Source organism: Pezoporus occidentalis, unplaced genomic scaffold, assembly GCF_034315485.1.
Source record: "Pezoporus occidentalis ecotype Australia unplaced genomic scaffold, CSIRO_AGI_Poc_V1 ctg120, whole genome shotgun sequence".
NCBI lineage: Eukaryota > Metazoa > Chordata > Aves > Psittaciformes > Psittacidae > Pezoporus > Pezoporus occidentalis.
Window position 1 is genome coordinate 1334579 of NW_026912995.1, and position 116996 is coordinate 1451574.

The window sequence follows — 116996 nt, forward strand, 5'->3', positions numbered from 1 at the left end:
AGGTCCAGGAAAACAGAGGAGAATGACAAAGACTGTCCCTGTGTGGGTGCCCTCTGCAGGGGCACCTCTGGCTCAAGGATTACTGGATATAAACATTGAAAGATCAGTGCCACGACCTTGTGGTGAGTCACAAACGCGTGAAGCTGCTGTCCCACTGCAGAGAGACTCAGCATCCCCAGGCTTACAGCTGGCCTAACACCCCTTTTCTTCAGTTCCCAAGGGTCCCCAAAAGAAGCTACAGGCATCCATTACCCGACCCAACCGGGGGCTCCCGGGAGCAGGCAGCGCCTGGCAGCGTGGGGTGGGAAGCCAGGGTTTTAGGAGGAGCCCCTCTCGGCTGCCCCCCGACCTCCCAGTCGCTATGAAAAGTCCAGCCCCGGGATGTCCTTTCCTTTCCCCGGGGTCCCCCGCCGCTCCAGCGGCCTCAGTTTTGCCATGGAGTCCCCGGGATTCCCAAGGAGTCATGTCATGACAGCGGTCTGTCGAGGCAGAAGCCGTGCTCCTGGGGATCACCTCGAGGTCCTCCCTCGGGAGGAAGAGCGACAATACAAACTCCCGTCCATTACCGGGATGTGCGGTATTGACAGTCATTGTATTTTCGGCCACTGAAGGTACCGAGCAATGCGACAGACGACCCCCTCGATCGGCGGCACCGAGCCAAATAGTGCCCCAGGGGAAGTCGGTGGGAACGCCGGTCCCCATTGTCCGTTCACGAGTGGATCCGGCAGCGCCGCGGGAGCATACGGAGAGGGGGGGACCACGTGCGTGCTGCGGGCTGCGGGTCGCTCCGGCCAAATGTTTTTTCTCCGTTGGGTAGGCAGGGAGGGAGAGAGCGACAGGCAGAGGTGCGGGGAGATGAGTAAAATGTCTCGCAAATACAATACGCCGCTGCGCCCTTCCCGCAGGCGAGCTCCCCGTCAGGGGACTCGGGAAAATAAAAGAGAGGTGGGGAAAGAATCCCTAATACTTGAACCTTCGGAAAATTGAAGGGGGATTTTCCCGGTTCCGCTGCCAAGCCCAGGATTTTTGTTTTCTCTCCCAGCATGCGTTGATGACATCACGAAGTGCCCCTTCTTTGTGTGTCAGTGATGTCACCAAGTGCAGTGTGGGGGACAATGGAATCCTGAACTCCGGGCGAGTGGGAAGCGGCTGCTCCTGCTGCGGGTTCGGCGCCGAGCCGAGGGAGGGAAGGGAGGACACAGCTGCTGCTTTGGGGCTGAAACAGGTGAGAGACGGGGAAAGATGACGGGGATTCCTTTCGACTTGCCGAGGGGGGCGACTTCTTTGGGCTGGGCTCTTTTTTTTCACCACGGCCCCCTCGCCCCCCCCCCCCCCGAATTCCCCCTTATTGCTGAGACAGGTGAGAAGTTGCTGCTGTTCTTGAAGGAACAAAGCAGGTGAGGCAGGGAATAAGCTTTGGGCTTGAAACAGTTGTAAGAATAAGAGGAAAGCGAGCACACACACAAACACAGACACACACACCCACACACACCCCCCGAAGCCTGGTAGCCCCACTCAGCATTAAAGAAGCATCCCGGGAGCTTGCCCCCGCTCCCAGCCACCTGCCTCGACCGCGTCCCTGAGGGGCTCTTGCACGGAAGCAGAAGAGCCGGGGAGGACGTTTATCCCCCCGCCGCCCCGACACCCCTGCAGGTTACTTTCCAGAGGGTCTCCATTAAAAACTCCAGCCCCCTCCAGGCGCCCCTTTCCCACTGGAGCAGGATGGGGACACGCGGTGCCAGCGGGGACGCCCCCCCCCCTCCCGGCCCCGGCCCCTGCCCCTGCCCCGCATGAGGCAGCGGGTGCGTCGCGGCCCCGCCGCCCCTCAGCCCCGCTCGGCGGTGGGGGAGCAGCCAGGGAAGCCATTGCCTGTTTAATAGTTGCTGTTGCAGCACTTCCGCTTCTCTCCCAGCGAGAGAGACACGAGTGGCCAGGCCCAGCCGCACCGAGGAGGAGCAGCCAGACACAAAGGGAGAGGTAGGGGGACGGGGCAACCCCCCGCTGCCCTCCCTGCCGGCCAGCGGGGGTAGGGGCGAGGGGCAGGGCCGGCCGCGGCCCGGCGATGGGGCGGGAGGCGACAGAGCCGGTGGGGCAGGGGGATCGCGCCCGAGGCTGTCAGGTATCGCTGTCCCCCTTGGCCCTGCGGGCCCGCGGCCGGGGAAGCTCGGCCGGGCCCCCCTGCTCCCGGAGGAGGGGCGGCAGCGCTGGCGGTCCGGTGGGGGCATGGGGGGCTCGCCGGGGGCCCTGGGAGAGAAGCGGCCGTGTTCCGGCCCCCCAGGGAGCTGCTGCCCCGCCGCCGGTCGCCCCGGGCCCGCGGCTGCCCCCCTCGCTGCCGCCCTAACTCTCCCGGGGTGCCCTGCCTGCCCCCCCCCCCCCCCTCCATCTCGACGCCTTTTCGCCTCTCTTGGGTGCGGACCTGCCCTTGGTACCCCACCGTGTTTGTCCTGCACTGTGCCCCCTAGGTGCTCGCATGAGACTGGGCTGTCTCCCCCCGACACCCCCCGGCACTCTCCCTGCCACCGGCCTCCCCAGGCCCTCTGCTCTCATCCCTTGTAGGCCCTGGCCCTTCTCCTCCCCCCTGGCACCCTCCTCAGCACAGACCCGGTGTTCCCTTCCCCCTTTGCTGGTATGTCCCTCGGTGCAGAGGGCCTCAGAGGGTCCCTTCCATGCACTCGACTCCCTGCTTAGCCATGCCCATTTATTCCCCCTCTTCCTTCCTCCCCCCCCCGCTCCCAACACCCAATCCAGCAGGCACGGGTTTCCCCACCGCAGGTCACAGGTCCTGGTTCGGGGTCTCCCCCCCTGTTGCCAGTGATGCCCCACTTCCATTTTAGTGCTTTCAACGGTCAACTCCCCTCCAGCCCCATCCCTTCCCACCTCCCCCACGTGCCTCCCGGGAACCCCAGGGACCGGAGCTGTTCCATTTTTATCTCCTACACCCCTAGGCTGGATAGTGGTGGGTGGTGATGGCTCCTCTTGTGTGTGCAGTTTGGGGGAGATTAGAAGGAATTGCGTTGAGCTTCCCTGATCCTCACAGTTGTCCTCCTTCCAGTCTCTTCTCCCATTTTGCACATGCTTTCTGAGAGGAAGCTTTAAGTCTCTTTTCCCCTCCTGATCTTTGGTGTTACTAGTGCAGGGGAGGCTACTGCTCCTGCTGCTTTGACCATGGGGGCCTGAGGAGGAGAGGGAGACACAAGGACCCTTTAAAAGGAGCATGGCCCAAACACAGAGCGAGATTGTCAGCAGCCTGTCTCTGTGTGTTTGTGTTCACTGTTTGTTCCCCACGCCCCATGGTGTCTCCTCTCCAGGTTGGGGTGTGTGGTGGGGGGGTCACTATGTCGGATGACGATTCGAGGGCCAGCACCAGCTCCTCCTCATCTTCATCCTCCAACCAACAGACAGAGAAAGAGACAAGCACGCCTAAGAAGAAGGAAGGCAAAGTCAGCATGAGTAAAAACTCTAAGCTGCTATCTACCAGTGCCAAGAGGTGAGGCTGCAGTTGGTTTTCTCACCGATTTGCTGCATCTTCTTTCCCTTTTCCTTGTATTTTGATCTGTTCCCACTGTTCCCTTGCTGCTGCCATTCCTCATCTCTAGCCCTCGAGATCAGCCTTTCCACACGAAGCTGGCATTGTCTCACTTTTTTCAGACTCTTGGTGCAGCAAGTGTCTGCCCAACTTCACTGCTCTCTGCTCTCTCTTCCTGCTTCTTCCTCTTCCATCCCAAATATTTTACTGCCTTCTCTTCCTCCAGGCTGTTATTCTGTCCCTCAGTTATTTCCCCTGTTTCTTCCTTTTTCCTTATTGGCATCACTTATAGGGATGGTGTAGGATTGGCACGTAGGACCTTAATTCCTTCTCTGCTGCCGGAAGCTATGTGGTTCTGAGCAAGGCATTGCATTTTGATGTCAGTTTCCCCCTCTGTAGGTTGGGATTGATCTAGAGTGGCTTTTTGCTTCTTTGGGGATCAGTTAATGTTTGTGAAGAGTTTTGAGTTTGCTTGCTCTGGGGGAGTGCACTTGAATGCAAGTGGTGTAAGATAGCCCTAAATCTTTTCCACCAAATATTACTGTTTTGCTGTCTGATCATCACTTATATTGAACGTTATGTGTATGGTTGGATGTCGACTGGGATAAATAATCCACAGCAGGTCTGCTTGTGGACATTCTGCTCTGAAGTAGTCCGGAATAATGTGTGCACGGGGAAGGGATGCCTGCATAGAACAGTAGTTTCAGAACAGCTACGTCAGTCAGATTTCTTCACCTGGACAGACTCTTGGAACCACTTAGGTTTTAAAAGTTACCCTTTCCCATTTTCTGTGTTTCTCCTGGTTCAACACCATCTTGCTCCAGGGAGCTAAACTGACAAATGGAAGTTTCCAAGCAAACTTGCAGTACTTCAGCAAGAACAATAAACTGCCTCACTGAACAGTTTTGCCGGCAGCACAGAAAGGGTGTATCTGTAGGTGTTAAAAGTGACAGAGGTTAAATGCAAATGCAACTAAGTTCTCTGTGGCTTTGTGGAATTTAGGCGGTTTGGTTATTCCAGATCTCCACTTCGCAAGTTCCCATGGCAAACGTGACATAGGTAGTGGCAAGTGGTGTTTATATGTTGTGCCCTTAACTGTTTTAACCTTCTGGTTGTAAGCTGCCTAATCTGACAGAGGCTGTGGCTCTCATGTATGAGGCAAAAGAAGCTGGCTGAGCTTAAAGGAGAAGGGAGACAGGCTGAGTGCTGGGTGGGGAAATCTGGAGGGGAAGCCTGAGTGACAGTAATGGGACTCCAGGGAAGGGGATGATAGCTGGTTGGGCGTTTTGTGGCAAAAGCAGCATGAGCCCAGAATAGTCTGGGCAGAGAGGACAGGGTGTTGTCTGAACATGGTGAAGAAAGGGAGCGTCTGGAGTCCTGAGGGAGGGGACCCAGGGATGTTGTGTGGTTTTTGAGGGTGAAGAGAGGGGAGAATTTAAGGAGGCAGGAATGTGCAGGAGCCTTGGAAACAGATCTTCACCTTCCTTTAAGTGTCCTTGGGAATGGTGCAGTTATTCACTCCCTTGGGGCTGGTGTTTTTTTCTCAGGATGATGATGGGAAGCTGGGGGGGGAAAGGGGGGAGGCAGTTTGGCAATGACTGTTTCTCTCGCTCCAGCAAGACAAAATTCCTTTTCAAAGTGCCGTTTCCTCCTAGCACTTGGTGCATCACATTTGCAGAGGTTTTCCCTCATTTACAGGCTGGTTGGCAGAGTGAAGCAGACAGTTTTTTCCACTGCCCCTGTGTGGCTGGCATCCTTACGGGAGCACACAACTGCGCACCTGTCTGAGTTCAGTGCACTGTGCCTGTCTGCTTTTCTGCCAGTCTCCATTACAGGGTGCCTGTCTTGCTTAGTGTGTTTGACTGGTGGTAGGCTGCAGCTGAGAGCGCCTCTCTCTAACGCAGTGTTGCAAACACAGGGTGACAATATGTATGTAAGGTGTATGTGTTAACTGCTGTCCCACAAAGTGACTTACCATTGTTCCTTCTCGCTTTTATTGCCACAGGATTCAGAAGGAATTGGCTGACATCACCTTAGATCCACCCCCCAACTGCAGGTTGGTGTCGATTCCTTACCTGAGGAGGGTGAGGGAAGGCAAGGGGCTGAATTGTGGCTGCGTGTGTTGGTCAGAGGCTCTGGATAAAGCAGAGGAATGGCTGTTTAGGTGGCTACAGTACTCTTGTGAATGTTTGGTTGACATTAGTTTCCAGCTGTGGGGGTCTTCCAGAGATTATGTGTTTTGATGCAAGTTTTCTGTTTGTTTTGGGGATTGTTTTGGTTTGTGGTTTGTTTGTTTTGTTGCTTTTTTAAACAATTTCATTTTAATCTGTTATATTGGATTGTGTGTCTATTTCCGGAACTCACCTATGAAGAAGAGTGTGAAAACTTTCTCCTCGTTTGTTTTTTTCTGGTTTATACATCTAATGCCTGACTGCATTAATCTTATATAAATAAGAGTCCTGCCGAGAAACAAGAGAATAGTAAAATGCTACAAGCTTTTTAGCACAGAGTGTTCTGTTGTGAACAGTAACTTACAGTGGAAGAGAAGTGTGAATTCGTCACTCAGTGGGTGCCCTACAGGAGCACACATGTTAGCTGATGAAATAAAAAACAGGGTTATTCTGCTGCTGTTTATGGGGCATCTTGTTTTTAAGTATGGTTAAGAAGCTTGTACTGTTCGTTTCAAACATACAGCAGGTTGATTTAGTTCATTGCATGGTGACCTGCCTGAGCCTCGTTGCGTTTGGAAAGGAGATGGTACTAGTGTAATATCGTTGGTTGTGCTTGCTCATTCAAGAGTAAAGTGGCTTTTGGTCTGGTCTGTGTTTGCTGCAGTTGCCAAAGCACCACTCTGTTCCTGTCTTCTTGCTGTGGTTGAGATTTTGAGGCCTTTTGATGTTTGTAATAGCAGAAATCAGAGAAAAAGCTGTTTATAAATAGCTGTTTAAGTTGGTCTTTTTAGTATTGAGTTTCCACCAGAAATGTACAATAAGCTTTTTATTGAAGATTTTGCTGCTGTTAGCCTGCAGGGACAATTAGCACAAGAATTAGCTTGACAGGTCCAGAGACATTCTTTTGGTACGAGTCCCAAGGATCGTAATTAATGAAAGGAGGGATGGGAGGAGGCATGTGAGTGGAGGTCTAGGCTGATATGGGGATTTTTGTGCTGTTTAGAAGATAACCGATGAGCTCTGAAATCTTTAGTCGTGACAGTATTGGTTTAGTGACGGTAATGACTACCTGAATATTACAGGAATTTCCAGCTTGTGGGCTGGAGGTGTCTGTCCTGTTTGCATCCTGGCTTTGTGTCAGGATGAAGTCCACATGCGTTCCCCTTCTCCTCACACTATAACCTGATTTTCGTGGGAAAGAAACCCAGAAGCGCAGCTCAGTAGCACAATGCGACTTGCTCTCTAGAAAGGTGACTCTGAATGATCAAGGTGCTGGGGCCCCAGTCTAAACTTTGCAATATATATATTTATATAATACATATTTATAAATATTCCTAATGGTAAAAAATAGTTCATAGTATAAGTAATGATAAATCTTCGCCCATAATGCAGTTACAAGTATTCTGCATTCCTTACGACCTTCAAATGAGTGACAGTGAAGGCTGGCAACTCTTGCAGATAATATATGAAACTGGTGTAATTGTTTCTGTCTCTTTAATATGTTGATAGGTAGGAAAACGTGAGTGGAGGGATTTGTGTGTGTGTGTGATCAGACGAGTTTTGGCATTGTTCATCTTGGGGTGAAGTCATCCTACTTCAGTAAAGACAGTGCTGAGAGTGAAGAAGGACATCTCTGCTTATGGCTAACGAGGCTCGAATTGCACAGTGAAGCACTGGGAGTTTGCTTCTATAGCAGCTGGTTTGTAAAAGGCTAGGCAGGTGCCGATTGCCGCAACAGTGAGTTTCAGCTATTGCACTTCCACCTTTGTGGAAAAAGAAATAGAAGTAGTCAGTTTGTGAGCGTGAGGAGATTTGTGAGCAAGCGACTCTGTGATGTTTGAAGGTTGCCAAAATTTGCTCAGGGGAAGCCTGCGAACAGTGTCAGTGCTTTTATTTATTTATTTTCTCCCTTCACATGCACATTATTAGCATGCTCAGAGGGAAATATTAAATACAGATACAATAATAAATACAATATTAAATAGTTACAGAACTTGTTTCCTGCCCTCATGACATCACTTATCCTTGTCTTTCCTTTGACACCCCACCCCCCTGCCTCTCTGCTGCCTTTGTGCCCCTACAGATCTTTTTCAGGTGTCACTGGAGGGCAGCCCTCTCCTTTTGGGTATCTCACTCTCTTCTGCAAGACTAATCTCAAAACTTATCTGTTCAGGGAACTATATATGATACGAGGTGCTGCCTATTCTCCTCTCAGCATTAGGGGTGCCAAAGTCTCAGAAGTCAGATTTGAAAATGTATGTCTGAAACTGTATCCTCTGTTACCTTGGAAATGTTTTCCTACTGGGCATTTGTTCTTGCACCCCTCACCACCATCTTTGTATTTTCCCTTGTTCTGTGCCCAGTGTTTGATAGCAGTTCATTGTTGGCTGTGCTTTGTTTTTTTTCCTCATTGTAGAGTGCAGTGGTTCTTCCAATCTTATAGCAGTAATAGGAGTTCAAGGTATTGAACACATCTCAGAGTAGCTCTGCATATATTTTCGTCAAGAAAAAGCTTTAGGTTGTAAATGATTTTTAATAAAAATGGTTTTATTTTTCTTCTTATAAAACAGCACATTTAAGATGCAATTAGAAATAATGACAACCATTTGGTATTTCAAATAAACCAGCTTAAAACCAATTTAGTTTCATTTTAATTTTTGTAGGTTGCAGTGACCGTATTTTCATGTCTGTAACCCACAGATCATCTGTCTTAAAAAAAAGCCAACCCCAAAACCCAAATCGCAAGCACACTCAACACCCTGTGACTGAGCAGCTGTGTGGGTTTTACATGTATGTGGGTAATATGAGGGGAAGTTTATCCCAGAACTTCCTCTCCACCTCAGTAGTTTCCCTGCTTCTGGTTTTCCATAGCTTATTTCTGTCCCTCATGTGCTTACCTGTGCTCATTCCTCATTGACTGCTTCATCATTTCTTGTAGTCCTTTTGCCCTTCATGTCTCCGTCCCCCGGCTGTGATTTACTTTTATGCAGGCTCATACAGTTACTTGTACAGAGGTGCAGAATATGTGCATGAAAACACAGTCTATGTTTGGCCTGCATTCAAAGAATAGATTTTTGAACTTGAAGACATTTTCTGAAAAGATATGTTTAATACATGTCAGAGATTTATGGGTTCCTGATGGAGGTAATGCCATCCTCATAAATGTCCTAGTGTAGTGTATGTGTGCATTTGTCTGCTTCTGGATTTTATTCCTCTTTATCAGTTTCAGTAGGCTGGCATTCTAGAGCTCTTTAATTTCTTGTCCAGAGATGATTTGAGTTCTGATGTTAATACTGGCTTCTGAAGTTAAATGTGGCTTTTGAGTTCAGAAGTCGGTTAGTGGCTAATATGAATTAGAGAATAATTGTTTGGACCTAAAGTGTTTTAAATTTTTTGAGTACCTGGTGATTTCTTCTCGTAGTGTGTATTGTATCAGAAAGTTATAACTCTTATTTTGTAACTCAAGGTACCTAGAGACTGGGCTTCTGGGCTTCTGTATATGTTGGTGATGGAAGTGTATGTTATGTCTTTGCTTTGGGTCATGGGTGTCTGCATCCATGTCTGCCTGCAGATGTCAAAATGCAGTTCCATCTTGCTATGTAAGCAGACCTGATCTTTGTAGATAACACTTGTAAGTATTGTGCCAAAACTGTATTTGTGTCACTGTGACAAAGTTACCAAAGCTTTAACAGAAGTTAACTAAAGCCTTACATACTGTTTATTCTCTTTGTCATTAATTTGACCTCTGTATCTAAGCATCTCCTGATAATAAATCTGCCTATTGCTGTGAGGTTATGAAATAAATGTTTTCCTCTTTTAGGGATGGGGAGTTGGAGCAGACAAAAACTAAGTGATTTGTCCAAGGTCATGCAGGAAGTCTGTAGCAAAGTGGAGAAATGAATGTAAATCTCCTTTGTTTCAGGCTAACTTGCAGCTGAGCTCTTGTGCTGGAACTGTGCTCATTGGTTGTGTTATGAAGCAGGGCTTTGAGTTTGTGCTTTATTGGGTGTCTGGTATTGACTGTATGTAAGCGTGGTAATTTAATGTTATTTTTGACGTTTGTGTAGAGGGACCAAACTAGATATTAACTACAATTAATGGTTTTTAATCTTTCTTAATCCAAACTGAAACAAGTTTGTCTCCACATGGCTCATTTAAGTCCAGATAGGCAAGGCCAGCTGTTATTTAAGCAAAAGTCATTTTCAAACCTTTACTGAAGGAGGCATTGCCTGCAAGGCTTGCCATCGCTTCAGAGTAAAATGCTATCACACATTCATTATTTAAATAGTAATAAAATCCAGTTGAGTTTCCTGGCTCCTTCAGCCCACTTTGTGTAAATTCACAGAATAAAGACCAGATCTGCCCGAGAGTCTTGTGAAAGTTAACTGTCAGCACTTAATAGATACATGTCTTTGTGTAGATGGTGGGGAGAAATGCTGTCCATTATAATGTGTGGAATATTAACAGATTTCAAAACTTGGCAATGTGGAATCAAGATTTCTTGGCTAAAGAGAAGTCTATGGAAAATGCGTGGCTCAAAGGCAGTTTTGAACTCAATAGTTTCATATGATAATTAATACATTTCATCTACGTACCATGAAAGTCTGGCATTTGTTTTGCTTACATTTGTTTTCATAGTGCTGGCAATTTTTTGCAAATGTATTTTCTCGATGTCTTCAACTCCAGTAAGGCTTTAAGTGCTTTTGCTTTTAAATCTGGTGTATTATCTAAGAATGGATTGTCACTGTTAAGCTGTAGTATAAGTGTCACTTTTATTATTTTCAGGCTTGGAATAGTCCTTCCTGGACACAGTCATATTTTAGCATAAACTTTCTGGTCTTACATTTTGTAATTAAAAAGCTTAATTTTGGTATGACTTTATTAATGTGCACACTCAAATTATTAGATAAAGAATGACACAAATGCTGGTGTTTACTTCATTGTAGAAATAACAAATGGAGATCATGCTTAATGAAAACTAGCACCTTACAAAGGTGGGTTTAGCACTTTTTACCCCCAACACTCCCTTGCTGTTCTGAAACAGGAGTGTTTTCTGTGACAAGTTTCCAGCTGTAGGATAGGAGAGACCTTCATAATTAGTGCTGTGTGTAGTTGAAAAGTATCTTTTGTCACATAAACTAGCAGCGGCTTAGCATTCCCTCCCCGCTTTGTTTGGCACATGATCCCTGGAGAAATAACTCTTCCTTTTGAAATGGCTTATTAACTAATTTAGAGATCCTCCACAGCTGTGGATGGTCTGGCTTGCAAACCATAAAAGTAATACCATTTCCACGCCAGGTGAATTTGAAGTATGTGTAGGTAGCAGCTCCTGCAGGTGAAGTCCTCTGCCTGGCGTACTTGGACAATAGCTGCAAAGGAGCAGCTTCTTTATTGTGAATTTATTAGTTAATATTACAGGAATTCACTTTTGTGAAGATATTCCTGGTTTTATTTATTGGCTCCCTTTAAAAATCAGAACTGTTGTGATGGCCAGGCTGCTTGGATGCTGTGGCAGGAGCTGGCTGATGCCATGGTAGATTTTGTTTGGCATATCCTGGCTCAGTAATTCCCAAATGAGCTGCATTCTGTGCTCTTGCATGCCAGACATCAGAAAGATGAATCTTGAGAGTGGCTGTGAAATCATATCATAGCTAAGAACAAAGAGCATTGAAATCCCTTCTGTGCACACTCTCTTGTATACCACTTAATTTTATTATTTGACTTTCAGGTTTGCTGCCCTTGGAGGGCACTGTGCAACTGTGTTTAGGATGCTGCATATGTGTTTTATCTGATAAATTCTAATATTTCCTCTTGGTTAGGCAGTCTTTGGTTTGGTTTTGTTTCCGTTGTACTCCTGCTCTGCTTGTCTAGATCTTTATATTGGATATATCTATAGCAGTGGGTTATGTGCCTGGTTTTGTTTTAAGAAATATTCGTGAGGTGTGTGTGCTACTTTATAGACATAAATGGGAAACAATGTGTGTGGACTATTTATACTGTAAGGGCTTAAATCTATCTTGTCTTTTTATATGAAGACAAAATTATCCACTGAGAACTGGCTAGTCTAAGGGATTGAGAAATTGATAGGGGATGGTTTTGTGTCTGAGCACTGCAGCAAGGGAGGGTTGCTAGTGACTGAGAGCTTTGTGGTTTCTGAAGAATGGGTTGGTATTGAGAGCCAATAAGATGCAGCCTGACAAGATGTTAACTTTGGCCCCGCTGTCAAAGGGGGCTGTTCTGGGAATGAAGACAGAGCTCACCTGTACAGTACAAGTTTTGTAGGTGGATTAAGGTTATTGATGAGTTTGTGCATAGCAAAACTTCTGCAGCTTCTGCCTGCAGCCTTCTGTAGTTGTACATGAAAGACCAGCCTATCATACAGCACCTCTCTGAAAGTATTTAATGTACTAAACAAAAAGAAGATATCATTTCATGTGAATGGGTTAAGAGATTATTGCATCTGTGCAGACTTGCACACCACATACAAAGTTAAGGGCTATGCCTTCTCCACCAAAGAGTGCTTTAAACTAAGTTAAATTAATGATGTAATTTAGTCATTATAGTAGGATCTTGCCAATCTGTACATTTGGTTGAAATAAGTTTACACTTATTTTTCCCTCTGAGGCTTAACAGTGGAAGTTTAAATACTTCATTGTTTTACAAGATGAACTAGAGAACATGTCTTGTTAAGTACTATAAATAAACTACAACTGTCAAAATAAACACTGTACACTCTGGAATTCAGAGGGGTTTTCTTATTTCTCTTGCCAGTTTGCAAATTTCAGCCACATGCAGTTGGTCTTCCAATGCATTTGTGGAAAGTGTAATGGTTACTACAGTGCATTTAATGTGTATTTTCTGTGTGTGAGGGGCTAATTGACATTGCCAAGAGAACTGAATGCCAGGGATGGAGCATTCACAACTTTGAGCAACCCATTCCAGTGCCTCACCACCCTCACAGTAAAAAACTTCTTCCTCATATCTAACCTGAACTCCCCCTGTTTAAATTCAAACTCATCACCCCTTGTCCGGTCGCTGCAGTCCCTGATGAAGACTCCCTCTCTGCATCCTTCAGTGCAGAATTCAGGCCTTGATTCCTCCAGGGGCTTCTTCAACTTTCAGAATCAAAAGTAAGTGTAAACCAAATCAGATCAGTGTGTTAGCAGATGTGTTTTGTACTTAAGTCACATTGGCGTAAATGATTGTTTAAGAGATTTCTTGTCTTTTTCTCTGGAGCTGCTGGACTTGCTAGAATTACAGAGAATCTTGAAGTGGTACTGAGGATCCTAAAGGCAATAGTAAATGCTGTGGGCTAGATGGGACATGCTTCCTTGGGCAGAAGGGCTGCTAATATTTAATGGTCTTTCCACTGTGGGTATCTGAGCAATAGATTTTTGCCAGTGAGCTAATTCCAGTACCTGTTATGGGGAAATTAGGAGAGGGGCCTTGGGGTCTGTCTCACTTTTTTGCCTAGGATGCCTAGGGTCCTATGGAGAGTTGCACACAGGAGTAAAAAGACCCCCAAACGTTATAAGTTAATTCTGAATAGAAAGTATCTTTTCACAATAGGCAAATTGATGGAAAGAAATAAAATACTTTTGGTATGGACCAAGAACTTTGTCAGAGATTTTGGAGACAACAACAAAGCTTCAGGGCAGTAGTGGCTGTTATTATACAAGGAAGCCCATCAGGGTAACTGTCTCGAAGGTTATACATGCGGTTTGACTATCTTCACTGAAATTTTAAGGTGCTAATTTAGGTGATAACTCTTATGGGTCTGCTTGAAATTTTCAAGTGGACAACTTCTAGAATGTTTCAGGGTGTTGTTTCATATTCTGAACAAGTGTAGACTGCTCTGAGAAGTGGCCTACAAATAGGGGTGAAAGTGCAGTATAATTAAAGCAGTGACTGTTGCAGATGGCTTTGAAAGATTGCTAAAATGCGCACAGTTGTAATATAATTTTAAAGCAGTTATGTCAGTATGGCAGTATACCACAAAAGGTCATTTCATCAGAAGTTTCTGACCAATAAAACTAATTGCTGTAATACTATATTTGCATGTTATTTCCTGTATGCCTTGGTAACCTTTTTAGAGAAGATAAATCAGGAGATGCATGGAAGCATTTATAGTTGGCGTGGTCCTTGACTTCTTTGTAAGTTGCTTATTGATAAGAATTGTCTAGTTTTGGTTTTGAGTAGTTTGTTTTTGAGTAATTTGATTAAATTGAGTAGTTTGGTTTTAAGTAATTTGGAAATCTCATGTTTTGTAGTGGTCTGACTTCTGATAAAAGTATTTATGCCCACTAGTGCTTGGAGGACTGTGGGAGAAAGGGAGAAGAGACTGAAGGCTTTAAATAGCTGTGCTGAATAAAATCTCAAAAGATCATGAATCTGACTGGAGTTCTCCATTGCATTAAATCTGTGGTGATATTTTCCTTCCTACTTCAGATTGAACTGTAAAAGCACCTTAGTCATCTATGAAATCAGGCAAGAAGATATATAGTAGTTACAGTAGTGACTTAGGAGGTCTAGGTTTTGAACGCTACTAGTGTCAGGCTTTCAGCTGCCCTGCTGCTTGTCTTTTAGTTGCATCTCTGGATTGAAATCTCTAGTGAAAATTTAATACTTTCTTTAGATTAGCATTTTTCTGATTTTTCCATCCCCTCCCCTTATGAGGTTAATCAGATTGCAGGTATTGGTAAGACTGAGAGAATGAATAAACAGCAGGTGAGGAACAAAAAAAGACATAAAACCGCTTGAGGCAGAAGGGTGTTAGGTTCCTATGGAGAGCAAGATTATGCAAGGTGTTGGTGGTGACTGTAAGGGACAGCAGAGAGAGATGGCCCATCAGGGTGGCTGAAGCAGTTTTGCAGTGGTGGCTGAAACAGTTGCAGTGAAAATGGAAGCAGAAACAGACTGATTCTTTTTCTGCTCCAGCAAGTTAGCTCTACTTTCTTACTGTTTTCTGTAAGAATCAGAAGAAATGGGGCATCCTCCTCTTGAATGAATGGGGAGGACAGTCGATGGGCCAACCTCTGCTTGTGCATGGGTTAATTTTTAAAACAGGCAAGCATGCAAGCTGCAGCAAGTTTTTGTTGTGGTATTTGTATTCACCCCCATTTTGGAAGCAAAATATTCATATAGCAATAAAGTCAATGAGCTTACATAGTGTTATACTGTTTAAAATGCTCTGTAAATCAAGAAGGCACAACCTACTATACCTTGAAGAATACACGGAACAGGTGCCCAACTGTATCTTTGCAGGCCTTCTTGAGCCACTGCATGAGCCACATGGCTCTTGAGCCATGGATTGTCCTCCTAAAAGCACATGAGCGAGATGCTAGGAGTGGGAGAAGAAAACTGGGGAAGTGCTAACAAGGAAGGTTCAGAGAGAAGGAAGGGCAGATGTAGAGGGAGAGGGAAGAAGGGGGAAAGAGAAACAAGCAGGCAAAAAAGAGTAGGAAGGCTCCCAAATAACTTGGAACTCAGTCAATCCTGATCAAATAAACTAGTACTAAAGAAAGGAAGTTGCCAATTTAATTTGTTGAAGGTTCTGTGAACCTGCATCTCCCCAAGGAGCACATCTTGCTTTTGTAGGTATTGGAAGAGAAGCATGGCAAGAGTTGTTACTCAGTAAATTCCATAATGCTAGAAATGGAGATGATCTCTTAACAGTTTCAGTGATTAATTTAGAACAGATTAAGTCCTTCTAGCCAGTAGGCAGTGAAGTTCTGGAAGTTGTTCATGCAGGAGGTTGTGGAGACAGAGTATCAGCAAAGCTATCAGAGATGGACGCAACAAATTCGTGGACAACAGGTCCATAAACAGAGAGGAAAGTCAGGAATGTACCCTTTAGCACCTCTAATCTAGTGGCTGTGGATACTGTGGGAGTAACAAGGGGAATGGATTGCAGACAGTAGCCACAGTCATCTATTCTGAGAAGTACCTGCTTTTGCCACTGCCAAGAATAGGGCACTGAATTAGATGACTCCAAATGGTCTTTGCAAATTCTATGAGGAGTACCCACAAAATGACCTCCCTCCCCTACCCTGTCGTCCATCTTTCCAGCCCACTAACTTCAGTCTCTCTTCTGTTTCCTCGTTCCACTTGACATTGCTTTTAGCCACATAAAATGTTCAACTTCTGCCCTTTAAGGAACTGTTCTTTCCTTTTTATGCTTTGCCATTTAAAGCAAGCCCTTGTTTCCTGTTGCTCAGCCACTTCTGGCTTTTGTGAAGGGTTAACCTTAATATGTTTGTGTTGCTGAATTTGGACTATAAAATTTTCAGGGCAAAGCACCTCTTTCATTTTGTCTGTGTTTGCAAAGTGGTATGTAAATTTCCAGCTATGTTTAAATGTTCTTTAATAATAAAGTAGGTTTAGTCCTTGGGCTCGTAGATGTCTCCCTATCCCCCTTCCCCAAAAAATGAAGTTCTGCTTATGTTGCCACGTTGCATTTCTTTTTCCTTATCTGAGGTAAATAAGTGAGTTGTTTTATTCAGTAGCTATTCTGTTATCTTGAATATGTGATTTGGTTATTTTCTGGTTTTATGCACATCAAGGTTATCACAGCTGTTACTTTGTGGTACTACTGCATTGTAATAGGATATGTGTTTTGAGATATATTAGTATTGGGTTTTTTTTTCTTCCTGGGTAGTAGCAGAGAAATAATAAAGGTGTCCAATAGCTAATCTCTCTCTTTGCTGTCTTTGTGCTCTTACTTCACCTTCCACCTCAATAACTAGCAGGACTGTAGCCATTTGTTAGGGAAATATTAGTTAAATTGCAGAGCTATTACATGTGCTGAGACATTCAAATTTAAAGTACTTAGTATTCAGCGTGTGTACTCCTAATGACTAGAAATATTATGTTACATTGGAGGTTTTGTAATGTATCAGGTATGTCTTGTACATTGTTTTTTCCACAGAAGATACAAATTTTCTAATTTATAGATTGTAAGCTGTACTTTCTATGTTTCTTTACAAGGATTTTTGCTTTGCTTTTCATAGTAGAGTCTTACTTAAGAGGAGATGTAAAGTTCACACAAATAATTTAGCATTGCAATTGTTCGGGTGCATGTTTCACTGCAGTGCTAAGTAGCACAGAACTAGCCATTTAGGACATATTTAATAACTGGGAAAGACTGAAAAAGAGGGATTGGATAGTGGAGCCTTTTGTATGGTAACACTTTGCAGCGGGGGTGCAGTGAACTGGCAGGGTTGAGCTGTAGCAGCAGAGTAAAGGGCTGAGGGTGAGTGAGGATGTGCAGTGACCTCTCTCATGGCTGAACGTGGCTGAACAGCTGGATGGGATTTATTAGTGATTGACTTAAAGAGACATAAGGAAGGAGTGCTGATCAGGGTCTGGATCTGAGAAGGAGACTTGTCTGTTATATAGTGAAGTCTGCTCTATTTGCAGCAGTCTTCATCCGTTCGTAGTGAATGGGGTAAAAAGAGATGGAGCTAGAATTGATGCCTGATGACACATTAGGAAAGAGTGAAAATACAGAGTGGGTTAGAAACAGAGAACAACAAGGGAAAATCATTTTGCCAGATCCCTTTCCAGTAATAAACCTGCCAGTCTCTTGCACAGATTCTCAGCGCTCTCTCTGTACTTCTTTCCTAGGCATGCTCTTGATTACAATCCAGTGTGTCCCAAGTCACAGTGTGGTGTAAGTTCTGCAAGAGAGCTAGTGTGCCTGTTCCAGCCTATGGGAGCTGGGTCTCTTTCTGCAAACCATCACAGGGTTGTAAGGAGTAGAGTTGGTGTCTTCTGTTTCATTATCCTGCTGAGTTGAGCAAGTTCTGGTCCCTTCTCTTTCCTGATAGCTTCACTGATCCTTCAGCAGTAAGCCATTATATCTGTCAAAGTCTGCAGCCCATGCCTATAGGGAACTGAGGAGGCAAGGTTGTCCTGTTGCCAGAAAGAAAATGTTTTTGAGGAATCAAAAAATAAACAGGCAAAACCATTCTTGTTCTATTAATTTACTTGCAAATAAAGTAGCAGTGGTCAGCTCAGCTACTGAATGTGTATATAGATTTATTTGGTTTTTTTAATTGCTTAAGTATATGGATCACGCATCAGAGGAGCTTGATGAAAGGGAAAGAGGAAAGTGTTTTTAAATTACTTAAATGGGCAATTGGGATAATCCTGAGAGCAGGGTAACATAAGAATTGACATTTGTCATCCTACTTTGGTCATTAGAAAAGTTTATTATCTTCAAAGGTTTCTAGTCAAGAGTATGCATTTAAACTTCGCTTTGGGGAAACGAAGGCATTTGGCATGTGCAGTAGGTGAACCTGTGTGAGCATTTGCACAGCAGACAGCTGTATGACAGGCAAATGAAAGATTCTTTGGTCAGTATTTTTACTAGTCCTTTCATGTACACATTGAGTGGCACATCTGGAAAGTTATCTAGCTGCTGTTTTAGTAAATGGCTTCTTTTTGGAGGGAGAATCTTGTTTTCTGGGTATTAAAATAGTAATGGAATTGTGGTGTTTGCTTAGATTGTCTTTCCTGGAACATAACATGTCATATCCTAATGACGCACTAGGTCAAGTGCTGAATTTCAGTCCTTGCTGGAGATAGTGAATGAACTGTGTCTGGAAATAAGTGGTTTTGTATGTCCCTGTTCATATTACTGGAGTTCAAGGTCACTAGAAGAATTGTGGGTTTTAATGTACAATATTTATGATTTACCCATTTTTTCTAAGAAAGTGCTGGCACTGAACTGTGTGAGCACCTTGCTGTTTTATGTATAGCCAGTGATTTTCTCAGGTGGTTATACACAAAGAGGGTAAGCATTTCTTTCTTTTCTTCCTTTTTTCTTTGTCAATCACACTGAGGCAGTTGGATGGAAGAGGTTTTGGCTTCTGAAGGAAACATCTCTCTTTTTGTTTAGTGTTCTGGGGTTTATATAGGGTTATTCTCTAGTAGGGATTATATAATACGATTATGAAGTTACGGTCTCTTCCCAAGGACCACATATGTGATCTCTGGTCAGTAGGGAGAAACTCACACTTTTGACCTTTCTGTCTCTTTGGACCCTTTGATTGTTGGGCATAATGGTGCTTCTGAAATGGCTTAATTGTTCCGTTTGTGCTTACTCTGTTATTGCCATTTGATGCTGTCTCTCTACACACTGCCAAAAGTCCATGGTATATTACATTTTTATTGTTATGTAAAGCAGCTGTAAAACAAAGTGTGGTTGTGTAAGTGTATTTGAAATCTTTGCTATTGGCTACTTCATTTTTCCCCTTTATGTCTCCAGCTTTTACATTTATAGTTTTGCCACCACAGGGAGCTAATGAAAAGCAAACATATAGACTGTTTGTTTAATAATAATAATAATAATAATGCCATGCAGACACTCATTGCTTCCTTATTCATATTTATTATCTTGTTTCACAGTATAAGAAAAGCTAAGAGCTGTTGTGCTGGGGTGTTTTTTGGTGGGAGGATTGAAGGGGTTGTCTTCATGCATTGGTTTGATTGATGCATTCCTCTGATTTTAGGGAACTTCAACAACTGTAGAGCAAGTTAGCAAATAGCAGACAAAGGCAGGTGAGAGATAAATGCATTTGCAGTAAGACATTGATCCAGATGAGGGGAAGTCTGAGCTGTTTTGTTATTTTTAATACTTGCGTGCCCTTAGGGAATCAGTCCTGTGTGCATCCCTAGCACATTCACAGGATTGTGAAAGGTGATGTATTTTATGTGTTCAAGTTTCTCTTTACAAGTAGTACTGAAGAAAAGGGCTTAAATTATCCTATTTTTTGGTTGTTCCTGTACCTTTTTGGTATGTAGCAGAACTGCATGTTTCAGTAGTAAAATTATGAAATACACGTATTTATTAAGGGTCTGTTTTTCAACAGTAGCTGTTTACAGTAAGAGTACTTGTTGAGATGATGAGTCTCTTGATCATTCTTTGCCCTGGTGGGAAAAGTGTGAAAAATAGTACAAGAGCCACTGGGGCAGCCTCTCTCACAACTTTTCATTCATGTTGGTCACAGCTGCTAAGGCATTTTTAATAAATAGATCTTCCCTTAGTTTAAGCTATTTTTCTTCTCTACCTGGGGCTTGCATAGCTTAGATCCTGCTTTCCACTCTATTTGGAAAGGTACATGAACTCAGTCACCACTGAACCAGAGCTGCCTTCTTTCTGTAGCCTGTGCTTGGGGAGGCATACCTACTTGCTGAGGTATTTGGATTAAAGGAACAGAAACAACATATAAAGATTAAAAGATACTCAGGAGGGTAATGTGTACTTGAATTTTGCCAGCAGCTAAAGGTAAATCCCTTATAGTAAGGAAGGCTCTAAATAGTGCCTTTCAATATTTGTTTTGCGGTAGGTGAATTGTTCAAGAAAAAAGAAAATATAATACAGCTGCCAGACTTTAGAATAAATGAAGTAGATTTTATCTTGGTTTTTTTTTCTGCCCACCGTTTCATTTTGCAAATTATGAAGTAATTCATAATAATCTACAAATTTTGGAAGAGCTGTACAACAGCTCTAAGAGAACGGTGTTGCATCAGGTCTGCTTCTTGTTAGTGGTGTGTTTAGAGCATGCATGTATGTGAAAATAACCCTTTTACATTCACTTACCAGAATGTGGTTGTATTTCTGAGAAAGAAAAGGGTTATTTTTTCTTTACTTTTTTCCTGCCCCAAATGTGCAAAAATAGATGTATGGAAAAGAATTGTTGTAAGAAGAGCTTTCCTTTTCTTCAGCATTTAACTTGCAGAAGTTCACAGAATACACATTTTCCTAAACTTTGAACATTGCATCACAGAGGAGAAGCACACACAGGCAAGTCTTAAGTATGGGCAAAACAGACACCAAGGAGAATGCTGACTTGCCACATTAATCCCAGTGATATAAAGGTTAAGGCCAAACTTCTTGTGACTGCAAGTAAAAGTTAGCTGGGACCAGTGCTGCAATGTTGTGTATTCTTGTAATCATTTTGTAGAGAAAATAATATAATTCTAGATCTGCCATTTTGGAAGAGTATACTAGAGTGTGTGTTCTGAACAAATATCTAAGCAAAGGGGTTGAAGTGAGTTAATTCTCTTCAACCTTGGCTCGTCTTTCCGCACATCTGCGGAAAGTAACAGTAGCTGTTCATTTTAACTGCCACTGAGCTGTTGGTATAGCTATGTTAGTGGTTAGTATAGCTATGAAGGCATACAAATTTTGTGTATGTACATGCATATTAGAATGTTTATAACACATGCATATATACTCAGATTTTATGTACGAAATAGTGCCTATGATCAGAATGAGATATAATTGTACCTTTATCACCCAAATTTAAGATGTATAACATTTTCAGAAACCTCAATCTGAATGTCATCACACTCAGTTAAGAGACCTCATTTTGTATTTCACTCACCTGGGTTTCTTTTTTCCATTCAGTCCGTCAGCAAGTCAGAACTAATTGTGCTCTTGTGCCCTTGGCTAATCACAGCAGACTGGGGGTTTCACCCAGTCTTTGCTGAGTTTTGACTTGGAAAAATGAACTTCTTAAACGTGTAAGAACACTTTGTTTCATAAATGTTTCATTGGTGAAAATATACCTTTAAAAGAATAAAATAAAATCTGACCCGAATGACATGTATTGTTAACAAGAGTTTCTCTGCTCCAGAAATTCATTTTCAGGTTTGCAAAGCTGGTCACATATAGCCTTTTCACATGTAATTAATGTATATTAGTGATGCCAGTGTAAAGATCAAGGATCCCATGATACTGCAAAATGAAGCATTGCGATGTAAGCGTATCTTCCCTCAAGTACAGTGTCATTTCCATTAAACATAAGAACCACAGGTTTATTCCACATGAAGAGGTTGTAGTCCTTATTGAAGTAGCATAACATAAAAGGACTATCATCTTGGATTTCTCAGATCCATTGGTTTTGTATTTATTCTTGTGATTTTCAGTACCAAGACTGGGAGAGAGGTTGAGCCAAAGTCATGCAAATATCTTTCATGCATGCTCTATGAATACTTGACACATGGCTAAGATTTCATACAGAAACTGCCAGAATTCTGAAGTAATTTTTTTCTGCATTCTGTGTTTTTATTTGGATGATTTGATGCTAGTTTCCGTGCAGCTAACTGCAGCAGTGTCTCTGTCACTAGAAGGTGAGGAAAGTTGGAATTGGGCTCATTAAGACACAGTGCAGGCTGGTATTGGATCTAAGGGTCGGTAACACTTGTATTTAGGCATCAGTTGTATAGCTGAGGCAATACAAAAACTCTGTAGTTTCTGTGGATTGTCCTTTTCTGTCATGTGTTTACTAAATGGAGCAAGGTTTCTAGTGGAATTTTAACATCAGTGTCATCAGTCTGTAATCTGGTGAAGTCTCTCTGAGATCTACTTGCACTGCTTTATGAATTTAATGCCTCTATGTAGAGATCCCTGTGTTATGAAATATCCCTATTTTAGGAAAAGTTTTGGTTGAAGTCATGCTTGTGTTTGGTGTAGCTTTCACCTAATCAATGGTAGTTAAATACAAATAATACAGGTACACTCTTCCTGCAAGGGCCCAGAAATATTATTGCAAAACTGTGGCATCAAATCTTTTTAAACCATTCATCCTGACGATGGCACCTGAGAATTCGCTTATGCTCACAGAGTAACTTGGAACTGTTGACTGTAACTCCTTCTATAATGAGGTTTAAAGTAGCATGTTGAATATGTGTGATATCAGAGGTTAGAATCATAGAATCATAGAATCGTTAGGGTTGGAAAGGACCTTAAGATCATCTAGTTCCAACCCCCCTGCCATGAACAGGGACACCTTACGCTAAATCATATCACCCAAGGCCTCGTCCAACCTGGCCTTGAGCACTGCCAGGGATGGAGCATTCACAACCTTCCTGGGCAACCCATTCCAGTGCCTCACCACCCGCACAGGAAAGAATTTCCTCCTTATATCCAATCTAAACTTCCCCCATTTAAGTTTTAACCTGTTACCCGTGGTCCTGTCACTACAGTCCCTAATGAAGAGTCCCTCCCCAGCATTCCTGTAGGCCCCCTTCAGATACTGGAAGGCTGCTATGAGGTCTCCACGCAGCCTTCTCTTCCCCATGCTGAACAGCCCCAACTTTCTCAGTCTGTCTTCATACAGGAGGTGCTCCAGTCCCCTTCTCTGGACTTGTTCCAACAGTTCCATGTCCTTTTTATGTTGAGGACACCAGAACTGCACACAATACTCCAGGTGAGGTCTCACAAGAGCAGAGTACAGGGGCAGGATCACCTCCTTCAACCTGCTGGTCACGCTCCTTTTGATGCAGCCCAGGATATGGTTGGCTTTCTGGGCTGCAAGCACACACTGAAGCCTGCTCATGTTCATTTTCTCATCAACCAACACCCCCAAGTCCTTCTCCACAGGGCTGCTCTGAATCTCTTCTTTACCCAACCTGTAGCTGTGCCTGGGATTGCTCCGACCCAGGTGTAGGACCTTGCACTTGGCATGGTTAAACTTCATGAGGTTGGCATCAGCCCACCTCACAAGCATGTCAAGGTCCCTCTGGATGGCATTCCTTCCCTCCAGGGTATCAACCGAACCACACAGCTTGGTGTCATCGGCAAACTTGCTGAGGGCGCACTCAATCCCACTGTCCATGTCAGCAACAAAGATGTTAAACAAGACCGGTCCCAACACCGATCCCTGAGGGACACCACTCGTTACTGGTCTCCAGTTGGACATTGAGCCATTGACCACAACTCTTTGTGTGCGGCCATCCAGCCAGTTCTTTATCCAGTGAGTGGTCCATCCATCAAATTGATGTCTCTCCAATTTAGAGATAAGGATGTCATTTGGGAAAGGTCAAACACTTCGCACAAGTCCAGGTAGATGACATCAACTGCTCTACCCCTGTCCATCAGTTCTGTAGCTCCATCATAGAAGGCTGCCAAATTGGTCAGGCAGAATTTCCCCTTAGTGAAGCCATGCTGGCTGTCACCAAGCACCTTGTTGTTTTTCATGTGCCTTAGCATGCCTTCCAGGAGAATCTGCTCCAGGATTTTTCCAGGCACAGAGGTGAGACTGACTGGTCTGTAATTCCCTGGGTCATCCATTTTCCCCTTCTTGAAAATGGGGGTTATATTTCCCCTTCTCCCGTCATCGGGCACTTCACCTGACTGCCATGATTTCTCAAATATGATGGCCAGAATACAGGTTCAGGTGACACGACATGTGAGGTTCTCTTACTTTGCTTTTTTTATTGTCCATCTCCTTCACTATCATCTTCAGCCATACATGCTGCTTTTCATTTGGTTAGAGGTTGGTTGGTTAGTTGGGGCTTTTTTTTCTTCCTCAAATATAGGCATGCCAGCGTTGAATAGGGGACCATTTTTTAACACTTGTAGTATTTGTTTTCTCATAAGCTTTTATGAGAGGCTTTTTTACTTCCTTCTTCATCTTTCTCAGATTCTCCTCATAGGCAGGCAGGTATACTCTGGAAGAATACAGAATGAAATACTTCAGTCATTTACTTCATTCTGCACAGAATGCTAGTGTAAAAGAGAATAAATTGGAAACATCTGTTTTCTTTTTCTCATACTAGAAGAACAAAGAGATGCTCGATTGAAATCAAAGGTGTCAAGTATAATAATAAAGGAAGGTATTTTATGTGTCTTTCACACATATAAACAGTCTATGGATCTTACTGTCACAGGAAATCATTGAGACCATGAACATGACAGAATTTGAAATAGAATTGGGTAGGCATGTGGCTATCATGAATGTTTCAAAAATCAGTCTTGTTAATTATGGTGATTTTGGAGCAATATTAAACCCATGCTCCTAGGCTTAAGTAAGTTTATCTGGAGATGTGATATCCGAAAAGCACACTTTTTTGTGTTCCTTTGAGTTGAACTTTCCTATAGACTAAAATTTACTTGAATTCTGAACATTTATTGGAATTATTTTTGTTCAATCCCAGTTTGTACATATACAAGCATTTTTTCCCTCTCTTTTCCACATACACATGTACACACCCATCTTATATCTACTGAGGACTGGATATCCTCCTCACATATATTCTCTGTCCCTTTCTGTGCCACTATTCCATGTATCTGTCCATATCAGCTCACCCCAGGAAGGACCATTATGGATCATGTCTGATTAGGTTGCATGGGAATACCTATGGAAATGACCTACAAAGTGAGCAATAGAATCCAAAGACTTATGAATGATTAATGCCTACACAGAGCAAGAACCATAACGTTGATTAAACTTGAGTATGCTGTGACGAGTGAAATCACTATTTCTGCAAAGGAGGTGATAATGGTAGCAGGTTCTTTACCATGTCTTGGTTATTTTAGTAAGTGGCACTTCAAGTTATGGAATTAATTCCACAGAGTGGAAAAATATCAGGAGTGAAGTAATAGAAATGTTAAAAGGTTTGACAATTTAGTTGACATTTATGCCTGCAAATCTCGGCAGGGCTTTAAAGCACGCAGGTCCTATGTGTTGGGGCCAGGGAGGAGAAATATCTTCTAAATATGATAAAGTTCTTGCTTTAAAAACAAAACAGAAAAAAAAAAAAACAAAACAACAAAAAACCCACAAAAACACAAGAAAAAACAACCAAAAAGCCCCCCCCCAAAAAAAAAACCCCACCAAACCTGCATCTGTGGAATCAGAAAGAAAATTAAAAAATAATTGAGCAAAAGCCTAACAGAGACAATAATTAGAAATCCTTGTGCATTAGCCAGAATATACCTGGTCTTCAGATTCTCTTACTGGGAGTTTAGGAAAGGGGACTTGAATAAATAATGTGACTTCAAAGGAAAGAACCTTAAAATGTCTTCTGTAGAGAAATTCGGCTCTCTGCAGAGCTATGTGCTTTCCTCTATAAGGTTGTGCTCTTCTGTAATTATCTAAGATATACAGTCAGGTTAATGACAATAGCAAAGCTTATTGCTTGTTTCTAAGATGCTCAGCAGCAGTACTGATTGATTACAGACTCTGGGAGTTTATTCTTCCAAAAAGAATACAATGTTCCGGCTTTTTCATAGGATGCACAAGCAACAAGGATGCTTTCAGAAGTGTCTTTGCTGACAGTAAGTGTGCAAATGGGGAATGCCATAATTACTGACTGGGCTAAGTGTAATGAAGCAAACCCGCAGTCAAAGTGTTTTGCAGCGATCTGGCTTTTGCAGTCACTGCTGGTTTTTTTTTTCAGGTTCCCAGAAGAGATTTCTCTCCTGCCTTGCATATGAATTTGTTCTGCTAAATTTGATGGACATTTTGTCATTGTCTTCAGCTCGTCCAGACTGATGTAGAAGAATTGGCTTCTAGACAGATAACTTGACAAATGTATTTGCTTACAGGGCAGATCTTTAGCACTGCATGGTCTGCTGCAAACTTCTTACTTTGACAGTAGGGAAGAAACTTGCTCTTTACTGGCTTAGTGCTCATTATGGGCATACTTGTGGTGGTAAGTCTTCCCATTGTGAAAAAGGAAGGGCAGTATGTTTTTCTGGCATTTGAATGAGAAAAAGGCTTAATATGAATGCATATAAAATACTGTCTTTTCCATCAACTTTTGTGTAATGGTGTCCACTGTCTCAAAAAGAATATTGGAGAAGTATGTGAAGTTTGGAGAAATCAAAATTATTAAAAAAGCAACTGGAATTCTTATGTGAAGACAGGAATTGTTTCCTTCAGAAAATAGACTGAATATTTATTTTCCTTATTTTTATTCTCTAGAGAAAATAGGTGGGAAGCTTATCTTCCTCTGTTCTCTAATACAAGAACAAAGGCAAATGGAATGAGATTAAAAGATAGAGAAATTGAATTTATTTCATTTTTTACAGAATGAAATTAGACACGGGGATTCCATGCTCTATTACATTGCTGAAGCCAGGAATTCAGCAAGCTTCTAAAAGACTCAAATTTCTGTGGAGGGCAAAACCAAACAGAATTACTGCATCTTACTTCCCTTATTTCAGAAGGGAAACATATTTGCCTGTTTTGCAGGCTCAGTCAGTTACCTCTGAGGATGTTCCTACGGTAGGGGAAAGCAGAAGACCTGGCACGAGTCTTCTAATGCATATCTCTGCCCCATTTGACACTGGAAACCAGTGAGACACAAGGTGTTGGAATATGTGGGCTTTGAATCGGATCCAGCATGGTAATTTTCTGTATTTCTTTTGATAAGCTGGTAGAATTCTGTGACAAAGAACTCTACTACAACTCTACTAGAGTATTAGAACAAAGTTCTGTGACAAAGTTTGGATTTGACCTCTGATCAAAGTCTCTGTTGTAATACTACTTCTATTATACTAATGGGTGGGCTGAGCTTTATTTTAACATTGTTTTATAGGAGAAAAATCTGTAGAAAAAAGTCCTTGTGAGTTATGTTATAGAAAGGTTTGTGCATTATGAAGCACACGTGTATATGTATAAATGTGTGACAAAAGCAGCTTTTAGAGTAATTTACAAAAGCATTTCCTGTAATGGTTTTGTCCAATTAGTATCCCAAAGAATTGTTTTAAAGCTGAAAATGAGTGTGCACATACTTTGGTGTCTTACTGTAGTGTTTAATTTTGACGTTGCCTGATCAAATTTCAAGTTTGTAGTAATATTAACTCATGGCTTTTAAGTTATGTGTGTGACATGTGGGTTTACATACTTTTATACAGAGTGAATTAAGAAGTCATTTCAGTATTGGATAGTTTGCTACTCTGTTATCATCCTACCATTGGGATGATTTTTTTGTGTATGATCTGTTTTACTCTGCTATGACAGGCATATGCTCAGCAGAAAAGAGCTATTTTCAGTTAGTTTGCCTTAACTGGGAAAACCAAGAGTTGTTGGTTGTCTTCTCATAACTTTTAATTGCGTTGTATTAAAACCCGGGTATAAGGCAAAAAAATTATTAGGAGTCTGTGTAAATGATGGGAGTGCCAGCTGCCTTTGGAATTTGCCCATTCTTACAGATTTATTAAGAAGGCTATTTTGTGTGTATTCTAAGGGCTTTATTTACTGGCCTTTCTGAGTTGAGATCTGGACATACAAACTTGCATAGAGATATTTATGTATTTTATTTTACCTTAACAGTTCCGGTGGGATTGCCTAGGCTGCCTGAGGGATTTTCCAGCATAGTGTAAATAGTATAAATATTTTGAACATCTTTATTTCACGAAAAGGAATATTTGAAATGCCTTTTAGTGAGAAAATCAAAGTGAATGAAGCTGTAGTGACTGAAAGCAAATCATTTTTCTTTGTTCTTACAGTGCTTTTCCCTACCTTCATACCCAAATTCCATGATTTATAGCTAATGATAGATTTATTCCTCTTCTTACGTTGTTATGTATGTAAAATTACATCAAGCATGGGTATTAAGGCTGTCAGTTCTTCCAGGTGGTTTGTCATGCTACTGTATGCTATTATGCCGGTTTCCTATTTCTGCCTAATTAGAAGTAACATGTTTAGTTTTTCTTCAAAAAGATAATGCTGTAAAACGAGGTGCAAGCTGTACATCTATCTCTGTGTCAGTGTTACAGTTCCGTAGGCATGCTTCTTTATTTCTGTTGCCACCTGCATGGAAATGGTTACAGCATAACAGAAGTGATGACAGCTCTCAAAACATACCCAGGAACTCCCTCCTGATCTTGTCACTTTTTCCTTAAGGTGTTACTTGTAACAATGCTCAGGTTAAAAGGTTAGACAGTGTAAACAGCTGTCTTTAAAACACTTGCATGGGTCTGTGAGGTGTGCTTCATGCCTCTGGGAAATGTAACAGATGATCTCATGCTAGCACTGCTACCAATTAAAATATTAACACCATCCAATAAAGAAATGCGATCTACTAAATGTCACTAAAAAAAATTCTCTGAACTTCATGAGTTGCACAATGGGTTTATGAAGAAAATATGTTCTTTGATGGCTAGAAAAGCCTCCAGACCATGGGAACATTCCTGAAGTATTATTTAACATCAGTGTTGTCAGCTGATTTCAGTGTAAACTTAGCATGCTTATTTTTCTTTTCATGACAGTGAAAGGTTGAATCTTAGTTTGAACATGATCAGCCGAAGGAGCAAAGTTCCCAAACTGTGTGGAACCAAGGGTGATGTTGAGGATGCCTGGACTCACCATGCTCCCTGGCAGTTCCCTTTTACATCCATGCTGTGGGCCTCTGTCAGCACACTTAACTGCCACTAGTGGTGGTGTCTTTCCAGTTACTACATTGCTAAGACCCCTCTCTTTGGTAGACATGAGGGAGGAGCAGGTACCGCTATTATGTGTGTGAATGTGGTGTGCTTCTTATAACACGTGTAAGTGATGTAATGCCCTATGCTGAAACTCTTACTGCCTGGCACTTCATTGCCTTTAATGTTTCCTTATGTTCAAGAGATAATTCCAGACAGAAATGTGATGAAGTGAAGGAAGTTTGAAAGTCAGTGATGTGGTTTTTTTTTGCTTTGGGAGGAAGTTACTCAATGTCAATTGCCAAATAGGGTTCTGGAGGAAAAAAGACAATCTGTGAAGGACAACAAAACTGCAGGAAGCTACCACAAATGCATGTTCAGGCTGTCTTTACATGTGTGAATACACTATCAAAGAATCCAAAGCTTATTTTGGAGTTTAAATCCCTTGAAAGATTTGTTTTGTTTTTCAAGCTTTTGCCCTCATGTCAACTTCAGAATAATATTTACATATGTATCTGCTACAGGAAATGCTGATTAGTTATTGTGACTGGCTTGTGTTTGCAACTGTTATTAATGAGAACAACTTGCTGTGGTATATAAACAGTTTTTAGTGAGTGCTGTGTAGCTGGCTGGCAGCTGTGCTGTATTAGAGTGTAGATAATCTTGTTTTACTTAAAAAATAGTAAGCTCTTACCTCGGATCTCAGATAAAATTTCTAGTCTGTGAATGTCAGTTTCAAAACTCAAAGGTGGGGTTTTCAAATTCCTTTCCTGCTAGGCAGCTTGATAGTAGTTCAGAACTCTGAAAACGGGGAAGGAGATGCTCTGGATAGTGCAGCATAACTGAGAATAATTTATTTATATTTTGAGATGAGTATCCACATTCTGGTTTGGTATTGGGTGCTTTGTGTAACTTTGCTGTTACCTCCTACAGTGAGGTAGGTGATTCCAAATGCAGTGATCTTGATTTATTTACTGAATGGTAAAGAAAGGAAATTAACGTAAAGAGTTTCATGTAGTCAAAGAAGAAAGGAAAGATCCAGATCAGGGTTTTTTTCTCTCTAGGTTTCATGCCTTGTTAAGATACATCCTTCAAAACATAGTATGTTTTGATTTGCAACATATTACTGGTATCGGCCTTGGTATGCTGCAATATAATGATGGGAAACAATATAATGATGTGAAGCCAAGATAAAGGGGTGACCTGGTTCTCTAGTTAAGTGATGTTGACTCCAATGGGAAAGAGACTCTAAGACTCTACTGGTTGATTGGCTGATGGATTTGTTTTAATTTGTAGCATGTGTTTAGGGGAAGTTGGTAGTAGGTAGGTGGTGGGACAGGTGGATCAGTTTTGGAATATGTGATATATGAGCAGGGTTTTTTTCCTTAGGTTATGTTCTCTTGAAAGCTTGAAGTTGCGTATAAACCAGCAGTCTTAAAACACTGCATCATCTGTTCTGATTAGACTTTAAACAGAATTCCTGTAATTCAGTACAAGAGAAATGGTAGCGTGTCTCTAGTCTGGGAATGCATTGCCTGCTGACTTTAAAATAGCCCTTTTCTTCCCCATGGAAGCAAGAAAGCTAGCTCAAAGACACAGCTGGGTGAAGCCACAAGAACCACGTCCTTATTAGTTTGAGGAGTTTGAGTCTTGTATGCTTTCAATTTTCTGCATAGCAGGGGTGTCTTGCCAAATGTTGCACATAATCTTTAACATTCTGGGGCCAGTTTTTCCAAAGTGGTTTGTAGTTGCTGTTGCCCTTTTGATGTACGTTATTCAGCATATGCAGTTCTTGATCTACAGAATTGCGAGTTACATAATTAAATCAATAGGGCAAACTGATGATAGAGTCCAAGATAACCAGTCCCTTCTGTTACCTCAGTGCTGGATAGGTAGGCTTAGCAAATCAGTGGGATCTTTTCCCACCTCCCCCAAACAGGGCAAGTGACTTTTGAAGAGATGGAAGCGTCCAGATTATGTAGTTCCAAACTTAGCAGTTTTACAATTGATGTACTACAGGGTGCCTAAATATTTATGATGTGCTGGGCTTGTTTTTACCCATTTATTGAGACCAGCTTTCATATTCGTACACCAACAGGGACAGAATAGGAGATGGGCATGGAGGACAAACACAGATATAGCTCCCAGCTTGATTCTGGAATGGCAGGTTAATTGGGTTGGCTTTCTGTAATCCTTAGTGGATAAAGCATGGTATTTAGGGGAGAGCCCCATATCACTTAATATAGCATAGTTAGGGCTGCTTCTGGGAGGAGTGGGTTTCATTGAACTGTTTTGTTGTCAGAGAGGGCAGTTTCTTTTCTGCACCTGAAGAACCTACTGTGTTCCAATAACTGCCAGGAGGAAGCAGAGCTTTTGTTTTCTTTTGAAGGGTATGCCAGGTCTGAGGTAATGAGCTTCCATGTTCGTTAATAGTATTGATTTTCTTTTATTGTCTTTAAGTAAAAGACTCAATGTGATGGTGGGCAACCACTTGAAGAGTATGTTTGCTTTATGAAAGCATTAGTTACAGAAAGGAATAGGTTTACTAGTTCTAGTTCTATACCAACTTCCAAAAACCTAGAATGTGAAGAGGCCCTAAGCAAAAGGTGTAGTTGCAAAAACAGTGCATTTGTGAAATTGCCTGGTTTTGTTTACCGATTGTAAATTACACATCTGTGCCATAAATACTAAACTTGAAAATGAGGTCTGATGATATGAAGGAATTTCTGTCCTCATGTTGGCAGCTAATAGTCTAGTTGACAAATGGCAGGAAGGAAGCATGTAAAAATAACACAAGGTTAAGTTGGCAGAGCACAGTTTCTACCATCACATCATCTTGTCATTTTAAGTAAGTCGTTGCTAATTGTTAGGCAAGTCAGATTCTCTTCTACTCTTTCCTAATTTGTTTTATTCTTTCTTATGCAGGGTATTGCTTAATGGGAGATGCAAGGTCAAATATAAGCCAGTGCATTTTAATTTATTTAATTTTTGGTCATGGTGTCAAGCTGTAACTATGAGGAGGAAAGGAAAATGGATTTGCACACAATGCAAATCATTTAATTGACTACTTAGTTTGGCATTTTCTGTATTTGCATACTGTACATACTGAAGTGATAGACTTGCAGAAACAGTCTCTCTGCAGTCATGTTAAAGACTGAAAATGTTCCTACACATAGTGGGACAAACTTCCAGTGCTTTGGGGTGGAGAAGGCTAGGAAGAAGCCTCTGCAAAGGAAAACAGAAGCCTTTGAAAGCTGAGCAGGCTGTATTTCTTTTCAGTTTTGGAACCAATTCTAAATGGATTAATTTCTCTTGAATTTTTTTTGAGGACTTGCTCCTAAATTGAAGTGATTATTGTTTTAAACTAAATAGAATTGCAGCACACTCTTGAGAATATCATAAGTCTCCTTCTGACCTCCCTGTTAACTGAGATTTCATTTTAAATCTTTGAAGCCTGGTTTAAAAATCAAACTCTACAGAGAAGTTATTCAAGAGGGTTGGCCTTTTCACCAAGTGCTTTAGGAGTAACTTCACAGTAATATTTTGCAGAGACTGAAATATTTCAGGTGGTGGTCCTGAATTTGCAAGTACTCCTGGGCATTTCTCTTCCCATTGTAATTGTAAAGAGTGAGATCTTGGCAATGATAAGGCTCTTGGTAGTTGTGATGTTATTGCCAAGTATTTTTTATGTGAACTGGAAAACCTAGTGAGTTGGGTTGTTTTTTATTTTCCATAAAGAAATCCCCCTGAAACAGATTTCCTTGAAGTCTCATAAATCCCTGCATAACACCTTATCAGCTCCATTATCAGAGTTATTTAGTGATTTAGTTCCTTGTAAGCATGTAATTTGCTGCACCATTTATCCACCAGTTTAAGCTTTGTGCAATATATGTGCAATTTTTCAAACCTCCCCTCCCCAATTTTACATTAGTCTGATACTTAGGGGAAAAACTTTCCCAGATGCTAGAACAGAAATTTTGTGCGTGCTCTTCTCTGTTAGAAATATGGTGGGATTTGTAAGGTACTTCCCCTTGTGCAATAATATTGTGACTGCTGTTATTTAAGGCAGAAAATATAGAGCCTTCAATGAGTTACAAGAAAAATGGTAATATTTATTGCTTTGTACCTGAAAACCTTGCCCATGAACATGCATTAGAAGGAGAATTAAGTTCTGTTTTCTCAACTTTATAGTTTGGATTTCTCTAGCAATAGAATGTTCCGTCTTTGCTCACTTACATCTCCTCTCTCTCATTTGATCCTTCTTATGTTTTGATTAAAGCCAGCTGCAGCTTTTTCTCTTGCTGTCTTTTCCATGTGTATATGATTGAAATCATAGGCATTTCACTTATGGTCAATCTATCAGTTTTAGCTAATGTTAACACAGAGGAGCAGCTTGGTTGTGCATAATGACACAGGGTAAAAAATATCATTCCAATTCACATAGTCATGTGGTAATTCAGTGTATTACCTTTAACTTTGCATGGTTGCCCAGGAGGAGTTCTGTTGTGTTGTGATTTTTTTCTTTCTTTTACTTTCATTTCCAAGCTTTGACTAAAACAGGGAGGCAAAAGAATGATATCCCACTTTTAAATTATTTGTCTGAAAAATGGCAATTAAATGGATCACCCAGGATATCCTTTTAACTACTTCTGTCTTGTCTGGTTGAATTTCTTCCTAACAACTGTGTAACATTTTAATGCTTATTTTATAATTGAAAAACCTGTGTAAGTTCTGTACACAAGTCTTTGGATTGCATTGTAGCATGCTAAGCATAGTGAGGTCCTGTCTGAATGGAGTGTCTCAGTGCTATAGTAATAACAATAATAACATATTTTGGTAGCTAAAGCATATGTGGAAGGTGACAGTTTGCTTCTAAAATTAGAGCTATGCATTAATATGAAGGTTTTGAAGTGACATTGCAGTCAAAGGATTAGCTGCTTGTTTGGTTGGTTGTTTTTAACTCTGTTCTTTGACATTCTCATTTTTAACACTGTTTGCTTAAAGATCTGGAGAGCAAAATTTCCTTGACAAAGGGATTTTGTAAGTATGTGGTTTTTCAGTGGCTAAGCTAGATGAGCTGTTCTGACCCTACACCTGCCTCCCCCAGTGAGCCAGGATTTCTGGGTTTGCTTTGCAATCTCTGTGCCAGATTCAGCCTAAAAATGCAGGTAAGCAAACTCAGCGTGGACCCACTTATGGACTACCGGAAAAGAAAGCATATTTACCCTGAGGTCAGGAGTGGGGTGGATTAGGAGGGAAAATTGGTGTGCACCAGAACAATATGCTGCCTTCCTGCCAGTCAAAAATTCTAAAGCATTTTGGGCTTGCATGGTTAAAAATAAAAGAAGGAAAAAAGAGACCTTCTAACATTCAACTCAGTATTTTCTAAAGCTGCCTAGTCGGGCGATGTGTACATCACCAAGGTGCTATTCCGTGTTTGGTCTTTCACTGTTCTTTGCTACAAAATAAAACAACAAAAATTTGGTGTTGCTGTCAGCTTTTAATGGCACAGCTTTACACTGGAGATCATTAGATTCTCTGCCACCTTGGAATTCCCATGTGCTGTTAGTATGTTGTTTGCTTTCTGGTTTGAGCTGTGTCCCTTGGAAAAGGTCATGTCTGCAGTGTTTTTGGAAATTGTATTTATTTTCCACAAGTGTGCAACTTCAAAATAGCTTAGCTACTTGCATCAGACTTTTCCTGTTCAGGGCAAAATAGCCTCAAAAATAGCTTCTAGGGGATATGGAGTAGTTGGAGTGTGAGTTTGTGGTTTCGTTACTTGCAGTTTGAACTGAAACATATTTTAGTTTTTCATTAACTGTTATTTACTTCAGCATACCATGCAATTGCCCTTCTTCCCATCACCCTGACGGATAGACATCTCTGGCATTTTTAAACTACTCTGCAAAATTAGCTGTTAAAAGGAATATGTGCTGCTGTGGGTATGTCACAATATTAACCTGTAGCATCAACTGATTCTGATTCATATATCACTACAGTGATCTGCTGTTGTGTGTTTTCTGTATCTCAGAGAAGAGGAACTAAAGTATTCACCAGGCTGTATCATCACTAGAGGAAAAGCTTATGTTATATTATCATTTGGTCAACTCCTAGAAAGTACTAGGTAGTTTCCAAACGTACTAGCAAGTTGACAGACAGTGGACTCTTTCTGAGTCATTCTCCTGAAAAGTACCAGCAGTGTGTTCCAAGGGATTTTTGTACATTAAATATATGTGGTGAATACCAAAAGTCCTGCCTTCCCTCTGTGGCATATGCATAATTTGAGTGATTTGCCCAGGGATGCCTGGGCAGAGGGAGGGAGCTGAGTTTGCGTGTGCAAAGTATCGGGGTGGTATCATGTAATTCAGGCCTGTGGTGTAGGTTGTTTCTCCCTGGCTTAATACAGGAAAACTACAGGCTGGCTGTTCTTGCAGACTGTCTGTCATTTGGCCTTTTCAATACATGAAAAAGTGTGTCTCTGTGTGTCTTTTCCTGAACACTTAATCTCTGAGACAGAGTTCTATGTTTACAGTTGCTCAGTACTGCATGGCATCTGAGCATGCAGCAGATTTACATGGGCATCATTCTGCTCCCCAGCCTTTGCTGCAGGCATTCCTAACTTACCTGTTTGGTTTTTAAGTTTAAAAGAACATACTGCCTGTCAGCAAAGGGAGGCAGAGGAAGATAAGGGTTTTCCAAAGTGACAAAAGGCTGGTTAGGACTTGGCCCAGGAAGAACTTTGAGCTTCATCTGACCTGTGCCAAGGCTTTCTCTCAATCTTGCATTTACCAGGAGGATTCAGACTGCTGCTTGTAGACTTGGGAAGTTAAATAGTCCTTGAACAAAAACTACGTGCGCACTGGGTAGTTTCCTAAGGGCGTTATCCTCATAACATCTGTCCAGAGAAGCCCATCAGCAACTTGGGAATGATCAGGAATAGTTGCTACAGGGGGTACAGCACATCTTCACTAAGCATATCACTGTTTTTCAAGGGAAGAGAGTTCTCAGTTGCACTGTTGTGTAACACATGCTGCCCAGTATGATAATGATGGGTTGGGATTTTTCCAGGTTTTTCAATGTCATCTTTTGCTCTGCATTACTGGTTTTTGTCTCATTACTTTCTGTGGAAGTGAAGAAGTTGTTGGCTGTTGAGCTCGGTACAGAAAGCTGCTGTTCTTGTACTCTTGTCTTGCAGTGGAAACAATTTCTATTTAGTTGGTTGAAATTGTCTTCCCAGTGGTCATATATTGGACAGGTTCAAAATGCTGCATTAGATCTAGACACTTAATTTGAGCAGTGGTGACACACAAGCAAAACAGCAGCTGTGCCTGTGAACCCTGTATCTACGCATCAGTGAATTTCTTTTTGAAGCAGAAATTGCAGGGATTTTTAAACAAAGAATTTAATCTTTAACCTTTGACAGTTTTTGTATTTCCACGAAAAGTTAATGCTGCTGTGGTCCAGAATTGTCACTTTTCTATTAAGCACTAGGTCTTCTTGAGCTGCTTGATATTACCTAATCCTAAACTAAATCCAAGCAATATTGCACTCCGAAGCTGACTTGCATCTTCCTCTTTGCCTTCCCTTTACATATTAACATTGATTTCTTATAAAAATTGAACATCTATAGCTGTTTCACCCTGTTAATTCAAGTATGTAAAGCTTAAAAGGTAAGCTTAGTACATCACTGTTAAAGCCTACTGATGTCTTACAAAGATGTTGCACTCTCTTTATACGGAGGTCTAGCAGTATATTACTTTCATGCAGTGATAGCTCTAATTGGAAACCTAATAGGATACAAGAGATTTCAAAGACTATCACAAATAATAATAGATTATTTTTTAACTGTGAGATATTTTTATTGTCAGTCCTTTGGGTTGAAGCTGGAAATAAAATGCAAAATGTTGCAATATCTCTCATTGGTTCAGGGGGCTGTACTCAATGCTAATAGCGCATCACATGTCTTGAGTGCTGAAGTGCTCCCGGTTGGCAGTTCTCATGATATAAATTCCAACAGTAAATGATGCTAACAAAGCTCAAGTACCTGTTCTATTCAGTAGCTCCACCTTTAGGGGAGGGAGGGGAGGATGATCATGGTGGAACTTGCAGTAATGGCACTGTGTCAGTAGGTTGCTGATGCGTACATAAAGAGGTAATTCCTTGGAGTGGTAGCTAAGGGTGCCCCAGAGAGTCCTTTTCAGTAAGTTACATAGTTAAGCTGATGTCTTTGAAGAGGTAGAGCTTCCTGTCAAATTACAGCTCCCTTCCAGTCTAATGCACAAGTGGTAGCTGGAGAGTACTGAGTGCCCAAATATATAGACCTGCATAGGACACGGACAAGTCATTAAGGTGGAGTGGGATGCCGGGAGTGTTCAGGGGGACTGGCTTTTACTTTAATTTAGTACCACTGTGTGGGGTTTTGTGTTCTGAGGAGAGAAATCTCTCCCTGGTGGCTAGTGTGTCACTTTGCAGAGAACCTGTCTCCTCTTATTGCTTTCTTACATGCTTTCCTTGCCTGGAAGGATGCTTTTAGTCATAGTCTCACTGTTGTGTTGAACTATTTAGCACCAACATATTGAGAACTTCTATTTTTAGTTTAATCTGAAAATAAATTCTTAAGTTTGATAACAGAATTAGCTCCCTTTCTCCCCCGATTTTCCCCTGCTCCGAGAACATGCTTTCCAGCACTGCAAAGAGCAGGAGGGGGGAGCATTACTCTGATCACTGTTGCTACATTGTGAATTTATGGTTCTTTAATTGTATTTCTATTTGTAACACTGTTACTAACACCTAGCTATTACTCTGGTTCCCTTTACAGTAATCAAATGCATATTGTTGTTGCATATATTGAATATATTGGATTGTCTTCCTTCTCAAGTAATACTGCTCCATGATTGTTGTAATATGAAAAGAGCCTTTTCTTTTTAATCCTTCTGTCTTACGTTAACCTTGTTAGAAGAATAGAGAAAGAAGAGCAAGGCTGGTTTTCATTGTATTAGGGATGTTAAAATCCAGCCCCTTACAGAGCAAGGAGAGATTTCTGAAGTCATAGCACATCCATGATGGAAAAAGCTGTGTCAGCACCTCCCTCTGTGCAAAGGGAGTTTTTTTTCAGCTCTGGCATCTTAGAGATAAAATACTACCATAGCAGCAGAGAAAGGAAGAGGTAGCAATGGAGTCCTAAACCATTAATGGCTTTGTAGGTTGAGCTGTACTTAGAAATGCTCTGTGACATATGGTGCACTACAGAATGTAACTGTCTGAGGATCTCAGTAAAACTAATTTCCAACAAGCAGGCATTTTTTTTTCTGCAACACCTTTAATTTGTACTGCTTTTGGTGAGCTGCTGGCAGGTTAGGGAGAAGCTGGAGTTACACAAAGCTGATTTGAGAAAGCACTGTTTTAATTCGACATTGTGATCTTAATTCCCCTTACAAAAACAGTTCCACAATGCAAACAGTATCAGTGGGATGAGTTCATGTGACCTCATTTTAGAAATCAGTGTAGCAAAATGATGAAAGTGTAGAGAATTTTGACATCTAAGAGTATCATCCTGTATTTGTCTTCCTTCAATTATACCATGAGTCTTGGTTTAGCCATTTTAAAGAACACACAATATTAAAAAAAATCAACATAAGTCCTTAATTTATTTAGTATGGTCTCTGGGGTACAGTTTTATAAAAGCTGAGCTGGAAAAGTAATTTCTGAAATACAGTAGGAAATAGTTCTTTAAAACTTTCCTGTTGAGATTGTGTAGCATGTTTAAGAGTACTTCTGGGCAAGGCTGCTCTTATGAATGTCAGGAGAGAGAGGCTGCAAACCATACCCCACCTCTAGTTTCTCAGCTTTGCTAAGCAGTCTGGAGCACTAATAAGCCTAGGTAAGATTTCTGAGATTTTTGGAAGCATTTAATCTACTTCTAATCCCTGTCTTTACTTCAGGTGCTGTATGAAATTAAACATCAGAAACTTTCTTCCATATCATATTTGAAGAATGTAAGAGGTTGCATGTATTTGAACTGTGGTACTATCCCTAAACTGTTTGGTTTTTTTCCTCTTAGTGCTGGCCCCAAAGGTGATAACATCTACGAATGGAGATCAACCATTCTAGGACCTCCAGGTTCAGTCTATGAGGGAGGTGTTTTCTTCCTTGACATCACATTTACACCAGAATATCCGTTCAAGCCTCCAAAGGTAAGAGACCTATAGCTGACTTTATAAGCCATGAACATTCAACAGACCACTGACTAGCAAATGGTGTTAATGGAATGCAGCCCATTTGAAAGCCACTCTAAGAATAAGCTTAAGCTTACTTCAGATGTACATTGTTTTCTGTTAGCTAATGTTAACTACTTTTACATCCTCTTGATCACTGTTTTAGAGCTTGCTTTCTTTTTCCCTGCTTCTGTTTATAAGCCCCCTACACAATTAGTGCAAGCATCGATACAGGACTGAGAAACTGAAAAGCAAATAAACTTGGGGAGAGGAGAAAGGATATCAATACTTGTTTCTCAAACCACTCAGTTACCATAAGCATAACCGTTATATATGTTTTGGCCACTGAAGTAGTATTTAATTTTTCAGTTTTGTTGGGTACTTGTGCTGTTCACCTACTTGTACAGTACCGACTTTTTCTGTAGGTGTGTTGTATTTGTGAAGCTCTTACATTCCAGTGTTATATTCCAGTGCTGCAAGGCAAATACCAGTGCAAGTGAATGTTATCCTGTGGTTCACGTTCTTTGCCAGAGGAAGAGTGTTGGGTTACAAGAAGAGATGGTTGTGTATACATTTCATGTTTGCCTTGTATTGAAAGCATTTATGTGTATGTTTAACTTTCTACTTAAAAGTTGTTGCATTGACGAGCTAAACACCAGTGACCACCCCTTCTTCGGACTGGTCTAGTCTGCTGTAGAACGACTTGCCATAGTTGAGGCCATCTCAGCAGACAGTGCTAATTGATCATACCAGAAAAATTAATACAAGCTAAATTCCTAAATTAAGGAAACTGACTGTTCTTGCTAGCATAACTTCAGGGTTTCTGGTAGTATCAACAGGACCTTAAATTCTATCCCTAAGCTGGGGCACCAGTTCCCAAGCAGCATGGTCTACCCTGGGACGTCTTTAGTGATTTCCTGCTGATGCCTGTCCATTCCTCTTCAAAAGTTTTCTGGCAGCATAGATGGTTCTCTTGTGCCTTGTGTTAAGAGTTTAACTCAGTTCAGAGTAGTTTTTCATTATTTTGTTTGAATTAGTTTGCATGGATAATTTATTGTCCAACCAATGCTATGCAATGACTTATGTCGTGAGCCCAGTAAGCATTTAAAGAGGGAGCTTTTACCTTGCCATGTGTGCTTTGCTACAGCTTTGCTTTCTATGCTACAGGTTAGAAGTATTTATTGTTTTGGCCTTATCCAGCCCGATGCCTTACAAGACCATGTTATAACTACCACTGGTTTTGAGACAGCCCTATATGCCAAGTTCCCTGATGCAGAACCAAAGATACAGATTTGTCGTTGCAGCTCAGCCCTGCTTTCTGCTGTGCACTTCTGACAAGAATCTCTTTGCCTTTATCTTTGAATCTAAGCCCTCACCCAGACGAAAAAAGGGTGGGATTAAAAAAGAATCAGTCATCACTTATTGAGGCCTTAAAAGACTAGTTTAGTGGAGGTTCACTAATAGAATGGCACTTTAGGTTTAAGTGAAGAACCTGTTTATTTTTCACACTCTTACAGCAGCACCTGTGTTAATGCTTGCACAAGTGTTAATCAATGATAATGTGAAAAATATAATTATCATATTGCTTCTGCTTTATTGCCACTAATTTGTTGATTTCACATTGACCAACTGCTTGCAGTGACCAATAAATATTGCTTGTGGGAAGTGCTAGGACTAATGTAATTACCATAGCCTTCCTAGAGCTGTCTTTTGTGGCTAGAAGGAAAGAAATAGCTGCTTGAAACAAAGCCAGTGTATTGTTTTGGTGATAAGCACTGGTAGAGCAGGTACCTCATTGAAGCTCATTTCAAAAGCCTTCACCTCTGAAAAGATGAAGCTCTCTAGAGACTAGTTTCCTAAGCAATCTTCCTTGCAAAGTCTTGCAAGACCAGTGGAAGAAAACGTGTGCTGCCTCTTTGAGTCCTCAGTAATTCTTAGGACAAGTGCCATGTGGTCAATGAGGATCCTAGAGATGTGTGATGAAGGATATACAGGTGCGGCCTTTGAGGACTGGGTGTAGCTTCAGCTGAAGGTTTGATTTTAGTATGTTGGAGCAAACTTTTGAGGGGAGTTGGTTGCCATAGGAGAGCCAGAGGATTGTGCTAGAAGTGATATTAACAGATTCCTGGAAGGATATAAAGAGGAGCTGCACTGCTGTACTTGAGGCTGGAGGATTTAAAGGTCTTAAAATTAGACTTGGAAATGCTCTGCATGGTACAAGAACTTCAGTGGGAGAAATCTGATACAGGACAGATAGTCTCTCTCCTGTCCTAAATGTGTATAATGGAGTTATTTTGCATTTATTGAGCCTTCCATCCATCTTTGAAGATGTTAGTGTTCTCTGTTCTCTGCTTTTATGTTTTCTCATTTTGTGTGGTATTCTGGTTTTGCCTTTGTTTCAGATAGCAATTGAATCGGGCACATGCTGGGTGGGCATGGATTCAGGAGAATCCAATAAACAAGTATAATTGGAATTTCAGAGTTAGTCCTCAAGATGATTACTATTCTTTTGTACTGTTATAATGGACCTTTTCCCAAGAGTTACATTATACTTGGGTTAGATTTCATTTATTGAGGTGAGAACAGTAGCTTTTGTTGACCTGGTGTGTGCTTTGATCATTTGTATTAATAACCTCTAACCACTTCTTTCCCCCCACTCCCATTCTGCTGCTTGTGTAAATTAACCTCTACTATCACTTCAGGGTAATGTTAAGATTAGAATCTTTTGTGCCTTTTCAAAAGCTGTGCTTAACTCTATGTAGTTACTGCATTAAATGTAAGCTCAGGTGTGACATTTCCAAAGGACTGTTCAGTTATAGTCTATTTTTCTGCTATTCCACTTGCTGTTCTCTTTACCCCAAATACATTGTACTGCTTTCTAAGGAGCTCAGTTTCTCTTGGGTTTGGTCTGAATCTACTAGGCTTATGTGATACTTCCCCTGGCTTTTGTACCATCAGCAAAAACTGTAAATGGCAAACAGCTGGACTACATGCATCTAACACCATCCCAGTTGTGACTTGCTGAAAACAAATGTAGATGTTGTCTGACAGTGCTTTGGTTAGGTAGTGCTCCTCTAACTGGAGAAAACTGGTTTTGGTGCCGTGGATATAACCCTTATATCTTAAGGCTTATTAAGGAACCAGCCTTATTCTTAAAGGAAAGCAGCACTCATGCTTTGTTATCAGTTATTAGCCAACTGGACTGGGAGACTGCCAACAGAGTATTTAGCTTTTGTGCTCAGAATCAGGATTAACAACTTTCTATCTTCACAAATTAGAACTCTTGACCTCTCTGTTAATTTGGTCCTTATTGTATCAAATTGGAAATGCTCCATGCTTCCCCCTCTGGAAGTGCTTAATCTGTTAGAATCACTACCTCACCTACATTTAGAAGCCTTCTTGGAAAGAGACCAAAGCTGCCGGTCAAATACAGAAATACTGAGCAAGCAGTGGGGCTGGGCTGAAGGCTGCTCAGCACCTGGGACACAAACACTGCCAGCAATTGCTAATGCCACTAACTTCAGTTTTGCCCTAAACAGTTTGGGTTGGGACAGGTACGGCAGGGTTGGATCTGCCCTCCGCTCAGTCTGATGTATGTGGAGTTCCACGTACTGTAGGAGTGATTGCTGCTTTTCCTCTGAGGGTTAGATGATCTGTGAACCAAAGGTCACTTTGGCTTCTTGCCTGCTTTACCACCAAGTTTCCCTAGGTAGGAGGCATCAGGGGTTGTTTCAGAGTTGCAGCTTGTTGCAGAAGGAAGGGGACACATCTCCATTCTCGCAGTCATTTTGCTATTCCCACCCATAATGTGCAGGACTGTAGGGATTTGGTTTTATTTTTGTTCATTTGCTCCCTGTTTTAATCTTAAAATCCAACCATTTTACAAGGAACAAAGCAGAAAGTGTCCACAAGCGTGCAGCGTGGGTGTCTCCTGTGTGACAAGCTTCTGCGAGTCTGAAAATAGACTGTGTGCTTTGTGCATTGGGAGTGTTCTTGGAAACACGGCGTGGATGCAGTGCACAGGGGCAGGGACACACCGGGCACTGGTGTTTTGTAGCTGTGCCACCTCTCTGTGCCTGTGAGCAGAGAAGGTCACGGGCAACCTTTTTGCATCAGGGTGCTAAAAACGAGGGTTGGCCGGGAAGTTTCACGTGGGGGCTGGTCTCTTCTTGAGAGAGAGCGCTAGTGTGTTCTTTTCTTACCAGTGTGTTTCACAAATACCCCTTTGGCCTATAAACGTACGATAAAACCTGTGGGTGTGGGTAGCTGACAAATTCTGAGGATTTAGGGCATGAACCCACCAGCCTTTATTGACACAGATGATCCTAATCCATACAAGTTCCGCCAGATTCATCCAGTGAGTCGGTAAGGCTTTCTTGCAGGTCCCATTTTCTCCCAGAAGCAGCTCGTGGTGCTTTTGTTTCCCATTCAGATAAGTTCTGTGGCAAGCTGCCTGGCTCACTCACATCTCCCAGATTTGAAAATAGTAGCATCCAAGCAACTCCCCCTATTGCTGAGCTCTTAGAAGAGATGGGAGCTGTGATTCCAAGTGTCCCAGCCTGTCTGGGTGACTGTATGTGTCCTTGGGAGCCCAGTGGGAGAAAAATGCTGCTGTTAAAGCCCCAGGCCCCTTGGCTGCTGCGAGCAGAGAGACAAAAGGTGATTAAAATAATAGTAAAACCCCCAAATAAATAAAACCCACACAACCTGGGTTTCACAGTGATCATAAGCACCCACAGTTGGGAAGTTGGTGGTTCAGCAGGAAGATGGTGAATGCATTGTCAGTCGTGAGCCTGTGCTGAGGCTGCAGTGATTCACATCAGGGCCCATGATCTATATCTTGGTTCCCCTTCCTTCAGATGAGAAACCTGGGCCATCCATCACCTGTCCCAGTGTGTCTAGCACTGCTCAGGTGTACCTGGAGGGGCTGGAGCAGTGCTGCCAGCCACGCGCTCCTGTGACTTGTGGTTGTTTATTTACTTTAAAGCATAAAATCAACAAGGTTGGAAAAGACCAACGTTTAACCCAGCACTGCCACGTCCACCACTAAACCATGTCACTAAGGGCTTCGTCTCCATGGATTGTCAACACCTCCAGGGATGGTGACTCCAACACTGCTCTGGGTAGCCTGTTCCAATGCCTGCAGTCAGGCTCTTCGCGATTAGCCTCTGGTTTCCAAGATGTACTCGGGCTGTATGTTCTGTTTAACGCTGAAGCAACAGGTGGGAAATGCCTTTCCAGTGCAGCGCGGCTGCGGTCGCCCGAGGCCGGGGTATCAGGGAGTGGGGCGGCTCGGCCGGTCCCGGTCCCGGCCCGGCGGGGGCGGTGTGCTCCCGCCAGCGGCCGCCAGATGGCGGCAGCGGCCCGGTCCGGCCGTGCCCCAGTGCCGTCCTGCAGCCTGGCCGCGGTCAGTGCCCCTAGAGCTCGGCAGCTCGCGTGGCCTCCGTCCCTTCGGTGTTAGCCTGTCAGCTGAGCTCGTTGTGCGGTACCGGACACACCATCTAATGCCTGTTTCTCGCAGGTAACGTTTCGGACAAGAATCTACCACTGTAACATTAACAGCCAAGGCGTCATCTGCCTGGACATTTTAAAAGACAACTGGAGTCCAGCGTTAACCATTTCTAAAGTCCTCCTCTCCATCTGCTCCCTCCTCACAGACTGCAACCCAGGTAAGTCTCCTGCACAGCCATGCAGGACTCCTGATGCCTTGCACCCTGCCAGGCCCCTGGATAACATGGCCTTTACTCATCTCACCCTGTGGATCTGGCCTCCAGTGCAGCACCTTTCCTTCTGCTGGGCAGCCAGAGAGGGCTGGAGGTGGAGGAAGTGATACACCCTACGTGCCTGCTGGTTTTGGGTGAGGGTTGGGCACTCTTCATTGGTCTGCAGGACTGTAATAATTCAGTGATGGAGCTAGAAGAGCTACAAACTCAGCTCTGAAAACAAGGGGATTAGTCTTTTATTTTCCATTATCCATTTAAAACCAGTGGTCAACTATGCCACAGGTAGTCCTTGCTGCTTCTCTAACCCAGCCCTTATCCACACCAGTGACGAGGAACATGCCTTGGTTTCCAAAGTCAACAGAGCCTTGGGCAACATGTTCTAGTGTGAGGTGTCCCTGCCTATGGCAGGGGGGTTGGAACTAGATGATCCTGAGGTCCTTTCCAACCCAAACCATTCTATGATCATATGTGTCTTCTAAAGATGAGAGGAACACCAGATTTCACACTATATTGTGTATGATGAAAATAAACTTGCAGGAAAAATAAAACCTCTTCTTGAGATCTGATCTTTTCTAGAAGGCAGATTTATATTGATACAAGTACGGTCACCAATGAGTATGTTCCAGGAACTTTCAGAAGGGGTAAAATAAACCTGAAACACATGAATCAGTGAAAGCCCTCAGTAATGCAGAATATGGTTATTGAAACTTTAATTGGCATTTTGCTCTTTATTAAGTAATAGATTAGTACATCACCATAAATACACAGAAACCAGTGAAGATGCAGATCATCAATTAAGTATATATAAGTGCTGCAATGCATCTATGTGATTCCCCTGTATTAAATCCATGTTTCAGCTTTATTTTCGTGTTTTTATTTGGTAGCTTGTCTGAAATAAGTGGTTTGTTTTCTTTTTCAGCTGACCCCCTGGTTGGAAGTATTGCCACTCAGTATATGACTAACAGAGCAGAGCATGACAGAATGGCCAGGCAATGGACCAAAAGATATGCTACATAAATAAGATTTTTGTGAAACTCTTACATTATTTGTCTGTGATGGAAAGAGCTGCTTATGATTTTGAAGGGGCGGGGGGAGGGAGGGTGCTGGTAAAGAGTAGGGTATTTCTATAACAGATTTTATTCAGTCTTTTATTTCCTAAGATTTTGTTGTTGTAACTTAAGGTATCTTGCTACAGTAGACAGCTAGGATTGGGAATAGCATATTTTAAGACTGTAATTAGTTCAGCAATATTAGCTCACATATAGTACCGAGGAGAATGTAAACTTCTTAGACTTCTTTGGTTTTCAGTTTGCTTGCAATATGTAAAAGATTAAAACAGCTTAATTTTGTACAGGTACATATGTTGACATTTATGTAAAAGTTCTTTCAAGACTCTACACACTGTTTTTGCCTTTTGTTTTGTTTAGGTTTGGGGGGGTTATTATGTTCTGGGTTGGGGTTGGGTTTTTTTTCCCTTCTTTTTTTTCTTTGTAAAAAGATGTTGGGATTGTTTTCCCCTATGGAGGGCACATTGGTATTTAACAATCCTTATTAAAGACTGTCATCTCATGATCTGTGATTATGGAGAGGTGGATGTATGGCCTCATATATGAAATGAGAAGTAGTTAGTGTATTATTTTATAAGCCAATCTATCTTTGTGAAAAGAATAAAGGTCTTAATCAGGATTTACGGTAACCTGTAGTGAAATACCTTAAGCTGTTTAATTGTAAGGCGTGGAATAGGAGTCACTCAGTGGATTGGTTGTATGTTGTGGGCTACTTAAGTCTGCATTTGTTACTGTGCTAATAAAAAGATGTTTAAAAAAAAAGAAGAGGACAAGATTTCTGCTTAGTGCCTTGCTTTGTCATTTTTCCAGAACAGCATCTCCCGGTATGCTTGAGGATTACAATATGAAATTATAGCCTGTTAAATGTGTTAACGGAGCAATTCAGGTGCAGTGCTGTGCTCCCCTCAGCATGCCTTTTGCAGCCCCAGTGTCCCTGGAGCTGCCATGACCTTCAGATTAGGATTAGGCATGCCAAAATGCCATTCAGATTAGGTTTAGGGTTCAGAGAACCACAAAGACTACAACTCCAAAGTACTGGGGACCTCACCCTCAATTCCAAGATGATGTTCAGATTAGGGCTAGGGTGCAGAAGAAGAGAATATCTTCATGTTTTTACCTAGCCTAGTGGAAGGTGTCTCTGCCTGTGGCACAGAGGTTGGAACTAGATGATCTTTAAGGTCCCTTCCAACCCAAACCATTCCGTGTTTTTCTGATGGAGTGGTCTGTTCCCACTTGGAAGAGAAGGAATCACGTATTTTAAGCTGGCAGAAGACACCTTAAAGGAGAGTAAAGGAGACTTAATCTGTAGATCCTTTAACTGCTTAACAAAGATTATCGCCTGGAGACATGGTGTTTACGCTATGGTGTGTAGCAACAGTGCAGTTCTGGATATAGCATTTTTGACCAGTCATTTAAAGTAAAGGCTGGAAGTACGGATGCCTTTTCACATGGCTAGTACTTCACATTGTGACGTTCTTCTGAGTGCTATGTGGTCACCTGCAATTTCATATTTGTTTTGGTATTTTACAGTAAATTCTGTATATATTTTATATATTTTCCTTCCTATCTATATACATTCAAATCTAACTCTGTCCAAAGTAATCTGTTAATTAGAGGTGATACCCTTTCTTTGCTGGGTGGTTGTGGGCAGTAGTATGTAAACCTCTGTTCAACTGTGGTCCTTTGACACAAGGTGTGTTTTGGTGTATGAGATCCCTCAGCTGCTTGGCTCAGCCTAGCAAAATTATTGGTACATTATTACATCACACCGGGAGCATCTCTGGCAACAGTTTCCTCCTCTCCTTCACTGAATGAAGAGGTAAATGGCTTCATCTCAGTAGGTTTTTGTCAACTCCTTGCTTCGTGCTACCAGGACATGCTAAATCAGCTGTTGTAGCTGGCCATGGGGAGGGAGCTGATCTGGGGTGACTGATCAGCACAGTTTATTCAGCAGGACAGAAGTTTAAAAGCAACAGAGAAAAATGATTCACTGATTTTTTCTTTTTTATAGTAATTTTTCTCCATTATCCTGTGAAGGGACTGTCTAGCTTTGTAGTAGGGAAGTGATCCCAGTGACCTTGGACAGGTTTTGAGTCAGTGGCATAGTAAAAACAAGATACATATTCTGCCCTATAGCTACTACATTATATTCTGTACTTTACTTGTTAACCCTATGTAAAACTGTACTACAGTGAGTTTAATTTTTACTTGGTACCAGCCACTGTGTGTGGATTGCAGAGGAGATGCTACATTTTCCACCACTTGTCAATAAAATACTATGGTATTTAGAAAGGAAATTGATTTGAGTACTTAAAAAGCAGCAGAATAAGCCTATGAAAGAAAACAGTGGGTGGTGGTTGTTTATGTGAATGCCCAAAATGATTTAAACTTGTTTCTAATGAATTTAAACAAATCAAAGATAACATATTTACCTCTTTGTAACCTCTTTGGAAAAATGGCCTTTGCCATTCAGACAATCCCTTTCCCTCTTGCCTTTCCTAAGACATTGTCAAGTCCTGAGTGTCCAGGGGAGGGAGTGACCCAGCTGATCTTGTACAATACAGCTCTGGCAGCCTACAGGTGACATCAGCCTTGGCAGTTGAATGGGCACCAAGTCTGCAGGATGCAGAACTGGGCAGGAACCAGTCACCTCTGTTATTTCTATCTCCACACATTTTAAGTCAGTTCTTGTCAACCTGCACTCCACTGGCTCAAGAGTCAGCTTCAGTGGCAATGTGCAGGTAGCAGAGGTCTTCGCTTATTTTGGTTGATCAAAGCTGAATTGAGTCCCTTCTAGAAGAGGGGTTCTACAGAGCTGAGAGGAAGAGCATAACCAATTCCTTGGTGAGAGGTTGCAGCAAGGAGATGAACCACTGCTGCTCTGAAGTCACCCCACTTACCTAGCACGCAGGCAGATGCAGTCTTCTGCGTAGGGAGAAGCCTCAAGAAGACGTGTGCTTGGTAGGAAATGAGTGAGGAGGGAGTGTTGTTCTGCAGCATCACTGAGGACAATGACTACTACTAGCCAAGTTGAGGGAGGTCGTGTTATAGTGCTTACTCAGCTGCAGTGTTGCAATGGAAACAATTGTATGTTTCTAGCAGGGCATTACAGGAGCTTGCTCATTCATAATTGCTTTCTTATCTCATTCCTTGGCCGCAGCAATCCAAACTGTATTGAGCAAAGCACATAAACAGTTTTGTTTACCTTCATTATAAAGCTAGGCATCCTGCTTAATTTTTAGTGAATCGTAATGCTGCTCTGACATCATTAATGCTGATGGACTTCATGTGTCAGTATTCAGAAAGAGCAATGCTAGAAGCACACAGTTTAATTGTGATTATTAAGCACACCTCTATTTAGCAGTTATGGTATCACAGTGCAAATATTACTCATGGTTTTGCTGGCTTACAGTGAAATTCTCAGTATTTATTCAAAACAATATTAATTTAGTGGAAAATGGATTTCCATTACAGTCTCCACCCCTGATCCCTTTGGGCCAGGTTATAGGATATAACATTGCAATGAACTCCTTGCTCCTAGCCTGGCTATCAACAAGGGGTTTCTGCTACAGTAGTTCCCATAACATGCAACTCAAGTCCCAACTTATGTTATGCAACTCATAACAACTTAAAAGTATTTTCATTACAATGAGGGAAATGAGTACTTCAGTTCACTCCCTCTCTCCAGTATAAGAGGTTGTTAGAGGCTGAAAGCTGTCTGGTCTGTGAACAGTTGCTCATTCTGTCCCTCTATCCAATTCTGTTTAGTTCACTGACAGGCTGACCTAGAACAGCAGGTTCCTACAGCACAGGTTTACCAGCATGGAGACTCAAACACAGCACGTGCAGTTGTGATCCTGCTGCTGGACCAAGGCCATGTGTATGGGTATTTCTGGGCATTTGCCATGGGGATGTACCCAAAAGGCAACATCCTACACTCTCACAAAGTATTACCACTTGTTATCCAGCCTGTAGCTTCATACCAAGCGTGGGTTACTGCAGCTGGGTTGAATGGCTAGGTAGGAGTATTATGCAATGCACTAAGCAGAGCCCAGGCAGCACCTCCTGCATACAACATTGCTCCATTTAGTTTCTCATCAAAATTATCACTAATGTGAATGTGACTGATTTGTACTGGACATGCTGGAACAAAACCATGTACAGCTATGTCGTCCTTCAGGTCGCAGTTAAGCTAATGAGTGCTCTGAGAGCTTCTCTGGTTTGTACAAATAAATTCCTGAGCTGAAAGCACTACTTGCCAGACTTTGCTGACAAGTTTCGTGTCAGGGTAGATCTGTTCTAGTCTCTCCCACAAGATTTGGGGGTTTTTTTCTTTGTTTTTATCTTTCAGACAGTAGCAGAACTTCAGCAGCTCAATCTGCTGGTAGTTGTTCCTCCTGCCCCAAAACTTTCTGCAGCAACACACTGAACTCAGCCTCCTGCAGCATCAAAAAGCCCTGTGGCCCTGTTTAAAGTCAAAGGTAAAAGGACTGTTGCCATTAAAAACATATCCTCTTTTTAAAGCTGAATGCTTTATTGCAGCCAGTACTATTTGTAACTAGAGGCTATAGCTCTGCTATAGCTCTGCAGGGGGATTGCTTAATAAGCTTGTTGATTTGTCCCTCAACATAGCTGTATCCAGGCACAGTCAAAGCTCCAACTAGAGAGGTTTCCACCCATCCTCCCCTCCTCCATAACCCTTGTTACAAGATAACTCTTCTCATGAAATGCTTTTTAGGGCTTTTATCACCAGTGACTTTACCAAGCCAAGGCCATGAGAAGAAAAGATACCTCTTAGCGATAAACTTGCAGATTTTATTCCTGAATGAGATTATTGCTTTAAGTGAAACTGTGAGAAGCATGGCACAGAAAGGACTTAGACAGTGACCTGGCAGCTTAGGTAGCTTAGTTATCACAGTTATTCCCTTTGCTCTTCCTTCCAGGCAAGGGAAATGTTGATTTGTTCTGGGACTGAGAGAGTTTGCTAGCTAAGAAGGTGAAGGGCTCAAGCAGTGTTTTCCGATCTGTTACAGTCACTTCCCACAGTCTCACTTTCTCAGCCCTTGCCCATTGCTGTGCTGCTTCTGTTTCCACTTGCCTTTGGTCCACGAGGTCAGTTTTGTTTCCCAGGACAATAACTGTTACCTACAAACAAAACAAAAGCGTAAGCTTTGTACAAAACGCATGCACCACTCACAGCTCTTTTCAACAACAGGCAAGTAGCAACACAGTTCAGACCTGTTCTTTAACTCAGCACTAGCACAAGATAAACTGTGTGTAGTTTGGAAGATCAGGGTTTGGGATTCTAATTAGCCTCATCTACATGTGGGCTGGGAGCTGGTTTTAATCATAGGATATGCAGGACTTCTACCCCCCCAGTTGCTTGAAGGGAAGCAATGCCCACGAGAGCCAAAGTTAAACAGCCCTATTCTCCATTTACTTGGCAACTGACCTGCCCGATACAAATGATAAGAACATGACATCTGAGTAGGTCAGAGCAGCAGATGCTTGAGAGGCGGTGGCAGCAGAGAGAGCCTGGACCCCACAGCTGTGGATTTTGCCCAGCTTGTTTTAACCAAGCCCACAATACAAATAAAGCCAACTGTGCCAGAAGGCAGCCTGTGCCAGCAGCCCGGGCAGGCTGAGCTGTTGTTCAGCCCAGCCAGCTGCCCACTCCTGCACGCATGGAAAGCCACCAGAGGGACCTATCGGGACAGTCTTCTGTTGCTGCAAGGGTCAGATAAGCACCATCCTCTCAGAAGCAGTTTCAAGAGCAGCTGGTTAGCTAACTAGAGCAGCACAGCTGTTTCAAAACACAGCCTTAGTTGTAATGATCCATCCAGTGACTTCTGTATCACCAAGGAAGTACAGTGTGGCTGAGCTCAGTGGCCTGCCTGGTACTTCAGTTCTAGGAAGTGCTGAAGGTGGTGCTGGCCACTTACAGTTACTGCTCCTGCTATTTTAAGTTAACCATTTTCTAAAAACGTGTTACCAGCATCAGCTCCCAAGAGAAACCATGCCTACATTTAGAGTTCAAGGTCCTTAGTCAAACTCTGGTCTCAACTCTACACCAGTGGTTTGACAAAGTGATAAATTCTTCTTTGGGTTTTTTGCTGTGGCCACACCTGCATGCTCTTTCCTGTTCATCAAGCTAATTCCAGGATGTCTTTTTCTTAGCCGCTAGAGGTGTTTGTCCTGTTCCTGTGAGGTCTGAGGCTTTCTTTCCTTTCCATAGCAGCCTAGGGTGTTCAGGAAAATGTGTTTTCCCTCTGAGAAAGCTTTGAAAGAAGCTAAAATCTTCATATGCATTTACCACATGCTTCAACTGAATTTTACCTATGGTTAAACTCTGTCATTATGAGAGAACACAAACTCTATTTAGCATAAAATTTGGCCAGGCTTTAAGGTGGGTGCTGGAGAGCAGAGGCAAGGAACCAGCCATCAGTGCTTTCTGTCATCTGCCATGCAACAGGCGACTGTGTCACTCATCAAGGTGAAGTTCTGCCAGCTCAGAAGCACCATGTGAGATAGATCCCTCATTCAGTTGAGGATGCTTTCTAGCACAGCCCAAGCTTTGAGCCTGCTGTTGCTTTTTTAAGCTAGGACTCCTGAGCTCACCTTCTGTCTATGTTTCAAAGCCTATTATATATGGACTATAAATCACAGAAATAAAACTAAGTTATCCAGCTTATTGTGGGCACCACTTTCTCAACTATGCCATCCTTAGTCAAGATCAAAACTTTTAAGCTCTGCCAAAGGATAAACAAATTGGCTGTTTTCTAAAATACCTGCATGCAACAAGAGAGGAGTTCTGGCAGGTAACATAGAAGAGAGAGAGACATGGATCCTGTTTGGGCTGTGATTCGCTCTCTGCATTACAACATGCTGTAAAGTAACTCATGGGGCCCTCAAAAAAACACAGCACCTGAGCAAAACTTCCTGCTTGTCCACCTTTCCTTGCCCTGCAGGGGAGTTGTGATTGACTCCCAGACTCCTGCTATATGTGACGGCCTGCAGCTCACACCAGCCCTACAAGCTAACATAACTCTCCCCTGACGGCACATTCGGCTGCTGTCAGCCTTGGAGCCTGCCTTCCTCCACCACCCTATGTGCTGTCAGTACTAAACGAGATACATTTTTGGAAAGTCTCTCCCCCTACCATTATCCAATTAATTCTTCATGAGCTTCTATTATTTTTTTTAACAGCATAAACCAGACATTTGGAAAGCTGTAGGCTAAAGACATTTACCAGGAAAAACTACTAGAGAACATAAAGATACTGTAGGAAAAGCCATAATGCTAATGCCACATGCAAGTTATATTTGTTTAGCTAAGCTGGAACACTGTCAGCTGAAAACACTAGCTGCTTTCTAAGGGAAAATAGAGCAGTCATTTCACACAATTGAATTGATTCAATATGGTTGTTAAAATACATTAAAGCTGCTTTGCCAATTGACTAATGTCTGGGAGACCCACTGTCAATTACACTAGTTTGTAAGCCATCAAGTACATGAATACAAAACAAACAAAGATAATGCCCTTCGTAACATTATTCTATGCACTTGACTTCCCATGTACAATATCTAAAAAAAAATGTATGAACTGCACTGCTGTAGACCATATGTTTTATTAGTCATAAGTATCCTGGCTGGTGCATTCAGTTAACTGAATTTTAGCTCAGTAGATGAAGTAAGGAGGAAAAAAAATCCCACATTCTTTTGCATGACCTGCATGGCATGTGAATTAGGCTTCCCCAGCATGAGAAAGCTTCCTTTTGCTGGATTGCCCACGGCTATGGGTACATTCATTTTCCTTTGTATGCAAGCTTTAAAGAAACAAACTCTCTGCTTTGCAACCTTAATTTTCTATCACTGATATAGCTATAAGCCAAGCAGTTAAGCACTATGAGTTTACCTCCTTTTTGTCTCTAAAGACATCAATCTCCTTTTTGAGCAGTTCCACTCTTTGGAAAGCTTCGAGGCTGGTCACAGCATACACGAGAACGAAGGCATCAGCGACAGAGAAATAGTGCTTTGGCACTTCTACGCCCTCCTGCAGACCCCTGGTGTCATAAAGCCGTAACTGTTCCTTCACACCTCGGTCTGTTTCCACCGATGCCAAATACACATCTTCCATTGTGGCACCCTCTTCTAAACCTGTTTTAAAACAAGCAGGAAAGTTCAACTGGTGTAAGTACAGCACCACTATAAGAATTATTTGAAGTACAGCAGGCTTTTACCTAGCAATAGCTTCCAGTGCATGTTTTCCAGAGTGACTTGACCTGGACTCAGCCTTGCCTGACATCCCCATGAAGGACTGTATTTATAGATCACTGCACCAGCTATTTACAATAGCGACACTGCATAAATACAACCATCTAATATGTGAACACATGATTATGCCTGTGAAATTAACCTATGCAACATGCACATTCAGTATAGGATAAGATACATAGCTCTCCTCCTAGGTTTCCCAAACTCCAACCACCCAGGGTACCGGTTCTGTGCCAAACATGCTGCAAATGGGCCTGCCCAAACATACCCTTTTGGAAGAACAGCCAAGGAACACCACATAGTCAAGTACTAACATCTTGAGCCTACTTCTTTGCTTCATACTGAGCCGGATCATACAGCAGAAGCAGAAGCCAAAAGAATAATTCTGGAAATGAACGTGTATTGGTGGTACAATTAACCAACAAGTAAAATCAAGCCAGAAAAGGAAGGGGAAGTTTGCATGCAAGCAAATTTGCATGTTATATTTACTCAAATACACAGTGAGCTTTTTCCACCCCTTAGGGATTTAAAATGATTCAGATTTGCTAATAGAAGCAAGCTCATCTACTGCAAGGTAAGAGCACACACAAGGTAACAAGCTTTCATATATATATATATCTATATATATATATCACCTGCTCCATGGTAACTATCTGCAGACTGGCTCTCCTTGCTTCCTCTCCTCATGGTAAACGTGAGGTAATTCAAGACCTCTTACTTTGAACTAATTAAAATTACTTTTTCCAAGCCAAACCTGAAAACACATAGATCACCTTAGCTTTGTGTTCCCCCTGGATGTGGGTGCATAAGGTTACAGGTCCCAGCAAACTATGTACAGTGTCACTGGGCCACTTTCAGAGTTGGTTTTAAGTATCCATATAAACCCTCTGGAATCCACCTTTTTGCCTCCATTGCACTCCTGTATGCATGAACTGTTTGCCTTTGCAGGGCTACAGCAACTAGTTCTGTTTTATTGTCTTTGTGTGCCAAAAAGGGGCCATATTAGTGCATTGTTTAAGAAAACACCAGGGATTATTTGCCCTGTGAAAATAAGGATTTTTCTGCATTCAATGACACTATTCAGAGTACTTCACATTGACAAACAAGCTGAAGCATTCCACCCACACTGACCATTTCCCATGATGTGTGCAGCATTCCTGTGCAGGAAAGTGGCACAAGCTGTTCTTTTTGCCCCTCTCTGTGCAGTCATCATAGATCAAACTCTTATTAGGTTTGCAACGAATTAATTTCCCTCACCTCCAAATATAACCATGCTAATGTGCAAAAGCAAAACTGCGAGCAGAAGGACAAAACAAAGGTTAATAAGAAGAGGAGGCACAAACACATTCCATGTAGCTGGAGAATGTGTTACAAGGGCATTTCTTAAGACCAAAGCAGTAACAAAGCCCTTTCTGGATATAGCACTCTTCTATAGATAAAGCACTATATTCTTGCTTTGCGTCCTTGTGTTGTACAGACAGGTCAAGGAAATACCTAGCATCAGTAAATACTACTTTGGCAAGAAGGAATGAACCATAACTACCAAAGTTTTCTACTTAGAAAGCAATAATGTTGTACAGGTTTTTACCATCTAAATGATGCACTGTAATTCAGCAGTCTTTAATATATCCACCTTCTCCTCTGATGGTCTCTTTTTAATGGCATTAAAAGTGGCAGTGAAAACTATGTCTTTTAACAACCTACTTGAAAATTAAGTGAAAAATTAAGACCCAGCACTTAAGTCAGCAGAATAGAGCAATAAATTTTGATGTGAAATGGGGAGGGCACTTTGGAGGCAGCTGGAATTTATGCATCAGTAGCAGATTCCAGAGGTAAAGCTTCACCTATGTACGTTGCAGGAGGGAGTATATGCAAGTAGATTCCTAAGCAAACACAGATAATTTTTAGACGTACCTGTGTCACCATATTCTAGGCCCTGCTTCTAAAGCCCAGACCACATGCTAGCCAATATTTACAATTCTTGTCAGTACCATCCCAGTCAAACACTTTTGTGGTCTCCATTCAAACATGGATGGGGCTTGAGCAACCTGGTCTAGTGGAAGGTGTCCTTGCCCATGGCAGGAGGATTGGAACTTGATCTCTAAGGTACCTTCCAACCCAAACCATGCTATAATTTTATGTGCCAGGCAAGCTGTTATACTAGCAGCAAAACTAGTTAGGAAAGCCCATTATCCTAGGAGGGTGCCTTTTAACACCCCATCCTCCTGTCACAAGGATCCCAGATCTCCTTTCCTTCTCTGGCATCCCTGGTGTCGTAGTTTAAACCCAGACAGGTAATTCGTTCGCTCACTTCCCCCCCTTTCTTGCCCTCTCCCTGCTCTCGGAGGGACGGAGAGGAGAATCGAAAAGAATGCAACTCCCACGGGTTGAGATAAGCACAGTTTAGTAACTAAGGTATAACACAAATCACTACTGCTACCACCAATGATAATAATGATAAAGGAAATAACAAGGGAAGAGAATACATCATCTCACCACCAGCCGACCGATAACTCGCCCCCCCCAGCCCGACCAAGCTCTGACCGATACCTCCTCCAACCCTGCAGACTCCCAGCCCTTCCGGCTAACTCCCAGTTACATCCTGGGCATGACGTGCTGTGGTATGGAATACCTCTTTGGTCAGTTTGGGTCAGGTGTCCTGTCTCTGCTTCCTCCCGGCTTCCCCTCCTCCCTGGCAGAGCATGAGGCTCACAAAGTCCTTGGCCAAACCAAAACATCACTTGTTATCAGCTCTGTTCCCGAGCTGAAAGTCAAAACACTGCACTGCACCAGCTACCAAGAAGGGGAAAAATGACTGCTACTGCTGAACCCAGGACATTATCCACCCCTTATTCCATACCATTCGCGTCATGCTCAGATCCCACATTTTCAATATACCATCACTCTTATCTCAGTGCACTCTTATCTTAGTGCATGGACCAGTCCCTATAAAGCTGCTGAGTCCATCTGGTCCATGATGTCAGGCTCCATCTCTTGTAACAGTCTTCCAGAGCAGGAGAGACTGTGTGCAGTGTTCACACTCGTGAATAACCTGGGCAATAGTGTCCATTGCTAAGTCCACCCCTCGATCATGAGTCCATATCTATGTTGCATCTTTGCTCTGATGGCCTGAAGTGCCATGGGCCCACCAGGCTTAAAATAATTCACTGTCCCCTTCAGCAGTTTCTGCAGCTTGTTGCTGGGGACTCCATACAGCTGCCTTCCATCTCCGGTGCTTCCAAAGCACTGGAGGGGCCCAGTGGACTAGATACTTGCCCATACTGTCACACACACCCTGCCACTCCTGGCTGTGCAGCCTTGGGGAAAACCTCTTGGTCCCCCTGTATTGTCGTCTAACCCCAGACAAGACCCAAACCCGACTCTGCTTAACTTTTGAGATCAGACAAAATGGTTGTGGGTAGAACACAGCCTGTGTGTGTGCCAACATGCTGATCCCCACCACAATCAGCAGGCAGGTCCCAAGGACACCCAAAGGCCATTCAAAACCTTCAGAACTCTCAGTTGATGCTGCTGTGCTTGTCACTGGGGCTGGTGTAGCTGCTGTGCTTGCCGGCTCTCCCACCACCAGCTTCTCTTTTCCTGAGTCCAGCTCTTCCCCCTCTGCCTTGCTGGGAAATGCTGCGCGGTCCCCTGCATCCTCCTGGGGCTCAGCGGGCGGCTTCCGGGAAATGCTCTCGGCCGTCGCGGGGCTCGGCTCCTCCGCGGGGCTCGGCTCCTCCGCGGGGCTCGGCTCCTCCGCGGGGCTCGGCTCGGCCGCGGGGCTCGGCTCCTCCGCCGCCTTCTCCCGCTGCTCGGCAGCCGCCTCCTTCCGCTCCTCGACCGCCCCGACCTCCTCCACCCGCAGCCGTCCCCTCGCGGCCTCCGGCCCCGCTCCCGCCGCCGCTTGGTCCCCGGGGCCGCTCTCCCGGGCCGGTTCGGCTGCCGCCGGCTCCCGGGGCCGCTCCCCCTCGGCTCCCCGCAGCCTCACGAAGATGGAGAGTAGGGTGAGGGCCAGGACGGTGAAGAGCAGCCGGACGGCCAGGTACAAGTCCACGGCCACGTCCGTCCCGCCCTGCTGCTGGAGCCCGCCCGTATTACAAGCCATTGCCATAAAGCACAGTGAGACAAGAACCTTAGCCCAGGCCCCATACTTGATAAACACTATCACAGCAAATACCGGCTCTACGTAAGTTACAACATTCTGAAGCTGTGAGATCAAGCGAAACAACTCTGAGAGCCAATAAATCAGCATTGTGACGAGTGACTATTAATCCAGTCAAATCTGTCGTTATCTCAACCCTTCGTGCCCCACGTTGGGCGCCAAAAAGAACTGTCGTAGTTTAAACCCAGACAGGTAATTCGTTCGCTCACTTCCCCCCCTTTCTTGCCCTCTCCCTGCTCTCGGAGGGACGGAGAGGAGAATCGAAAAGAATGCAACTCCCACGGGTTGAGATAAGCACAGTTTAGTAACTAAGGTATAACACAAATCACTACTGCTACCACCAATGATAATAATGATAAAGGAAATAACAAGGGAAGAGAATACATCATCTCACCACCAGCCGACCGATAACTCGCCCCCCCCAGCCCGACCAAGCTCTGACCGATACCTCCTCCAACCCTGCAGACTCCCAGCCCTTCCGGCTAACCCCAGTTACATCCTGGGCATGACGTGCTGTGGTATGGAATACCTCTTTGGTCAGTTTGGGTCAGGTGTCCTGTCTCTGCTTCCTCCCGGCTTCCCCTCCTCCCTGGCAGAGCATGAGGCTCACAAAGTCCTTGGCCAAACCAAAACATCACTTGTTATCAGCTCTGTTCCCGAGCTGAAAGTCAAAACACTGCACTGCACCAGCTACCAAGAAGGGGAAAAATGACTGCTACTGCTGAACCCAGGACACCTGGGCATCCTCCCACCTGCACTAGCTGGGTGGGCAAAGGCAGCTTGTGCTGTGGAGTGACTGCCCTGCAGACTGCTACCGGCTCAAGCAGCTTTCCCTTGCAGGAGAGTATTGTTATTTGCCCTTCCTCTCCTTCCTGCTATCAGTTCTTTTAAATTTACAGAAGCATATTGTGAGACATCCACTGCTGTGACACAGATGAATGGGCAGATGGAACTAGCTTTCATGTTCCGAAGCTATGGGGGGAAAGGGGAACTAACAACGGTTGCAGTGAACAATCCTGCGGTTTCTTTGGAAACTAAAGATGAAAAAAAAATTAGGGAGGGAAAAGAAGGATAGACAGGAGATTGATGCCATTCTCTAGTGCCTACTATAGCTGGTGCAGGTCTTGGGAGACACAGAAAGGTCTTCATCTATGTTACCAACTGCTGCCACAGAGGAACTGCAAGGGGAAGCTTCAGTCATAAATTGAGTGGTGTTTCAACCCCTGGTGGCTTCCCAATCAGGAAAGGCTCAATATACTAATAAATACAGCACACAGCCTGAGCAAGGCAGAGATATTGCAAATACTAAAATATAGCAAAATTTCAAGATGGATGGAATTTCAGAAGTTCCTCAGGGACTCTTGAACATAAAGTCAGAGCATGTTTTGTGTCTTCTTAGGGTACTTTTTTAAGTCTTGTATGTATTTTCACCTTCCCTTTTTAAAGCAGGAACTTAGCAAAGACCTCCTAAAACATGCTATCCCTTGTGTTTGTAAACTGCAGGATAACATGCTTTGCTTTCTTACATCTCAAATGACAACATATCAGAGTATCCCTGACTTGGAGAAGAGCTGGACAGGCCTCAGCAAGAGCTGGTCTATTTAGATGTAGCTGCTAGTTAAGTACTGGTCCAACCAAGTAGTGGGCACCATTCTGACCCTTAGTTGCATACATTCAGCTCCGTTTTCATCCATTTCTAAAATGTTAAGCTGGCTGCAGCTCTATCATGAGGTAGTTTTGATATAAGAAACAAAGATACAAGAACACGCAATTTGGTTAATTAGCTTCCATAGCTTTGGAGCTGTGAAAGCCAAAACCTAAAATCCCTTCAGATGAGACCAAATAAGGCAAATTCTTCCATTATGGGTTTTACCACAGCAATATATGTTTTCATTCCTAGCTGGTAAGATGATTTGAAGTAGCTACTTATGAATAACCTGACCACACCAGCTATTTACACAGCCAGGAGGCAGAGATAAGGAAAATCCACAGGAAGCCTTCTCATCTCCTCCTGTTGAGCTGATAAGGGGCCAGAGATAGTTTAAAGGCAGAAGGAAGACTCCTTTCTGCACCACAACTGAACAGGGACACTGCTTAAGGAAAAACACCTATCCTCTTTATGGACATGTCCTGTGCCAAAGTCAAACCAGGAACTCTGTTAGCCCCCCCAAGAGAGCTTAGGCCAAGCAGAGCAAGCCCTAACAACTCTTCGGCCTGACCGTGGCAATATAGTCCCTGCATGACTCAAAGCTAAATCTGCACCCATTACAAACATCTGCTTTCAGGTTTTGTCTCATTCCTTGTATCAGCTTAGCCAGAGAGGCTAACCTGCTTAGTAAGGTTCCATGGGATTTAGCCCTAGAGGGTAGGGGGGCCCAAGACTGTTGGTTGATATTCAAGGATCACCTGCTACAAGCTCAGGAGTGTTGCATGCCAACTAGAAGGCAGTGCAGCAGGAGGGCCAGGAGACCTCCTTGGATGGATAAGGAGCTGCTGAGGAGCCTTTGAAGGAAAAAAGAGGCTTATAAAAGGTGGAAGCAAGGACAGGAGGCCTGCGAAGAGTACAGGGATGCTGTCCAGGAAGCTAGGGGCCAGGTTAGGAAAGCTAAGGCCCAGTTAGAATAAAACTTGACTAGGGATGTTAAGGATAACAGGAAGGGATTCTACAGGAACATATCAAATAAAAAACAGACGAGGGACAACGTAGGCCCCCTCAGGAAGCTCTCAGGAGTACTGGCTACACAGGATTTGGAGAAGGCTGAGGTTCTGAATGACTTCTTTGCCTCGGTCTTCACTGGCAAAGGCTCTGACCACACCACCCAAGTCTTGGAAGGCAGACACAAGTACTGTGAGAAGGGAGACCTTAGGCCCACTATAGGAGAGGATCTGGTTCGAGACCATCTTAAAAATCTGAACATGCACAAGTCCATGGGACCTGATAAAATCCATCTGTGGGTCCTGAAGGAGCTGGTGAATGAAGTTGCGAAGCCGCTGGCCATCATATTTGAGAAATCATTGCAGTCAGGTGAAGTTCCTGATGACTGGAAAAAGGGAAATATAACCCCCATTTTCAAGAAGGGGAAAATGGATGACCCAGGGAATTACAGACCAGTCAGTCTCACCTCTGTGCCTGGAAAAATCTTGGAGCAGATTCTCCTGGAAGGCATGCTAAGGCACATGCAAAACAACAAGGTGCTTGGTGACAGCTAGCATGGCTTCACTAAGGGGAAATCCTGCCTGACCAATTTGGTGGCCTTCTGTGATGGGGCTACAGAACTGATGGACAGGGGTAGAGCAGTTGATGTCATCTACCTGGACTTGTGTAAAGCGTTTGACACTCTCCCACACGACATCCTTGTCTCTAAATTGGGGAGACATCAATTTGATGGATGGACCACTCGGTGGATAAAGAACTGGCTGGATGGCCGCACACAAAGAGTCGTCATCAATGGCTCAATGTCCAACTGGAGACCAGTAACGAGTGGTGTCCCTCAGGGATCGGTGTTGGGACCGGTCTTGTTCAACATCTTCGTCGCTGACATGGACAGTGGGATTGAGTGCGCCCTCAGCAAGTTTGCCGATGACACCAAGCTGTGTGGTTCGGTTGATACGCTGGAGGGAAGGAATGCCACCCAGAGGGACCTTGACACGCTTGTGAGGTGGGCTGATGCCAACCTCATGAAGTTTAACCATGCCAAGTGCAAGGTCCTACACCTGGGTGGGAGCAATCCCAGGCACAGCTACAGGTTGGGCAGAGAAGAGATTCAGAGCAGCCCTGCAGAGAAGGACTTGGGGGGTGTTGGTTGATGAGAAAATGAACATGAGCTGGCAGTCTGCGCTTGCAGCCCAGAAAGCCAACCGTATCCTGGGCTGCATCAAAAGGGGCGTGACCAGCAGGTTGAAGGAGGTGATCCTGCCCCTCTACTCTGATCTTGTGAGACCTCACCTGGAGTTGTGTGCAGTTCTGGTGTCCTCAACATAAAAAGGACATGGAACTGTTGGAACAAGTCCAGAGAAGGGCCACGAGGATGATCAGGGGACTGGAGCACCTCCTGTATGAAGATAGGCTGAGAAAGTTGGGTCTGTTCAGCCTGGAGAAGAGAAGGCTGCGTGGAGACCTCATAGCAGCCTTCCAGTATCTGAAGGGGGCCTATAGGGATGCTGGAGAGGGACTGTTTATTAGGGACTGTAGTGACAGGACAAGGGGTAACGGGTTAAAACTTAAACAGAGGAAGTTTAGATTGGATATAAGGAGGAAATTCTTTCCTGTGAGGGTGGTGAGGCACTGGAATGGGTTGCCCAGGGAGGTTGTGGATGCTCCATCCCTGGCATTGTTCAAGGCCAGGTTGGACGAAGCCTTGGGTGAGATGGTTTAGTGTGAGGTGTCCCTCCCCATGGCAGGGGGGTTGGAACTAGGTGATCTTAAGGTCCTTTCTGACCCTAACTATTCTATGATTCTACATGTTACTTTATGCATCTCTGTTTCTCTCACTTTTTTGCCCTTTCCTTTCTCATGCTAAACAAACAGCTGCTCTTGCAATTTTAAAGCCCAGCACAAAGGTGTGTCGCACTACACATTGTTGCTCACACGGTCCAGGGACAGATATTCCATTCTGGGGGTATTCTTCCCTCCTGACTACTTTTTCCTCTTTGACCTCAAGCAATCTGAGTGCCTTTCCAAGAGTGTCAGCTGCTGACCATGTAAGAAACGCAGAACTTAGGGACTTAATTTGTGACAAGCCAGGGAGAGCTGAAGGTGCACATTTTCTAGGAAAAGAAAGCACAGCTAGGTTTACAGCACCATGACCAAGTACGCAGCCAGGAGCATAGGCTCAAAGCCAAGGGCTTTATATAGCAACCTGAAACCTCCAAGGACATTAATCACTTCCCTGATAGCAGCTCTGCCACCACTCCTTTTGACAGCAAAGTCAACAGGAGGCATTTGAGCACTGACACAGTCTCACAGATGATTACAGCCACAAGGAGATCCCCATGTCAGTGGCTGGGACATCACAGAGGTTGGCACCAGAACCTGTGCTGCTCTGAGCCTACAACCAAGTTTGAGCATGCTTCTTGTTACTAGGAGGAGGATATGGATGCCACCAGGAATGGAAAGACTCCATGCGTTGGTTCTCTGGCCCTCAGACCAGCCGCAGAGCTGCTCCTGACGTCAGTCAGGAAGCACAGGTTTTGGAACAGCTTGTGTCCACGTTGCCATACCCGCTGGGCTGCCTTACTGACTGGCTCTGAACAGACAGGCTTTCAGCAAACACACTAGTCCCTTTCGCCTCCTGCCAGAGAGGCCAGCAGCCAAGATGTATATGCCAACTTTCTGGAGCTCAAGGATCAAGATTCAGTAATCACATTTTAAGCGTGAAGGGGCCACCCCTGTGACAATGGCAGCAGCAATGAGTCCGTGCAGTGTAAAGCAGCTCAGCTAAGGAGCAATCAAAGACTCACTGTCATTCAAACTCCATCCTTGCCCAGTGAGACCCTTATAGTGGTGTCCTGCTTCTGCAGTTTGAGGGTTAAATTAATACAGATTGGAGCAGTAGCTAAAGATCTTCTGGGAACCATTTTCAGCAGCCCAGCACCCTCTGCCAGAACTGTCTGTGGGCTGAGGAAGAGGCAGGGAGGATAGTGACCACTCAGCAGGACTGCCAGGAATACCAACATATCAGTCCATACCCCAAAATATGCCTGATGGCACACGTGCTGGGACATTGCTGCTTGTCCCTTGGGTCTGCAATGGCTCCATATGAGCCCTTTGCATACTCTCATCTTAGCTCTGCTATTTTCCCTCTTTCTCTAAATGTCTTGGGAATAAGATTTGACCAGAATAATAGAAAACAGAAGACTACCTTCCTCCTTGTCTCCTCTGCTATCAGCTGCTCCTCCCCTTACTGTTAACTCCGAAAAATAAGAGCAGTGCTGTGGGAAAAGAAAACTAATATTTTTAAGGAAGGGAGGGGGGAAGTTCGCATTGCACAATGGCTGAGTTGGAGCAGAGCATTCAGGAGTGACAGAGGGACACCCGCAGCTAAACCCTGGGCACAAGGCCTCCCTCCGGTTATGTCAGCCAATACCCATGACGCTGTATAATCATGTACATGACTGGCTCCATAAATAGCTCCTCTGATCAGCAACACCCGAATATCCTTCCTGCCTGGGTCATTAATAGGAGCCCGGGGCAGGAAGTAATGCAAGGCAATATGATTTAAGTAATGTGGCCTTGCTCATGCTGCTTGGGTGTCTGTTATAGCCACCCAGCCCCCTGCAGAGGAGTGGCAGCTCAGTGGCAATGGGAAAAACCTTTAGCCTGCAGGCTTTGCAACCTTCACGCTGAAAGCTACACAGGGCTACGTGCGTAGGGCTCAGTAGGATGCTGGAAACAGACGTTACTGCAATATTAGAGGAAATCCTTTGAAACAAGGGCATGAGCACACAGTTCTGTATCACGCTTTGCCAGCAAATTCCTCCCATCCACACATTTTAAAGGCACAGTGACTGCAAAGCACCATTCTAGAAACCCTAGTGTTTATCCAATAACTCATTCCAAGTCCACTTCACTTACCAGCCCAAGGAAAAGATACAAACTGACTAGATATCTTCTGTCAAAGCCCTAAGATTCACCCCTGGTGCCAGCACCTGTTCCTAGTTGAGGCAGGAATATTTTGCCAGCCTGCTGATCATTGTGCTTCCTCTCTTAGACAAATCATGTGGAAACAGAGGGAAACAAGATGGCTTTGCCTTCATTACCTTTCTTTTGTGCACAGCAAGTCTCACACATCCCATGCTCCTCTCCCAAGGCCCTTTTCCATGGGAGGATTTATTTCAGAACTCCAAGCTTGGCCCTTGAAGTTCAGCACACAGCATGGGACCTACGGCTGAACTGGTTTTCTTTCCAGCACTTTGATTAAATATCAGCCAAACCCAAGCAAAATAAAGCTTTAAGGAGACGGAATAAAAGTCTGAACAGTCTCTCCACTCATCAGAAGAGATCTATTTACTTTTCAGGCATCTACAGCATCTTGCAGGGAATGAGATATTTCTTATGTAAACAGGCAGCAAGCACATCATCTACTTTTCTGTGTTTGTTTCTTTCTAAGCATTCACATATTTTCTAACTGGGAACACCACAAAAAGGGTTCTTCTCCAAGCCTTGTTTAAAAATGGGTAAATAAGGGGCTATGAATTTCAAAAACTGCCCAGAGATGCAACAAACACACATTAATTTCCTCCTTCACCCGGTGCAGTTTGCAGTCCTCCTTTACTGTGTTTTTGGGAAACACGCAGAGCAAGATGCTGGAAAAGGAAGCAAAAAAAGCAAAAATATCTCACCAATAGTGTGCTTTCCATAGAGAAGCTGCTCCAAAATCGCAGTCTTTCCCACCGAGGCCATTCCACACACCACCACCTTGTAGCCCTTTCCCATCTTTCCCAAGAGGGCAGAGTCAGCAGGCGAGCCCTGTGCAGACACAGGAGTCTGTGAGCCTGGCACCAGGCACAAATGAAGCCCACAAAAGGTGAGAGGCAAAGTGGGAAGCAGCGGCTGCTGAGAGGCACAGCTCCCCCCCCAGAGCCGGTATTTTTAGGACTAGAGTTTCCTCCCACACCGTTTTCTCAGGTTTTATGCTGCTGCCATTGCTGATGATGCTTGCCCGCAGCCTCAACACTTGTCGCATCAGGCCTGGGGAGACTGAAGCTGTGTTATCCCTCTGGGGCAAAGGCTGTGTTTGTTGGTGTGTGTATGCTGAAAGACCTGCGTTACTGGCTTCGTGGGTTTGCAGTGGGCCTGATGGTACCTGGTGGGATCAGGATGGCTTCTGGAACTGCAGCAAAACAGCAATACCTTCCCTTTTATTTCATACATAGAAAGATTCTAGCTTTTACAGGCTATGAGCTCAAAAATAGAAGTGTTAAAGGCAGAAACACAGGAAAGCAAATGCAAAAGCAGGGTTTTCATCTGCTTTAAGTCAGTTTGGATGGGTGGGGGTTGGTCCTAGCAGGAGGCCTCCAGAAGCCGGCCATGGGCCCTAACTCTGAGTTTGTTACTTGAAGCAGTTTGCCCCAGACACAGCTGCGGAGTACCTTGTTAGGACTAGGAGGGGCTGGTGTTGTCCTGCTTCAATTCCAGGTTAGCCAGGTGACGCTTCACAAGCCAGGGTGCCCTGCAAAACATACACCAAAAGATGGAGAGGTCACCCCACCGCAAAGCAGGAGGCCCTTTCAGTCAGGGAAAGCCTAATTCCAGCTTTGATTCCCCACTACCTCCATAGCAGCACACTGAGGACGCTGCAGAAAGCGGGACAAAGTCCCCTCAGCACCAGGCCTCTTCCCTAGGCCTGACAATTCACCTCTGCTAGTGCCGGGGAGAAGGGAAGGCACAGAAACGCTCGGTACGCAGGAGAGACGGGAGCACAACGGGAACGGGCAGAGCCAGGGCCTCGGCCCCAGCGCGGGCAGACGCTCACCTTGTCACACGGCCCTTGCCACAGAGCCCCTTAGGCCTGCGGCACCGGCGGCTGGCTCCCTCCCCACCTCCCCCAAAGGCTTTAGGGCTGTTTTGGTTCCCTCTCCCCCGTTATAATTTAACGTGTCTCCCACCTCCCCCCCACGCACCTGGGCACAGCTTCCCTCGGGACCCCATGGAGCCGGGACCAGTCCCGCCCCTGCCGCCCATTGGCAGGCGCGGAGGCCGGGCCCGGCCGGGGCGGGACGAGGAGAGTGGCCGGGCAGTTCTCCCACTTCAGGACTACGCTACCCATGAGGCACCGCGGCGGCGGCCGGAAGCGTGGTGCCGCCGCAAGGGGTTGTGGGCAGCAGGCTTCTTCCTTTCCGGTGCTGGGCGCCATCAGGTGAGGGTGGGTTTGTGCTTGGCCGTTCCGTCAATCCGCATCCATCCGGGGCCGGACGCACCCATCCTCCCGCCCCACTGCCGCCACGGCGGGCCGCCATGTGGCCGCTCCCGCGGGAAGGGGCTCTCTGCACCCCGCGGGGGCAGGGAGGCCTACGAAGGGCCTGTGGGCTGCGCCGTGTCGCGGTGGGCGGGCGGGCTGCCCGCGGTGTGGGGCGGGGAGGGGGCCCGCAGCGCTGGCTGGTGTGAGCGGGAGACCGAGCGGCGCAGCGCAGCGGGTGGTTACAGATTGTACGGCCTGGGTTGGCTCCGGGTTTGCGGTGTTGTGTGTCAGTGTAATCGTAAAGATGGAGTTGCTTGGGACGGGAAGAGCTGGGCCGTAGCTGGGGGGGTAGGGAGAAGAGGGGTATGGAAAATCGTACGTGAACGGGCCTTTTTTTGTGCGTATAAGTAAATTGCATTTTGCTGATGGTGACTTGGGGGGACAGGATTTGATGGAGTTCACTTCCAGCTGCTGGTTGCTGCAGGTGTGTGAGAGCTCAGATATTTTTAGGGGTAATTAACACGTGAGAATAAAGACCACACCACTCTCATATGCTTCCTTACAGGTAAATATTTACAACTTGTTTCAGATGTTAACTAGATTCTCACGCATTTCAGAATTTCTCAGCTGAGGACTTTAAGGCTTAACACATGAAAAGGAAGTAAAAGCCCTGTGTCATGTTGGAGACTAGCCATGTGTGAGCCATGGTAGCAGACATGGCAGTGGTATAAAACAGCTTGAGGGTATCCCGTTTCAGTGGTGCTGCATATATGGTTTCACGCAGTTCCCCTCTTCGCAGGAGTTTGCATTTAGATGTGGTGCATGTTACTTACTGACCTCTCAATTCAGCAGGTAGACAAACATGGGTGCCTACAAGTACATCCAGGAGCTATGGAGGAAAAAGCAGTCGGATGTGATGCGGTTCCTCCTGCGTGTCCGCTGTTGGCAGTACCGCCAGCTCTCTGCCTTGCATCGAGCTCCCCGGCCCACCCGACCAGACAAAGCTCGCAGGCTGGGATATAAGGCCAAGCAAGGTAATGAGATGTAGAGGTCATGTCCATGGGCTTCATAATGGAGTGGACTGGTTTTATGCCAGTTTTCTTCCTTCCTTAAGTGACAGCTGAAATACTCCCCAAGAAACTGGTGTACTGCATAAAGTGAACTTAATGTTATAAATGTATTAAATTGATAGCAGTGACCACAGCCTAAAACATCATGTAGCTTTGAATTCACACCTTCTGTGGCCATTTTGGCAGATGGAGATCAAGTGGGCTTTGGTTTTAATTGTTTGTGTGCTGTGTTACTGGTGCAAAGTTGACTGGTGCTTTTGGTACCTTCAGTTTGAGGGGTGTCCTTTCTCTGCCCAGGTTTTGTCATGCATTACTCTGACTGTATTACAGCTGTATGTGCTTGAGTAAGCAAGATGGTGAACAGTTACTGGTCAGTGAAAGAAACTTGGGGAAAACGGCCTTCTGTCTGTAACTTGAGGGTAGATTTAGATAAGGTATTAAATAAACTCTTCTCTCTGAGGGTGGTGAGGCCCTGGCACAGGCTGCCCAGCAAAGGTGTGGCTGCACTGTCCCTGGCAGTGTTCAAGGCCAGGTTGGACAGGGCCTGGAGCAGTCTGGTCTGCTGGAAGATGTCCATGCCCATGGTGAGGGGCTGGAACTAGCTGAGCTTTTAAGAACCCTTCCAACCCAGACCACTCCATGATTCTATGAAATCCTTGGAACAGTTTGAAATGTTCAGTATAAAAACAGAAAGGGAAGAATCTACGCTTCTGTTACTGTTTGTAAACTTTCAAAACGAACTCCCTAATTTTCAGTGAGGAGATTTCAGCAAGGCTTGTGGATGGCTTGTACTTGCTACGATCAGAATATGGGCTGTTGTGTTTGGGGTGGTTGTTTGTGTTACAGTGTAGCTGTAGCTGTTCTTAGTGTGTTTGTGAGTGTGGTGTTAAAAGGTGCTGTAAGCTGTGGTTTGGAGCTGAAAAACAGTAGCAACAAACAAGGCTATCACTTCCCTTACTCAGTTGTAATAGAAATAACAAAATCATTTTGTGATGGCCACCTCCAGTTGTAGATTTTTGGTGCAGACTGGTATAGTGACCTAATTCTGCAGCATTTCATGTCGTTTTTGGGGTTGGAAATACCGTATGGGCATCAAAATTGCTACACTCCAGAATTCCTCTAGTTCCTAAGTTATCATTTCTTTTAGGTTATGTTATCTACCGTGTCCGTGTTCGCCGTGGTGGTCGTAAACGCCCAGTCCCGAAAGGTGCAACCTATGGTAAACCTGTGCATCATGGTGTTAACCAGCTAAAGTTTGCCCGGAGTCTTCAGTCTGTAGCAGAGGTGACTATTTTGATTATTGCTCAAACACTTGGCTTTAGGGAGGTCTTGGTCTGTAAAAGCTGAAAATACTCAAGGGACAGAAAAAAAAAACAAACCAAAACCCAAGTCACTGGTAAAAATCTTGAATGCTGATGGCAGGAGACCCTCAGGAGTGTCTTGAAAAACTATTGAGACGAATGAAAAAGCTGTTTACAAATCTTGTCTGGGAGAAGTACTACGTAGGTGTTTTATTGATGTTCATAGTGTACACTTACTTATAAAGCTTGCCACAATAATTCTGGTGAAAAACAGACATACAACTAGTATAAACCCTGGTTAAAAAAAAAGGGTAAGGCAAAAGAAATAATTCAGATATGCTCAGGTCTGATTTCACTAAATCCCACCTCTGTTCCCTGCCATGCTGTATGTATTACCAGCTTTAGGTAGTGGTCCTTCTACATAGTACAGAGGAGTTCCTATCTTAAAGCCTGTAGCATGCCAGAGACCTTCTGGTTCTTCATTAAAAACTTTGGTACCTCCCAGGCACAAAGCTTGGTAGCTAACTTGTTTTTAGGCAAGATGTTGTTACCTGCCAAAATACTTCAAACAGAAGCTTCCATTCAATGAGATCTTTATAAGTTTTGTAAGGTCACAGTAGTAGTGTTGGCGTTAGAATTAATAGTAGTCTGTACTCTCAAAAAAGAGACGAAAGAATGAAGTCTTCTCTTGGCCTTTCTGTCTTGAGCAGAAGACTTCTCTGTTCCCAGGACTTCAAAACCATTCACAGCTGACTTCAGCAGTTTGAATATGGTGGGGTTTTGTAAAGTGGGGGAAACAAAACACAAATGGGACATACTAATTTGAAGGAAACACAGTTTAAATTAAAAAGGCAGTTCTGTGTTTTGAGTGCTCATGGTATGTTCTTCATATATGCTGTTCTCTGATAGCTGATAGCCAGTTACACACTCACTTGTGGCAATAGCTCATGGAAGAGGTTATTTGGTCTCAGTTTTAATTCAAAGTTCTCTGACTCTGACATCTTCTATTTTGGAAGAGGTATGTATTTCAAATAGAAATGTAAAACTTCCACTGCAGCTACCATTCCCACATAGAAGCTGCTTGATGGTGTTTTAATATTTAATACATGTGTTGCTTTCACCTGCTAGAATAAAACAAGGACTTGATAGAATTTTATTACTTATGCAGAAAATAGGCAAGTGCAGTTTACCAGAAGACTGGAGCAATGGGTTGGGATCCCATTGGGATAGAAGATGGGTGGACTTCATTGGTTCATATTTTCCCACAGTGATGATCAAGTTGTATGATTAAACCCACTTCTAGTGTTTAAATAAGGAGTATCCTTGATGGGGAGGCAGATGGAGTTACATAATCGGTATTTTCTGCTTGCTTCTGTTTTCTAAACTTAAGACTCCTTTTTTCCAACCACAAGTGAGGATAGGAATAGCAAACACTAACGTGCCAGCAGTGGAACAAAGACTAGTTACATCAGCTCTTCCTTTTCTCCTGTCAGTGTAGGCTTATTCTCTGCAGAACCACCTTTCTCCCCTTCAGCTTTGGATGTCCAAACTAATCAGTCTTTCATGACTGTAGCTCCAAGTGCAACTTGTGCTTTCCATCTACATGTGAAAGTTGTTTTTAATGCTGGATATTTACTGACTCTGTGCTTCTGTGTACAAAGTAGCTCTTTCTTTTATCCACCAAGCACCTTGCTCCTTACATACCTTAAAACACATTTCACACCCATTTAATGTAGGAATCCAGGCAGCCTTTTTTTAATACAACATTCCTTTCAGCTATTACTTTTTCTAGCATCTTTGCATCTGGAAGGGGAGCAGTTCTTTGAGGAAGACAGGGTTGCTTGAGGCAATTTTAAATTTCTAGCACCTATACCAAACTTTAGGTTTGAGTTTCATTTTTCTGCATGAAGAGTGCTCTGCATCCATGATTTTATATCCTCTGCATTCTTTTTTCCCTCTAGGAACGTGCTGGCCGTCACTGTGGGGCTCTCAGAGTCTTGAACTCCTATTGGGTCGGTGAAGATTCCACATACAAGTTTTTTGAAGTGATCCTGATTGATCCCTTCCACAAGACCATCAGGCGCAACCCTGACACCCAATGGATCACCAAGCCTGTCCACAAGCACAGGGAGATGCGTGGGCTGACATCAGCCGGGCGGAAGAGTCGTGGCCTTGGCAAGGGCCACAAGTTCCACCACACCATCGGTGGCTCGCGCCGTGCTGCCTGGAGGAGACGCAATACGCTGCAGCTGCACCGTTACCGTTAATTCCTGTCTGTGTAACAATTTAATAAAGCTCACGCGGGTTGTTGAATTTAACAAATGCTTCTGCTGCTTCTTGGTTTATGTGGAGAAACGTAGGATTCTCCAGGAGTTAAGTCATTGCCATAGTTTTGAAATGCTTTTTATAATGTAATCTGATGTTTGTGAACCTTGTAGCCTCGAGCTTAGAATTCTGTGATGGGTTTCACTTTTGATTAAGACAGAAGAAGTGCAGTATGAATTGAAAGCCATCAGGCTGGTCCACTTTCTTTATGTTAGTCTGAGTCTGTAGGTCAGGGTGTCTGTGTTCAGTGCTTAGGCTGAAGGCCAGCTTCGATCTTGTGCAATAAGATGTAAACTGAAAGTGCTAGTTTATTTGTTACAGGTGATTAAATACTAATGGAAATTTTATTTTTCAAGTTGTTTTTGTATGTCTTAAGTGTGAAATCAGCTCTTGAACCTAACCTGTGTTACCAGCAAACATTGGCCAAATCAACTGAGCACAGAATAGAAAGATAAGGTTTGCCAAGTTCATTAAAGCATGTGTTATCTTAAATAGAGACACTTCACAAAGAACTGTACAATCTTTTAGGTTGAATAATAAAATCCTGACTGTAGGGTAGGTATCCATTTGTGCAAGATGCCAGGCTGTTCATTTTATATTTTGCAGTGGAGATGGTGTTCTTCAGAGCTGCCTTTTGACACCAGAACAGAAAACATTTCTCTGTTGTTAAAGAGCTGCATTCCAATTTACTCTGTGTGGTTAGCAGGAATAATCACATTTGAATGACAGTTATAGATGAACATATTTTAGGCTACATTCTGTGAAATTACAGTGTGATCTGCCAGTATGAAGTCAGCTTGCACATAAACAGTGCAATTTATGGTGAATTAGCTGGACATCTGTACTTGCTTTCACAGGTTTCATGCCACATCCATTTGGTAGTGATGGGAAAAGGGATTATATAATGCCCAAGAAGTGGCTGTGTCTTTCTGGCGCTTCAGCTTGGGATGTGGAAACATACTGGAAAAAGTGCTGGGACTAAAATGTCAAGATTTGCCCTTCAAACTGAGAAATTAACTGATTTTGCTCTTTAAGTTCTTAAAGGAAGATAGTAGCCTGAAGAAGAGACTGTTCTTCAAGCCAAGAACAGTTCAAGGGGCCAATCATTTCATGGCATCTTTTTTTTGTTCAAACAAGGAAAAAATAAGTCATTTTCTGTTAAAAAGTGCTATCCACCTCTCTAAAAAAAGGAGATTTTTATTGATTTGGGAGTTTTTAACCTTCCCAGTGAAATAACATGAGCATCCTTGAAAGCAGCTCCTGTGCTACAGGAGAGGACATGGATGGTTGTAGGAACAAATTTGGTGATGTCTCCCCTGAGGGTAAAACTGTAGAGGGTGCTGATCTTTCCCTATTGTAGGTGTGACGATCTAAGATGGTGCCAGTATAACCAAGGTGCCCATTGCTTTATTTATAGGGTAGCAGCTTTGAGTCTGTTGACACTGCACTAGGTCTGGTTAAGTTGTTCAGGACCCTTGCCATTGATGGGGAAAGGTGATGGCTGGCAACTGGGCAGTTGGCACTAATGCTGTGTGTCCTTTGACAGGGTACAGAATGTTTGCACATGGGGGATGTCCTGCAAGAACTGCCTGGGGTTTCCCCTCACAGCCTGGGGAAACCAGGCTTAGAGAGAGGTTCTGTGATCTTTGCCTTTTGTGCTTGTGCACATTGAACAGGTTGCAAGCCTATGTTCCTCAAGAATTTGATGAAAACCAGTCACCCAGACTGTAGTCCTAGTGAGAGGCTGTTACGTGAATTCATCCCTCCTTAGACACTAAGAGTCTGCTTCAAACAGGGATACAGCTGTAGCTGAAGGAGGACAGGGGGAAGGATGAGGAAGCATCAGAAATTTCACTAGTGAAATTTAAGGCACAGAGGAATCCAATGATCTCTTTCCAAGCCACAGTTGAACTGTAGAGAAGCGGGGCTGTGTGATACCAGCCTGTTTCAACCTGATACCGGGTGTTGCTGAAAAGAGTTGCCTGTAAGTTTTTATTAGGCTGGATTTTGCTTTTGTGTAAGCCATCTCGATTAACTAATTGCTTAGCTTTTGGTAGAAGGTGAGGGCCTGGCAAATAACTCGGCCACTATTACAAACTAATTCTGACCTCCTGAAGGGTGTGATATGTGTAAACAGACCATGTGATTCAGCATGTACTCTAAATAACCGAGTAGTAAACTCCCATCTATGTAGCTAATAAAGTGCTCCTTAATTGGCAACATTAGCTAAGTTGAAAAGCACAGACTTGCTAATTTGTTAATCAACAGAAAGAATAATTGTTTCCTTCCATTGTCTCCAAAGCACTGGGAGTCTCTGCAAGGCAGAGGTAGGCACAAATGCTAATGGAGGAGGTTGGCTCCTTCCTTGCAGCAGCAGGTTGTTGAATGTCACTGGTGATTTTGTGGGGCTCTTAGAATGAAGGAATTAGCTATGGAGGAGAGTAGTAACTCGAGTTGCTCTCTTATGTCTATCTTTGTAACGAAGCAGTTCACTAGCCTTGACCCAGTGAGAAAAGCGATTGCATGTGAATGGTCCCATCCAGCTAATGAATTAAAAAGCTAGACTCTAAAAATAGAGCCTGATTTCTACTCTTTTATCTACTCACTTTCCAGTGTGGGGAAAACCCACTGTGTCTTTTGCCCTTGCAGCGCACACAGGTCTGAGAGTATCAAGCCAAAATACCCAGTGATGGAAACACTGTTTCAGCCACCAGAAAAGCAATTTGTATTTGTTGGATGCTCCTTTCTGGGCCTTTGGGGAAGCACCAACTTTTTGATCCAATCGTTTTCAAGTAATTGCTTGAAATGTAAAGCTGTATGAAAGGATGGAGAGCCTGTGGGTTGTTTTCTTCGTGTGTCAAGGTTCTGAGTCAGCCTCAATTTAATGATTACATGCAGAGTGTTTAGGTGGCCAAGTCTAGCTCCCTAAAGTTAGGAAGTGCCTGAGCTACACTGCTTATGTAATCTTTAATTTGGTGGCTATCTTGCTCTTGCCTCATGTGCCCAAAGAGCCCTCTGGCAAAGCCAGGACTGGAACACAGTTCTGGGCCTCTTGCCACTGCCTGAAACTTAAGACAGCATGCTTTTCTTCGGTTTCAAATGCTGTTCAATTATGTCATAAAACTAAAGGCTCTTCTGTAATGAAGATGACATTTAATCTCATTAAGTACTGTCAGCTCTCCATCATTCAGGGAAATGGAGACCTGGGTATCCTAAGTATCATTGAGCTCAGTGGTAGCAGATAAGTGATTAAATTAAGCCTGGCTCTTTGAAGATCAATGCTGGCTGAGATTGTGCTGCCTTCTGAGCCTGCTCAGGTCTCCCCATGTTGCCTTCCAGGTATCAGGCTTTAGAAAAAACCCTTGCTAGTTAGCATATTGGACCCTGGCTGGCTCCTTAGGGGTTCTGCAAGCTGTATCTTGTTGTGGAGGCGTGCTTCTGGACCCAAGCTGACCGACCATCCATGTGCAAATTCAGAAGTTCCCTTGGAAACACAAGAATCAAGAGGCACATTGAAGTTAAAAAAGGAAAGGAGAAATAAAAATAAGAGGACAAGTAACCTGGCTTCCAGTGGGGCTTGTTAGTGACCTGGTGCTGACTGGTGACAGGAGCACATTGCCGAGGAGGGTCCAGGAGGTTCATTGGCCAAGTTTGCATGGTGCAGTCCCCAAGGTATAAACCTGGCTGGACCCAAGACTCCTCAGCACAGAGTAACTCCACATGCCTGCAGCTCTGGTGTCGATCTGCAAACCTGACAGACAAGGCAGCCACTGCACTGTGCTAAACGCAGAGCAGAAGGGTGGCTCTGATGTGATGCTGTAGGCTGTGAAAGGCTCCATGTCCAACACCCAAGCCCTCTATCTTCCAGCCGTCATCACCTGGCTGTGTGTCAATAGCCAGAGCAGCAGCAGAAACCAAGACCCTATTACACTCTGTGCTGCGTTCACACGTGTAATGAAAATGAGTCACCATCCCCAGAGAGCTCATAAACCAAGTGGAGGAAGTAGCTCATTAGTCCAGTGTTCACACATTCATTTATTTATTTATACATATTTCTTCCAGCATTGTTTTTCTGTGACTAACAAGCAATTATTTAAACCCTTTCCTTGTATGAGAATGGTGGCACTTCAACTCATCCGCTGTTATGATCCACCTGCCTCTCTCATGGGTTTCGTCATTAGTCAGATGAGTTTAGATAGCAAGTTACACAATGTTTACTAGTAATGTGTTTTGAGCTTTGTGTTTTCAGTTCATTCAGAGCTACGTTTAAAGATGTCTTATAGGTTGCTGTGATCTTTGCAACTGTCTGGGAAGCAACTTTGTTAATGCATGGTTAAATGAAGTCATAGCAAAGTAAAATCAAAAGCTTTGTATTATTTTCACTTTGTTTACAAGTTATTGCTACAGGTGTTGATGGAGAATGTCTGCTACACAACATCTGCTCACAATCTTATTTACAGAAGAAAACAATGTAAGATTCAGGCACACAAGGAAAGTCAAGGACAGATATAAACCAGTTAATATTTATAAATCTAGGAAAAGAGGTGGAAATGAAAGGAACTGTCTTGATTTTTTAAAATAGTTTCATACCTATGTTATTTACACAAAACATATGATTCAATTAGATCTATTGTATCTAGAGAATCCAATTCCCAGTCTTAATTTGGGTAGTTTATTTCTTAATAGGTAGAATTTCATTCTTAATAGGTAGAATCTAAAAACCCATATGAACTGATAGTGAGATACTAAGTTTTTCATGTTAAAGCCAATGACTTATACTGGGAAGATGGTTTCGGCCTTTTATGTGTAATACACATTTTACATTACACTTGTTATTTGGGTTTTGGGCCCTGTTTTACCCAAGCAGCAATTTTAAAGGAACAGTTACACCACATCCATAGGTAACACAAAATGAGTTAATTGCTGTGATAGGTTACACTGGAAACCCAATTCTTAGATTAATGATTTACGTTGCCAAGAAGGAAAACAGGAGAAGAAGAAATAGCCCACTGTGAACAGCTGAATCACTGTTCTGACTCCTGAGGCTAAACGAAAAATTCTGCCATAGTTATTTTTTTTTTCATTGGCTAGTTCAATAAAAAATACAAGAATCATAAAACTATGGAAAACATATGGCACACATGAGTTCTATTTTCTCCGGTGATGGTCTCAGCCATTTAGAACTGAAAACTTTAAAATACCTCTCTAATAAATGATCTTGCCTTCTAATAGGTGCCTCATGCTGGCAACATTCTGAAGTTTTACCATATTTTAAGAAAAAGAATGTTAAAATAAGGAATAAAAATGATTGCTTTGAGCCTGAATAATTGTTTTAGCCAAATTATGACTGTGTGGAAATGAACTGCAGAGTGGGAGTTTCATCCAGATCGTAGTGAACACTGAAACTTGATGGTTTTTTGCAAATTACCCTAAAATTATGTTAATTACATTACAGTTTGAATACTGAATTGTATGGTCTTCTCAAAGGAGCTTTGTAATAACAGTAAAGGCTAAAGTGATTTTGTCGTATGCAGAGGAGTGAGACAGCAAACTGGGGAAGCGATTATCTTCCATCTTTCCCCTCTTTGGCCCCTGAAGTGGTTACCCTGGACCAGCTCCTTCTGCACCTACCAGCCACCCCAACCTGACCCATCCTGTTTCTCCTGGCTTTATTACAGCCCTGTGCAACAGGCTGCTGCTTGCTGCTGACTTGGCTCTTTTTTGTTGCTGTTGTTCAATAGCAGTGAGGTTGCCAAAGCTGTAGTTGTTTGGGTTTGTAAAAAGTGAGTTTCTAAGCTTTGTGTGCCTACACCACCATCAGAAGAGCTGACTCTGGCTGTCTGGGAGAAGAGATGGAGAGCAGTAGGTCTAAACTGGCCAGCTCAGAGGTGGAGACTTCCTAATTCCAAGATAGCCCCAGCGTAACATGTCCTGCTGAGATCCATGACCCAGGACTGAATTAAGACTTGGCATTACTTCAAAGGGGAGATCAGAGCAAGGTTATTTCATTTGGCAGTGCCTGGCCTCCCACCACATGAATGGCCACACAGGGTCAGTCCCAAGGTCTAATGGGCACAGTGTTCACTTCTAACAGGGACCAGTGAAGGGTGTTTGGAGAAAGGCTGGCAAGCATGGAGCAAACCCAGCCCTGCACAGAGCACCCGCAGTTCTATGAAGAGCAGGGTAAGGATTTTCTCACACTGTGGGTGCCCTTGGACTGTCCTGCTCGGTGCCTGCATCAGGACATGCATGCCAACAGCTACCCAGAGCTAGCTGGGAACTCCCACGGGACTTCTGGCTCAGCAGAAGCTGATCCATATGCGGGATGGCATCTGAAGGTAGGTAAGGAGAAAATGATTGCCTTGACTCATGGGTAATGCCAGCTGTAATTTGAAATGGGAAGTGGAAATACAACCTGGTTTAATGGTCTGCTCCTGGAAGCTCACTGAACCAGAGACTTTCCAGATGACTCAGAGCAAGAAGGTTGTTCACTGAGAACTGCTGTATTAAGGATTTGGCAGGATTATATAACAAGCAGTCATACTTCACTGCTGGTAATGTGCCTTCTCCGTGAGAGGGATGCTTACAATTGAATGGCTTTGAGGAGCTGCAATAAAGCAAAATGGCAAGTGCCTCGAGACATTTTCATGATGCAGCTGAGCTCCTGCCCAGAATAGACCTATTATTTGTTTCTAGACATTGTGCTACAATTGGTTAGGAAGAGAAGATGAAATTTCACTGTGAGCCTCATGATGCCACCCATTCCTTTGTTGTGGTCCTGTTTACGTTGTATTCAGCATGGTGCACCTTGCTCTATTTAACAGAAGCATTTCCGTTTGTGGAAAATGTACCTGTTTCTCTGCAGTTAAAATGCCTAAGGTTTGGGGAGTGCTGGTTTTGGGAGCTGGGGCAAAGCTGGATTCTTTTGTGTGCTTGAATTTTGTTATGTCTCTTTCAGTGCACCTCCTAGAAAAGTTTATACTGATAGGACAATGGGCCACAGGTTTAAACTGAAATGGGAAGTTCAGGTTAGATATAAGAAAGAAGTTCTTTCCTGTGAGGGTAGTGAGGCACTGGAATGGGCTGCCCAAAGAAGTGGTGAATGCTCCATCCCTGGCAGTGTTCAAGCCCAGCTTGGACAGAGCCTTGGAGACATGGTTTAGTGTGAGGTGTCCCTGCCCATGGCAGGGGGGATGGAACTGGATGATCTTAAGGTTGTTTCCAACCCAAACCATTCTGTGATTCTATGATTCTGTGATTGAACATTAGTGAAAATTCTGAGTGTTGGCAGGTGGAGGTTGGGAAGATCCCTTCTATCCTCAAAAAAAGTGTCTACATTCTCCCAGTTCAGAAAAAAAAAAAAAAAAAGGAAGAAACAGGAATGCTCCTTTTTGTTAAAGTCTGCTATCACCTTTTGGAGAAGATAACTGATTGTGGCATGGGGTTCCAGGAGTATTTCCAATCCCTGGAGCTGTGTATGAGACCCTAGCTGGGAATTGCATGCATTCACTAATGTTCATGTAACAATGAATGAAGTGACCATGACAATTTTAATGTTGGTTTTCCCCCCAGTCACTAGAAGGAATGGAAGGATTTGCTTCATTCCCTCTTACTTGTAATGGGTTAAAGCAGAAAGTTCTTCGACTTACAGTGGAGAGCCAGTTTCGTTGCGTGTGAAGTAGGTAGTAGAATCTGACTAAATGCATGTCTGTCTTTATTCATGAGGCTGATAATATCCAGCTCTGTTTCCATCACATCAAATATGAATGGTTCCTCAATAGGAATATCATTGTGTCAGGAGTAATCTGGGCTAGTTGCTGAGGCATAACACAGACAGGCCCAGGATTCAGGACAGCCAGAGACGGTTGTATTTCCACCACTTGTACAAGTGCCAAAAACTACAGCTGTAGGTTAGTTTGGATCCATAGCAATGTTTGCATCCAGAGATATCCCACAAACATATTTCTAAGACCCTATGAACAGAATTTGGATCTTCCACTGGTTTTACAGGATTGCAACCCTTTTGTTTTCAATACAGTTATTCAAGATTTATCTGGAATATGAGTTATTTTAAGAAGTGTTGTGTGTTTGCAAAATAGTTTGGATAAGCTCAGGTTTGTTTCTAGTAAGGTTTCACTCTAGCTACCAATGCTTTGCATAGGATTTTATAAGAGAAACTACATTTGTTTTAACAGTTCAAGTGTTTATAGCTGGAAGCAATTTTCTTTAGTGTAACATTTCCAAAGCCCTTTATGGCAAGTGATATTTCATCAAATGCCTGAAGACTGAGACCTACTGCATGACTTTATCATGTATAAAGCTTATTATCTGACATAATTTGGTGTATAGCAGGCTTATTTATTTAAAAGGTCACACAATCATATTTCACCACTGGTAATGGCATTTTTATCCATTTAATAGGTTTATCCTAAAGCATATTTATTCCTAATGCATTTTATTCCAAAGTCAGTTAATAACTTTAACTCTTCGGGCTCTTAGCAGAATACAGCAGCCAGCTTTTCAGAACAAGAATTAGACTGGTTGGGCCTAATCCAGGAGGACACAAGGTTTCATAGGGTGTTCCATGCATCATATCCTGATACAACTCAGCACCTTGAAGCATTAGGCCTTAAATCATCTTTTGACTTCCAAGTCAGCCAGGGTGACCCAATGACTGGGGAAAAATACATTGCACTATATAGATCTGCTGTATTCATTTGAATATAGTTACCTTTGTTTTGCCTGGCAAAAAGGCAGTCCTCTCCACTGGGGCCAATGCACAGGGACAAATGGCTGCTGTAGTGAAAGGCTGTCTGTTTTCTACAGTCTTGGGTTATTTAGGGCCCAGATGAGGAGAAGGCATCATTTGCATCTTTGTTCTGTCCGGGACTGAGCTTTGTGTTTTTGCTGTAGCGCATCCCTCCAAGGATTAACATAGTTTACAAAGAGAAAAGGCAAACTGGATTTATGTTTTGGTGGCCCCGAGGGTTCAGAAGGGAAATGGTGGAGCTGAGCTACATGACTTCTGAAGCAGTGGTTTTGATCCAGTGACAGCAGTGCCACCAGGATACTCTGGGGATGTCCTGGCCAGTACCGTGTCACCCAGTGCCAACGTGGCCTCTGGAAGCAGGCAGCTTAGCTAACTTCCTAGTAAGCGTCAGTGACTTGAAGTAAGCTGCTCTGCAGGACACTGTGATGTAAGAGAGGTTCAAAGAGGCAAAAGAAAATCCAGTCTCAGAAGGATGTTTATTACACAAGACACTAAAGGGAGAAATGCAGTTGTCCTCAGAGAGGGTTGGGTGGTGGGGAGAAGGGGCCGCCAACTGTCAGAGCAAAAGGCAGAGGTTGTCTGTGCCCTGTGCCTTCAACACAACACTGCTGATGTCTTCTGCAAGGCACTACAATATGTAGTTAGAAATCACCCGTAGTTAAGTCACTTAAGTCTTGGTGTTTCAGTGAAAGTGAAAAGTAGCTCTTCGTGCATTCTTTGCACAATCCATTCTGCTTCGCTCCCCAAAATCACCAATAAAGCAGTAACTATTGTCATCTTTGTTTCAGTGGCTGATGATTTTATTGCTGGATAAATAGATGATGTACCAGCAAATTAAGTAACGTAGCACAAAAAGGAAAAGGTGAACAGTGATATTACTGCCATATAACATAGCTTTAGTTAATGCAAAATTAATGCTTTGTCTTTCTGGACTAAAGGTCCAAGTCTTCACTTTCCATTAAAATCTGCAGCAGCACCTAAGCTTAGCTGTAATATGTCACTACTGTGTGAGGTTATTTCCCATCATTTCAAACAGCCTAGAAGGTTACTTGCATTATCAATTTATATGAATAAAAAGCACAGCTGCAATAACACTAAGGTAAGAGAGAAAAGCAGACCTGTTACATTCTTCAGGCCATTAGCAGACTGCTAAAGACCCGAATTGGGAAGAAAGTTACCCCTATGGGCAAGTTAGCTTATAACTGTCTATTACGAGCTTTTCTATCTTCCTCCAAGGCTGATACTTGGCACTGAGAGACAGGATGTGAGCAAGGGGGAGAGTTTGTGAGCCAGTTCCTCTGTTTCAGTTATACTTAGCTCCATGACTACACTGCTGCCAGTACCTAAGCTAGTTGCATTCATGTCATGTAGGCATGCCCTTAATGGGTAGGCTTTAAATGACCCTATATTTAGCTTTTGCTTCTTCCTAAAGCGTTCGACAGACGTTCAGCCTATGAAGGGGTGCAATGACAAGCTAAAGACCTCTGGGACCATCTTATCAGGATTTCTGTTCAACAGAGAGAAAAAAATTCAGTAATCTAAACATATGAGAAATAGAATTGGAGAATAAGTAGGGCAAGGGGTCAGAAAAACTCTGTGTAGGGCTTGACCCAAGCCGACTCTAATCGATAGAAAAATTTCCACTGGCTTCAGAGGCTAAGATTAGTTAGATGAGTTATTGCTATTTATATCATTGAATGTAGGAAAGAAGCCACAGTTATAGCTATCATTATAATGAGTTTTAGAGGGCAATGTTTAAGCTAGCAACCGAAGAAAGCAAGTAAACCTTTGCTTTAAAAGAAGCTTGAAAAGCAAGGATAGGTTTGGTATCAGTTGCCTCACCTGAGAGAAGTGTCCTTGTATGAACTATTTCTACCTGAAATTGTAGAGCACAGATTTTTCAGTACAGACAGATGACTGGGAGTTTCAGCAGTCAAACAGACTGGCCAGAGAGAAAAACAGCAACAATTTTCTATGGGGGAAGATAACTTCTATTATACATAAGCCATCATAAGCTGCAAATGACCAGGGAAGAGAACGTGGTCTCACTGCAGATCTGTGCAAATGTCAGCGTTGTTCTTAGCATCAGTCAAAAAGACAAATGTGAGGTTAAGAATTTTCTCCTGAGGTAGTAAAGAACAAAGAAACAGAAAACATGAGGAGCTGTTGGGGCATGAACATATGCTGCTCCTTGGCACTCTTCTTGTAAACAATTTTTTCTCTCTTTGGAAAGTATGTGTTTGGGATCAAATAAATATTATTGTAAATGTGCCAGGCACTGAAGAAATCCAGCTCATCCGAAAGCAGACAAATGCCTGTTGATGGGAACTCCTACGTTCCTGGATGGTGTGTAGATGTTTATTGGTATTAGGAGGGCCCCTCCACAGGGGCAGATAGGTGCAGGCATTCTGTCCTGACCTGAGCAACCACCAGCATTTCACACCTGAGGAAAAGGAGTCATCATCCTCCACATACTTCTGGTGAGGTGGCCGAAGTGCTTCCTGTCCCACCATCCAGCTATCAACTGCACTTAACTGTTAAGTCAGCATCAGCTGGTGCAACATTGTTGTGCCGTCCCCCATCCAGAGGTAGGAGAGTCTGTGGTACAGGTGGGAGTCATTCTGCAACCTCTGGAATTTAAACATGCAGTTTTAGCTGCTCCACCTGTGTGGGGTAGCAGGAAAGAGGGGGAGATATTTGTGATCTGTCCCACTTTCTGTACTTTTTCTCCTCTTCCGCCCCTTCATTTGTCAATGTCCCACTTCAGTGTTTTCAGCAGAGAGCTTCCCCTTCGGTAAATGGAGGCTGAAGGATTCAGAGAACCGGACAAACATGCTGATTCTCAATTGCTCTTCAGGTAACCATCCTAGTGCCCACCCAACCTTCAGGTTGGAAAGGTGAATGCCAGCAGTACACTGTCCCTCAGTAATGCTAGGATTTGCTTTGTCCTTCATGGAAGGGTGAACAACACAGAAGGAACCCCATCTCTGCATGGGGATCAGGGAATACCCACTGACCATTACCTCTTGAAGGGAATGTTACTTGCAGAATAAGAAGAAGCCCAGGCACTACAGCTTGGTCAGCATCCAGAGCCAGAGGTTATTATGCCAGCTCGTGTGGGTTTGGAAAAGGTAGGTGGAAAGAGGCTAAAGAAAAACTTAGCTTCTGTATTGCAGCCCATTGGCAGAGTGTTGTCTTCCCTCACGTTACAGGGAAGAATAGAACCCTTGACACTCTCTAAGACAGTTTTCTCCTCCAAACACCGAAGTGCCTTTCACAGACTACTGTGACAGAACATATCTCTGTGCTGTGCACAGGAGTGGACAAGACCTTCCCCATTAGGAACTCCAGGATGGGACTTACATCAGTTGCACCACCCCATGGCTACCCACATCCAGCTCTGCTTGCTGGACCTTCTCAGAAAACACACCTTTTGGCTTCCTCTGTTGTTGTAGACAAGCACCCAGAGTGGAAAACTGGGTGGTGGGCCCATGACTTGCTTTTCCCATACTCTGTCCCTGAGAGAAGTGCTTGGTTCTTCCAACCTGCATTTGTGTGTGTGTGGAGCCATCTCAGGAGAGGAACTAGACAGGATGTGGTATGGGAGTGTAGGGAGCAGTCCAAGGTAGTATGATAGCACAGGGAGCAACCCCAAGGAAGGGGCTGATCTAGGTGGGGTGGCTCAGAGCTGCCAAGTGCAGCGCAAGGTGAAACTATTCTAATGATCCCTGAGAGTCTCAAAAGCAGATGGTAGAAGATATGAGAGGCTAGAATCCCTCTGGGAGGGGAAAAGTCCTGTCCTGGTGGTAAAGAGATTGAGATTGTGAGCAATAGTGTGATGGCCTCTCCCTATAGCATCCTATGAAGCTGCCTATGTTGCCATTCCCATTTGTCCCACCAGGCAGGAGCAGCAGCATTTGTGCTTGCCCACAGAGGAAGTGGGGGAGGAGTCCTTCCTCTTATTGACCATTCTAAGTAATGGTGTCCATGGACCCAAAATCCCTGAAGCCACCCTTGAGCACCACAGACTGCCTGAGGCCAGGTGGACCTTTGGTCTGAGTGCCAGTGCCTGCATACTCATCTCTGGGTGCTTCTACCACCACCTGCAAATTGAAGTCTCCTGCCTTAACTGTTAGCAGGAGCTCAAGTCCTGTATATTTCTTGGCAATCTCAAGTGAACATCTAGGGTTGGTAAGCCACTGGTTAGCAGATACTAAACAAGCACCTGCTTTGCTACAATCCCAAAGTAACAAAAATAATCCCAGAGACACAGAATGCACGGACAGAGAGGACTTTCTGCTGTTGTTCCTGATGTTCAGCTTGGTTTTCTATGAGATTCTGGTTTATACACTATATTCTCCTTGGAGTTTGTTGGCCAGTTCCAGCTGTTGAGAGGTTTGACATGACACAACTAAAACACATCGAGTTTGTGCTTGGTTCATGAAGACCAGCAGCCAGGCAGAGGAGGGAGGGGCACACCCAACCAGGGAAAGAAGGGTGGGATGTTGTGCCCTGTTCCTGGCCATGCCCAGCACTGCTGAGCAGGCAGGGGCTCTGTGAGACAGCCGGGGACAATGCAGCCGGGCTTAGGAAACAGTTTTGAGGAGGAAAGCTGAGGGTATGAGGAGGACAAGAAGCTTTTGCTGTAGGAATCTGGAGCTTGGAACGGTGGTGGGTGCTACCTATGGACCTAGAGGAAAGCTGGATGCCTCATGGCTGCTGGGCTGCAGGCAGAAACACAGGAAAACTCACCCGTTTACCTTATTCGAGAAGTGAGGAAGCTCTCCCAAACTGACCCGTTTACCTCATTCGAGACGAAAGGAAACTCACCCAAATTAGGAGGCGGCAGACTACGTTTAGCTGTGTTTAACCCCCGCTCCTTGACCTCATTTAACCTCAGTGCATTCCTCTTAGCCGGAGGAGGTCAAAATACACCGCATTCCCCCTGCCTCCGGGGCGGTGAGGAAGAACATTTTGGGCTCCACTTCGTGGAGAGCCTATCCTCCTTAGCGTTGACAGGGGTTATGCTTCTTTATGGGTTCCCTTCTGGGAGCAGGAGGTAGGAGAGTGGAGGATGTCCCCCCCCACCCTGGCGGAGAGCCCCTGCCTTGCACCCGCAGTGGGTCCTCTGGGGGCTTTTCCCCAGATGTGCCTTTCCCAGTTTTGGGAAGGCGGGAGCGGGGGGAGATCCGCGCCTGTGGCGCGTGAAGCGGTGTGCGCACCGCCGAGCTGTTTGTCCCGGCTTTTCTTTTCCCTCACAAGAGCAGGGAGCACACCCGCGCTCGCAGCCGCTCCGGCGCGCAGAGCTGATGAGCTGCGGCAAGCCGAGCACCGGCATTTCCTGCCGCTGCTGTGCGCGGAGCGGCCACCGGCGGATGCTGGCACTGCTGCGGTGCTCCGTCCCCGTGCCCCGCAGTGGGCGAGTGGTGACCGGTTGCGGTGCCTTCACCACAGGGGCACTCCCCCCCCCCCCCTTCAGCACCGCTACCGCCGCAGTGCCCCCACGCACGCGCCCGCGGCACGTGAGCTCCCGCGGCCCGCGCGGCGCGGAGGAAAGTGTGTCACTGGGTGAGGGGGGCGGCCGGGGGCGGGGCGGGGCCGGCGGGGCGGGGCCGGGGCCGGGGCTGGGGCCGGCGGGCGGCGGTGCCGCACTCCGCGCTGCTCCCGATCGCTTTTGTTGTAAAGGGGAGGGCGCCGCGGCGGGTACAGGTGGCATTTGCTGCAGCCGCTCTGACGGGACACAGCGCGGCTGCTTCCCGCTCGCCCGCTGCATGTAGCGCTGCGGCGGGAGACGGGCGCTGGAGAGACTGAGACCGAGCGGAGCTGAGCACAGCACAGCCGTGCCGGGCCCGGCGGAGCCCAGCGCGGCGCCGCCCCTGCCCCTGCGGGAGGAGGCCGCCATGGAAGTCAGCGCTGGTAAGCTGCCGCTGCGGGCAGGGGGTACGGGGGGGTACTTGTGCACGGGGTAGTCCCGCCGGGCCGGGCGGGCCAGGGCTGCCGGTGGCGCCGCGGGGTGTGTGTGTGTGTGTGTGTGTGTGTGTGAGCACGGCGAGCGGCGGCGCTTGCCCGGCCGCGGCCCCGCTGGTGCCCGGGACGGCGGCGCGCTGCCTCACATGGACCCGCCGGGCGAGCCATGTGCGCGCTGTGTTTACGTTCCGCGCGGCGTGCCCGCTCATTGGCCTTGCGGGGCGGTGACGCGCGGATTGCATAATAGTGCCGGGGCGGCGGCGCGGGGCTGCTGGCGGCGCGGACACGTGAGGCGGCCGCTGTTTTGGTGACCTACATTCGGGGCGGCGGCGGCGGGGCGCGACGGGGACACGTGGGGCTGCGGCGGGCCCGGCTCCGCCCCCAGCCGCGCCAGGCCGCGGTCGAGGGAGGGAGGGAGGGGGGGTGCCCGCACGCGCGCGGCCGTGTGCGGCGGCGGGGGCTGCCTGCTCGCCGGCCCCGCACGTGGAGCGGCCCGGTGCGCGGGGGAGGCGTTGTGTAACGGGGAGGGGGCGGCGGGACGGGCCCTTCCCGCGCAGCCCCGGGTCCTGCTTCCTGCGCCCTTCTCTTCCCCGCTAGCGAAGGGCGGTCAGTAGTGCCCCCGCAGCGCCGTCCTTGGGGCCGGGGGAAGCGGTTAAGCGTGGACCCAGTTTGCCGCCTCCTTCGCTCTTCTGTATCGCTACACCTTCCTTTCAGATGCTTGAACGCTACGGTGTTTCCCCCTTCCCCTCATTAATTGAATCCGTGCGCCGGGTTCCCTAAGCAAAACCCAGGACTGCCTTACCCACCGGCCGTCGGGGGTCCCTTTCTGTAGGGGATCAGTTTAAAAAACCCAACCAGTGCACAGACCAGGGGCTTTGTTTTGAGCTGTCACCCTGAGCTAATGTATGGGAATTGACTCTGACTGCTGGCCAAACAAAAATAAGGCTTACAGGGAGACATAACTTCTAAAATAAGAAAAGTAATGGGGCTCTTGACCGTGATGCAGACAAGACTGACAAGCTCCCTAGGATACAGCAGTAGCACAACTCTGGGGGCTCCTTAGGCTTTCGGAAGACAAGGAGTGAACCTCCCCATAGGCATACCCTTCCCATGCTCCCCTGTGACATTGGTGTTACCCTTGAGAGAAAAGGAACATCAGTGTTTATGAGGCAGGGTTTAGCGATAGTGGGGCAAGGTGGCAGCGTGGAGGAACACGGGAGTTCCCTGCAGGGACTGTGTTTGTGTGCCCTGCTTTGCCCTTTGCAGATAAGGACGGTGCCTGCTAAGAAGGAGCCTGGTGCTTCTCGGAGCAGGTGGACTGCGAGCTTTGACCTGGCAGAGGCACGTGCATCCAGACCTTTGTCAGATGGGTGATGTCTGGCACTAACACGGGTGTTTGGCAAAGTCTTTTCCTCATACTGTTGCTGGCCCCGTGTCTCCCTTGCAATTCTCCTTGCTCCAAAAACCCCCAATCCTGAATGTGTGCCGTGCTGCAGGGAGGATTTATTGGAACAGAACACAATCTGTGCAGGAATGATGGCTGTGGTGGGGCATAGGGGCACGGGTGCCTAGGAGTGTGAGAAGCAGCTTGCATGTAGTGCACGTGTCACACAGCTGCTTGGTCTGACTTCTGCCCCACCAGGCAGGGGATCCTGTGCTGCATGCTTTTTTTATGGTGTTGGTGGTGGTTTCCTTGGTAGAAAACATTAGATGATAAAGAGGAAATGGGCCAGTGAAGCTGCTGCAGAAATGCTGAGAGGACCATTACAGCTGATAGAAGTAATGAAAATTTGTCTACCTGCAAGCAGTGATCTTTCCAGGGTTGTATAACAGCGCTGCCTTTGTCTGTGAGGAGGTGATGTCTGATGTCGGGAGCTGCAGCCCCAACCTGCCATGCCAGCTCAGTTGACCAAGGACCCTAAAGACACCAATGCTTTTATTCCTCCAGAGGAAGCCAGCCTATGGCCCTTGTAAAGTTTTTAATCCTTACTGGTGTGTGAAGTTGTACTGAGTTGTCTGTGAAGACGCTCTAAATAGCAGTACAGGCATGAGCTTGCGGAGTGTAGTTTATTTGAACAGTCGAGTGGCTTTCACTATTGAAGTTCTTATGTGAAGTAATGTTTTCACATTGGCTTTTGAAATGCTGAGCCTTGGAGACAAACTCCAGTGAAGTGAAAACAACCTTCTCTTGCTTAGAAGCAAGAAAAAGGAACCTGAGAAAAGCCATTACTGCTCTGAGGTCTATCTGAGGACAAAAAGCTGTTTCATTTGAGGGATTCTCAAGTGCGTCAGATAGCAAGATGCGGCAGGACAGAGACTGCAAATAGCAGCCTAGCAGGTGGAGTTTAGCTGCTGCTAGAAGTGCTGCAAAGGCTTGCAGTTGGACAAATGGTGCTCAGTAGGTTAACCAGGCGGCAGTGCTATTACTTTCCCTTGCCCCCTTCCCTTCTGTATCATGAGCACCTCCCAGTCCTTCCTTTCTGTGCCTCTGGCATGCAGCCTGCACGAAGTCTTTCTCCCTGCCCTATTTCTGTCCCTAACCTAGCTTGTTTGCATTCCAGCTCCGCAGCACTGTAAGGGCCTGGCTTTGCTGTGGCTCCTCTGCTCAGAGGGTGGCCAGGGAAGCCCTCCCTGGGCCTCCCCGTGGCCTCTCCCCACTGCCCCGTCCTGCAGCATGGTTTGTTGCTCTGTCCTTTGGGTCTGCTGTTTCAGCTTGACTTTGATCAGAGGAGGCTGATAAGAGGAAAGAAGGGGATGGGGCAGACTGGGAGGTCAGCCCTTGAAAACAAATGGAGAGGAGCAAGTTGGAGGGAGGGAAAGGAGTGTGCCCAGGAACACGTGATCTCTGAGTCTGGTGGTGCTGGGTCATGGTGTGGCTCACATGGCAGCGGTGCATGTCTGCTTGTTATGTCACTGTGCTGCCTTTTTTTTCTCGCCTTAGGGGGTGTGATAGCTTACATCAGCTCTTCAAGCTCGGCATCTAGCCCAGCCTCATGTCACAGCGAGAGCTCAGACAGTGGTTTCCAGTCGTCCTCTTCGCCTGTACCATCTTCTCCAAACAGCTCCTCCTCGGAAAGTGGCTGCAACGGCCGGGGCAGCGAGGGCTCTGATGGGGCACCAAAGAGCGATCGGCTGGAGGAGACTATTAAAACAAACCAGTCGAGTGTTGCTGGCTTGACAAAAGGCCATAATGGAGTCACAAGTATGTTTGGTGCCAGTTCCTGTAACCACCGTTTCCCCCCTGTGTATTGCAACCCTGTGTATTACGACCAGGTCCTCTGTGTGGTTTGCTGTGAAGGCATTTCTGTAATTATCCGTAAGCCTGGAACTAAAGGATAGTCCTTTAAAATGCATTCAACTGTCGAGCTCCAGCTACTTACTTTGTGCTGTTTTGGTAATTGGAGGGGATCAGTGATAAAGAACTATATTTAAACAATTTTGGAAGGGCAGGAATCAAACTGAGTACTGAATTGAGCATTTTACCACGCACTCGGCTGGAATTCAGACTAGTCTTTTGAAGGCTCAAGTCTTTTAATGGCAGAATTGTTTTATCATTTTCATTTGTTATGAATCTAGACTAAACATGTAGCATTTCTACCTTAAAAGTCTTCCCTCACCACCAGGCCCCCCTTTTTTTTTTATATATAATGTTCCTATCCTAAGTTCTTAGTAAGAACATTTACTTCCTCTTAAAAATTCACTATCAGCTATGTTTTTGGTGTCACGTCAGAGTTTCCTGAAGATGCAACCTGTTTTAAACTGCTCAGGCGGATGTGTGAATGCATGGATATATAGATAGATAACATTTTTAGCTCAGTACTAGCTAGGTAAAGAAAAAAAAAACCAAAAACAAACCCAGATTTTTGTGGTTTGGTTCTTTTTCAAAACTGTGAAAAAATAAAGTTTTAGTTCCTCTTTACAAATGAAACCCAAATGTCAAATACATTATTTTTCCTGGTAGAATATGTTTCTGCAGGAGTATTTCCAGCTGCCTTTGTTGCTCACTGTTAAGGTAATTTTGTGGTTACTGAAGTCACTGGTAAAACTCCCATTGGCTTCATTGAAAGCAGTGTTAGGCCAGCACTTAGGACTTGCAAAAAGTCTTTACTGAATGTATTGACAAGCTGAAATAAAACAGGTGGGGAAAAGTTTAAAAAACCCAAACCATGAGCATATTTACAGGGCTGAGAAAGTACTTTCAAGTTCAAACGTGCAAGTGTGCCGATCTGGATATGCACTCAATTGGGTAGTGTTTACGTATGAGGATGTGACTGAGTTACCAGTTCTAAATTGTTATCAGATAGGTAGAGTGTATAGCTTGTTTATGAAATATAATAAAATAAATGTCCTTTAATATTTCCATTTTAAAGAAAATATGTTAATTCTCTGTTGGGGAAACTGTAGGCTTTATATGGGCTTACTTTGTCCTGATGGAAAAACAAGTTGAGCCCAAACTTTGGTAGCCTAGTTAACTAAATGGTCCCTTTAAAAGCGTGTGAATGTAACCAGACTTTCTGCAACTCAGTACAATGCTGCTGTGATTGAAAGTCCAGTGAATACATGCTTTCTCCCTGTCCTGATGAATGCTTCATGTTTGTCTTCCTCCTTCCCCCCTGGCCCTCTCTTGCACTGGTAGCTTCTGAACTGGTCAGGGATTTTGTATGTTCTTGTTTGTTCCTCTGCTGTGTTTTTTGTATGTTGAACTGACCTGACATATTTTGCTTTCAGTCTAGGTTTTAAAAGCTGGAAACACTCTTTTCAGTTGTCATTGGTTTTCTATATCCTTGACTTTTCTGTTCTGATTCTAGAATTTAATGGCATGGTTCTTCTTTGCAAAGTCTGTGGAGATGTCGCTTCAGGATTTCATTATGGTGTTCATGCCTGTGAGGGCTGCAAGGTGAGCTGTGTTTCTGCTCACCTTTCTGCTGGTGAAATTGTCAACTTCTCCCCATAGGGGAAAGGGGGTGATGCTGCCAAAAAAAAATATTGGTATGCTTCTCTGTTAAATTTAAATCTGAGAAATTCAAGGCAGTGTGTAAGTTGCAGGAAAAGGCAAACCACTTAGCAGGACACAGCATCTTCCAAACTCTGCAGTGCTTTCAGTTCTTGTCCCTTGTCCAGTCCTGCCTGACCTGGAGTGCACGGCAGATAACAAGACCTGCAGACAGAGGTGGGAAGGACCATGTCACGCCAGACATGTGAATGTTAATTGCATTAAGAGATAGTGGGTGTGAGTTGTCGTCTGGGCTAGGACACAGAATGAAACAGCTTCAGAAAGCCAGTTCTTTATCACAGGGAAAGCCAGAACTATGTGCTTGCATGTTCATGCATCAGTAAATCTGTATTTTCTAATACTGTAACAATGAAAATGTTGTGTTCGGTGACAGAGCTTATCAGCTTAAGGGTTATGTGAAGGAACCACCTTTGAAGGTCATATGGGACAACAGGATGGTTTTGTTGCCAGACTGGTGATTGAAGTCAAAAGATCTGATTTTGACTTTCATCTTTGTGCTGATGTCATAGGAGATTGAGTGCATCTCTTAGAAACTGTCAGTGCAGTGACAGAGGTAATACTGGAGATATTTTGCTCTTAGCTGCTGACTATGCAGGAAGCAACTTAGCATCTTCTATAATTAGAAATCATAATTAGTTTGCATTATACATAGATCACACACAAAGTATGTCATGAGCAGTAGCAAGTTCTGTAAACTCACTTTGGGCTGATGGCTCTGAAGCAGCTTATGGGAGGCAGGAAAGTTTTCTATGCTTGCGGAGAGGTGAATCTTGGCAGGAGGATTTGACATGTGCTGTAATAATAGTTCTGGGTTTTTTTTGTTTGCTTACAGGGTTTTTTCAGAAGAAGCATTCAACAAAACATCCAGTATAAGAAGTGCTTGAAGAATAACAATTGCTCTATAATGAGAATGAATAGGAACAGATGCCAGCAGTGTCGTTTCAAAAAATGCCTGTCTGTTGGGATGTCAAGAGATGGTATGTTCCTGAGCAGTGGTCCTCTCAGAGGGAATATGCTGCCTGCCTTGGAACCGATTGCTAAGGGTCTTAATGGCAGATAACGCTGCCAGCCCTGTTGTCAGGGTCAGGTTACCTGTTTGGGAGTGTTAAGATCAGCTTGCCTTGCTCCCTGACCATCCTGAACTGGTAACATAATACTGTCCCTGGAGGCTAATGCAGTGGGATACTCTGCAGTGGTCTCTTAGGGGTATGGTTGTAATAAGAGTCTCGATTTTGTTTCTGCGAGTTTGCGTTGTTAGTGTTGCTTTTTCCATGAAAGGGAATTCTGCCTAAGCTGATAGTCTTAGAGTAATCATTATAAAGCCTAAATAGTTAGGTTTGGGTGCATGGGATGAGCATAATGACCGTGTACCTGCTGGGCTTTTTTTTTTCCCCTTGGAGGGAGGGGGCAGGCAAGGAGGAAAGGGTAATGTCGAGCTGTGTCTCTGACCACCTTGCTTGCTATCCACTCCCTGTGACATTTTAAAATGTAATGCTGAAGTTGTAGTTCATTTATCTGCTACAACTTGATGTCACAAACCAGAACTCTTCCTCCTGTTTCACTTTTTAATTTTCTCAGGGTGTTTATTTCACAAGAACCAGGAATCTTGGGCTGTTAATAATTTAGTGGGTGGAGTGTTAAAACTTATCCTAAATAATTGTTCTGAGTTCTTGTCGTGCATGCGAGTTATTTCATCCCCTAGGCGCTTGTTTGCACATAAGGTTGCACCTGCTTTAATGAAAGAGAGTTAGTTACAGTAATGATGGACTACTGCACAAACATAATTACATCAGTCGAAACTGGTTATAAATCCTTGTAAGGCTGTGGTTGGATGGGCTGGTAGAGGCAGTTGTCGATTCTTAGGACAGGGTCAGAAATGCTGCAGCCACAATAATGCCCATCCCCTTGCCATCAGAAAATGTCAAGGCAAAGTTATCAGGAAAATGTACCAAGGTAAGTTGCACTCAGCACTGACTCTTGTTTTGGCAAGTTATGTAATTGGTCTATGAGGAGCGGTCTTGTAGGACATATTCAAATATGTTCTGAATTGTGTTTGCGTTCAGCTAATTGTCAGTTCACAAAGTTGTACTGGTTTGGTCAAGTCTTAAAGCCTGACAGTTAACTAACAACTGTGTGTGGTCCATAGCCAGGTTTGTAGCAAAAGGGGAAAAGGCTTTAGATTATATGCTGTAGAGCTGCCTTCTCTTTGTATGTCAACAGTAGCGTGTATTTCATAGCTCAATCCTTGACTTCAGTGGTAATACCCCTGCTGTAGTACTGGTGAGAGCAGTTAATGTCTTCCTTTGAAAGGCAGGATTTTTGATGGGGGTGTGTATTCTGTGTGTGCCATGTTAACGCTTTCAGAATTGACCTTCTTTTTCTCTCCTCCTCCCCCACTTTCATCTCCCCACCTTCGTAGCTGTTCGATTTGGCCGTATTCCCAAACGTGAAAAACAGAGGATGCTGATTGAAATGCAGAGTGCCATGAAAACCATGATGAACAGCCAGTTCAGCGGTCACTTACCCAGTGAAGCATTAACAGAACATCAAGATCAGGCACCTCAAGAAGACCTTGCCTCCAAGCCCAAGCAAGAGCGGGAAACCATCAAAAGCCCTTCTTCCCCTCCTGGCGCTGACATGGCGAAGGAAGAAGTGATCGGTATGGTCACTAGGGCCCATAAAGACACTTTCATGTACAACCAAGAACAGTCCCAAAACCCAGCAGAGGTGATGCAGCCCCAGAGTGGGGAGAGAGTGTCAAAGAACACTGAGCAGTACATCTTGAGCAGCAACCACTGTATTAGTGGGCTCGGCGGCCCTCAGTACCCTGAAAGTGAGCAGCATCTTGGTGGACAGTACAAAGGAAGAAGTGCAATGCATTATCCAAGTGGGCACACCATGTGTTTCCCAAATGGCCACTGTATGAGCTTCACCAGTGGTTATACTCAGCGACTGTGTGATAGGATCCCGGAAGATGGCTATTCTTCAAACAAGAGTACCACTTACTCTTGCAGCACTGGAGGAAGAATGCATCTGGTATATTGATATCAATTGTTTGATATGACTTAGTAAAAGGCTTGGTGATGGCTGTGATCCATCTGTGCCACTTCAGTGGAGCTGCACACTATTGGCACAACTGCTGAAACCTAAAATAGAGACATGAGTTTGAGAGTACACATTGTGATGAAGGGGAATAATGGCTCAAGTTGTGTGGAGGGTTTGAAATCATAGAAGTGATGGGGTTTCTTGCTTTTTAGCAAACTGAAAATAGTCTGATGTCAAAGGTTGAAGAAAACTTGCAGGTTTTGCCTGGCTTGACTTAACATGAAAATGGGTGTTTATAAATAGAGCTTATAAATTGCCTTCTTCACTCAGTCTTGAAGACTTCACTTTAAGATATCTATACAATCGGATATGCTGTATTTTCCTTCAAGGCATTTGAAGCAAATTTCTGGGTTGAAACCTTGGGGCTAGGATTTTAAGCCAGTCTGCATAGGCTGGTTTTGTTACTGGTTTTCTTGAGGTTTTTTTTGTTTGTGTTGGTTTTGGGGTTTTTGTTTGTTTGTTTTTCTTGGGTGGTGTTTTGTTTTAACAGGGCTAAGCCAATTTTACAGGCAGTGTAAAATACAGACTCAGTGGGACCCACAGGTTGCATATCCTTCTCCCCAGAACATCTTCAGCTCTGAGCAGAAGCAGGAGGAACATGCACAGATGGAACTGCTTGTTGGTTGAGGGTCTTTTCTGTAGTACTTGCTCAAGTGTAGCTCTGAACACGCTTCTAGGAACCTTAGATGACTTTGCTATCGCACTTTCTCACTGAATTCTTAACAAAGATTTTCTTGCATGTAGATTTTGGGTTTTTTCCTTTCCTTAACAGGTCCCTCCCTTTTGCCTTGCACCTGCTGTTCCTCTGCCATTCAGGCAGCTGGTTCTGTAAGCCCCTTAAAATAGATTGTCCTTCTATTTATCACTAGAATTGCCTGGGATGAGGGAACATAACATCCTTGTTCTCATTCTGCACTCCTGTCAAGAGGCACGAGCCCCTGACCTTTCTGAAGTACTTGAGCTGCCAGTGGTTTTCTTCCTCTAAGTTTGTAAAGGTTCTTGACATGTTCTTGAAGACCCCTGAAGGTCTTCACACAGTGAAGGCTGCTTATCCTGATGCTGGGTTTTTCTTTTGTTGTTGTTTTTCTTTTCCAGTTTTGGTTTGTTTTTTTCCCTTCTTTGGCTACCACAGATGTGGACCATGCCATTGCTAGCAGGCTCCGACTTTAATTGCAGACTCTGGGCAAATAATAATTCCCAGCTTTTCTTCCTTGCAGGGAAAGTATGTGGAGTCACTGCAGTGGCATTCTTGGCACTCCTGAGAAGCAAGAGGTTAAACCTGCCAGTATGGGCAGACAGGGAGTGGCCCTGCCTGTAGAGGCCCAAACCAGTCATTTTAACCTGTGCATAGTAGCTGCAGGGAGGTTTAACACAGCTAATGATGAGGAAACAAAACTGAATCCAGCAGAGCACTGCACCCTCCCTCCCTGACATGAATGGGGGGTTTGACAGGGAACTTGGATTAGGATACGTCTAAAATGAATCAGTAGCAATAGGGGAGTGCAGTTAGTCTCTGAACCAGAATAGAGACAGATGTTCAGGAATTTGGTTTGTTTTTTTTACTCAATACCTGCACAGAAAAGAACAGGTCATTCCTGACAAGGGTTCTATAAAGACAGCTAGTGACTGTACAAGTTGACACCTGCTTCCATAGGAAGCCTGTTGGAGTTCACGGAGAGTCTGGACGATGCTCTTAGTCCTGTGGTGTAGTTTTAGGTAGTCCTGCAAGGAACAGGGAGTTGGAAGAGACTTATAAGGATCGTCAAGCCCAACTTGAGATATTCCATGACTCTTGGGCAGAGGTCTCAAGAGAGCTTAGACATAGTACATAGAGGGGAAAACTGGTGGTTTTCCTGTGGGTCAGAGTGCCTGGGAGTTAGGGTAGATCATCGTAGGATGAGAAGTTGAGGTGCTTTTTGTGTCCGATTCAGAGCCAAGTGCTGAACCGGATTCTTTGTTTTCAGAGCGTACTGTGCTTTTAGCAATACTTGTGTGAACTGTTGCAATACCATCAACAGAGCAGTGGTTTAACGTCTGTCGTGCTTCTAGTTGTGTGCCTAGACCTGTTATTTTACCAAAATATTTAATGATTCTCAGTTTATGGGAAAGGTCCCCCTTTACTCCATATGTAATCATTTGGGTTTGGGTGTTGTCCTCAGATAGAAGTTATGTTGTGATTCACAGCTGAACCAAGAAATCTACAATGCTGTTCTTCGACTTCAGAGGAGAGAGAAAGGGAAGAGCTTTCTGTGTATTGACTGCCCAGTTACCAACTGGCATTTGAAAACAAATAAACAAAACCCAGCAAAAAAAACCCACGTCAGAAATTTACATCTATCTCCATCTTGTTTTCTCTAGCCATTGCTAAATACACAAACGCACACTCCTGCATGTGTGTATATATATCTGTTGAATATATTGGTATCTTAGGATCTTCCATACAAAGAATTGCTAGGCAATTATCAGTTTCAACATGAAAAAGCCAGCATAGCTCTGAGAAATTGCTAATCTGTTTCACTTGCTTGGCTGACATTATGTAGTATTACACCCACCTTTTAGTATACCTGTGAGGAATACTTAAAGGAATTCTCATCCTTGATGACAGGTGAAATGAATATTAAAAGATTTAAACTTCATTAAAAGATGCAGATTTTAGAAAGCAGAACTGAAATTATCTCGGCGCATTAGGTTGGGTTTTACAGAGGGAATCTGTTGGCAGTCAGCCTTGACTGATACTTCTTATCTCATTGTAATGGATTCAGACTGTCCTACAAAAAATTGCTGTATGTTTGTATAAAAGAAAGAGCATTTTTTGCTCTTTCTTGTGACTGAGCAAGATTGGCATATCAGTTCCTTGGTCATCCTCCTTCAGTGATGCAGATAAAAATAAACATCTAGGAGGGGAAGGTTGTCTTGGTAAACCCATGACTCAGGAAGCCAAGGCTCGCTTCCTTGCTCTGGTGTTGACACGTTTGTCACCTTGACTGAATCACTTTAATTGCCTGCAAAACAAGAAAGATAGATTAGAATGAATGTAGTAGTGACTGTGAGATTGCAGTTGATTGTGAAATCGTGATTAATTGTGAGATTACAGGAGTAATGCAAGCAAAAAATCCAGAGGTCTGGCATGAAGTTGAGATCAGGGAAGAACAGCATAACCTGGGTTCTCTCAACATTTCTGCTATAAGTGATGTTGAAGTTGCCAAGGTCAGCAAATTTAGAAGCAGATTGCTACTGAACTGCTGTGGTGGGTTTTTTTTGTTCATTTTAAAGGGAGGGGGAGAAATCCAGTTGCTTTGGGAACTGGCTGAGGAATACTAATTTTTTTTCTCTGTGCATCATTATTGCAAAGCTTTCTTGAAGAATAAACCTGCCTTTTTCAAGTATTTGTTAGTACTTGTAATGATAAAGAGTTGTTTTCTGCATGTGTTTCCTAAACATAGGTCTGCCCAATGAGTAAGACTCCCCATGTGGACCCAAACAAGTCTGGCCATGAAGTCTGGGAAGAGTTTTCCCTGAGTTTTACCCCTGCAGTGAAGGAAGTGGTGGAGTTTGCCAAGCGCATCCCAGGTTTCCGAGATCTCTCCCAGCATGACCAGGTTAATCTTCTGAAGGCTGGGACCTTTGAGGTGAGACCACTGTGTGTATATTGTGGACCTGACAAGCTGTGCATCAGTCTGACCCCCTTAAAAATAAATAGAACTGGATTATATGGGGCAAAACCAGCTTGTTCGTGGATGCTGTTTCTTTAAGCTGATGGTGCCAATGCTTCTGTTTGGTCAGATCTTGGTGAGCTGTCCCTCTTCCAACAAGCTCAAAATTGCTCAGGCTTTCAACCTCTTCCTCTTCCCTGGGCAGTAATAAATGAGTAGCGAGGAGTTTATTGGGTTTGCATAGGAGGAACTACTTTGAAAGCTGTCTTTGCTTAGCCTGGAGAGAAGCAAAGTGCATCTGGAAGGGTGGCTAGTTTAGAAAGTTACCTATTGACCAGTTTTGTAGAGGAAAGTCTTTATCACTCTGTATGTCCTTCCTTCTGCCGCTGCGCTCCCTACCAAAGCCAGGGCATCCTGACCAGCCACCACTAGCCTTTGGTGGCAGTTGGGGGTTGCTGAAGCCTCCATCTCCAACATAGTAACACTGGTAACTAGCTGTACTACTGCAGTTCTGTAGATGCCGTACCGCCTGCAACGTGACTCACAGACTAATCCCACCAAGTCCTTGTGGTTAATTTCATCCACTTGTGATCATGACATATGTACGAATTAGTGGTGTTAAATTGCAAATGATACTGGAGAGCTTGATGCTGTTTTATAATTAGTGACCTTCACCAAGAGACCTTTGCTTTAAGGTTTAAGTTCCTCTTCCACACTCCTGCATCTGTTGGAAACCATACACGTTTTATAAGTATTCAAATGTCAAGTTTAAACATAAAGGGCTGGTAGAGCTGAAATCCCAAGTATTCAGTGTTGTGTGCTTTCCTGGGGAAGGCAGGACTGGTGATGTTTTTGCTCTTGTTTAGTTGATTTATTCGTTCAAAGAGAGATGCTGGATTTCATATTTACTTGAACTGAAGCCATTTCTTGTGTAATGTGATGGGTCTTCCACCTGCATTTGTTTAGCCTGGTTCTAAAATGGGTAATTGTTGGGCTGGAAAGTACAGGTTACACTGCAAGACCTGGTGCCTGGAGCATGTCAGTTCCTTTGTTTCTTCTATTTTGCTGTCATGTATTTTTTGCAGTTATACTTATTCTTGACCTTTTACAAGTCATCTACGGCTCCTGGAGCTAAGGGTTGTATTTTCACTTCTTCACTACAGCTTGTTAAACTGGTGTTCACATTACACAAAAATGTTAGTTCCTTCCTCTGTAAAGTGGTATGCTGTCCAGTGCCTGCGAGGAGGGTAGAGAATCAAGCCTGAACTGTTCCTAGAATGCAAGATCAAATCTTCATGTTTTGCATGTAAAATGTTTGGTCCTGCCTTTTATTCACCTCAAGCCTATTCATATGCCTTTTTGCCAGTTACAAGCACTGCTGATAAGTTACTATATCAAAGAGAATTAATAATAATGTATGGCTGCATGCTTATCCCTGTTCACTTATTAATGAAACATTAATGATTTCTGTTACCAAGCTGGTACCTGTAGTTAAAGGCCTATGTTGGCATCTTAGCAACAGGGAAAAAAAAACCATAAACAAACAAACCCCAACAAACAAACAAATGAAAAAATAATGCTGCAGAGCACTGGAAAAAACCCAGACCCAGCAGGATTTATGAAATCATTGCAGTAGATGCAAAAACATCTTGAAAGCCTGGTACGTACAAGGTCATTTCTTTTTTCTGGGTAACTAAACTAGGATATCCCAACATCTGCATGTTAATAGAAGTAGCTGAGTAAAAGTACTGCCTCTGAGCCTGTTTTGGCTCCCTTCGGCACCGGTGTGTGGCTGTCTTGGCGCTGTGCTTACCACTAGCTCATATTCAAGGAATGCTTGTTTGTCTGGGGACAAGAAGATGCATGGTGACTATGTTGGTGCAGAAGCAGCATAGCTGTGTATAATTACACATATGTAAGCTAAGAAGCCCTCTTAAAACTGGGGGTACTGGGGACCTTGCTATATAGTGGTGGGATCTACATGGCCTTAATGGGAGCCAGGTCAGAAATAGCCATGAGCCTCAAATAAGGAAGTCAACTGGATTTTTAGTTGGTCCTCCCCAACATCCACAAGCCTCCACTCCAAATGTAGTTGATGGCAGAGCTAAGAAGGACCTTGGATCCATTGGGGTAGTGACTCAATTTCTGGGGGAGAAGTGAGCAAGCACTTACCTATGTGGAGACTTTCATGTGCTTATATTGCTATGGTCAGGTGATGGGGTTGAGCAGGTATATCCTCAGCATGCACAAATAGGAATCCTGAAGTGAAATGGGGTGAATTAATCATGTGCTATGCCAGTCTAAACCATTCTTCCTTAGATTAGAAGGGTGACATTGAAATCTATAGGTCTTTTCCTTAGTGTAAATCAACAACAGTTTCATGGGCTTCATTTTTGAATAACAGTGTTAATGCTGGTTGCTCATTATTTAAAGTTAATGTTTCTAAAGCCCAGTTTGGTAAGGGAAATAACCATATTTAACTGAAAGGTTGGGGTACCTGGTAGGTCCCTGCTAATGCACAAGTTCAGCTGTGTCTGCCTGCCCTTTGTGTCCTTTTCTTGTATTCTGAGGGTTTCTGCACGCTGTAGTCAATATCATCAAAGGACACATAGCTTAGCTGACAGAGGTGAACAATATATAGTGCTTATGTGTCCAGCAAGATTGCTGCATGTCATTTGGCTGTTTAAATTTAGGAGCAGGTCATTTAACGTGCATGAATGGTGCTTGAATTCTCAAACATCTTCATTTTTTTGAGCCCTCCTTCTTTAAAGCTTGTCAAAAGCACCAGTCTTTGCTGAAAACCTGGTTCTCTTCTCAAATGTAGTACACATTTAAATTCATGCAGTTATGTAGGGTAAGTGACAAGAGACAACTTTCACACCAAGAGATTACTGCAAGTCTGGAGTTCTAACTAGTGCCAGTTGGTTCATTTTCTCTAAATAAGAAGGCTGTTCTGTGCAGCTTAAACCTTGGACAAGTAAATAAGGGTGTTGAACGTGAGCAAATGAAACTTTACAAGCCATTCCAGAGGGAAATGTTCACAGTACGACTGAGAAACCACAAGAGAAATTTCAGCCCAGAGGGGTAAGTTCAGCACATGTCAACTGCTCCAGCCCAGGTGCTTATACCAAAATGGTATTCCCAGCTGCAGCTACAGACCAGGTGCTGTTTCAAGCCCTGCTTCCCTTGACTTTTGAAGGCTGTACCTCTGGCTTCTTTCTACCAGAGCTCTTTAACATTCCTGTGGATACAGTGATGCAGCATGGTACTTTCCCAAAGAATGCCTAGTGGTGCAGATGATTAGGTGGTGTAAATCAGCATTGTTTCAATGGAGCTGCTCCACTTTACACCAAGCAAGAATCTGGTTCAGTATCTTCATTTTGCTTTTTGTGAGTGTGGCCAAGAAAGCCTTTCTTTTAATGCTCTGTATGCCTTTGGCTGTTCGATGGCTTAAGCAAGTTGACCTACCGGTATATTTATGAATGGCATTGTCTTTGTGGCTCAGTCTGTCTGAGGCTTACATTTTAATTTTCCTCCCTTTGGTATGCTATAGCCCCTCCCCTGCATCCACTGACAAATTTCTTCACTTGTTTGTTTCTCTCAGGCTGCTGGGTCAGAGCTTGCACTGATTTTGACAGGTCAATAGCATGCTGTCAGTGTCTGTGTAGAATGCTTGTACAGCAGTTAATGAGACAGTTGGAATGATGTTAAAAGGTTTAATTTTTTCTTTGGCTTTCCTTGAATTCTGACTATATTTATGTGGTTTTGTTCTCTTTTTTCTTCCACCAGGTTTTAATGGTACGGTTTGCGTCTCTGTTTGATGCAAAGGAACGTACTGTCACCTTCCTGAGTGGAAAGAAGTACAGTGTGGATGACCTGCATTCAATGGGAGCCGGTGATCTGCTCAACTCAATGTTTGAATTTAGCGAGAAACTAAATGCCCTGCAACTTAGTGATGAGGAAATGAGTTTGTTTACAGCAGTTGTCCTGGTATCTGCTGGTAAGGAGAGAAAGTTGAATTGCACCTTTGCCAACTATTAGATACATCTTTTTATTAGAAGATTCCTGTAAAATGTATACCTGTTCTTCCACATCTAAGTGCAACTTAGTAGGCTTTAAGCTACTAGCAGCCTGTCAGTTACATATCTGCTTTTTTTGATACTGCCTTTTGGGAAGATGTGACAGTAGGCTTGTATTTTCTTACTACTTTCTGTAGAATGCAAAAATGCATCTCATAGCTGCCTGGTGGCCATTTAGAAGCTATTTGTCTGACTTTTTTAAGTTTCCCAGGACAGCATCAGTGAAATGACTCCTGACTTGCACAGCTTAAGTCTTGGGAAAAGGCGGTGTTTCTACTTCCAAGTACTGTCATGGAGGTCTATTGCATATTTTACTTAAATCCAAATCCAGCGGTTTGATCTCTGCCTGTGTCAGCAAGAAAGCCCTATTCATCTGCATTGTGACTTCTTACCACAAAAGGTCTGCCAATCCACTGACATCTTTGCCAGCCTCGTATCTTGTTTCAGTCACTGGATATACAGAACACCCTGGCCCACATTCAAAGAAGGATTAAGCACCTACTTCTGTAGTATTATCTAAAGCCTCAAATTAGGCACATTAACTCTGCATATAATGCCTGAAATACAAGATGCAGAATCCCTGCTTGCTGGGTAAGGAGCTCTCTAGAGGTAGCTAACAGGAATGCTAGTAGTGCCTACTTAAACAACAAGCCAGCATTTGGGGGCCACTTGCTTCTTTAACAAGTGTACATCTTCCACATGAGTGGTTTAGACCCACATTTTCCTTATCAGGAAGGGGCACCCCAGGCATGGTGCTGTAGGCACATGAAGCCTCTGTAGACAAGGTGGGACAATTTAGTCTAATACCTTTGTGCTATTCAGGCCTAACTGAAATGTTTTAACAACGATGGACAGCTGTAGCCTTTTCAATTTGTAAGTGGTGGTAATGAGTAAAGGGTGGTACAGACTTTGCAAGCTTTGAAAGCTAGAATGAATGGCAGCATGCAGCAAGCATGGCACTGTAGTCAGCTAGTGAAAATGTTCAGTTAACAGAGAGAAACCTGGGGGTTTAGTTGCTTTTCCAGACTCCGCTTTACAAATTTTATCTTAAAAACCTAAATTGTCAAGAACTGGAGATAACGTTTAACTAAGGACTGAGAACCAGGCTTCTTCCCTCATTGTGTAATGCTACAACCACTCTTCTTGCTAGCTCAGCTGCTGGGCCCTAGAATGACACAATTGCTGTGTCACCTGTTTTGAATGTAAGTGGCTGTATCTGTTCTGTTAAATGTGCTTATAGCCCCAAACCAGCCTCCTCCAGGCTTTTAGATGGTGTTTCATGCAGTTGCTAGCTCCCAGTAGGGCTTAGCTTAGGGATGGTCTGTAACATGCAACATGTAATATCAGAATCGTGCAAGATGACAAAAAGAGGTGGAGTTTGGTATTCAGCCTTCTTGCAGCTGCTGAGGATTTTTCAGATCATAGTTTGGACATCACTGCTACCTAGCTTAGCTGCTGTGTGATCTCATCTGCAGTCTGATAACAGCCTTCCTGGACATCTTCACAAGCTGTTTCTAGGGCTTTATAAAATACAGCTTTGCTAGTGTTTTAATGCTTATCCTATGTTCCAGACACAGTAGCAGCCTTGATGATCGCTGTGAGTCTAGCAGCTTTCAGATCAACTTCACTCTGTAACTTGTAACTGAATGGAAGTGCTGCGGTTGTTACTTGCTCAAGTGAGTAAAGTGAGCAAGCTTCATATGTGGGCAGGTGCCTGAGAAGAGCAGAATTGTCCTCCAACACAGCTTTTGTGGAAGCCAGGAGGAGAAGGTACTGGTAGAACTGAAGGATCATGGGCACTTGTTGATTAAACAGATCTTGAATGACAGATCCTCTACACTCTGCCCCTCAAGGAGGAGGGGTAGAGTAATTTCCCATAAGGTGGAGGAAGAGCTCAATTAGAGAAGGAGGAAGGGTTCAGGAATAGCATTAAAGAAGATGACATGGGGATGCAGGCAAAGGCAAAGATGCTGTAACTGAAAGTAGAACTGAAAGTGGAAGAATAAAATCTTAATGCAATTAGGATGACTCCATCTCAGAAAGAAAGCTACTCAAGAAAAGATTGTCAGGAAGAAAGCCAAGTAGTCAAGATTTACATCAGCTCCAGAAGCAGACAAGAGTGTCGGACTGTTGAATCCTGCTTATGTGATCCAGAATGTAGCATACCATGCTGCACTAGTTAAAAATCTTTTAAATTAAAAAACAAAAACCCCCAAAACAATCCAAAAACCCATGAGCAAACCAACCAACCCAAAACTAAACATCAGTGGGGAAAAAAAGAAATGTTCAGAACTCTCTTAGTGCTAGTAGGGAGGAGACTTGTCAGAAGCATCTGCACATTAACACTGGATGAATACCCAGTCTTAGGAAGGGTATTTAGAATGTGCAGAAAGAAGCAGGAGTAGTAGCAAGGAGTGCATGTAACTGTGTAGAACCTCTTGTTTTGGTGTCATATGCAAAGAGAGGAAAAGCGGGGCCATACAGTGGAGATGTGGGAGTATTTCTGGTGGTGCTGAGGAATTACATTTGTACCATTCCAAAACTGAAAGAACCTTTGGCTTCAGTGACCTAGATGTGTTGAAGATGAAGGAGAGATAGCAATTTGGATCATGGGCTCTAAAGAAGGGAGAAGCAAGGTGGAAGCAAAGCTGAAAGAATGTGTTTTTCACAGGACTAGATACCAGATAATCTCTTAACTGAGGGTGATACTTTGTGGTAGAAGAATGTATAATACACACCCTCTATTATTTTTTCTTATTGGGATAGTACTAACAGAAACTTCTGCTGGCCACTGGGAGCAACTAGAAGTAGGCTAAGAGGGAAGGAGAAGAAAGACTTGCACTAATTGAAGAGAGGAGCCTACAATAACTTGCTGGAGACAGCCAGGAAAGACTGGACTGCATTCTTCTGCCTTCAGAGGCAAGGCAGGACTGTTGCCGCTCCACAGAGCTCTTGGGAAGTCTCATATGGCTTATGTTGTCATCTCTGCTCAGGGTAGAACAATCAGGTTGTGTGAAGTGGGGGGCAACTGGGGTAGATGGTTTAACCAATAAAGGCAGAGGGGCATTTCCTCACTCATGCTGTCATGGAGAAAGCATGACAGTCTTCACTGTTGTGGTTTAAGCCCAGCTGGCAACCCAGAACCACACAGCTGCTTGCTCACTCCCCCTGCTCCCAGAGGGATGGGGAGGAGGATCGAAAGAATGTAACTCCTGCGGCCTGAGGTAAGAGTAGTCCAGTAACTAAGGTATAACACAGCTCACTGCTGCTACCACCAATGATAATAATGATAAGGGAAATAACAAGGGAAGAGAATACAACTGCTCACCACCCACCGACCGATACCCAGCCCAACCAACCAGTGATCTAGCACTTCTGGGTAACTGGCCCCCAGTTTATATACTGGGCATTACGTGCTGTGGTATGGAATACTTCTTTGGTCAGTTTGGGTCAGGTGTCCTGCCTCTGCTTCCTTCTGGCTTCCCCTCCTCCCTGACAGAGCATGAGACTCAGAAAGTCCTTTGTCAGAATAAACATTGCTGAGCAGTAACTAAAAACATCGGTGTTATCAGCACTGTTACCGGGCTGAAAGTCAAAACCACAGCACTGCACCAGCTACTAAGAAGGAGAAAAATGACTGCTACTGCTGAATCCAGGACATCACAGAAGAGTGGAATGTGTGCCAATAATTTGATATTAATCGAAGTTCCTAATTGTTAGAATAGAAGGTTCTGGAACAGTCTTTCTGAAGAAACAAAACACATTAACTGCTTCAAGGTGAATCATTAAGTGGTTTATTTAATATTTTTTCCCCATAGCAGTAGGGACCTGCACCAGTCTGGTAGGACTTCCTGGACTCTGTTCACCTGAGAGATCTGATAGGATTGACACTGACAGCATAAGGAAGGGATTCCCACTCTGACTGTAAGATCTGACTCAGTGTTATTCCAGAAAGCTGTTGTCATTCTGTGTCCCAGTTCGTGAAGTGCTTAAGTATGTGTACACATCAAAGCACATTTCTGTTCATGTCCGTCACTCGTGTATGTATGTGCCCTGCTGAATTTACTTAGTGTTTAAGACAGGATACAGTTTGGAAAAAACAGCTCCTGTGCATGGTTGTTAGATGAGGCATTTTGCTTAAAAATCCATCCTTTCAAGCTGGTTACTTAGGTTCCACCTAAGGACAGCAGGCTTGTTCTTAAATACAATTTTCTGGAAAGGGGTGATTTGAGCATGGGATGAGTGCAGTAAGTGGAAGCACAATATTTTTCTTCATGTTGAAATTCTTCCTCAGCTGGGAATTTTTGGGTGCATCATGTTTCACTTTGTAGGTGCTTCAGAACACACTCGGAAATAGTGGCCAGTCATGTCAAGGCTTGTACTTCCCTTGTTTTGGGGATCCCATTGGGCGGATATGAGTGTGGGTTGTCCCGAGTGGGATTTCTCACTCAAGCATAAACTTCCAGTTTAAGTTTAGGGTTCTGTGTCCAGCCTTGAGAAATGTTGGAACTTCTTGCTTTCATATGTCCTCTCTCCTTGCATTGAAATCTGTGAATCAGCAAAACATTTAAGTGTGTGCATCAGTCTGTCCTTTGCTGGAAACATGGGTAAGTGATTACAGGAAAGGTGATTGAATGATGCCAGGTCCACATGAGCTTAATACTTTACAAAGTAAATAACATTTGAAAGACTTTTGGTATTGTGGGTTTGAAACGTCTGACATAAGTATTTAATTATTCTTGTGCTTGTTAATGTAGTGAGTGATTCTTGCAGTGGTTTTATGGTGCAAAGTATGTAACTACATCCATTCAGTCTTCCCCCTTCCTGTTTTTCTCTCTCTTACCCCCCCTCTTCTCCACCGCCAATCCCTCCACCCCTTTCTTTTTAGATCGCTCCGGAATAGAAAATGTCAATTCTGTGGAGGCGCTTCAGGAAACACTAATCCGTGCATTAAGGACCTTAATAATGAAAAACCACCCCAACGAAGCCTCTATTTTCACAAAACTTCTTTTGAAGTTGCCCGACTTGCGTTCCTTAAACAACATGCACTCTGAAGAACTCTTGGCCTTTAAAGTTCACCCATAGGCCTTTAGGTCTCATTTGTACTTGGACTTGCCTCGTGTTAAAATGTTTTGTGCTAAAATATGTATTTATACAGTTGTACCACTTGTTGGAGAGAGAGAGTTCACAGACTGTGAACAATTGATAGCTGTCCCTTAACCATGCAATAACGCTTCAGCAGGTGCTTTCAGCTAGCGGCGGCGCAGCATTCAGACTCCTCCAAAGACATCCAGACCCAGCTGTGCTGCACTTCTGTGGAGGAGGTTGTGATAAGCCCCAGTAAATATGGACTGTTCTTTCCTTTAGAAAAAAAGAACCGCCACTGCCCTCTCATGTAAACTGAACGCAGAAGAGCTGTGTATGTGCATACAGAGCATGGAATGGGGTGGGAACGATCCTGCGCTAGTAGGAACATGGAAGAGCTGATTTAATTGGTCTTTCACTTATCTTATAGATGTATGTCTGTCTTTTGATAACTCACTCATGGTTTCCACTGTTGTTATTCCATTAAACCTGATGGAATGATTTCAGCCTGCACCAACTCTTCACTGAGCATGTGTTCATGCCATGTGTATATAATATAAATAATTAAGTAATGAGTGTTTATGGCTATATAAAGTACAGAGTTGTGTGTATATATGTGTATGTATATAAATAGTTCTATACATAAAGTATACATATAATTTCTTCACAATATTTTAAACTGTGGAGGAATTTAAACTTACAACAGAAGGTGATCTATGGAAAGAACCAAATAGATGCACTTTGCATATTGCTGAACTAATTAGCTGACCATTTTTTAGAAAACATCCAGTTTGCATTAATATGCTGTGTTTGTTAATTTGAAAAAACAAAACTAACATCAAAACAAAAAGACCAAAACCAAACCCAGAATGGCACCAAAGGGGCAGAGCAAGATTCAGTTTATAGAAGGGGTTTGTGTGGAATCTCAAGTGGAGAGGGTTAGTTGTGTTGCAACTGAGATTGTCTATTGCCACTGAGGTTTTTATATTCTGATAAACGTTAAAGAAGCACCAGATGCTCTTCAGAAACTTCAGCACAGCCAGAAAGAAGCTATCAAATGAATAACAGTATCTATCAGAGGAAAAAAAAACACAAAAAAACAAACAAAAAAAAAAGTGGGAAAAATGTGTCCATGGTTGCATTTGGGTGTATGTGTGTTCTGTGTTTATTTCTTGCAATACATCATTTTGCTGCTTCATTGCTAAATGAGAATTGAAAATGAAAATGTGAGATTCCCCATGTCTTTTCACAATCTGGGCTTTGTGGTTCTCATGTCTGTTCTCTCCACCGGTGCGTGTGCATGTGCGTGTGTGTGTGTATGTGCAGAGAAGGTGCAATGGATGGTCTGGATTTTTTTTCTTTTAAAACTACCACAAAACCCAGCCAAATAAATGGGACTTCTTTTTTTTTGTTGTTTATGCCAGTAGCAAATTACAAAGCAAATCCTCAAGGCTAAAGATTCTGCTGGTTTTCCATCTAGGAAAGTGGTGCTCTATGGTTTTTTTTCCCCTCCATTTGTAGCAGGACCTGGCACCAGAAAAGAGAGACTTTTAAAAGTGTTAATTAGCTGTGTTTATGTTTTGCTAATGTGGGAAGAAGCAGCTCCCTTAGGCTGTGTTTAGTTACCTTAGAGAGGTAGGTAGCCTTCTGGGACTGTAGTGCTTGGTAACACTACTGTGCAGAGGGAGAGACCTCTCTGGTTATTGCTGTGTTCAGGTGTATGCAGTAGTTGAGGCCAGGAGCCAGGAAGCCACCAGACTGCAGGGCTCTTGCTGTGCAGGAGCAGCTCTGGCACATGAGTGATTCAGTGGGAGCCCTTGTGCCTGCCATGGAGCTGGAGCAGAGGCAGACCTCAGCCTGCTCCTGAGCATCAGGAGCTGGGCAGGGGATGGGAGGCTTGCACCCTACCATGGCTCTGGTCACCTTTGGGCTAGGGATTTCCCCTTGCACAGTGGTAAGGAGTGCTGGCCAGGACCCTGAGAGCAGGAGAGGTCATGTGCTTGAACACATTTGGCCTTAGCTTTGGCTGTGGAGAAGAGCGCTTTACCCTCCTCCACTGCTGCAGGGAGAGCTGCCCTCCTGCATCGGTCTGCTTTAACCACTGGATAATGGCCCCTTCGTTCATACAGTTTTGCTATCCAGATGTGCTATCCATGGCATACTGTCCTAATTTCTGTTAACAGTCTGCATCCTAACAGTATTATTTGTTTGATAACTTCAGTGAATGGTGCATTGAACCATTCAAACTTTAGAAAGGACAGTCATGTTTTGTATTGTTTAGGAGCTAAAATTCTTTTTAGACCCCATTTCAAATGTGGAAAGTACAGTTAACCATTGGTTGGTTTGAGAGGGAAGGAGGCTTCTTACAGAGATTGCCACCCTACAACTGTGTTTTGTTGTGTTTTGTTTTATTTTCTTTAAACTGTATTATTAAGCCTTTAGGAATGTATAACCAGGACCGAATAATTACTGCTTATTAAATTTTTAGTTAGATTGACCATGTATGTCTATAGATAGGTATTCTAACTTGTGCAGTTTCATTTGAGATAATCTTCCTGTACATAATGGAAAAACTCAGAGGAAAAAAAAAGCCCCAAACAGATTGACTGAACATAAAGGTGATTAAAGTACGGTTCCAAAGTGATCCATGTATTACCAACCCTAGCTGGACTCTCAGAAGAAAATCTAAACTCATTGTGTTAGCTGTGTATTGTGAGCTCTTCTTTTACTGTGTCACTGGTTATACACTTGTTAAATGCTGAGATAATAGACTTCATGCCAGGCATTTGAGTACTGTAGATTGGGTCATTGCTGAAAGATTAATGTACTGTATGACTTAAATGAAAATTTTTATTCTTGATTTTATTCTTGTTTTGAAAGATTAAATATGGGCATTACATCAGCAAGAGAAACCGTGCTTCTGTGTTCTTTGTATAAAATCTAGAGGGGAAGGCAACATGCTGAGATGAACAAAGCAGAAGTAATGGATGAGAACATCAACTGCTGTGACAGGGGCTGCGCTGGTGTATGGTGGCTAGGAGCCTGTGTCTTGGTCCACTTGTAACACACATCTGCACTGCCAGGGGGTTGGCTGGTGCAATTTTGGGGGTATTGTCAGTAAAAGTGGTAGTTATTTTAAACACCTTAATTACCCTCAGGAATTTACCTTTGAAACTGAAAATAGGATATGGTTTAATGTCTGGTAAATGTAGTCTTAAGGATAGGTTAAAAGAGAGGTAGATGGGAAACAGCATGGGAAGGGCAAAGATCTGTTTGATTTTTACAGCTTGATTTCCTAGTTTGAAGTGTTACTGGTTAGGAGACAAGCTTCTCAGGAAATGTTCTGTCTATTGGTGTTTGAAAGCAAAACAAACTCCCCAAACAAACAGAAACAAAGTTACGACTGCCAGCATTGGAAAGAGTAATAGCACAGAAATGCTTTTTATAAGACAATATAAAATGGCACTATAAAGTGGCATGTTCGCATGCGGTTTTGCTTGTTGCTGCCTACTGTGAGACCCTGTGAGCAGGGCCGTGAGCCATGGAGGTCCCAGGGCGTGGGAGGTCCTTGGGAAGAGCTCTTTCCAGCTTCAGCTGGAAGGGTCCAGGGGTTATTTTTCCCTGTTTGGCTCCAAGAGCCTCACCACAGCAAATGGGGCAGACTGGAGGGGTGTTCCCAGTAAAAACACAATTCCGTTCCCCCCTTTCCTGCTGTCCCAGTTAGGCAAGATGTTCTGGGGATGGGGAAGTGAAGCATTTGTGCTTGTGTGTGGGAAGCATGCTGGCATTTGAATCTACAGCACCAACTCAAGTGCGAACGTGCCTGCAGCAGCCTGCCCCATCTCTGTCCTCACTCCACGAGGAAATAAATGGTCAATGTCGCATGGAAAACGGGTATGAGTGTCACTGTGTGAAAGTATAAACTGCTGAGGGGGTGGGCAGTCTGCTTGTGCTCATGACCCATGGATTGTGCGTGGGGTGGGAGGGAATCAGCATTTGCAGCTGAACCGTAGGGCGCTTTGATTACAGAAACAGTTCGTACAAGGAAATACTTGGCACTTCCTTCCCTTTGATGAGCACAGGGAGCAGCTGCCAGAACCTCCATCAGTGAATACCTTTTGTTTTCCCTTTTAATTTGTTTCTTGTAAGGTTGAAGTTCGGAGTGGGGAGGGAGGAACATCTGGATATGGGAGAGTCTGGAGACACCCAGCCCTAGCAGCTGACTGAGCAGCAATGGGCAGGCCAGTGTGGAGGATGTGCTCACTCGGCAAGAAAGTTGGTCAAGGACACAGCAGTGTTGTCAGGGAGAGGAGCTGAGCAGGCGTGTGTGTGTGTAGGCTGCACGTTGCTGGATATCTGGAAGAAACAGGTCCGTGCACTCCAGCAGACACTGCTCTGCTGCACCAAGCAGCTTCACTGGGCAGTTTATACCAACTGCAAATGCACACCATAGTATGTTTGTTGTAAGGCAGAGCTTGCAGTGATGGGGAGCTGAACTCTCTGGTCTCCTATGGCTATAGGAACAAAACACTCCTGCCTGGCCTGGATCCCCAAGGCAGGCTGTGTGGCTGTCCATGACAGTTGCTCCCCAGCATTGCTCTCTGGGACAGCATTTGCCTCTGGCTGGAGGACCAGTCTCAGGGTTTTTTTTGTAAGTGTTCCTGCTTAAAACTGGGGAAGTGTTTTCTTAAATCGTAGAATCACAGAATGGTTTGTGTTGGAAGGGACCTTAAAGCTCATCCAGCTCCACCCCCATGCCACAGGCAGGGACACCTTCCACTAGGCCAGGTTGCTCCAAGCCCCATCCAACCTGGCCTTGAACACTGCCAGGGATGGGGCAGCCACAGCCTCTCTGGGCAACCTGTGCCAGGACCTCAGCACCCTCACAGGGAAGAACTTCCTATCTCAATTTTCCCCTCTTTCAGTTTAAAGCCATTTTCCCTTGTCTGATCATTGCATGCCCTTGTAGAGTCCCTTCTCTCTGCCCAGCTCTCCACACCTCATCTTAAGAAGACTGTAGCTCAGATTATTTCATAGAACAGTGCTGAGTGCTACAAATAAGGTGGCACAAGGGCAGAGGGAAGTATGACATGTTAAAAGCCCATCTGACCCAGAAGGTGCAGCTCAAACTGAAGCACAGCTAGAGAGGCCTGCTGGATTCCTGATGTATCAGAGCTCTTCTCCATCATGTGTAATACTCCAACAGACCTCATCTAGGCAGCCCTGGATTAGCTGCAAGGCTAGGTAATTGCTGCCTTGCTTTTCATTTACTTAATGCAGACACTCAAAGCTCTGTGGTGTATAAGCAGTGGTGATGGTTTATAAAACAAGGCTGACACTAATGCCTCCTCTTAAGCCACTTTGGCAGGTTAGGTTGCCAGCACACAGGTGGAGATTGCTTCTGACCTAGGCTGGAGACTGACCCTATTCTCACATAGTCCCAGAATATGAAAGGATCTCAAGGAGAACTTCAGGTACCCCTTTGTCCCCTTCTCTCTGCTCCTTTGGCCAAAATACAGCTGCAGAAGCCCTGGGAAGCAACCCAGATCTGTGTACCAGTGTGACAGTCTGGTAGTTGGCTTCTCTTCTGCAGGATAAACACATGGCTAAACCGTCACTTAATGTGTGCTTGGGTCCTCAGTGACAGATGACACAAATGATTTAAGAATGCTGCCTTTCCATTTCTCTACTCTAGTCCCTCTTAGGCTGGTCTATGGTGCAGAGATCAGGCCATGCTGCATGGAGGGTTTTTCCTTTTCACCTTTCTGTCCCTGCCCAATACCAGTCTTTCCAGCCTAATCTCATGATGCTTAACGGAGTGTGTGTGGCTTGGCAACCCTATTTCCTACTGTGCAGTGTACATCTGCCCTCTGCATGCCCACATACAGGCTTCCCCTTGTTGCTAGTTTGACACAGGGCCAACCTGACCCACAATGACATCTGCAGGGGAGCATCTGTCCTGTTAGTGCTTTTCTAAGAGTATAAGCAAAACTGCTGGGTTAACGCATCAGAAAACAAATACTGGTTCTTACATTTCACAAGGGGAATTTAGTTGTAATTCTTGAAGTCATCTGCCATGTGCTTGCAGAAGAGCTGTGCTAAAATAATGATGTATCAGGAAACCCAGTTCTGTAACTCAATGGCTGCTTTCTTTTCATTTACCTGCACACAGTGGCTGCTGTCAGAAACCTGGGCATAAAAGTACCATTTTTTCTCATAGGTTCTTCACCACAGGAGAGGTTCCTCCTTTGCTTTCTAAGACAAAGAGGGGTGTCGCTTTTTAACTTCACTGTAAATGGAACATTCTGGGGGTAGCTAACCATGGAGATTTTCTTGCACTGGAGCCTTGTGTGAACATAGGTGGGCTGAACTAAAGCACTGCTGTGAAGAGCCAGGAGGATCGCCTGCCAGCGATACCAGGAATTCAACCAGCACCTGCAGCCAAAAATTCCTTGGCATAAACAAGCAGGCTGTGGGCTCAGCCTTTGCTCCTGTGCTGCAGGAGAGTCAGTGCCCCTGCTGCCCCATGGCACCATAGCTTCTGGGCCACACTTAGACCATACTTCTGGTCCTGAAAAGCCTCCTAATGCACTGAAGCCAAGAGAAGATAGTGTCACGTTTGGAGGGCTGGAGGAGAAGAAAAACATGGGATGGGTGGGGATAATGAGGCTGCGTGACTACATCCACAGCTAGTAATTAGTTTCAAATCACGGAGAAGGTCTCTGTGTTTGCTCCTTCCCACCCGCCAGGTTGCTGCAGGTCCATAACTAGGTCAGGATCTTTAAAAATACTTCTGGAACTGAAGAGCAAAGCACTGGCAGGCTCTGATGTCCCTGCTCCACTTGTCTGTGGTGTGGCTCTCTAGTCCTGGCTTGGCTCTCAAACATGCTCAGCACAGCCCCTGGATGGCTGCTGCATTAAGCGTTTGCTTTGCCTCTGTACCCAGCGTACCCCCAGAATGTGCAGGAGCAGTGCTGTCGCAGTTATGGCAGAGCTCAGTTTGCCTCAGTGCCACAACAGTTTCCATGTTCAGTCCTAGCATTTCCCTAGAAATAAAATATATAAACTAACAAACCGCCCAGAACCAGGGCACAGCTTTGCCTGCCTGCTCACATGTCTGCAGACATGCATACGTACCCTCTCCATCACATAGTTACTGATAGCAATGAATGCCTCTTGGCTTACAGGTGGCCATAATTTAGGCTCAGTTTCTAGTTCAGCCCTGTGACCTAATCAGAGCACTTTGAACTTTACAAACCACCGGATGTCTGCCAACCACTGAGGTTTCCATGGAGGACAGATCAGCTTTAGCATCATCCTGCTGACGTGCAGCCATAGTTCAGTGCCGGAGCTCTCCCAGCTCAGTGCACGTGCCCTTGTGCACACTCAGGCTGGCTTGAGCACAGGAAGATGCCCTCAGGAGCATGCACTGGCACTGGAGGCAGCCACCTCAGCACCTGCAGTGCTGCTTTGGCTAGCCAGGCTTGCAGTGGACAGACCTGAACAAGGGCGACCACACGGCCATGGGCCACATTCCCAGCGCTGTTGCAGCTGTGGCCTGAAATGATAAAGTGGTCTGGAGAGGAATAGCTGGGGTTTAGTCTGTATTCTGTCTCTGCTACGTGCTCTTGGATGTGTCACAGTCCCTTGCTCTGCCTGTGCCTCCCTTGCTGCATAATAAAGCACTTAACCACATGCGAATGCCATGGGCTTTCATTCAACAGTGCTAGCTCAGAGCCTTGACAGGAGCCTTTGTGTTTCCCAAGGTGCTGAAGAGCTGCCACGTGTTAGCAAGCAATCTTCCTGCACTGGAACTTAAAAAAGTAGCTACCAGGGTGGGTTTTGCCTTCTCTGGAGAGTGTTTAAAGATACAAGGGAGAGCAAGACTCCAGTAGCTCAACTTGTTCATAACTAGGACTTTATTAGAGTCTGAAAGGAGTACCCTGAAGGAAAATGGTGTTTCTCATCTCTAGGAATAAACTCTAATAATAAGAACAAAATTTTAGAAGGATTGAATAATGATGTTAACTTTACTTTAAACCTGATGTTACAGTTTGAAGTGAAACATGGGTTCATACCTCCCATAAATGAATTATGGACAGTGTGTTTCCTTCATGTTTCCTTTTGATACAGGTAGGACCATAGGCTCCCCTGCGCTGACTAGTTTTAACGTGAAGGTCTGGCTCAGTGTCTGTGCTCTACCTTAGGATGGCTAAATGTTTTCAGTACAAACACTTCAGAAAGGGCTGCATACACAGGGCTGCAACACATCACACATCAAACCACAGCTCAAGGTCTTAGTCATTTTGCTGGTACAGAAACCAAACCATTTGCAAGGACCTTGCTCCCGAGAGTGGTGGCAAGATAAGCACTACTCAGTCCATAGGAAGGCAGGTTAATAAAGTATCATACTCCTGTCCCCATTGCCTCTCCACCCAGCAGTTATCCATCCTGCATCTCCCCAGCTGCTGCTGCTGACGCTGCAAGAGAGGCTGCTCCCTCCATTAGTGGCTGGACCAGCCAGCTCGGAGCAGTCTTCAACCACAGAGGAAGATGTGTCAGTGCCTGCCAAAGCATCAAGACTTGACCAAACAGAAACTAGCCACTCAGGGTGGAATCAGCTAATGGAGAAGGAAAATTGCTTTCCTGCAGGAGGGCCACCTCCCCATGCACAGTATGAGTGCGCAGGAGGCCAGCTTGCTTCTCCATGCCCAGCATAGCCCCTTACTGTGAGCTTTAGTATGACAGAATGTGACAGGAAAATACAAGCACCTAGGGGAGCGAGAGAAGTGCATTCCCAGCAGACAAAGGGCATTGCCTCAACACGAAAATGTAGTCAATCTCCCCTTCCCCCCCCCCCCCCTTCATTTTCTTACACACCGTTTGCATCAGCATCCTTTTAGCGACTCTTATCTAAGTTAACCTCTGGTCAGCCACTGAACTGCAGAATCCTGCCTGGTTTTGCCTCCTGCCCTAAGGAAGAGGAGTCCTGTTATTCCCCAGTATTTCTGCAAGGGGGCACTCTGGTACCAGGATTGCAGCGCCGCACGCTGCCGTCTGCGGCAGGGCTGCCTGCGCCTCAGCCCAAAAGGGAAGCTGTTAGGAAAAAATGAACAGTTTATATCCAGCTTTGAGACAGAGACATTAGAAGAGAAGGATAAACTGCAGCTCTAGGGACAAAGGTAATGTAGCAGTGAATTTATTGAAATGTTAGGACAAATGGGAATGACATAACCGAATAATCAAAAGGGGAAAAGGAAAGAAAGTAACCGAGATGATAAAAAATTAAAATGGCAAACACAGCACGACAAGGAGCAATTACCCTGGGCTGGAAGCAAAGGAAATGTACAGCACAGAGATATACAGAGAGCAGCGGCAGAGCACAGCTTGAAATGAAAACAATAAACCAAAAATATAATTAAGAACA

At 44.2% G+C, this 116996-nt stretch overlaps 4 protein-coding genes across 15 annotated transcripts; 3 read left to right on the forward strand and 1 right to left on the reverse strand.

The window, feature by feature from the left end:
• Positions 1-606: 606 nt before the first annotated feature.
• UBE2E1 (ubiquitin conjugating enzyme E2 E1) lies at positions 607-46640 on the forward strand. 7 transcript variants are annotated; one of them, XM_062607173.1, is made up of 7 exons: positions 607-945; positions 1043-1225; positions 3399-3487; positions 5532-5582; positions 38922-39054; positions 44597-44744; positions 45718-46640. In XM_062607173.1, exons 1-7 carry the CDS (start codon positions 622-624, stop codon positions 45813-45815), a joined length of 1026 nt encoding a protein of 341 aa, XP_062463157.1. In that variant the 5' UTR covers positions 607-621; the 3' UTR covers positions 45816-46640. The 7 variants fall into 7 exon arrangements, with proteins under 7 accessions (XP_062463157.1, XP_062463158.1, XP_062463159.1 ...); XM_062607174.1 differs by lacking the exon at positions 5532-5582; XM_062607175.1 differs by lacking the exon at positions 607-945 and having other exon boundaries at positions 1037-1225; positions 3309-3487.
• A 4026-nt stretch (positions 46641-50666) lies between these two features.
• On the reverse strand, positions 50667-67050 carry NKIRAS1 (NFKB inhibitor interacting Ras like 1). 5 transcript variants are annotated; one of them, XM_062607182.1, is made up of 5 exons: positions 66923-67050; positions 66392-66471; positions 65642-65768; positions 53780-54021; positions 50667-51010 (listed from the first exon to the last, which is right to left on the reverse strand). In XM_062607182.1, the coding sequence occupies exons 3-5, from the start codon at positions 65733-65735 to the stop codon at positions 50771-50773; spliced, it is 576 nt and encodes a 191-aa protein (XP_062463166.1). In that variant the 5' UTR covers positions 65736-65768; positions 66392-66471; positions 66923-67050; the 3' UTR covers positions 50667-50770. The 5 variants fall into 5 exon arrangements, with proteins under 5 accessions (XP_062463166.1, XP_062463167.1, XP_062463168.1 ...); XM_062607183.1 differs by having other exon boundaries at positions 66908-67034; XM_062607184.1 differs by lacking the exon at positions 65642-65768.
• On the forward strand, positions 67029-71893 carry RPL15 (ribosomal protein L15). Of its 2 annotated transcripts, none has more exons than XM_062607180.1 (4): positions 67029-67158; positions 68053-68234; positions 69418-69554; positions 71533-71893. In XM_062607180.1, exons 2-4 carry the CDS (start codon positions 68063-68065, stop codon positions 71836-71838), a joined length of 615 nt encoding a protein of 204 aa, XP_062463164.1. In that variant the 5' UTR covers positions 67029-67158; positions 68053-68062; the 3' UTR covers positions 71839-71893. The 2 variants fall into 2 exon arrangements, with proteins under 2 accessions (XP_062463164.1, XP_062463165.1); XM_062607181.1 differs by having other exon boundaries at positions 67078-67158; positions 68050-68234.
• A 14380-nt stretch (positions 71894-86273) lies between these two features.
• On the forward strand, positions 86274-110167 carry NR1D2 (nuclear receptor subfamily 1 group D member 2). Its single transcript, XM_062607188.1, has 9 exons — positions 86274-86491; positions 86522-86582; positions 89575-89835; positions 91442-91530; positions 92480-92624; positions 94067-94683; positions 98196-98381; positions 102195-102405; positions 107373-110167. Exons 2-9 carry the CDS (start codon positions 86567-86569, stop codon positions 107567-107569), a joined length of 1722 nt encoding a protein of 573 aa, XP_062463172.1. The 5' UTR covers positions 86274-86491; positions 86522-86566; the 3' UTR covers positions 107570-110167.
• The last annotated feature ends 6829 nt before the right edge of the window (positions 110168-116996 follow it).

Excerpts from the sequence above, each read along its gene's own strand:
- RPL15 (XM_062607180.1), top strand. The coding sequence starts at position 68,063 with ATGGGTGCCTACAAGTACATCCAGGAGCTATGGAGGAAAAAGCAGTCG. Across the intron at positions 68,235-69,417 it reads GGGATATAAGGCCAAGCAAG|GTTATGTTATCTACCGTGTC; the intron begins GTAATGAGATGT and ends CATTTCTTTTAG. Across the intron at positions 69,555-71,532 it reads GTCTTCAGTCTGTAGCAGAG|GAACGTGCTGGCCGTCACTG; the intron begins GTGACTATTTTG and ends TTTTCCCTCTAG.
- NR1D2 (XM_062607188.1), top strand. Across the intron at positions 92,625-94,066 it reads TGTTGGGATGTCAAGAGATG|CTGTTCGATTTGGCCGTATT; the intron begins GTATGTTCCTGA and ends CCACCTTCGTAG. Across the intron at positions 102,406-107,372 it reads AGTTGTCCTGGTATCTGCTG|ATCGCTCCGGAATAGAAAAT; the intron begins GTAAGGAGAGAA and ends CTTTCTTTTTAG.
- UBE2E1 (XM_062607173.1), top strand. The coding sequence starts at position 622 with ATGCGACAGACGACCCCCTCGATCGGCGGCACCGAGCCAAATAGTGCC. Across the intron at positions 3,488-5,531 it reads CTATCTACCAGTGCCAAGAG|GATTCAGAAGGAATTGGCTG; the intron begins GTGAGGCTGCAG and ends TTATTGCCACAG. Across the intron at positions 39,055-44,596 it reads ATCCGTTCAAGCCTCCAAAG|GTAACGTTTCGGACAAGAAT; the intron begins GTAAGAGACCTA and ends TGTTTCTCGCAG.
- NKIRAS1 (XM_062607182.1), bottom strand. The coding sequence starts at position 65,735 with ATGGGAAAGGGCTACAAGGTGGTGGTGTGTGGAATGGCCTCGGTGGGA. Across the intron at positions 54,022-65,641 it reads CTATGGAAAGCACACTATTG|GTTTAGAAGAGGGTGCCACA; the intron begins GTGAGATATTTT and ends GTTTTAAAACAG. Across the intron at positions 51,011-53,779 it reads TCTTTAGAGACAAAAAGGAG|GTAACAGTTATTGTCCTGGG; the intron begins GTAAACTCATAG and ends TTTTGTTTGTAG.